Source organism: Anser cygnoides, chromosome 22 (genome assembly GCF_040182565.1).
Source record: "Anser cygnoides isolate HZ-2024a breed goose chromosome 22, Taihu_goose_T2T_genome, whole genome shotgun sequence".
Classification (NCBI taxonomy): Eukaryota; Metazoa; Chordata; class Aves; order Anseriformes; family Anatidae; genus Anser; species Anser cygnoides.
The window spans coordinates 3515473-3622278 of NC_089894.1; the positions used below are offsets into that span (position 1 = coordinate 3515473).

Consider the following 106806-nt stretch of genomic DNA (forward strand, 5'->3'; position numbering starts at 1 on the left):
GCGGCAGGGAGGGGGCGTGTCTGAGGGGTTGGTGGGCGTGGCTAGGGAGCTAATGGGCGTGGTTATGGACGGAGGGGGCGTGGCTAGGGACGGAGGGGGCGTGGCTAGGGAGTTAGTGGGCGGGGCTAGGGACGGAGGGGGCGGGCTATGGGAATGGGCGGGGCTAGGGAGGGAACGGGCGTGTTCACCGCCGGGCTGGGCGTGCCCACAGCCGCTGGGGGCGTGTCCGTGGGCGGGAGGGGGCGTGTCCAGGGCGCGAGGTGGGCGTGGTCTCCCCGCAGGGGGCGTGGCTTCCCGGGAGGGGGCGTGTCCGGGGCGGGCGGGCGCGGGGCGCACCGGAGCCAGCGGAGCGGAGCGGAACGGAGCGGCCGCCGCCGAGCCCCGCCGCCGCCTCCCTGCCCGCCGCCGCCGCCGCCGCCCTGCCCGCCGCCGCCTCGCCCCCCCCCGCCGGCACCATTCCCCCCGGCGGGCGGCAGCGCGCCCCGGCCGGGCGGCGGCTCAGCCTCGGCCGCAAAACTTTGCTGGCGGCCGCGGCGGGCGTGGTGATGGTGCTGGTGCTGGTGGTGCTCATCCCGGTGCTGGTCAGCTCGGCGGGCGCCGACGGCCGCTACGAGATGCTGGGCACCTGCCGCATGGTCTGCGAGCCCTACGGCACCGCCGGGCCGCTGGGCGAGCGGGGCCCCCTCCCGCCGCCCTCCACCTTGGTGCAGGGTCCCCAGGGCAAACCGGGCCGGCCGGGCAAGCCGGGCCCGCCGGGCCCCCCCGGGGAACCGGGGCCGCCGGGGGCTGCGGGGCCGCCGGGGGCGCGGGGCGAGGCGGGGCGGCCGGGACCCCCCGGGCTGCCGGGGCCGGGGGCCACGGGGGCGGTGAGCACGGCCACGTACAGCACGGTGCCGCGCGTCGCCTTCTACGCCGGCCTCAAGAACCCGCACGAGGGCTACGAGATCCTCAAGTTCGACGACGTGGTCACCAACCTGGGCAACAGCTACGACGCCGCCTCGGGCAAGTTCACCTGCGCCATCCCCGGCACCTACTTCTTCACCTACCACGTCCTCATGCGCGGCGGCGACGGCACCAGCATGTGGGCCGACCTCTGCAAGAACGGCCAGGTAAGGGCCGGCCGCCGCGCCGGGCTGCGCGCTGCAGGGACCGGAGCTGCTGCCGCCTCCCTCGCCCTGCAGAAGGGCTCTGGGGCCTCCCCGGGGTGCCCTGACCTTCCCCCGGCCCTGGAGGTGCAGCCCGGCAGTGCCCTGCCCGCCTCCTGCTAGCAGCAGCGCGCTCCGGGTGCACCCTCGGGGTGCCCTGCCCTTCTCCCAGCCCCGGGGACGTGCTCTGCATCCCCCCTGGGGTGCCCTCTCCTTCTCCCAGCTCCGGGGATGCACTCCGGGAGCACCCTGAGGTGCCCCGTTTTCCTCTCCCACCCGGAGATGTGCCCTGGGTGCCCCCCCGGGGTGCTCTCTCCTCCTCCCAGCCCCACAAACAAGGCTCTGGATGCCCCATCCTTTTCGCAGCGCAGGAGATGTGCTCTGCCCGTGCACCCAGGGGGCCCCGATGTGCCCCAGGGGGTCCTCTGGGTCCTTTTCTTGGCCCTGCAGATGTGCCCTGCCATGCCTTCGGGGTGTCCTCGTGGTCTCCTGCCATGTCCCTGAGGTCCCTTGTCCTCCCCAGCCATGCCAGCATCCCCATGGACCATGCAGGCTGCCCTACCCTGGGGACTCCTCCGCAGGGACAGCATCTGCAGTGGCCTCGAGGGGGGCACCGAGCGGGCTGCGCAGCCCCTGCCCCGCATCCTGGGCACCACAACCCTGGAGCCGGGTCCGCAGCGCCCGGCACCTGTTTTGGGAGAGATGTCCCTATCTGCGGTCGGCTGCGCAGCCACGCACCCGTGGGACATCCTGCCTGCCCTGGGGACAGCCCCTGGGGCACCCTGGGCGACCCAAGGATGGGACTGGCTTCCTGGTGCTGGTGCCTCCCCCCGGTGCTGGTGGCCCCCCCATGCTGAAGGGCAGCTCGGGGTTTGGTGGTCCCTGCGTCACCCTTGAAGGGCATCTGCGCAATGGGGAGGGGGGGGCAGAGGCTGGCCCTGGCCCTGCCACCCCTGCCCTCCGGCAGCCCCCCCAGCCCTCTCCATCCCCAAATCCTCCAAATTCTGAGACGCCCCTGAGCACCATCCCCGAGGTTTTCGGGTGATGCCCGAAACGGCGCCTCTTCCCCCCGCCGTTCCCCCCACCCGCGACTCGAGGCGCAGATCCTCAGCCTTCGCTGGAGCCTTGGCTGTCACACTCGAAATGTCACCCGAGCTGAATTTCCTCCGGTGTCACCGTGGCGGCTGCGGCACGGTCGTGCTGCCGCGGCCGGGATCCATCCCCGGGGAAGGACGGGCAGGGAATCGCGGCAGTGCTGCCGCTCCCCCCGGCTCCTGCCCGCCGTTGCTTTTGCCGTTTTATCTTCCCCCCACGCGAAGCCCCGCTCCTGGCACCCTGATGCACTTCAGCGCGCACCCGAGTTTAAGCCTCCAGGCTGCCAGATTAAGCCTAGAGTGAGTTATGAACCCAAAATCATCCTCGGGCTGTGATCGCTGGGGAGCCGAGCACCCCCGGCACAGCCGCTGCGCTCCAGCGCTTCGCTCCGAGAAGCTTCGGGCTCGGCAGGGCAGGAGCCCCCAGCATCTTAACTTAGCTGCTGTGACCGAACAGTTGGATTTTTCTTTTAGTTGGTTTTTTTTTTTTTTCCCTCCCTTCGCTTGCACCTGCTTTTCGCAGCCCCGAACTGGGGGATCGCGGCGATGCCTGAGCGCACGGGGTGCTTTTCCCCGTGGCAACGACTCGGAGCATCACCCGCGTGGCGTCCCCTGCTCGCGGGGTGAGCATCTCCCACGGCACCTGGATGGCTTGTTCCTTCCCTAAGAAGCCCACGCAGCATTCGGGAACCCGACCCCCCCCCAAAACCGAGCTGGAAGGGGGGGGGGGGCACGACCACCCCATCCCTTTCTGCATCCTCGCCATTCAAAGCTTGGGGCACCGGGGCAAGCGCGAGCCTCTGGTGAACCGCGGGGCCCACGCGCCGTGGGCTTGTGCCGGCGCGGCGAGGTGCTAACAGATGCGTTTCCAGAAGCTACAAAGCCCCTGTCAAGAGTAAATAAAATCAGCCGGGCGTGCGCCTGCAATACAGCTTAATCATCATAACGGCGGTCCTCGTCGGGCGCCTGAATCGCAGCCATCTCCACGCGCCGGGTACTAATTACCAACAAGATATCACCGCTCAAATATTTATAAATAAGCAGCTCGGGAGGTGGCTGAGTGCTTTGGGCGGGAGGGAGGGCTGGCACGGGGCTGGAGTGGAGGGAGTTTAAAAAGGTACCAAAAAAAAACACGTATAAAAAAGCAGAGGAATTGGGCTTTGGGCTCTGGAAACACAGCCCTGCGGGAGCGAGGCGATGCTCAGCCGGCCCGGGGTGCGCAGGGATGAGGGGGCTGCACCCCGGGGGGGTCGGGGGGGCACCCACTGAGCACCCCTGGGCGCAGGGGCCGGGGGCACCGCGGTGCCTTTCGGGCTTTTGTTGCTGCCGGGGCTGCGTGGGGCGAGCCGGCGCCGGCAGCGTCCCCGCGGGAAGGCTGCAGATCACCAGATCACCCTCGGACTCCTCTGCAGTCCTCGTGCCCGGCTCGGTGACCTGCTCCTCGCAGAGGTGACGCCCCGGGGGACGCGGTTGGCTTCCCCGTGAACAAATGTCGCTCCCGGCATCGGCCGAGCCCCCAGCCCCAGCCCCAGCGGGAGCCCCCGCGTTATTTTTGCGCAGGAATAAGCTGCGGGGCGGCGAGCGCTGGAGGATGCTGCGGTTTGGTGCAGCCCCGGCCCCTCCGGCCCCATCCGTCCCGGGGGGCGCACGCCATCCCCCCCGGCCCCCGCTCTGCTCCCACGTCAGCCCCGGCCCCGGGGAGCGCGAGGTCCCGCAGCCCATCGCCCCCGCACCGCCGCCCGGTGCTCGAGTTAATGAGAGCCAGGGGAGCCCCGGCGCCGGGAGGGAGCAGCTCCTGATGATTAATTAGCATTAATTATTCTTATTTGTATTAGCTTGTAGCCGTTTCGGTGAGCGGCGAGGAGGGAGCGGGGCGACGAGTTGGTCTTTGGGAGAAAGGCGAGCGGTCGGGACGGGCGGGCGGCCGGGGCAGCTCGGTTGGGTTGGAGCTGGGTGGTGGTGGGAGCGCGGCCCCGCGGCGCGGGGGTGCCACCGCCGCCTCGTCCCAGCCTGTCCCGTCCCCGCGGTGGGTCTGGAGGTGCCACCCGGGTGCGGGAGCGGATGTCACCACGGCATCACCGTCGCAGGGCGAGGGCCGTCCTCGTTTTGTAGGGCTGTGCCACGTCCCCTGGGGTCGCAGCAGGTTTGGGGTGGGATTGGGGACCCGGGTCCCTTGCGGCTGGCAGCAGGTGGCGGTGCAGGTGAGTGTCCTGGTGCAGGCACCGTCCCCAGCTGGCCGTGTGGCTGTGACAAGTGATGGCTGGGCTGCAGTGGAGCCGACGGCGGTGAGAGCAGGGTGCAGGTGACTCCGTGGGCACCACGGGGACAGCACGGGGACTGTCCCCAAGGTGGGACAGAGGGAGACGTGTCCGTGGGTCTGCAGGGACGTGGGCACCCGCTGCGCCATGGGGAGCCCAGATGCGCCCAAGGGCAGCGTGTTTGGTCCCAGGCACGTGCCGGAGGGACCGGTGTCCCCAAACACCCCGTGACGTCCTTCCATGGTGGGGGACAACAGGGGACAGGGCATGGGGCCGCGATGGCTGCAGTGGCCGGGCTTTGTGGGCAATGGGCTGCCTGCATCCCGTGGGTGCAGCCTGCCACCGGGGGGGACTATTCCCAGCCTTAGGGTCACTTGGGTTGGTGACAGCGGCCAGCCCCCCCCGCTGGGTGCCATGTCCCCATTTTGAGCTGCTTCTCCCTTCCCACCCCCTCTCTAGGGGCTGCGCTCTTCCCCAGGGCAGTGCCGTGGGGAAACTGAGGCACGGAGCAGCGCTTGGCCGCCTGTGCCGCCCCGGTGTGCCCTGCTCCCTGTGTCCCCCGTGGTCATGGGGACGAGGCCGTCGGGACGACGTGGTGGCACCCCCTCCTCCCCTGCCGCCGCGGAGCCGGGAGCTGCTCAGCCCGGCCCCGGCGCTGCCATTTATCTTCCCTGGTTAGCGAGGAGGGCTGGCGGGCGCGCGGTGACGAGGCGGCCCCTTAACGAGGGAAGACGGATGGCACCGCGCGGCTCCCGCTGCAGCGGGGACAGGGCTGGGGAGGGGGGGGGGTGGCAGAGCCAAGTGGCTCTTCCTGCTTCCCCTTTCCCTCTGCTGCTTCCCACCCTCCTCTTCCTCACCGCAGCCCACGGGGCGCGGTGGCAGCGTGTGGCCAGCCGCCAGCGTCCCCCAGGGAGCGGGGTGCTGCACCCGAGAGTCGTCCCCCCCCCCAGGATGGGGGTGCTTGTAAGCTGCATGGTGCCACGTGGTGGGATGGAAATGGGGTGACTTTTAGCGTGGTGACGGTGCTGGTGCTCGCAACGGCACGAGGGGTGTCTGCGTGTGTGAGAGCGACCCCCGTGGGACTGTGCTGGGCCATCAGTAGGTTCCAGAATGAACAGCTCCTGACTGGTGGGGTTCTTCGCTCCCGCAGGCTGGAGAGACGCCGCTGCCTCGGCTGCGCTGCCTTTACCCCCGGAGGCTTTTGGGGGTGGCCTTGCTGTGTCCCCAGGGGGTGGCCACGACCCTTGGCTGTGGGTGCCACGGGTGCCTCCCTCCTCCTGCCACCAGTTTGGGGCCCCGCAGCTGCTCAGCAGAGCCTCCCTGACCAGCGCCAGCCAATTTAGAGCCCATTCTTGTCAGTTATAATTAGGAGCCACTTCTCCCCGGTGCATCGCTTTGTATTTCACACGGGATTTTACCTGCCGTCTTGTCACTGTCACCCGGCGCTGTGAGATCTCGCTGCAAGGCTCCAGCGCCGGCTTAGATTTGATTACCCAAATAATTCCGTATCAGCAGCAGGCTCCAGCCGCGGCGCTGCTTCTCCAGGAGGTTTTGCGTCTGCTGGGCAGGCGCGGGCTCTGCCGGGTCCTCGCTTGGGGGCAGCTGTTGATGTGAGCATCCCCTCCCGCCCCACACCCGAGCTGTGGCCCCGTGTACGAGCCTGCCGGGCTGGGAGAGCCTCAGGGGGCTGCCGGGTGCCACCGTGGTGGCAGAGCCCTGCCAATGTCCCCATGCCGGCGCTGTCTCCTCGGTCTGGGTCCCGGTCACCCGTGGGTGTGGGTGTGAGGCAGCCTGAAGGGAGTGGGAACCGTGCCCCCAGGCACCCATGGGTATCCCACGGGCGTGCAGGAGCCGTTTGCAGCTGCAGACGAGCAGCAGGAGCACAGAAGCTGCTCTTCTGCATCCCCCGCAGCCGGGGCTGAGGCAGGGCCATCAGGACGCGGGGCTGATGCCGGGGCTGGGTGCCCCTCGGGGTTGCAGAACGTGGGGTCAAGACGGGGACGTGGGGACCCACGGGTGAGGGAGGGACGCGGGATGCAGCCAGGCTAATGCTGTGTCCCCTGCGCAGGTGCGGGCCAGCGCCATCGCGCAGGACGCGGACCAGAACTACGACTACGCCAGCAACAGCGTCATCCTGCACCTGGACGCGGGTGACGAGGTCTTCATCAAGCTGGACGGGGGCAAAGCCCACGGCGGCAACAACAACAAGTACAGCACCTTCTCGGGCTTCATCATCTACTCGGACTGAGCCTGGACCCGCGGCATCGCCCCGCGGCCGTCCAGCCCCACGGCACCTCCCCACGGCACCCCCCGACGCCCACCCAGCCCCACGGCACCCCTCTGCCATGGTTCGGACCCATGGGATCCCCGTCCTCCGTCCAGCCCCACGGCATCCCCCCAACTGCTGTGCAGCCCCGTGGCCACCCCCTGCTGCTGTCCAGCCCCATGGCGTCCCCTTGCTGCTGTCCAGCCCCGCGGTGTCCCCCCCGCTGAGGTCCAGGACGTCCACCCCGGCTGGCTGTGGGGCCCCAAAACCCCGCTTCCCCACCACCCGCTCACCCCGCCGCTGCTAATTCGGGGCTGGGGGAGCAGAGGGGCAGCGGGCAGGCAGGAGCCGGGGGAAGCCCTGCGCTGCCCCTTCCCGCCCCGCGTCCCCTGGCTGTGACCCGCTTGGCCCCACGGTCCCCGCTGCGGGCGCGCCGGGCTGTGTATATGTACAGGATGCGCAGCTGTCCTACGGGTGCCCCCGCCCCGCACCGGGGCTGTGCCGGGGGGGCCACCGCTGCCCGGTCCCGGGCGACTCCATGGTAAAGCAGAGCTGTGACCTCTCCCCGTGTGCTGTCTTTGTCCCCGCGTCGGGCACAGCCAGTGTCCCCAGCCCTGGGGACGGCGTCCCGTGGGCTCGTGGCCTTCCTGGGCACACCCCCAAGAGCCCAGCAGAAGGAAATGGGGGCACCAGGAGGGGCCCACACCCGCTTGGGGTGGCAGCTGCCTGTCCCCAGGTGCCGGTGTCCCCATCGGAGCGTGGCTGGGGGTGACGCGGCGATGCCACCAAGGTGTCCCCAGAGGGTCCTGCCCAGAGGCAGGGTCCTGCCTGTCCCCTTGGGGGGGCTGCCAGCAGGTGTGACCCCTCAGGGGCTCGCTGTCCCCATGGTGGGGTCCCACAGGAGTGCAGGGAGTGACAGGACGCGGTGACAGGACGCGGTGACAGGACGCGGTGACACCTCTCGAGAGGTGGCACCGGGCGTGGGGACATTGCCTGGTGGCCCCTGGGGACACGGGGTGGCTGTGGCGACGGGCTGGGGACCCCCCACGCAACTTTCTCAGCCCCGGTGAGCCGGGAGGGGAGGCGGGGAGCGGCGATCCGGGGCTGCCGCCTGGGGAAGGGGCGGGCGGGACGACCACCGCCCGCCCCCAGCCCCCGGCCCCTGCAGCGCCCCCGGGACCCCGACATGGCGGCGGCCCGCGCCCGCCGGGACGGGGCACGGCGGGACTACAGCTCCCGTGAGGCCTCGCGCGGGAGGGAGGGGGGCACGTGGTGCGGGGGAGCCAATGGGAGGCGGCGGAGCGAGCGGTCAATCGGGAGGGCGGGCGGCGGTTGCCGGGTGGTTTGAACGCGGAGGAACGGAAGCGGCGGGTGAGTGGGGCGGAGGGGGCCGGGGGCCGTGCGGGGCCCCAAGTGGGGCTGTAGGGCCCGGAAGGGTCGGTGTGGGGCCCTAAAGGGTCTGTACAGAGCCCAAAGAAGGTCTGTGGGGCCCCAACGGGTCGTCATAGTGCACAAAGGGGTGGGTATCGGGCCCCAAACAGGGGCTATAGGGCACAAAAGCGGTCGTTATAGGGCACGGAGGGGCTATAGTGCCCCGAAGGGGTCGTTATAGGGCACAGAGGGGCCATAAAGCCTCAAGGCGCCGGTATAACTCCTAAAACGGTAAGTATGGGGCCCCAGGGGTTGGTATAGTGTCAGAAGAGGTCAGTATAGGGCTCAAAGGGGGCTATAGGACCCTGAGGGACTGGCATAGGGCCCGATGAGGGGGGCTATAGGGCCCTACAGGGGGCCATATATATATATGTATTTGTATTCAGGCCCTATATATAGGGCCTGAAGTGGTCAGTATAGGGCCCAAAGCAGGGGGCTAGGGGTGTGGGGGTCGTAGGGCCCCTGTGGAAGGGTCCGTTAGGGCCCTGGAGGAAGGGAACAGGGCACAGGAGGGGCAGATCCTATAGCGCCCTCGGGGGGTTTAGGCCCCAGCTGTGTGAGCAGGGGCACGGGGGGGGGGGTGGCATTGATGGGGAGGAATTTGGGGAGGTGGGAGCTGGGGCTCCCGTGTGGGGGTCCCCCCGCTCCGGCTCAGCCCCGGGGCTGACCCCTTTCCCCCACAGTGTGTGGCCCCTGGGCTGTATCCTGCCGAGCTCCATGGCGCTGGAATCCCCGCCCGAGGAGGGCACCGTGGCCGTCGTGGTGCGCGTGCGGCCCCCCACCGCCTGCGAGCGGGAGAGGGCGGCGCACACCGTGCTGCACGTCGTCGACCAGCACATCCTGGTCTTCGACCCCGAGGAGCCCAGCGGCCCCCCCGGCGCCGCGCTGCCCGGCCGCGGGGCCAAGAACCGGGGCAAGGACCTGAAGTTCGTCTTCGACCGGGTTTTCGGGGAGGGGGCCACGCAGGAGGAGGTGTTCCAGCACACCACGCGGGAGGTGTTGGACAGCGTCCTCAATGGCTACAACTGCTCCGGTAAGGCCTGGCCGCCGCCTCCGTCCCATCTGCTGCTCAGCAGAGCCAGGATGTGGCCCTCGTGCTGCCGGTCGCCACATGGGGCGTCCCCAAGGGGGCAGGTGGCTGCTGCTCTCTTCTCACACCTTGAATTTTTGGTGCTAGTTGGATACCCAGAGCAGTTGGAGAGGGATTGGGTCGTACGGCAGCGGTGCAGGAGCAAAGAGCCTTAAAACCACAAGTGGCGATGAGCTGGGGGTGGTTGGGGGTGCGGCCTGGGGTGTTCCTGGCACAAAAGCGTTGACTGGACTCCTCAGGTCAACGAGGAGAAATGAAATATGAGGTGTAGCGGGAGACAGTTTGTGGAGCAGGGGGGTTGGGTGCTGCCGACGGCCGGAGCAAGCTGCGGACACAGCAAGCCACGTGCTGCGTGGGCGACAGGAGTCGTGTGCGACCGAGGCACGACTGTCCTGCTCTCAGGGGCAGCAGCCAGGGCTCTGGTCCCTTTTGGGGTCGCAGTCAGCAGAGCTGTGAGGGCCACGATGGTGCTCAGTGCTTTAGGAGATGCAATGTGTTGAAGGGAAATGGGCACTGCTGTAGGAAATGAGATCGGGCAGGCATTTTCCAGGCATTTGTGGCGTTCTGGGGGAAGGCAACCCGTGCTGGGGCTGGAACAGCAGCAGGAGATGGAGCGGGTTCACAGTGCAAAGGCCGCTTTGGTTTTGCCGTCCTTTCCCATGCCAAAAGGCTGCGATGGGCAGAGCCATTACCCCCCAGCGGTGCTTGGGGGGTACACTGAGCGTCAGAGCAGGAGGCCAGGTGAGGCGCACCTGTGTCAGGGCACTCAGGGGCTGCTGTGCCCCTCGCACGTCTCCCAGGCTGGCAGCAAATAAAGACCGGCTCTGCAAGCTCCTCGCCCGACGCTGCAGATCCTCGTGCCGTTCGCGGGCTGTCAGAGGAGCGGCATAACGAGCATGTCACTGCCGCAAGGCAGGCGCCGGGCGGGAGACGACGGCTCTCCTGTCTCATCATGCGCCGGGCTGGGCACCGGGACCGGAGGATGCTATTCCTGGCTCCTCGGCGAGCCGCTGAAGGCTGCCTCTGTCACCGTGCCCACCTGGCAGGCATGTCTTGAGTCTCTATCTGCATAAAATAAACCCCGGATCCTCGAATGAGACATTCACAAAGCACAGAGTGTTGCTAATGGGGAGAAGGGCTGAGGCTCTCTAGATTAGTGTGACCTGCTCTGATGTTAATGCTTCAGAAATGGTGTTGAAAGACTGGGGTTAAAAATGAGATGAATTGCAAGGTCTGGAAAAAGAAACACCTCCCAGTGAGAGGCAGGGAGCTGGGGCTGCTCAGCTTGTTAAAGGGAGGGTTAAAGGGTGACTCGAGTATGGCCTCAAAGTGTCTAAATGGGTGACGGTTTGGGGACTCGTTCTGTCTTTATCTGCTAAATTAGAGATGCTGACAGCTGAAACTAGAAAGGAATTGCACTAGAGGATAGTGCAGACAGTGCTGAGGATAATTAACTATTGAACCACTCTGCCTGGTCCCTACGAAGGCAGGGAGTGACCCCAGCCCTGCTGCAGGGGCTGCTGCAGGAACGTTGCACGGCTCCTGGTAACGACAGCTTCAAACGTCCGCCCTTCCTCTCCCCAGTGTTCGCTTACGGTGCGACAGGAGCGGGGAAAACCTACACCATGCTGGGCTCGGAGCAGAGCCCCGGCATCATGTACCTCACCATGGTGGAGCTGTACAAGAGGATCGAAGCCAGGAAGGACGAGAAGAGCTGCGAGGTGCTCGTCTCCTACCAGGAGGTACGCCGTGCCCGAGCTGCGTCCCCTCCTGCCTCCGGGGCACCCCTGCTACCAGTCGGGGCTGGCGCAGACCCCCGCGGGCCACACCAAGTGCCCCCGGTGCCCAGAGAGCTGCGCCCCAGCTGGAACCAGGCTCACCTGGGTGAACTGGGGCTGCTGGTTCCTCCCTGCCTCTCCCCCATCTGGAGCCCGGGAAGTTTCTCTTGCTCGCTGACACGCCGCGGTGCCTGCGGTCTGCATAGCAATCTGCTCCTCCCGGCTCAGAGGGCCGCAGGGGAGCGGTGGCACGGTGACTTGCAAGCAAAGCCCTCGAGAGCCGTCCTCTGCATTTAGAGCACCCTCGGCTGCTCCGTGTCGCGCCTGGGAAGCGGCCTGCGGGGCGTCGCGGCGGGGGGGGGCGGGGAGGGCGCGTCTGATCGGGTCGGGCGCGATCCCAATGCGCGGAGCTTGTCTCTGCTCCCTGCTGGGGAAGCAGACCTCAGCCTCACTGCGGGCTCCCCGCTCCAGGTCTACAACGAGCAGATTCACGACCTGCTGGAGCCCAAGGGCCCCTTGGCGATCCGGGAGGACCCGGAGAAAGGAGTCGTGGTCCAGGGCCTCTCCTTCCATCAGGTGGGTGTAAAAGATGGGCGCGGGTTCTGAGCAGTGCTGCAGCTAAACCAGTTCTGAAAACAAACGTACGGGAAGGCAGGGGTTGTGCTTTCTGTGCAGCTCCTAGCAGCAAACACGACCCCGAGCTGAAGCGAACCCCGCAGAGCAGTGGGTTGCCTTTCATCTGAGCTGTTGCCGTTGCTTGATGTCAGGCTGTCTCGGTGCCTGCGTAGGGGGTGCCCAGCCTGCTGATCCCTGCCTCTGTGTGTTCTCCTCCAGCCCAAATCGGCAGAGCAGCTCCTGGAGATGTTGGCCAACGGCAACAAAAACCGGACGCAGCACCCCACAGATGCCAACGCCAGCTCCTCCCGCTCACACGCGGTGTTCCAGGTGAGGGCTGCTGGCTGCTGTGTTGCTCAGGCTTTGTGCTGAGCGGGAGATAGGAAGCAAGCCCATGCTGGGCCTGGCGTAGCAGGGTCGCTATCGCTGCTCCTGGTGAATTGCAGGGAAAATCAAAACGGCCGTGGATCCCAAAAGAGAGGACACGGGGCTGGGCAGGCCTCTTAGCCTGCTCCGCACTGGGACAGAGCGTACTGGTCGTGCTGGTGGCTGCACCCCCCAGCCAGCAGTCCCAGCAGGTCCAGCCTGGTGTTACACCTCCCAGGGGCTGAAAATCCCCTTGATGTTTTCGCCTATCGCAGGCTGAGTGTGTGAGCTGTAGGGAGATGCGCCCGAACCTGACCTAGAGCAAAGGGGACCTGCCTCGGGGCTGTCCCTCCCTGCAGGCAGCTGGGGGCAGGCATATTGTCTGCCCCGTCATCCCCCTCGGCTCCGAGCCAGGAGTTACGTTCCCTGCTCTGTAAGTTTGCTCCTGGTTCCTCGGCGCTCTCCCGCACAGACCTGCCGCTTGATTTCAATTCCAGCCAGGCCCTCCCCTGAATTAGCAGGGCCGTCACGGCTGCGTGGGGAGACTGAGGACTCTGACTGTAATTTCAGTGTGAACCTGGTGCCTTGCCCGTGGCTGCTTGAAGGGGAAGTCCAGGTGTCTGGATGGCTTCCCAGCCGGCTCCCCAGCTGGGCACGGCGGTGGGCGCTGGACTCCTGCCTGCTGCGAATCCATTAGCGGCGCTGGAAGCCTGCCCTCCCGCTGCCAGCTCTGCCTCCCGGCAGCCGGGGCAGGGGCTGCGGAGGGGCTGGGCTCCGCGGGAGGACGCGCGGCTGGTTGCCATCAGTGGCATCTCCAGCGTGGACGTCTCTCGGCCCGTGGCAGGCAGCTGGGCAGGGGGGCGAGCAGCCTGCTGAGGGCGTTATGGGGTGCTGGGAGAGGTGTCCGCTTCTCCTGGGGGATCTCTAGGCCTGCAGAAGGTGAAGCTGTGGAGCAGTGCTGCGGAGTCTCAGTGGCAAGTCCCGCCTTGCCCACATAAGCCAGGAACTGGGCTCAGCACTGAGAACCCCGCCTGAATGCTCCCAGGGACTGCGAGGCTGTGTGTGGGGGCTTGCAGCCCCTGTCAGGTTTGGGTTTCCCAGCCTATACCGTGGTGATCATCTTCCAGCATCCTTCTGGAGGCAAAATCCACAGTCAGATCTGGGGCTGAGGCTGAGATGCTGCAAGCGTTTCCCGGGTGGCACCGGGGCTCCCCGTCAGCTTTGCCCTTTGGGGATCCGACCAGCTGTACACTGCTCCCGCACAAGGAAATGCTGATCATTTTCCATAGCTCTATCAATTCCTGTTTGATCCCTCCCGTGGCTTTGCTACCCGTGCCATCAGAGAGTCTTGGCTTGTCTTATCCGTGTGTAGGGATCCTCTTAGGACTTTGCCCCATCTCCTGGCCTTTGTAATCCATTTCACCATCCTTTTATACAAACTGACACCTTGTTCTGCGGGTGAAGCTGCCTCTGGTAACTTCACGTGCCCTGTTGAGCTGCAGCCTCACGGCTCTCTTTCTTCACAGATCTACGTGAAGCAGCAGGACCGTGTTGTCGGCCTCACTCAGGACCTGCAAGTATCCAAGATGAGCCTGATAGACCTTGCAGGCTCGGAGCGAGCTTCGGTCACCAACACCCGGGGAGAACGGCTCCGGGAAGGCGCCAATATCAACCGCTCGCTGCTGGCCCTCATCAACGTCATCAACGCGCTGGCTGACGCCAAGGTAAGGCTGTTCCCTGCATGGCCCCGCCGGGCTACGGCTCTGCAGGGCAGGTGGATGCGAGGGGTGTCCTTGAGTGCTAGGGCTGATGGTTCTGCTGCCGTGGTGGGGCCGGCAGCCTGGGCTGGGCTATGAAAAGTGCTGTGGGATGAGCGTGGCCGTGCCCTTGTGATGCAGAGCTTGGGGCTGAGTGCGCAGGTCCCAAAAGCTGAGCAGCCCCTTGATCTCGGTGCAGAGCAAGAAGACCCACATCCCGTACCGGGACAGCAAGCTCACGCGCTTGCTGAAGGACTCCATCGGAGGCAACTGCCGCACTGTCATGATTGCTGCCGTGAGTCCCTCCGCGCTGGCCTACGAGGACACCTACAACACGCTCAAGTACGCCAACCGGGCCAAGGAGATCAAGCTGTCGGTGAGGACCTCGTGACCTGCTGTGGTTTGGGGAGCTGCTGGGGACGGGTGGAAAGGAGCTGCCATCACGGAGACGTGGTGGGACCGCTCCCACGACTGGAGTGCTGCAATGCCTGGCTATCGGCTCTTCAGGAGGGACAGGCAGCACAAAAGGGGTGGTGGCGTGGCTCTCTACATTAGAGAATCTTTTGATGTTGTGGAACTCCAGGCTGGGAATGATAAGGTTGAATCCCTGTGGGTTAGGATCCGTGGGAAGGCCGGCAAGGCTAGCATCCTGGTGGGGGTCTGCTATAGACCGCCGAACCAGGATGCGGAGACGGATGAGGAGTTTTATAGGCAACTGACAGAAGTTGCAAAATCGTCGGCGCTTGTCCTCGTGGGGGACTTCAACTTCCCGGACATATCCTGGAAACACAACACGGCACAGAGAAAGCAGTCTAGGAGGTTTCTGGAGAGCGTGGGAGATAGCTTCCTGACGCAGCTGGTCAGTGAACCTACCAGGGGTGGTGCCCCGCTAGACCTTCTCTTCACAAACAGAGAAGGACTGGTGGGAGATGTGGTGGTCGGAAGCTGTCTGGGGCAGAGTGACCACGAAATGGTAGAGTTCTCTATTCTTGGCGAGGCCAGGAAGGGGACCAGTAAAACTGCTGTCTTGGACTTCCGGAGGGCTGACTTTGAGCTGCTCAGGACGCTGGTTGGCCGAGTCCCTTGGGAGGCGGTTCTGAAGGGCAGAGGAGTCCAGGAAGGCTGGGCGCTCCTCAAGAAGGAAATCGTGATGGCACAGGAGCGGTCCGTCCCCACGTGCCCAAAGATGAGCCGGCGTGGAAGAAGACCGGCCTGGCTCAACAGAGAGTTGCGGCTGGAGCTTAGCAGAAAAAAGAGGGTTTATAATCTTTGGAAAAAAGGGCGGGCCACTGAGGAGGACTACAAGGATGTAGCGAGGCTGTGCAGGGAGAAAATTAGAAAGGCCAAAGCTCATCTGGAGCTCAATCTGGCTACTGCCGTTAAAGACAACAAAAAATCCTTTTACAAATACATCAACGCGAAACGGAGGACTAGGGAGAATCTCCATCCTTTACTGGATGCGAGGGGAAACCTAGTTACTAAGGATGAGGAAAAGGCTGAGGTGCTTAATGCCGCCTTTGCCTCAGTCTTTAGCGGCAATACCGGTTGTTCTCCGGACACCCAGTGCCCTGAGCTGGTGGAAGGGGATGGGGAGCAGGATGTGGCCTTCGCTATCCATGAGGAAATGGTTGGCGACCTGCTACGGAGCTTGGATGTGCGCAAGTCGATGGGGCCTGATGGGATCCACCCGAGGGTACTGCGAGAACTGGCGGAGGAGCTGGCCGAGCCGCTTTCCATCATTTATCGGCAGTCCTGGCTATCGGGGGAGGTCCCGGTTGACTGGCGGCTAGCCAATGTGACGCCCATCTATAAGAAGGGCCGGAGGGCAGACCCGGGGAACTATAGGCCTGTCAGTTTGACCTCAGTGCCAGGGAAGCTCATGGAGCAGATTATCTTGAGGGTCATCACGCGGCACTTGCAGGGCAAGCAGGCGATCAGGCCCAGTCAGCATGGGTTTATGAAAGGCAGGTCCTGCTTGACGAACCTGATCTCCTTCTATGACCAAGTGACGCGCTTGGTGGATGAGGGAAAGGCTGTGGACGTGGTCTACCTTGACCTAAGTAAGGCTTTTGACACCGTTCCCCACAACATTCTCCTCAAGAAACTGGCTGCTCGTGGCTTGGACTGGCGTACGCTTCGCTGGGTTAGAAACTGGCTGGATGGCCGAGCCCAGAGAGTTGTGGTGAATGGAGTCAAATCTGGTTGGAGGCCGGTCACTAGTGGAGTCCCCCAGGGCTCGGTACTGGGGCCGGTCCTCTTTAATATCTTTATCGATGATCTGGATGAGGGCGTCCAGTGCACCCTCAGTAAGTTTGCAGATGACACCAAGCTAAGTACGTGTGTCGATCTGCTCGAGGGCAGGAAGGCTCTGCAGGAGGATCTGGATAGGCTGGAGCGATGGGCTGAGGTCAACTGCATGAAGTTCAACAAGGCCAAGTGCCGGGTCCTGCACCTGGGCTGCAACAACCCCAAGCAGAGCTACAGGCTGGGAGATGAGTGGCTGGAAAGCTGCCTGGCCGAGAAGGACCTGGGAGTATTGGTGGATAGTCGGCTGAATATGAGCCAGCAGTGTGCTCACGTGGCCAAGAAGGCCAACGGCATCCTGGCCTGTATAAGAAGCAGTGTGGCCAGCAGGTCGAGGGAAGTGATTGTGCCCCTGTACTCGGCTCTGGTGAGGCCGCACCTCGAGTACTGTGTTCAGTTTTGGGCCCCTCGCTACAGGAAGGACATGGACGTGCTCGAGCGAGTCCAGAGAAGGGCGACCAAGCTTGTGAGGGGTCTGGAGAACAAGTCTTACGAGGAGCGGCTGAGGGAGCTGGGCTTGTTCAGCCTGGAGAAGAGGAGGCTCAGGGGCGACCTCATCGCTCTCTACAGTTACCTGAAAGGAGGCTGTAGAGAGGTGGGGGTTGGTCTATTCTCCCACGTGCCTAGTGACAGGACGAGGGGGAATGGGCTAAAGTTGCGACAGGGGAGTTTTAGGTTGGATGTTAGGAAGTACTTCTTTACCGAAAGGGTTATTAAGCATTGGAACAGGCTGCCCAGGGAGGTGGTGGAGTCACCATCCCTGGAGGTCTTTAAAAGACGTTTAGATGTAGAGCTTAGGGATATGGTTTAGTGGAGTACTTAGTGTTAGGTCGGAGGTTGGACTCGATGATCTTGAGGTCTCTTCCAACCTAGAGAAATCTGTGAAATCTGTGAGCTGGGTTTTGCAACGTGCCCTGGTACGTGGGGTAGGTTACTAGGTGTCTCCGTGCTCCAGCCTGAGTTATCCACCCATGGGGGCTGCTCCGGGCAGGATGAAGCTGAGGACGCTGAGTGCCCGGTCTTGTGCTACAGCCCCTCAGCCCAGAGCCCAGAAGGGCTCGTGGCTGGGACAGCAGGTCCCTGAGTACAGATGGTGCCCGCTGCAGCCACCCGGGAGCGGGCTTTGCTCCGGCTCTGGCTGAGGGCTATGTGCTGCCCAGTGCTTCTCTAACCTCTCGCTCGTCCCTGTCTCTGCAGCTGAAGAGCAACGTCCTCAGCCTCGACTGCCACATCAGTAAATACCCTGTGATCTGTGAGCAGCTGAAAGCAGAGGTGAGGTGCTGGCAAGGAGGGAGGGCTCTGTCTTTAGCCGTGGTTTGCTTGGGCTGTGCGCCTCTGAGCTCCGTGGTCCTCTTTGAGCTGTGCGACAGTGCTGCCCATGGGGAAAGTGGCATCAGCCTCTCGGGGAGCTCTGAGCTCCCCGGGGTCACAGAGCCAGCTGTGAAGCAGCTGATCCCTCCCTGCAGGTGGCAGATCTGCGGGCGAAGCTCCGTGCCTACGAGGACGCCGCACGTGACGCGGAGAAGCAGCCACCAGCACCACTGGCTGCCCCTAGCTGGAGCCCAGCGGGGTTGCCCAGGTGAGGTTGTGGGGCTGGCAAGGAATTGGGGCAGAGCTGCTGGGTCCTCCTGGCATCCCCTGTGCCAAGTAGGGCTGCGCAGCTTCAGAGCTGGTCAGAGCCCAGGTGTCAGCCCAGGAGCTTCTCCACCAGCGTGCGTCGTCATCTTGACCATGTTGAGGTGTAGTTATGGGCCTGAGAGACCACAGCATGCAAGCCCCGAGGGAAGCTGGGCTGCAAAGGCCGCGTCTTGTCCTGGTTGATCCATGCCCAAACTTCTCAGTCAAATGTGATGGCTTTCTCAGTGGATCTTCTGTCTCAGTGACTTTCTCTCTGACTGCTGTAGGTTGGAGGAAGCTGTCCCGGAGACGTGCTCAGCCCTGGGTGTTCACGGGATGGGTGATGGAGGGCAGCAGGAACTGGGAGCTGGACAGGCTGCTCAGCCACAGCTGGAACTGGAGGAGGAGGTGAGAGAAGGGGCGAGCAGCACGCAAGGGCTTGGCACAACAAGCTGGGGGCTCAGATACACTCGGAGCACAGCTGGTGCGCTAGGAGAAGGCAGGAGCTCAGCTGGTCTGCGGGGTCCTGGCTCAGCGTGAGCTGCATATTGCTAGCAAAACCCCTTAACCTCCCAGAAAACAGCTGTGGGGGATCAAACTCAGTTCAAATATGAACTAATCTTGGGCTAGAAGAGTTCTTACTTCTGGCTATTGCTTCAGGCTCCTGAGGAAACTCCTCTCAGGAGTCCCAGAGCAACCGATGGGACAGATCTCCAGCCAGGAACGAGGAAACCAAGCTGCCTTCTACAGAGTTTGTCCAGCAGCCAGACAGAAACGTGAGTGTCCTTGTGCTGCCCCCACGTGCCCCTTCCCCTTGTCTGCCTCTTGGCGCCATTTCCCGCGCAGGATGCGTTGTCCACCCTCCTGCTGCATGCAGCCATCCCAGGGACAGCCCACGCGGATGCAGGAGCAGGTTTCTGCTTGCAGATGGCTGCCGTGTGTGAAAGAACAGCTTTAGCTCCCGGGGATCTAATCCCATGGGATGATCTCCTGGAAATGCCATTTCCATGGACAGAGGGAGGTTTCCAGGCACAGCAGCTGCGGGAGCCTTAAGTGCAAATTGTCAGTCCTGAAATTACCTCTGCAAAGTCTTTCCTCCTGCCTTGGCTCCCCAAGGTCCTGCCCTGGCAGGGCTCCCGCGGCACCATCTGCTGATGTCTCTGCCCCAAGCATCTTGGCAGAACGAACCTCTCTAGAAAGGTCTCTTGAGGGAGGCTGGCCTCAACGTGTGCCTGGATCTCTGTCTGCCTCTATCCGAGCTAACGAGTGCCTGAAGCCTGGCAAAAAAGTGCACGGATGCTGTTGCGTTCCTTGTAACCACCAGGTGAACGCACACCTTGCGGCTCAGGTCCTCCGGTAGATGTACAGCTTTGGTACCTCACAGCCTCAAAGTTTGTCCGTCTTTGCCCAAACCTGTACTAATGGGTTCTGCCCCGCCTCGAGCAGGTCCCTGAGGTGCTGCTGGTGGTGCTGAGCCTCTGGTCTGGGTGACGCTGACCCAAGCTCACCTGTGAATTGGTTCTTGGGTCTGGATGCAGAGGAGCTGCCTTGGGCCAGGTCCATTCATCTGACACCACGTCCCGCTCTGTCCCAGGCTTGTGGCCGCTATCCTGAGCGTTGCCCGAAAGCAGTATTCCCTCCTGAAGGCTGCCAACCTCCTGACTCCTGACATGGTCTCTGAATTCGAGCAACTGGAGCGCCTGGTGCACCAGGAGGCTGGTGCAAGCCTGGAGCAAGCCCCGCTGCTGAATGGATCCGCAGATACCCACGGGGCCACCCCAGCCCAGAGGACGCGGCGGGGCTGTGACGGTGAGGATTTGGGACAGTCGGTGCTGTCCCCGGTCCCGTTCCTTGGGGCGCAGCGTGTGCTGGAGGGCTGCTTTGGAGGAGATGCTTGTGAGAGGGTGCAGCTCCCAGCCGTGGGCACAGGCTGAGAGCTGAGCTGAGTTTCCTCCTGACACGGTGCCTAGCGGGGAACTCCGAGAGCGGCTCCCAGCCATGCTCTGTCGAGCGTTTCAGGCCAGCCAGCATCTCTGGCAGCCCGGGGCACGGTAGGAGCAGTGAGCAGCACTTGTCCCGGGGGAGTTCAGCATGTGTGCACGAGTCAGCTTAAACGTGAGCGATATTTCTGGTCCACAAGACCGCAGCAGCAGCTCGGATTCTCATCTTTTCTAGTCTTGTTTACTCCTTGGTATGTTTGCCCAAGTCAGCCCAGCTGTAGTCTGACAGCCTGTGTCTGAGCAGCGCTGAGCTCTTCCTCCACATCCTCAGTGCCACGGCAGGAACCCAGCAGTGAAGCTGTGGACTCTGCAGACCCCGTTTCTTAGGGACAGCCGGGGCACTGCCATGGGGCGTTTGTTTTGGAACCAGTCCGGTGCCTGTAGGTTGGCGAGACGTCGGGCTTTACGCTGCCTCTCCCTCTGGGTTTCGTGTGAGCATGGTTTGATGGCAAAACCTGCTGGCAAACCGCTGCTGTTGGGTTCATGGCTAGGGCTGGGCAGACACCTCGGAGCCGTGCCGGGGGCAGAAGGAGGTGCCGGGGATGCCTGGGACCCGCTGCGGGCAGGGCTGACTGTGTTCCTTCTCTCCTTTAGCCAGGGCAGCAGCCACCATGCCCGCTGCTGAGCCCAGCGTCCCCGTGACCAGGGCAGCTGTGCAGCGCTTGCAGCAGCTTGCTCCGCTCTCCAGTCCCGCTCTGGCAGCTCCTGGCCTGGTGAGGAAGAGGAGGAGGTCTGAGACGAGCAGTGCTTCCAGACGGGAAACTCCCCACAGCCTCAAAATGCAGGCGAAGCGCCAGAGGCAATCCTCCCCCCTGGGCCTACGGAAGGGCTCCAGGAGAGAACCGGAGGCTCCCGAGGCGATGCAGAGCCTGCGCACACCCTGCTTCAAAGACGCCAAATCCTCCCAGCTGCTGTCGAGTTGCACCCCCAGAATCAGCCCGCTGACAGTCACCAAAAGATGCACGTCCCTGATGACATCGGCTGCCCAGAACTACTGCACCCCGACTGTCCTGGCTGGCCATGACCTGAACAAGACTTTCGACCTCTTTGAGGACAGCATTTCACCTGATGTGGCCAAGCCAGACACCTTCAACCTGCCCGAATTCCCCAGCTGCGAGAACGCCCAGTGCCTCTTAGACAAGCAGGGTGGCCCCTTCGTGCCCAGGTTAGTGCTGCTGCGCCCAGGCTCGTGGAAGGGCTGCCTGCATGGCTGGGGATTTCCCCCTCCCTGAGCTTGTTTTTTGGGTGAGCTGCACCCGCAGAGCCTTTGTGGATCCCCACAGCTGGGCTAGGAGGGAAGACAGGGCAGAAAACAGCCTGCAAGCAGTGGGCTGAGCCTGTGCATGAATTGCTTGCTCAGATATAAGAAGTATTCCAAAAAAATCTATTCCTCCTTTTCCTTTTTCCCTTTGGACTCGGAGAAGTATCCTCCAGGTGGCTTCTTGAGCCCCAAGTACTTCTTGGGAAGCAGGTGGGGCAGTGCCTCTCCCTAAGGAGAGGTCGGAGTGGAGCAGCGGTGCTGTGCAGTGTTGTCTTTATGGCCTGTGCTGCTGAACTGGGTGGCCGTCTGGAAAGAGGTTGGGGTGCCCTAGGTAACGTGGGAGACCTGAGGGAACATTTCCTGCAGGGGGCAGCTGGGGAAACTGAGGCGCAGGGGCTGGTGCGACCATGAGTGTCTCGGGGAGCAGTGGTGGTGGGGCAGCTGCCTCCTCCCGTGCAGATTTCTTGAGGCTTTAACCATGTTTAAATCACTTCCCCTATGAAACTGGGCTGCTCTCCTGGTTGTGTGTGGCTTCTGCTCCCTGCCTTGGTTGCCCCCCAGCAAGGTGGTCAGGCACCCCTGTGCTAACCCTCTCTTCCCTGGCTGCAGCGCCTCCGTCCCGGTGTTCGCCATGAGGGGCTCCTCCATCCCCAAGCCTTCCTCTGTCTCCAAAGCGTCGGCGCGGAAGTGGGGGCGAGCGGTGAGGTGAGACAACGGAGACGGGGGCCAGGAGCGCTCTGCGAGGGCTGCTGGCTGCTCCCCTCGGGGGCTTGGAGCCCCCTCCTTGCCTGCTGACAGCTGGGGAGGACGGGGGCCATCCACGTCTGCCCTGAGCCTGGGATTTAAGATGGCCATCCCTCTACGTCCCCTTTTTCTTTCACAGCACCGCTTCGTGCTCGCTGGGCGGGCTCCCGAGCCGAATCGCCCAGCTCTCCAGCAGCAGCCAGAGGTCGGCGCAGCCCCTGCGCATCCCAGGTGAGCCCCGCTCCCAGCCAGGCGCCCCCCTTGTGAAGTTCAGGCTGCTGGGGGCAGAGTACCTGGCAGGGGTACGTCCGGTGCTGGTGGCAGATGCTGTTCGGTGTTTGCTGCTTCCAGGCGCTGGCCTGAGCCTCGGGGGAGGGCAGCGGGTGCTTGCAGTGGGATATAAAGGGGGATGGAGCTGGCAGTGCTGGGATCCCCTTCAGGAGGGGGCCTGGCTTTCAGGTTTTGCCCCAGAGCTGCCTCATCGCCTCCTCTCCTGTTTCTCTCCTCAGAGCATCCTCAGGCTGGTCTCGGCTGGAAGGGCAAGCACAGCGCCAAGGAGCTGACAGCGCGCGGCAGCGCCTACCCTGCGCCCACACTGCAAGCCCCAAAACTCTTGTGCTGACGGCACCCAGCATGGCCCAGTCCTCTCCTGGGGGCCCAAACCCAGCTGCCAAAGTTCTTCCTCTGGGCCCCATCCTCTCCTTCCTGGCAGAAGGGCCACCTCCCCTGCCACCTGCAGTTATCACCCCCCCCGTCCCCTGCCTCCCTCCAGCTCCCCCCACTGGGGGGTCCCAGTTGCCTCCTGTGTTGCGTGTACTCTCCCTCGGCCCAGCGCCCCGTATTTTTGTAGCAGATGGATTATTATATATTATATTATATATAGATGGATTATTATATATTATTATAGATAGATTATATATTATACTATATATTTTGTATTATATTATACGTCTCAGCCCCTCTCTACTCTGCGCCAGGGTGTCGAGTGCTAACAGATGGGTGATGAGAAGAAATAACACATTTTTAATAAATCTTTAAGTTTAAAACCAGAGGGGCGAGGGGAGACATGTGGCTGCTTCTCCTCGCCTCCCCCTCGCTCAGGGAGCAGTGGTTGGGTTTTGGCTTCCTCCAAAGCGGGCCTGGAAAAGGCTCTGGCTCCCAGGGGCGGGCTCCCCATGGCTTCCCCCTTTGGCCCCGTACCTTCAGCCCCATCTCCCATCTCTGCAGGGGCTGTGCCGGGGGCCGGCAGGTCCCTGCTGTGTGTCCTGGTGTGGGGATGAGGGCAGGTGGCAGCTGCTTGCCTGTCGCTTTGCTGAGTGCTCTCAGGGCCATTTCTGCCCCATCTTCCCCCTGCTCAAACTCCATCCGTGCCTCCTGCTGGGTCCCTTGCTCCTGCTGCCCGTGAGACCCCAGCTATGGGGCAGAGCTCGGAGCATCGCCCCTGCTGCTCTCCCCCTGTGCCCTGTCCTACTTCCCCACCCCGTCATGGCACCGCTGGGCCCCCTGACGCACCCCGGTGCCGGTGCCTGCTCCGGCTCCTCGGGGCCACCGGCAGTGGTGAGGGCACCGGCAGAGGTCACGGAAGCTGCGTGGGCTCCGGGCCAGGCGGCTGCGTTTAACCCGCGGCCCTCGGCCTGCTCCGGCAGCACCGTCCCGTGCAGGCTGCTCCCCGCGGGGACCGGGGTCACCAGCTCCTCCTGCCCTACTTTGCTCGCTGGCTGGCAGCCGCAGCTCTCGCCTTTGTCTTCTCAGAGGCTGGAAGCTTCTAATTAAAACTTCCAGCCCGCTCTGAGTTCGTTCCTCTCATTAAGAGGGGAGCGGGGAGGCGGGGGGAGAGCCCAGATCTGCATCCCCGCAGTGCCGGGAGTGACAGCTTTCCGCAAGAGGCAGCAGCGCTTTGATCCCGGCTGCGTAGGAGCTGGGAGAAAATAAATCTCCGGGGAGCTGAGCGGGGGCCGGCCGGGCACCCCGTGCCCCCCGCGCTCTCCCAGTGGGTTTGGGAAAGGCTGCAGGGACGCAGAGCCCCCCCCGGATGCATGTCCCCAGGGGTGTCCCTGTTCCGGCTGGCTGGGGACCGCAGGCAGCTCCCGGCACCTGTGGGGCGCGGATGTGCACCACAACGATTCCGCGGGTATAAAACCCGTCCCGATACCGGCGGCACCAAAGCGGGGACCCCCAGTGTGGGACCGGCATCAGGCTGGGAACAGGGAGCTGTGGGGCATTAGGGGCGGTGGTGCCAAGAGGATGTCCCTGAGCACACCACCAGTGCCACCAGTGCCACCAGTGTATCTCCACAGCCCCTCTGGGACATGGCCCAGCGGGACCTGGCACCGTCCCCACCCGGCGGGCCGGGAGCTCTCCCGGCCATCGGCTGCCACCTAGCTGCCAGCCGCCCAGGCCTGTCCCCGCCACTGCAGTGTCCCCGGCCAGCACCCCAGGGACCCGCTGCCTCCGGCCACCCTCGATGCCACCACGTGTCCCTTACGTCGCCAGGTCCCCAAAACACCCTCCAACCCACGCCTTGCACCGCGGTCCCCACCGACGCTGCCTTGTCCCCAGGATGTCCCCAGGCCCCGTAACCCCACTTTATGGCCACGCCACAGCAGCTCACAAGGGCTGGGGTCGGCGGTGGCCCCGTGCCCATCGCCGCTGCCTCGTGCCCCGCGTTTCCCGGCAGGGCCGCGCTCGCACAAAGCCCCCTCATTGCCATGCCGGGCCCGCGCCCGCCGGCACACAGAGCCCCTTTCACGCGGCCCTGGCACCCGGCCGCAGGGACCGGTGCGGGGAGAAAGCCCCCCCCCGCCTCGGCCTTGGCGCACGTGTGAGCACCCCAATGAGGTCGGTGTGGGGGGGGTGGCGGCGGGGGACAAGGCCATGCACATGTGTGTGCACGCGCAGCCGTGCCCACAGCAGGATGAGGCCCGGGGCTGGGAGCAGGACGCGGCGCCCTGAGCCCCAGCCAGGCCCCAGCGAGGGGCAGGCGCTGCCCAGCGCCCTTACAGCCCCACTGGGCTGGAACGGACTTGGGAGGCTTCAGCTGGCTAATTAAAAGCAGTTTTAATTAGCAGCCTACCTGCGCTGCCAGGCGTCCCGCGGGGTGCCTCAGCCGTGGGGAACGGGGCTGTGGCGCCTGGGTGCTCAGCCAGGGCTTGTCCTGGGGGGTCAGCACAAGCAGTGTGAGCGTGGGTGGGTGTGTGTGTGTGGGTGGGTGGGTGGGTGTGTGTGTGCGTGCGTGCATGACCTGGTGGGCGTGCACACGCTTGTGCACACACGGATCTGCACATATGGGGTGGCCGTGCACGTGCATGTCTGCACTGCACACTGTGTACGTGTGCTTGGGAGGATCAATGTGCGTGTGCACTGCTGAGGGTGTGCAACGTGCGCGTGTGTTCAGGGAAGCAGCACGTGTGTATCTGTGCACACTGTTGCACACGTGCAAGGGGAGCCATGCATGTGTGTAGCTACATTGCACGTGGCGTGTGTGCACTTATGGGGGTGGACGTGCAGGTGCACCCCTGTGCACGTGTGCCTGGCCACGGATAGACGTGCGTGTGCGTATCTGTAGGTGCCCAAGGGGGGAGTTGTGCGTGCATGTGGATGTCTTTTCACGGCTGTGTGCACGTCCATGTCCTGAAAAGGCTTTCACAGGCGTGCACATGTGGCTGCGTCTTTGTGCCGGTGGGTGTGCATGGACACGTTTGTACGAGGATGTGTGTGCGGCTGTGCAACACACCCCTCAGCCCGTTGAACACCTGGAGACGCAGCTGGGGCCAGTGGCTGTGGGGACAGGACCCAGGGCGCAGGGACACCCCGTGCCCTTGCAGTGGGCACCCTCTGAAACGGCACCCGGCCAGCACCCACAGTGCCCCTGGCATTGCTCCAAGCACCAACGGTGCCCCACAGCACCTCACCCGGCACCCACAGTGCCCCATGGGTGCCCATGGCCACGGTCCCGCTCTGCCTCCTGCCCCGGGCGCTGGCAGTGCCCACAGGAGTGTGGGGTAAACCCCGGGGCGGGGGGATCCGGGCAGGGGGCCGGGGGCCTTGCCATGACGCCTGGGCTGTCTGCCAGGGCTCATCCGTCCCTGCCGGGCGCCACAAAGGCCGGCTTTTGTGCTCGCCCTGTGGCTCCTTGGCCCATGGCCAGTGCTGGGGGCGGCTGGCAGGGGTGGGAGCCGCCACACTCCATAAAACCCCCAGGGCTGGGACACACCGTGCCCAGCCCTTGGCATGGAGAGCCAGCGGCTGTCCTCCTACGGCCGCCGCTTCGGCTCAGCCGCCTCGGCACGCCGGGGGCTCCCCACCAGCCCCCCGGGCCGGCCCCGCGTCCTCAGCGCGCAGCCGGGCCTCCGCTGGGCCGCCCGCCCCGGGCCGGGCAGGATGGACTTCTCGCTGGCCGAGGCGCTCAACTCGGAGTTCAGGGAGACGCGCACCAACGAGAAGGTGGAGATGATGGAGCTCAACGACCGCTTCGCCAGCTACATCGAGAAGGTTCGGCTCCTGGAGCAGCAGAACAAGATGCTGGTGCTGGAGCTGAACCAGGTGCGGGACCAGGAGCCTTCGCACCTGGCCGACGTCTACCAGGAGGAGCTGCGCGACCTGCGGCGCCACGTGGAGCAGCTGGCCACCGCCAAGGCCCGCGTGGAGATCGAGAGGGACAACCTGGCTGAGGACCTCGGAAACCTTCGGCAAAAGTAAGGTGCTGCCCTGCTTGGGGTTGTCCTGGGGGCCAGGGCGGTGACTGGGACCAGGGGGGCCACCAGGACCAGGTTGTCCCCAGGGATCAAGGTACCCACTGGGGCTGGTACCAGGGTGGCCACCGGGACCAAGGTGGCTACTGAGGCTGAGCTGGGGGCTGGCAGGGCTCTGGGCACAGGTGGTGGGGATGAGGGCACAGGGAACGTGCTGAGGGTGCAGGGCTGGGATGGCCACATGCAGGGAGCACGTGTGGCACAGGGCGAAACGTGAGGGACACATGTGTGGTGTGGGGGACATGGGGACGGGGCAGGAGGACGGCGTGGTGGGCACAGGCAGCACCCCGGCACTGCAGGGACCCAAGGGTGGTGCATCCACGGGGCTGAGCTGCAAGTGGCCACTGCAAGTAACGAGTAACGGTGCCCAAGTAATGGTGCCCAACGAATAACAGTGCCTGTCTGCGACACTGCAGGCTACAGGAGGAGGTGACCCTGCGGCTGGAGGCCGAGAGCACCCTGGCTGCATTCAGACAGGTGAGGGCGAGGGCCGGATCCTGTCCGCATGCTGCCAGCCCCGGGGCATGAGCGGGGCCAGGCTCAGCACCCGCCAGCACCGGGGCTCCTGGTGGGACCAGGCAGGGCTGGGATGGGGACAAGTGGGGCTGAGGGGTGCGGGGGTGCAGCGCCCTGAGCCCACCCTGGGGACCTTCCTTCCTGTCCTGTTCTGCGTGGTGGCAGGACGTCGATGCCGCCGCCCTGGCTCGCCTCGACCTGGAGCGCCGCGTGGGGTCCCTGCAGGACGAGCTGGCCTTCCTCAGGAAGGTGCATGAGGAGGTAACGCCACCACTGACACCACTGCCATGCCATGGGGGAACCGGGGATGGGGAGGGGGCTCCGTGCTGACCCCCGGTGCCCCGCAGGAGCTGCGGGAGCTGCAGGAGCAGCTGGCCCGGCACCGGGTGCACGTCGAGGTGGACACCAGCAAGCCGGACCTGACGGCCGCCCTGCGCGACATCCGCACCCAGTACGAGGCCATGGCCGCCAGCAACATGCAGGAGACTGAGGAGTGGTACAAGTCCAAGGTGTGGGGTGGGACCTGGCTGCCGGGCGGGTGCCATCCCCCTGCCAGGATGTCACCTTCATGGGGAGGGGGTCAGCCTCTCCCGGGGCTGGGTGACTCTGCAGGGTGGTGGCACCGGGGGGTTGGCATCCCTGCTGTCCCCGCTCATGTCCCGTGTCCTGGTTTGGGCCCCGGGGGAGCAGGGATATGTCCCCGTTGGTGAGTCACAGTCCCTAGAGAGGTGTTTGCAGTGACGGGTCCCACGGGCACTGTCTCATAGGAGCAGCGACGTGTCCCCAGTGACATCCCGCACCACCATCCCTCCCTCCTGCAAAAGCAGGGACATGTCCCCTGTAACACCTCCCATCAGGGATGCATCCCACGTCCACCATCCCATCACCCCAAGGGACCAGGGACGTGCCTCCATGAGGTGCCAGCAGGGGCGCGTCCCACACCCACTGTCCCGTCATCCCGTGGTAGCAGGGACATGTCCCCAGTGGCACATGGCATGGGGGACATGCCCCACCTGCACTGTCCCACCACCCTGCAGGAGCAGGGACATTCCCCCTGCTCCCATGTCACCGTGGCCACGTCCCTCCTGTGGGAGCAGGGACAGCTCCCCCTGGCATGTGCCACTGGGGCCGTGCCCCTCCCATGGAGGAGAGCAGGGTCATGTCCCCGTGCCATGTGCCACGAGGACGCCGTCCCTGCCCCATGCCCCTGCCCCATGGCACGTCCCCCCCCCCAGTTCACAGACCTGACGGACGCAGCCGCCCGGCACGCGGAGGCCCTGCGCGCGGCCAAGCAGGAGGCCAACGAGTACCGGCGCCAGCTCCAGGCCCTCACCTGCGACCTGGAGGCCCTGCGGGGTTCGGTAGGTGCCAGCCGGGAGGGGGGGAAAAGAGGGGGACACGGCCTCGGGCAGGGGCCACCACCACGGGGATGCTGCTGGGGAGCTCTGCCCGGGGCTGGGGGCACGGGCAGTGGCCAGGGGTGGGAGCTGGGTGGGTACCGTGGGGAGCCCCTCGCTCCTGGAAGGAGGCGGCCGCTGAGGGCACCGCGTCCCCTCGCGGCCCCCAGAACGAGTCCCTGGAGAGGCAGCTGCGGGAGCTGGAGGAGCGCTACGCGCTGGAGACCGCCGGCTACCAGGACACGGTGGTGCGGCTGGAGGAGGACATCCGCAGCCTCAAGGAGGAGATGGCGCGGCACCTGCAGGAGTACCAGGACCTGCTCAACGTCAAGCTGGCCCTAGACATCGAGATCGCCACGTACCGCAAGCTGCTGGAGGGCGAGGAGAGCAGGTGATGGCAGAGCAGGGCCTCATCCTGCCCCGAACCATCCCCACGTCCTCCTGGTCCCTCTGGGGGTGGGGAGCAGCCCCCAGCCCTCCTGCCCCAGCCCTGGGCAGAGCAGAGCTGCTGTGTGGGGCTGCGTGGGGCGGTGGGGACCTGGTGCTCTCCCCGACGCCCCCGTTGCTCCCGCAGGATCACCATCCCTGTGCAGACCTTCTCCAACCTGCAGATCCGAGGTGGGCAGGATGGTGGTGCTGTGAGTGGGGTGTGAGGCCGGGAGGGCCTGGGGGCTCCGTGGGAGGAGGTGTCATCCTGGCCAGCCCTGCGCCATCCAGAAGGAGTGGGACGTTTTCCTCCGAATCTCAAGGAACGAGGACTCCAGGGTCTTGTCCCTGGCACCAACCTGCTGCCAGGTCCCTGTGCCACGGGGGTCCCCCAGGATGGAGGGGAGGAGTGTGCCATGGCTGCGTCCCCAAGGCCAACCACGTCCCCCATGCCAACTGTCCCCCCAGGGTCAACCCCGTCGCCAAGGCCAACCACATCCCAAAGCTATCCACATCCCAAAGCCCCAAGACCAGTCCTGTCCCCAGTGCCAGCTGTGTCCCCAAGGCCAACCACAACCTGAAGCCAGTCATGTCCCCAGTGCCAACCATGTCCCCAGGACCATCTACGTCCCTGAGGCTGATCACGTCCCCAGGGCTGCTCACTGCCATGGACTGGGGTTTTCCTGCCCAGCATGTTCCCTTTGGGCCCCCCCACTTGTGCATGGGTATAGGGGCCACATGTGGGACACTTGGTCACTGCCATGTCCTGCCTGCGTCCCCCAGAGACCAGCCTGGACACCAAATCCCTGTCGGAAGCTCACCTGAAGAGGACCATCGTGGTCAAAACTGTGGAGACCAGAGATGGAGAGGTGGGAAGTCCTCATCCATGCCTCCCACGCTGCTTCCCCTCCATCCCTGCCTCCCCGCAGGGTGTCCCCCAAGGGGGATGCTCGTCACGCAGGTGGGGCCACCATCCCTCAGCCCCATGAGCAGCCTGGGCAGGGAGCCCGGTGGCTCCAGAGCATGGTGGAGCTGAGCCTGGCAGCTCTTAGAGAAAACTATCCCCATCCCTGTCCCCATCCCTGTCCCTGTCCCCAAGGTTGTTCAGAGCCCAGGAAGGCTCAGGAGGGGAGGAGGGCCCGAGCTGGGGTGACAGTCCCTCTCCCTCTGCCTCCAGGTGATCAAGGAGTCCAAGCAGGAGCACAAGGAGGTGGCATAGAGCGGGCGAGCCGCAGCAGCCGCGCTTGTAGCCGTAGCCCCGTAGGTGCTGTCCGATGCTGCGAGGGACCCCGGTGACCGGGTGGGAGCTGCGGGATGAGGTGGGGATGCTCTGGGGGGCACCTCCCTCCTGCCCACCCTCACCTCTCCCACCACCCCTGGACCCCCTGCTTGGGGCCGGGCGCTGCGTGGGGAGGGGACTGGAGACACGGGGGGAGGCGAGCGGTACTGGGCAGAGCCCGGTCCCGCAGCACAGCAGAGCTGGCATTTTGGGGGCCATGCCAAGTGTGCGACCTGGGTCTCTGGCTCGCCGACGTCTGTCAAGGAAGTCCATCCTGTTTCGATCTCTGCATGCCAGTTGGAAAAGGCAATGGTGCAAAGAGCATCTCTCCCTGCATCCCACCCCGCTGCCCACTCTCTGGTCCAGGAAGCCGCCCTGAATCTGCCCCTGTGTCCAGGCCCTGAGCATCCCAGGGGGGCTGGAGGTGGCAAGGTACCAGCTGGCCAGGGGCGTTTTCCCATCCCTGAGCATTGGGTGGGCTTAGCCAAGAGGCACGGGCAGGAGGAGGAGGAGAATGGAGCCGCACAGGGAGGCAGGATTCTGCTGGGATGGTGTGAAAGGGTGATGGAGTGGAGATAACGAGGGGTGCCTGCGGGTGTGGGGGGGTTGTGGGGCTGGAGAAGTGATGGGCAGAGCAGGCTGGGTGGCCTCATTCAGTTTTCCAGGACACAGAGCCATGGGGCTGTCCCAGCCCCGAGTGGGTGCCCCCACCAAGGTGCCCCCATCAGCACGGTGGAGGAAACAGTCCCGAGGGGCTCGTGGCCAGGGGGGACCCACGGCCATGTGCTTGGCCCCTCACCTGGGGGGGTCCCATGCAGGTGAAAGTGGAGATGAGGGGAGTGAGGACAGCAGGAGGAGGAGAAAGAGGAAGAGGAGAAGGAGGAGGAGGAGGGTGTTGGGGCACCCATGGGTGCTCTCAGAGCAGGAGGTGCTTCCTGTGACCCAGGAGTTCTGGGGGAGGACAGGCAGCCCTCCCTGTTCTCCCTGTCCCAACCAGCTCACAGTATGAGTCCCACCACCGCAGCGAGCCAGGGCTGCCTGGGTCAAGCCCTGGCCGTGCAGGAGCCTGAGCCCAGCTCCTGCATGAGAGGGGCTTGGCAGAAATTCCCTGTCCCGGGGCTCCATGTGGCCTTGCCCCCCCCCATGCGTCCTCCCTTGCTTCCCCTGCCCAGACCAGCACATGCCACCCAGTTGGGGCCATCACCCAGCCCAGTGCTCACCCACAGCCCCCATCCCCAACCTTTGATTTAACCACTACCAGGAGCAAAACCTGCCCCACTGCCACCTAACATAGGAGCAACCACCCAGCAGCGCTTCTCGTACCCCATAAGCCCGTAGGGATGAACACGTGGAATGCCACTCGGTTGCCATCCTCCCTTACCCCCTTTGTCCGCTGTGTCTCCCAGCTCTGTGAAAAATTAATGTCCTAATGTCTGCGGCAGCACGAGATGAGAAATAAAGCTTACACAAGTGCTACTTCGATGGTTGTACTGCAAGCTGCCTCTCCGCGCCATCCCCTGCCCCAGCCACAGGACAAGCTGCCAGTGCCATGGGTTATTCGGGATTAGCCAGGGGGACCCCAGAGGGGTCCTTTGGGAGCCCAAACCCACTGCTGGCAGCTTCCTTGTGGGGGATGAAGGCTCAGTCCTGAACCCCAGGGCCAACGCATTTGGCCATTTGCGTGTGGTTTGGACACATGCAAGGGCTTGTGGCATGGTGCAGGGATAACCCCCAAAGCCAGCAGTGTGGCAGGAGAGATCCCCTTCCCTAGAGGGAGGGAGGGGAAGCACAGACCTGTTCTGGGGTCTTCAGCAGCAAACCCAGCGTGAACCCAGGCTGCCACTCCTGGGGAGCCTCAGGTGCCGGCTGTATCTCTGAGGACCAGTGGTTAATTCCTAATGACCTCGTGAAGGGCTGGTGAGGATGGGTTGTGTTGGCAAGCAGCAGGAAATGCTGTGGGTGAGTGGGGATTATAGGGGGGCATTGGGAATTTGGGAGCCCCAGCCTGGCCCTGGGTGGAAGGATGTGGCCAGTGCACGTAGGCTGGATATAGCCACCAGAGAGGGTGCCACGAGACCCTGCACGCCAGGAAAGCAGCTCAGGGGCTGAGCACTGCGAGACCCTCAGTGCTGCCTGGCCACCCGGACAGCTGGCTTCTCCGGGGAAAGCTGAAGTCCTCAGGTCACCTCCTTGGCAAAAGGACCAGAGATGAGCCCAGCGGGGAAGTCGTGCTCTACGCTGAGGAGCAAACAAGAGGCCACTTAAACGCTGCACAGATGCCATCCTCTTTGGAGGACATCTTTTGCAACACATAAATAACGGCTAATAAAAAGCCAAATATCTCACAGGTCCATGCTGAGTTGGGCGAATTCAAACATCAAACCACCACCACCAAAACAAAACACAAACAGGAAAATTTCTAAAGATATCCTCTGTTTTCATTTGGATTTTTTTTTTCCTTCGAAAGTATAAATGTTTAAACTCAAATTTTTAAAGACAGGTTTGCTCCAGCTAAGGATCTCAAACAAACACTGAATGTTTTGAAATGTTGGCAGTCGAAGTTTTCAGCAATGAAAAGAACTAAAAAAAAAAAAATAAATCTAAGAAAAGCCAGAATTAATTGGAGTAAAACAGTTTGGTGGATTACAGTGGACTCTTAGAAAAACAGCCCTAATAAATCACTGATGTGGTTTGAGAACTCTGTAGTGCTTGGCAAGAAAATACTGCAACAACTCCAAGTATTTATTCAAAAAGGATTATATTGAGCTTAAAAGGCTACCGCAAACCTGCATAGGGGGCCAGGAACAGCCCGTGGTGGTGTGAAACCCCCTCCTGTCCCACCAAGCCGTACCGCCCAGCAGCACAGGGACTTTTCCGTCTCAGTCCTCACTGCTGCGCTCTCGACCCAAAATGGAGGATGAGTGGGCGCTGGCAGCATTTCGATCCCATTTATTTCTAATGGTCAAAACATTACAAATTTCTCATGAAATAATGGTCAAAGGTGTAGGAGTGACCTGTTGGGGCTGAATGGGGACGCTACGTCCTCACGGGACACCTGAACACCTGCCGGCAGCAGCGGCACACGTGGATGCCGACGAAGATGGCGCTGATGAGGACGTAGCTCGTGCTGATGGCCTTGATGGCATAGATCGTCTCGGGATCGTCGAGCGTCCGTCTGCGCTGGCGCTGGTGGCCCACGCTGAGCCGGAAGCCGGCCACCAGCTGGCCCTCCCGCCAGCAGAAGTAGGTGCCTCTGTCACTGAACTGGACCCGCTGGATGTGCAGGTGGTTTCCGTGGTCGATGAAGACCCGCATGCTCTGGTTGACACCCACGAGGAAGTGGGAGCGATAGAGCCGGACAGAGTCCTTGTCCCAGGCCACGGCGTGCTCGGGCCGGGCTCCTGGGCAGGCGATGATCAGATCTCTTCCTACTGGATGCTTGTGGAACTGCGTGGGGACGTGGGGTAGCCAGGGCTTCTGGCCCAGCTTGTAAATTACGTTGGAGATGGCCTGCACCCCTTCCTGGGGGTCCTGCTCCTTCACGCAGGGGGCCAGGCAGCTTCGGATGGCCACCTCGGGCCTCCAGCGGCGGCCGCGGCGCTGAAGATGCATGGAGATGGCCCTGGAGCCGCAGGAGGTGACGTTGGGCAGGGCAGTGCGGTAGCGGGGGTGCAGCTTGGCGCTCCGCATGTAGCACAGCCCGATCCGCCGCTGCTCGCCCCTCACACCGCAGCGGTCGCATTTGGTCCAGTCCCAGAAGGTGGTGAAGAGGCTGAAGAGCTTCCCTGTGTAGTCGTCCTGGACGTGCTCGCCTCTGTCCACAAAAGCCACCGTGATGTGCTTGGTTGGCTGCACGTCCACGTCGTAGCCGTAGAAGAAATCCCCTTTCTTAGTGCCGCACAGGTAGAGGCCCGAGTCTGTCACTTGGGCCCGGAAGACGATGAGACTGAACATCCGGATGCTGAAACGCTTCAGCACGTTGCTGCCCACGTGGATATGGCCCGAGTCAAGAACCACGTTGCCAGCAAAGTCCGTCAGGACCGTGGTTTCCTTGCTTCCCATGGTCTTCTGGAAGTACCAGACGACGTTAGAGACCTCCTCGGGCTTGCAGTTGCAAGGGAGCTCAAAGGTCATGTCGGCCAGGTAAGCGGCGTTGTCAAACATCAGGAAAGCAGGACAAACCATTCGCTTGAATATATCTTCTTTCTCCTCAATCGCAAAAGAGTGGAGCACATCTACCATGCAGAGGAGAAGTACAGCTCTTGGCAGCCCGGTCTCCATCATGCCCAGCAGCCTCTGCCGTCAGCAGGATGAACCCAGCCACCACGTCCTCAGTGTGGCGCGGGGTTGGAGGTGTCGGCACCAAGGCAGGGACCAGGGCGCACACACCACCTGCTCACCAGGGATGGGGCTTGTAAGAGACTTTCGAAGGTGGACACCCAGCCTGTGGCCGACAGCAGGGATCAAACAGCAGTCAAAATCTCTCATCCCAGAGTAACAGCTGCTGGGAACCACTTGCAAGCATCTGTTGTTGCAGCAGAGAATGTTTGTCCTGCCCTGCAGCAGCCCGCCTCGGTCTGGGACATGGCCTGTCCCTGTCCCCGCGTGTCAGGGACGTGGACTCTAGAATGTTTCCAGCTGCTCTAGAGCGCACCGTGCCACTGGGCAACGAGCAGAGATCGCTCGTGTAGCATGGCTGCGGAGGCAAAATGCAGCCTGCATGGTGGGAAGAAGGGAACCGCTGCTGTTTTCTTGAAAGAAGTAAACGTTAAGGGTTGCACCGACTCTTCTGAGCACAGTGATCATGGAGAACCGCCCCTGACGGCAGCTGACCTCTGTAGCCCAGAACCAGAGGTGACAAACACGGTATTTAGACTTCTGCATCCTCCCTGTTGGCTGTCCAAGTGTTTGTGTGCCGAAGACCCACCACACAGGCAATGTTTGAGACTCCCCCTCTTGGAGTGATCGAGGGAGGCTTTTCATTCACATCCTCCTTGCCTTGGCTGATGCTGGAACCAACCCTGGAGGCTTAAATGCATCTCTCCTATGGTAGAAGTGAGTTATTTGCTCCCCACTGACTCTGGCCAGACCTTCAGTTTAGGTTCTGGCACTTCCTGATCAGACCATGACTGCTTGGGAAACTGATTCCAGCCAGTCCAACAGCCCTTCCTCCTGCTGACATTCACACAATCACTCCTTCGAGGAGGAGCTCAGTGCTTGTGCCTGCATTTCATTTCTCCTGAGTCTTCTCACCAAACAACAGGGATTTTGCTTTTCCCCAAGTGGTGGGGATGCAGCAGGATGTGAGTGCAAGCCCTGAGCCACAGGACTGCTGAAAGCACTGGGGGTGTTCCCACCACAACTGAAGCTGCGGCTAGCGCAGGCTGTAGTACCAGGGCCATTCCTGCATCAACATCCTGCATCCCGACCATGGGACCATCCAGGATCTTTCCGTTTTGTTTGAGATATCAGCACTTGGCTTTCTGTTAGCCATCAGGTTTGCAAGTGTTGTGCAAAGGAATGGCACCTACAGCAGATTGCAGGGACACACGTGTCCCCATGGTTGATGCCACAAAGCCTGAAATTAGGGGCTTAGTGGTTTCTACAGAGGCAGTGGGAGAGGGTGAGTTGTAGTCAGCCAGGGGTGACTCTACCTTTTTCTCCTCTACCTGGGTTTTCAAAAAGAATGGACCTGGTAGTTGTTTCTGAGCTGAATTCAAGGCAGTCTGAGCAGTGTAACATGCACTGGGCTCCTCAGCACACTTGGGAGAAGCTTGAGGATCTTCCCAGACCAGAAATAAAAGTGAACTTGGTGGGTAGGTGTTGAGCTGTACAACATGAGCGTCTTCCTGAATCCTGCAGCCTAAACAGAAAGGCCGGTCAGTTTGGACACAATATTTGGCAGCACTGGAGAGTCTCTTTGTTGGACTGATGTTTGTCAGTTCCTTTTAAATTTAAATCTACGTAGATTTTAGGCAAACCATATAGTGTCCAAGATCATAGAACAATATCTCAGAGATTTACCCCATGGCCTACTTAAAATAGATGTTGGATCAGCCCCAGGTATATCACCTCGCACAGTATTTCCACTCCCATCAGCCTAATTTCAGCAGCTGCATGGTTAAGCGTGAAGTGCCACTGATTACATTTCTTAAATCCTGAGTGACAATGGACAGAGATGGAAAAAGGAAGGAAATACTTGCATTTTGGCCTCTCCTTCATAAATGCCTGCCTAATTTTTCTTTCTCTTGTTTGTTCTCCCCATCTAAGAGATTCTCACAGAATTGTCCTGTGAGGACACTGCCCCAGAGATCACAACGTACACAGAGTCCTTTCTGTAACTAACTTTTATTTGGCAGAACTATTGCTCTGGGTGGCTCCCAGGTACAGGGAAACGTACAGCAATGCTCCAGAAGTATCTGAGTTATTCTTAACTGTCTCACACAGTATCTGACGCCAAAGCCAAGCCATAAGGCCCTTTTCCACTTTGCTTCTGCATGACCCTGCAGCTTCTGCTCCTTCAGCTGACTTGGTAACATTTCATCAGCTCCATCATTATCCTTTCCTCGGCTTCGTTTTGCAAGCTGGTGTCTGTGAGGTGGATTTCGCTCTCTGCTTTGCAGCTGGCTGGGCCACTAAGGTGGCCAGGGGTCCAATAATCCCTGCTCATGCTCTGCAGCTTCCTAAACAAATCCCTGGTGCTCTCCTTCTCCGACTCACTCAGAAGATCCATGTTTAACCCAAAGCGCTTGGTGCCAGAAAGGCTCTGTAAGATCTGAAGGACAGCATCTCTGTCTTCGTGACAGATGTTCTCTGCCAGCACAGCAAGGAATTCACCCAGGAGGCCAAAACCCAAGTCAGCCTGAAAGATTCTGCCCAAGGCCTTCCCTTCGAGCTTAAGCAAAAGCTGGTATTTTTCTTTTCCGCTTTTTAAGCATCTGTGCCAATCTCGGTAAAATTCGGCAGAGGTTCCAGGCAGTTGATCCAGCTCCTGAAGGAAAAAAATAATCGTCAAGTTCTTTCTGTTTTGTTCCCACTTGACGATTTTTATTCCCCCTTCATCAATCTGTGGGTGTGTCTGACAGATGCTTTTAATACAGGCTTTGATAGCACAAAGGGCTGCGTAAAGCTTGTGAGGTAGCAAAACATGCAGAAAGATGAAGAAATAGCAGGTTCATCAAGCCCAAAAGAAAACAGAGAACTTAAGAGGAAAATAAAGGAAGAATAGGTGAGACCTGAAACACAGTGTAGATGAACACAGACCATCAGTGGAGTGATCCAAGCCCTAACCAGAACCAAACACACTAAACACTCTCCTGGAACTGCGGTAGTTCAGCAAAAGCCTGTCTCCATCTTGAGCATCAAGAGGCAAATCAAGCAGGTGAGCAGATAAAAGATAAGGGGCATAAAACCCACAAAATACACTGACGACTCTAACGTACTGTCTTGTAACATACTGCATTCATACAAGCCTCGGACTAGAAGAGAGAGCCAAGCTCAATGTGGCATCTCAGATAAAAGGAAATCCTGTTTTATACAATATGTAATTGAACTGCTGAACTCATCACTGCTGACTTCACTGACGCACAGACTGAAGAAGGATTAAAATGTTTAGGCTTTTACACAGATAGTGAGAACAAGGCACAGCAACATCAGGCTGTGTCTAAACACAAAATGCAGAAGCCCTGGAGATCTGAGCCCAAGGACTAATGGGATTAGGAACAGAGTTTGCTCTGGGGAGATCTCTGCTCACTCCAAGCAAATACAAAGCTGCCTAGAAGAGCTGCAAAAGGATGTCATAATAAACAGGCAAATGAAATTCACTGTCAAAAAATTCATGCAATGCTTGTGAGAAACATCCATGCAAAACATCTCTGGCTAGGGAAACGTCCAGTGACAGACTCCACTGTAGCTCCCATCAAGCAGGTGAGTCTCCTGTCATTGTGTCACTGGGCTAGCAGGAGTCACCACAGATATTCTTTTGAAGACATCAGCTCATTCTCAGCAGCAGTCAAAATGGCAAAGCCAATATTGGGAGCTAATAGGAAAGCAACTGAAAATAAAACAGAATTATTGTTTTATATCTCTATAAATCCAGTGGGTGCCTGAGCCTTGGATGCTGACTGCAGCTGGGCTCCTCTTATGCATAAGAGATAACCCAGCACCAGAGAAGAGAAGGGAAACAAAGGCAATGGAAGCATAAAACGCCTTCCATACCAGAAGACATTCAACTAACCAGGACTCTCCAGCTTGGAAAAAGTCTGCTGAAGGGGGCAGGAAAGACATCAGTCAAATCACAAACGGCCTGGATATAAAAGGTTTTGTCACCGTTTCCCGCAACCGAAGAACTAAGGGGAGCACCCAATGAACCCATCAGGCAGCAGGTTTAGAACAAAACAGTACTTTTCTGTATCATGCATAATTAAACCGTGGGGTGAAAAAGAATTGGCTGCATTCACAGAAGATGCGTTATCTGCATCTATTAAACGTGATGATCCAGATGCACAGCCTGGCTCTCGGGCTCTAAACTGCAGCCAGCTGGAGGAGTGCGGTCAAGGGAGGGCACTCTTCCCCAAGAATCTGTTACTGGCCACCGGCAGAGGCAGGGTATTGGGAGCTCTGGTCCGACGCTGTGCAGCTGGTCCTAGATTCCCACAGGGTTGAAGCAGCCTTTCCTTGGAGCAGCTGGTGCACGCCCTTACCAGCCACAAAGCAGGGGCCAAGACTGAGCCCTGCGATTATCTAACTCCAGTGTTCCTGGGGATTTTGAGGGCTTGTTCACAGGCAGAAATAATTCTGAATAATTCTTGTGCTTTAAACTAATACTCAAATTATTTTGGAGTAATTTTTAGATGCGGACAAAGTCCCGGGAAGCGTCTCCCTTACCTGGGGTATCTCCACGTCACCGGCTTGCTGGCCCTTCGTGTGGCCTGCACAAGGGTTCCACAGCACGTTTCTCTTGTTCCCCATTTTGTCCTTTTTCTCTAGAGGCTTCAGGTGTGATGCCAGCACGATGTCCCTGCAGGCAACAGGAAGGGGACAGAAGACCAAAAACTTTGAGGCTGCACCCCTCCGCAGTGCCTCCTGCGAGGCAGGCCATTTCCGAGCTTGTGCCACACATAGCAAACAAGACCAGCATTTACTTAAGATCACGAAGCATCAGAGAGGGATCAGAGGAAAAGAAAATACAGCACATGGGACACTTGGCAGGCACATCCTCCTCACACGCTCTGCATTAATCCAGCCATCAGGCCCGGCGAGGCAGGAATTGCCCCGCAGGCTGGACTGCTGCTGAGCACCGTGGTTCCTGCCCGACACGGGCAGGGCGCTGCCAGCTCCACCCAGCAGCTCCTGCCAGAGCCAGGGCCCAAGGAACTGGCAGGACACTCTTTTTCTCCTGCTTTTTTCTTATGGTACTCTGAAGCTTTTGTGGCTTTGGGACCTCCACAGGAAAAACCCTACATTCCTACGGGCCCTAAGGATTGTTTTGTAGCTTGGACAGGTACTTGTCTGTGGATTCATTTGAATTCAGCATCTTACTACACTGATGCCTACGACTACCTCCAGCAGCCAGGACCCAGTGGCTCACTTCATTCTTCTCATCCCATGGGATGAACATCTGAGCCCACAGCCCTCGCAGCAACCAGCGGGAGATCTTTGAAGGGGTCCAGGTCCCTGTAGCTACACCGGCAGCCTTCGCTGGTGAAGACGCTGCACCCACAGCGAGGAGCTGCTCCGCCGCCTCCCTCGGATGGCTTCTAGCTGCTAACGCTACAGTTGCATTGCAGATTTTCTGTACTGAGCAGGAGTGTGATCTGTGATCGTGCTCTAGCAGCTACACTGACAAAACTGCAGCAGGGAATCCTTTTACAGGGACTGGGGAGAAAGCAACAGGAAAAAATGCCATAAATGCCATTTTAAACTTTTTCCCTTTCACAGATCCGATAGCGTGACCAAATTCCAGCAGGATGAGGCCGTGAATGCAATTTGCTCCACTCCTGGATAAGCCTGGTCAGAGCCCTGGATCTGTCTGCAGATCTTTCTGCGTATGTCAAGGGATGGGGACTTGTGCAAGGAGGGCATTAGGAGCACTGCTCCTCCAGGGACCATCCCCGGATCATAAATCTGTTCCCAAACTGCCTCGGACAGGGCGATGATGGGTTTGGGAGCAAGAACGCGCCGAGCTGGGTGCGTGGGGACGCGCACTGCCCTGTCCTTCCACACCACCACCACCGACTGGGGCTGCAGAAGCCAGAGGGGAGGACAGGAGGTCAGGAAGGGCTGCCAGGGGCTGCGCTGCACCAGGGAAAGCATCGCAGCGGGGTAAACCCAACGCCTTCGGGTAACTGGTTTTCCACAGACCAGTGCCTTGGACTTGGCACAGTGCTGGTGACAGCGAGTCGGCAAGAGACTTCTAGGCTGGGACAGCTGAGATCTTAGCAGGCAGAAGTTAAGCTGCCAATTTTTTCAGCCGACTTTAAACAAGACCAGTTCTGTCAAATCAACGCTTTGTGTCACAGGGACCACAGAGTTTTCAAGCACCCTGGGAACCCTGAAGTCAGGTTTAGTGCACCGTCAAGCCATGCTCATAGCCACCCAGGGCATAAAGCGCATACAGGGAGCTCGGGAGCGAAGGGTGCCTTTTGGAGCCCTTTGGAACAAGGTGTGAGCTCAGAAGCAGCTGGGTGACCCCATCAGCGTGTGGTGAGTTTACATCTGTATTGCAAGAGGTCTAAAAATTCACCACCGCCCCCCGGGGGCTGCGTCAGCGCCGTGTCCAGAGCACCCGGCACCAAGGGGAGCCTCTGTGGTGCAGAGGGAGACATGACACGACCCCCGTGGTGCCGAGGCCAGGGACCGCAGCTGACGGTGCTAACGAATCTCCACGGGGTACGGAACAATTCAAATCCTCCCTCAAGGTGTCCTGGGGATGGCCACGTGCGGGGCCAGCCCTCGGCCGGACCTGAACTCCTCGTAGGAGGCGACCCGCTGGCACACGGCACGGAACTTGGCGCTGTCCTCCCTCGCGTGCTTCTCGTCGGCCGCCAGCGCCGCCCGCAGCTCCTCGTGCAGCGCGCCCAGGTCGAGGGCTCCGTCCGCCTCCATCGCCCTGCGGCTGCCGGCCCGGGGCTGTGCGGTACCGCGGCACCCAGAGCGGGCAGGGAGCTTCTGTCCCGACAGCCCCGCCGGGCTGCGCACCCCAGCACCTTCGCTCCTGTCGCGACGGCCCCGCCGCCCCGGCCGCGCTCGCTCCCGTTGCCATAGCGCCCGGCCGCGTGGCGCCAGGCCCCGGCGGGGCTGCCCGGGCCGCGCCTGACAGAACCGGGCCCGGCGCCCCCGGTACCCCCCGGTACCTCCCGGTACCCCCGGCCCCGCCTCGCCCCGCGCGGCCCGGCCCGGCCCGCCCCCCCCCCCGGCACCGGGCTCGGCCTGGGCCGGTCGCGGCAGGCGGCGGGGGCAGCCCGGGGCCTTCCGCGGGGCTGGCGGCGGCGCCAACGGCCTGGGCGGCGCGGCGGGGAGAGCCGGCGGGTACCGGGGGCACCGGGGGACCGGGATAGGGCCGGGGGTACCGGGGATACAGGGCCAGGGGGGGTACCGGGGCACCTGGGGTACAGGGGGTACAGGGCCGGCGGGTACCGGGCCGGGGATACCGGGGGGTACTGGGGGCACCGGGGGTACGGGGCCGGGGTTACCGGGACGGGGTTACCGGGGGGTACCGGGGTAGCGGGGGTACTGGGGGTATAGGGCCTGGGGCACCGGGGTACCGGGGTACCGGTGTGTTACAGGGACGGGGTACCAGGACAAGGCTGGGGGTACCGGGGGTACTGGGGGTACCGGGACAGGGCCGGGCAGGGGGTCCCGGAGGTCCCAGGCCGTGGTCCAGGGGCTCCGTGCCCCGCTCTGACCCCCTCCCTCCGCCCCCAGCATGGACACGGACCTGTACGATGAGTTCGGGAACTACATCGGGCCGGAGCTGGACTCGGACGATGAGGACGACGAGCTGGGCAGGGAGTCCAAGGACCTGGACGAGGTGAGCGGTGGGGGTGCGCTGAGGCCTCATCCTGCTGCTCGCTGCCCGTGGTGGTGCTGGGGGGAAGCCGCACGCAGCAGGTGCCGAGCGCCCGGTGAGCCCGTCCCCACGCCGGGCTGTGCTGTCAGCAGGCCTGGCTCTGGCTTTGCTCCTGAGGATCCCGGTGGGTTTGGTTTTGGAAAGACCCAATAAAAAGTGTCCTGCTGGTACCGCCGTAAGGAGAAGGAAACGCTGCTTCGGCTTGAATCGCTGCCAGAACTGGGAGCTTTGGTAGTTGGAGTCACGTTTGGCTTTTTTGTTTGTGTTCAAAGGATCCGTGTGCTTTAAGTAAGGTCTTTATCTGACCCCAATATGTGCCAATGCCGCTGCGCTATTGCAAGGAGCTCGACTCCCTGGTGACAAACACTGTAAAGCTCCACAGACGCTGCAGCGAGGGATGTGGGCAGCGTTGAGGAGGACAGCAGGGGCAGGTGCTCTGCTGTGCGACACCAAGGAAGGAGATGAAGGACAGCGGGTGCCCCTTCTTGTGTTAGAAGCCTAAAAGCGGGGTTTGCGTGTGCGGGGGCTGTGTTACGTGTGCCAGTGTGGTTCTGTCGTGTCTGAGCGAAGGACAGAGCTGCTGCCTGTGCCGTCTGTTTGAAGCGGGGCCGTCAGCAGCGGGCACACGGTGGGGGGATGCGTGCTGCTTTCTGAGGGCATTTCTGCAGATTGCTCCAAAGCTGGTTGTGACATGCCAGAGCCACCGCGTCTGGTGATTTCCTGGCTGCCTGTGGGCTTATGGCTCTCTGGACATATGATGCCAAGCACTTTCTGGGGCAGTTAAGGTATATAGAGCACTTCGGTGCCAGCAGAAGCTAAATGCGAGTGTTGGTTGCAGCTTGAGGATGATGACGACGATGATGATATGGGGGACCACGATGAAGACCACCCTGGGATGGAGGTGGTGCTGCACGAGGATAAGAAGTACTATCCCACTGCCGAGGAGGTCTATGGACCTGAAGTAGAGACGATAGTGCAAGAGGAAGACACGCAGCCTCTCACTGGTAAGTGGTGACAAAGCAGCAAGGTGGGTGTGGGGTGAGGAGAACTTGTCATGGATCCTTGGAAAAGAGAAAATAACGTTCCCTTCCATTCTCCCCATCAGTTTTAATGTCCCTTTTGAATTCCCTGTCAGCCCCAGGCCAAACTCTTCTGGTTGTCTAGCGATGCCCACATTTTAGCGCTCTGGATTATGGCAAAAGCTAAGCAAACTGGCTTTTGAAAAACGGATATCGACAGACGCTGCAAAGATATTTAAAGAGAAATGAAAATGTGTTTAAGGCATCTCGTTTGATCCTCATATAAAAAAATAAAAGAATCTGTCAGCTTTAAAAATGTGTTTCTATCTGCAAAAAATACCCCTTTCAGCATGACTGTTTCTGAGAGTGTTGGGTTCAGGTCACTGATAACAGCATTGCATTGTTCTTTCTCTTGTTTTCAGAGCCTATTATTAAACCTGTGAAAACCAAAAAGTTCTCTTTGATGGAACAGACGTTACCGGTCACTGTCTATGAGATGGAGTAAGTAACATGTAGAGTTTTAAGCGTGTACTTTGGATAAAGCCATCTGTGCTGCTATTTCCTCGCTTTTTGTTGTTTACAGGCAAAGGTAGGGAGTCAAAAGGGTGTGTACTGTATGGAGGAGGAAGCTTACAAGGGGCAGTGGGTTTGTTTCTTAATAACACCGGCAATATAACGGAGTGCAGCTGTTTCCCAGAATTTGAACCAAAAAGAAGAGGAAGAAAGTCCAAGGCTAAACACTTTACAGTTAATCTGCCTCCCCAGCAGGCAGCATAGTGCAGTTATCTGACACTAGAATGTAAATCTTTTCTCATCTCAGCAGCTGACAGAAAGCTCGGCAGTTGGAAACCTTTGTGTTGCAGACTTGCCGAACACAAGTTTTCCTGACTGGCTCAAGAAGTATTTATTCGGTCAGCATGTGGCACGCCTCATCCTCCTACAGCCAAAAGGGACGTTTTGATTTCATCCCAGTGCATGTAGGCCTACGGCTGTCTCAAAGTCGTTCCTGTCTCTCCTGGAGGAGTTGCCAGGGAGAATTTGTCTGCCGCTGGTTGTACAGAAGCCACTGCCAAGCTGTGTGTGGGTCAGTGCAGGCTTCACGGCTAAGCTGCACTGCTGTGCCTGACGGTGTCTGCTGGTTGTACCCCACAAAGCAGCCCCTGGTACACCAGGAGAAAATCTTCTGGGAGGGAGAAAAAAAATCCAAACAAATTTAAAAGCTGAGATTTTGGTAAAGAATAAAAACACTTGTTTCCCTTGTCTATGAAAATATGCAATCTTATTATTGACGCCTAGGCACTGCATTCTGCTGACGGGTGGAGGGGTTCTGTATCCTCACGTTCGTGGTGTTTCTGTGTGTTGTTTCCTGTTTGAGGATGGGCAGATTGAGCTGCGTGTGTGTTTTGCTAGGCTGGTATTTCAACCCATGCACTGCTTCATGGGTACTCAGAGCCTTTTCCAGTTCTCAATAGCTGTCTTCAAGTGTTGATACCAAATCCAGATGCAGGCTTAGTAGCAGTTCCCAGTATGCCGAGCAGACCCCAACATGCGCAGTCCTTTATACCACCAAGGATCCTGTTACCTTTTGGCAGCAAAATTTCCCTGGAGTTCATATGCAGATGCCCAGGACCTTTCTGAAATGGGCTGTCCCCTTTATTGTTGGTATGGCTGTGTTCATTGACCGGGGACGTTTTCAGTATAGCCAGATATAAAGCAAACAGTGTGCTTGGTCTTATTTTTCTAAGCAGCCCATTTTGCACTTAGTCGATGGCCTGTGCTCTTCATTATCTGCTGCTTTTCTGAGTCCTGTGTCCTCTGCGCGTTCCTTCAGTAATGAATTCTTCTTCTTCCTGTTCGTTGATATAAATGGTTACGATGGGGCCAAGAGGAAGTCCCTGTGGGACTTAACAAGAAACCTGCAAGCTTGGTATTGATTTCACATTTAGCCTTGTTTTAAGACCAATAAGCAAGCTTTTAATCTGTATCGTTATTGATTTTTGTATTTTTTTAGCTCTTAATCAAAATCTCGTATGCTAAGAAGTCTGCCGCATCAGAGAAAATTAAAGGAGTTTTAAAAAGGAGATTATTTGACAGGACTTAGTATCTACAAACCCATAATAATTGATACTTGTTTTATAGCTTCCTGTTATTTTTTAGAGTAGCTGCTAATTTAGGATCTCAATTATATTTTGGCCAGGATCTATGCAGAAGTGACCAGTCCATCATTCCCTAGCTCAGTTGCTGATTCTAAAAAGATTTAAATTCCATTACTGTTTCCTTGAGTCCCTGGGGATATCACTGTTTTAAGACCTGAAAATCAGAATTAATCGTCTCTGGAGCCCTGTGGCCGTCTTTTAAAAATGTGTGGGGTGCTTATTATCCACCCCTGTGATTTAGTTGACTACCTGCCACTGTTTGAGCGGAAGTATTTCATCATCTGCTTACATGGATGTGACTTTTGCTCTAATACTGACTAGAAGAGAAGGAAGATATTTGGGAATATTTCATCACTGGCAGTTTTACCAGCTCGGTCTCCTCCCACCCACTGCCATCTGTCTAGCATTCCAACTCTCTTGTCCTCCCCATCTGGAAAGTGGGATTCTTCCTCCGCAGGGCATTGGCAGAATGAAAGTTTGGAGAGGATTTGGAGGGACCTCAGATAGAAAGCGTAGCTGACATGGCACCTACTTTTCTTAGACGCAGCAGAAGCCTCCAACAGTCTTTTGTGTTTCATTCCTCCAGTTTCCTGGCAGATCTGATGGACAACTCGGAGCTAATTCGAAATGTGACTCTGTGTGGGCACCTTCACCATGGCAAGGTAGTGTGAACATCCAAAGTTTGTTGGGTGGTATCTCTCTCTTGCTTACTTTTGCTGTTGGTCTTTGACCCCCTGATCTGTGTGGCAGCATTCTCATTCTCTGGCTGATCCTGTTGCTCTGCAGTTATTTGTGGCTGTGCAGTTATTTTGTTCTTTCAGCCATGTGGAAATAGTTCTGTACTCACCTTTCTCTGTACTGCGTAGGAGGGATGGGCTTGTATTTGTATTCGTCTGTTTGAACATGGTCACCTCTTTTTTTCTTATGATCTGATATTTTTCAGACTTGTTTTGTTGACTGCCTGATAGAACAGACGCACCCAGAAATCCGGAAGCGCTACGACCAGGATGTAAGTGAGCTTTCAGCACATTCCTGCCTTTGGATCGTATGTGGGGAAAATGTGGTTTTGTGATCAGAACATAGGACTGGAAAACCAGAGTACAGTCCTAATTCTGGCTCTATTTTTGCCATGCTAACCATGTATAGAGAGTTATCACATCCTGTTTCAAACGTAGTGTTTGATACAAAAAAGGGATATTCTGACTTTTGTTTTGTACTTGCAGCTTTGCTACACCGATATATTGTTCACAGAGCAAGAGGTAAGTGAGCCTCGCAGAACAGGCAGTGATTTTGTACAGTTGTCTTATGCTTTACTCACAGTCAGTTACTGTAGACAGTTTCTTTCTCTTTCTTTCATCATCTTTATGTGCCTTCCACATTTAGATTATTTTCTTCATCAATAAAATGATCTGCTCCTCTTGGCTTTGCCTTAGGAAGGTCCCTGCTCCAACTTTCTTCCAGTTCCTGCAACCCTTATCTCCATGTATGATTTTATTTATCTACCTGTGTAAAGCTGAAGATCTATACTGGAGTTATCCCAGCGTACCTGGTTGTAGGCAACTACAACCATTTTCTTCAAGGGAGAGAGGTGGAAGGGGTTTGCAGCAGTGGTAGATAAGGAGAAAAACTGAAGTCAAGATACACGTTTCTCCTAGGTTGCTTTTGATGGGAAATCTTAGCTGGGTGCTCTGATTCCATGTGGTGTGGCATGGATAGGAATTTTATTTAGTCCTACTTGCTAGGTATTGTCACGGCCAGAACAATCCTTTGAAGCATTGCTTTCTCTCCACCTTACTGCTGTGCTCTGTACTCTGTATGATTAAATCTTATGCTTTGAGGTATAACTTGATAGCAGAAGAAGGGTGAAAGCACAGAGAAATATGGATCTTCTGTCTCTGGCATTGCATGTTATAATTCCTTAGCTGGAGTCAGCACGGATTGTGTGGCCCAAGAGTGGTAGCTCACCAGTCTGAGCTGGTGTGGATGGGGGAGCTGGGCTGGGCAGTGCAGTGAGCTGAGGTTGCTGCTCCCTCCCTGTAGGAAGAGATTGTGCTGGGTGGATGTTTACTTCTTTCAGTCCTTTTGATTAATTTGTCCTTGTTCATCTTTTACATGGTGATTTTTCTTTCTCTTTTAATTGATAATCCTGCTTTCCTATCTTTCAGAGGGGAGTAGGGATCAAGAGCACACCAGTGACTATTGTTCTGCCAGACACCAAAGGAAAGTCTTTTCTCTTCAACATCATCGACACTCCAGGTGATTGTGTAATCCTGAAAATCCTGGTTTGGGATGCACTTAGCTGAAGGCAGCTTGATGTGTGAAGCAGATACATGACCATGTGACTCAAGGTTTCTTCTCTCATTAATGAAACTCTTTGGTCCTCTGGGCAGTGCCATGGGTAGGAGCAGAACAGTAAAAACACGTACAGCTCAGTGGTTAATGAGAGCCTTCAAAGAACTTTTATGTTGGATTGTGGTGGGTCTGCGTAGCATTGGCTCTCAGAAAAACAAAGTGAGAATCTATACCCTGAAACTTCACTGATCCACCTGGAAATGTCACTTAAGTGCAGTGAAACCCTGGGAAGTTTTTTTTCAAGATGGAACCCCGTGCTTCGTTTTGTGTTTTTGTAGATGATTTCAGTCCGGTCCTGGGACCCAAGCCTTTCACTAAGTTCATTCTTCAGAAATCTCTTCCAGCCATAATGACTGTACTGCTGGCTCGTAGCTAGGCTTGTGTTTCTGATTAGTGGGCACAGTGAAGGTTAATGGAGCTGAAGATGTTTGACTGAAGTACATGAGAAGCAGGTGTAGAATTGGATTTTCTAGGTACCAGTGTGCATGGACAGTGTGGACCGTGGCTTTCTTAAATGCTGTTGCCCACTGTTCCTTCAAGGAGTTCACTCAGTCTTCTGACAGGCTCCTTTGGGTGGATGTAATCACAGATCAATGTGCTGCAGGAAGCTGAGATTTTAGGAAAGAGGGTCTTGGGACACATCTGTTGAGTTACAGCTAAAGCTAAGAGAAGTTAAACACAGGAAGACGGGAGAGAAAGGCCTCTGTTCTCTGGTGGAAAACAATCTCTCTCCTTTTCTTGAAGGACTTGCACAGGGTTGTGAGAAACACGGTAACAAACGTGAGGAAAAGAAACTCTTAAACTAGTTGTGTTTATTCTCAAAAATGGCATTAAAACTGAAGCAAATCCCTATCCAGAGCTCTGCAGCCACCCCTGAGTCACTGTCCAAGGAGGAAGCAGTCTGTGTTCTGCCTCACTGGATACTGGTGACCAGAGCAAGCCACAGAGCTGAGGGGTGGCTTTCCACCCTCTGCGATGCTGGGATCGGGGTTGAGCTTACTCTCGTTCTCACCTCCGTTTCTTTTTTTTTCTGAAGGTCATGTCAATTTTTCCGATGAGGTGACAGCGGGCCTTCGTATCTCAGATGGCGTTGTGCTTTTCATTGATGCAGCTGAGGGGGTGAGTGTCAAGTTCTGCCAGAGGTTCATTTCAAACTCTTGCAGTGGAGTCCTTGATCCTGCTTTATCATGAAGGCCTGGGATGGGTTCAGCTTTCAGTACCGAAGGGTTTCTGAAGGACAGTTTGAGAAGGAAATGTTTTTCAGCCAAATCAGGGAGTCAAGCCTCCAGCTTCTGTTGCCAGGTTTGGCATGATGCATGTGACCTGTAGGCTGATTCCCTGACTTGTTTGCATCTCCATCTCCATAATATCTAAAATTGAGCAGGTTATTTATATCAGAGATGTCCAAGGGGCAGGATTCAAGGAATTTGGTTGGGTTAGCACCTACTTCTAAATCTCAGGAAGATCAGCTGATCGCTGATGGCTGAGCTTAGGCTTTTCTACAGGCTGCAACCCTTCCTGTAAGGGTCACTGCCTGTCATGCCCTAGATAGCATTTTGTGGAGGGCTTTTGCTAGGGTGTTTGTGCTCATTGTTCCCTGCAGGTGATGCTGAACACAGAGAGGCTGATCAAGCACGCGGTGCAGGAAAGGCTAGCAGTGACTGTGTGCATCAACAAAATAGACCGCCTGATCCTGGAGCTGAAATTGCCCCCTACGGATGCCTATTACAAACTCCGGCATATTGTAGATGAAGTTAACGGTCTGATAAGGTACGTGCTTGGGATGGTGTGTTATCAGCGCTTGCTGTCCCTGTTTCGCTGCAGATGCTTTTCTTTGGGAGCCCTGTGTGTGTGAAAAGTCTCACGAGCTTGTCTCTTAATATGTTAAATCATAGAAAATGGGACAAGAAGAACCAGTGGAAGTTCATCTCAGATTAGGCAGGATTGGCTCTTGTTGTATGACTTCTGACAGGCTTAATGGGATCAGCACTTTTTTCCCTATTACAAAGTATGGAAAGTGGACATAGGGCAAGAGGGGGGAAACTTCTGTGTTCCCAAATGTCTCAAATACCCTAAGAGGTCAAGGCTGTATCCCAAACTGTAGGCTGAAATGTCTCAAAGCTCCTAAAAGTTATTTACAAAAATAAAGGGAATTTGCTGTCCCAACCCCTAAACAGGGACCATAATATTGCTGTGGTCAAATCTCCTTGCAAGACCCTCCTCAGAGAAGGGAGGGTCATCTTCTCTAACCTTGACAATTGCAAGACTTCGTCTCTGTGCATTCTTTTGCCGCTCAGGTGACTTTCTTAACAGCATTCTTCCCTTCAGTTTGTGTTGGCACTGTAGCTTGGATAACCCCAAAGTGAATTTGCACACGAGCTCGCTTGCATGCTTCTGTTGAGTTGCTACTGGCATCATGCAGCTCGTAGCAGGATAATTCATCCTGTTTAGCATGCCTGTGAACTCATTAAAATTGTTTCAGTTCAATTCTGTCCTTGTTATTTGCCTTGTGTTATCTTCTCCCTTGGTTGACTGACTTTGCTGGCTTTTTTAGGGGAGGAAAAACTACCTGATAAACAATACAGAGCACTTGTGCTGATAATTTTTTAGTTCTAGGTCTTTAAATATTTCTTTGTACACTAAAGCTTTGAGGTTTGTAGTCATAATATGATACTGATCCTGAAATTCCAACAGGTGAGCACGTTGCAGCTGGTTTTAAGCCACTGTTTGGCAACGTAAAATCCTTGCCTATCACATACTGCTACTTGATGTGGGAAATAGACTTAAGTGTCTTTCTTAGTTCATAACATTGATGTTTTTTTTCTTGTCTCTAAAAACTGTCTCCTCTCAGCATGTATTCCACCGATGAGAACCTCGTTCTGTCTCCCCTTCTGGGGAACGTGTGTTTCTCCAGTTCACAGTACAGCATCTGCTTCACACTGGGATCTTTTGCAAAGATTTATGCAGACACATATGGTGAGGATTATCCAGAAACCTTGTATGCTTTAACATCTTATTTTCTAACCTTTTTTTGTTGAGGCTTTCTGCTTCAGCTTTCACTGCATATATATATAAATATGTATAGCCACTATATGCACTCTTGAACTTCAGAACTTGAGAGGTACTGCAGATCTGAGCCCCAGATAACGTTATTGCAGTCGTTCCAAAAATAAATTTCTAACTTATTTTTAGGTAAATAGTTTCTCCTGACGAATATTTCTGGAGTCAGAAGTCCGTGTTTTATATGTACCCTTAAGCAGAAAAAGCAACTCCTGCTATGGCAGTTGAAGGCAAGTGTATGCCTTGCACTCTGCCTACTTACCAGAAGAGCTCAGAAATGAAGCAGTTAAGCTCTGCCTGCCTTTTCCCTGAAGTCTCCAGAGTCTGAGACTCAGCTGCAGCCAGGCACAAGCTTGGCCCACAAGGTTTTGCACTCTTGCCCTTCGGTCTTTTTTAAGAAACTGTCTTTTTTCTGCCTTTGATTTAATTTTCTGTTCCCTAGGTGCCCACTCAAGGCAATCTGCCACTTGTAAAGTGGGCCTTTTGCTTGCATTAGCTGGCTATAGAGCCAAGATTTTGAAGTCTTACATTGGGAATTTAGGGTGATCTGTAGGAGCAGTGAGCAGGGGACAAGGATGTTGTAGAGCAGCTGGCCTAGCTCTTGCAGAGAAGTTGGCCCAAGGGAGGAAGAAGTTGTAGAGGTCAGAGACTGATGTGCCAGGGCTATCATGTGTCTTCATGAGTTTGGAGAAATAAATGAGCTCCCTGGGCATCGCAGAATTAACTCAGTCCCTGCTAGGATGATACCCCTTCTTTTGGGGACTAATAAAGCATGCAGGCACAGTCGGTAGGAGATGTCATCCATGTGGGGAAGACATGAGCTGAATGGTACCTGAAGTCAGTAATGTTTGATTGTGGCCACCAGGGATTTTATGTACAGCCACCACACTTCAAATAACATGAGTTATAGTAGTTTAACTGTCAAAACCGCAGCCACCATGAAATTTCTTATGCTTGCACATCTGCCCACAGCAAAAGCTTGTTTGGAAACTGCTGTAAATTATCACCGCTGTCTTATTATTTGTAAATCCACCATGACAGCCAAGCACTTCACTGTTCCTTCAGTGCTTGGGTATTTGGCTATGCACTTAACGCATCAGCTGAAAAAGAGAAAAGAACCTGGAGATGTTCAGCAAGGCAGAAAATGCTTGTGATAAGCCTGCGGGGCAGATGGGGTGTGAGCCATCCCAGCACCTTTGCACTACATAGTCAGGTTGCAGTGTTAACATTTGGAAAATGAAGCAGATGTGACTGGGTTCCTGCAGTGCAGAGTCTGTCAGGCCAGCTCTTCTCAGCTCTAACCTTGTGTATAATCAAGACAATTGAAATGCTCCTGGGAAGCAAGTGAGTGAACCCACGGTGTACCTGGGCTGCTGGTATGGTCCTCAGTAGTCTGTTTTCTGCCCACTTCTCTGTCTGATCTCCCCAGATCAGTGTGTAGTCACTTATTTAGAGTTGGTACCAAGTGTTCGCTCACCAGCGTTGCATCGAATCCTCAGGGTTGTTGTAAAAGGCAAAAACCAAAGATTTGCAAAATGAGAGAGTGTTATTTGAAAGTCTCTTGTCGTTTGCTTTTTCTCTTTAGGAGATATCAATTACCAAGAGTTCGCGAAGCGACTTTGGGGTGACATCTACTTCAACCCAAAGACGTAAGAAGCCTGTTTAAATGTCTATTACCTTATTGCTGTTTGTTTTTTTTGATTGTTTGTTTGTTTTGTCTGCTTCCTCTGTAAAATGTGGTCTAGGTGACCACCTGAGGTCCCCGCCAGCTTGAGTTGTCCTATGGTCCTGTGATGGAGTAGTAGGTGGGAAGGGTAGTCAGGCCTCCTTGGTGTGAATCCGTGTGGTTCTCATGAATCTCCTAAGTGGGAGCAGAAAGCCTCTTCTGGTCTTCCTTGGGAGCAAGCGTGACTTCTGTATCCATGACTGCTTCCTGGGGAGATTGGGAGGGAGAAGAAGATAACCTGAGAGGAGCAGGGGCTGTGTGTGCATGTCGGCAGTAGGTGCTTGCAGGGTGCTTGCTCTTCATTGCCCTCCTTTTGTCTCCCAACAGACGGAAGTTCACTAAAAAGGCCCCAACTAGCAGTTCCCAGCGCAGTTTTGTGGAGTTCATTCTTGAGCCCCTGTACAAGATCTTGGCTCAGGTACGTGGGGGTTTGTTCTCTTCCTGCAGTTCCAGACGTGAGTGTTCAAGGACTGAGCACTAGGTGGTGGTGTGTCTGGTGCCTGTGGGGCTCTGGTCCCGTTAATGCAGTGTGATCTTCGTGTGTTCCTGGGTTTGAGCACACACAGAAATGATGGGCATACCCTTGCAGTTGTTCCTTGCAAATACAGCCTTGTGTTTGTACAGTGAGTAGGACAGCCTATGTTCTTTGTAATGTGCTCTGGTATCAGCCAAGTGATAATATGAGCCGGCCAGGCAGTTCTCACGTGAGCTCTAAAGCAGAGCAGCTCAAGAGCACTGAGGGTGGCAGGCTGGTGTGGGCAGGTGCACCTGGGAGTTTGTGACTTGGACACCTGCAGCGAAGCTAACAGCGGTGCTCGTTGTCTTACAGGTGGTGGGGGATGTGGACACGACCCTGCCTAGGACTCTGGATGAACTTGGCATCCACCTGACCAAAGAGGAATTGAAATTGAACATTCGACCGCTCCTGCGGCTTGTCTGCAAGAAGTTCTTCGGGGAATTCACAGGTAAATGCTGTTTGTCTTCTCCTCTGCAATGTTGCCAATAGCTTAGTCACAAATGGGCTGAGTTTAAGGGCTGTAATGCAGCAATGGAGTGCCCAGTTGCACAGATCCCTTCTCAGCTTTGCTTTTTCAAATATAAAATATAAACCATTTGCCCAAAGGACAGCTTGAGACATCTTTCCCCTTGCTGTGGGTGCAATGCATTCGGAAAGGATTTGCCTTGTGTTTATTGGAGTACATTTCTTTCCTCTACCCTGCTTAATCATGTTCTCATGAAGTATTACTTTTCCAGGCTTTGTGGACATGTGCGTGCAGCATATTCCCTCCCCAAAGGTGGGAGCCAAGACGAAAATCGAGCATACCTACACTGGTGGCGTTGACTCTGATCTAGGGGAGGCCATGAGTGAATGCGACCCTGATGTAAGGAAACTCTTCTGTTTTGCTCTGAGTGTCCAAAAGCGTGGCAAACACACACTCCTTTCACTGACTTAACAGAGCAGCTGCCTCCTAGACAGCCATCTGCACAGATCTGACTTGCAGCATTTTGAAACCTCTCATCCGATACTGAAACAAATCTCTTCACTCTGAGAAACTTTAGCTGCCTGCCAGGGCAGCCCTCGAGAGAGAGAATTGTTTGACAGTGTTCAGAGAAGATCAGAGGCTAGGTCAGGACTTCAGAGCACGTGGGAACCGCAGGGTGATTTCATGTCCTTTTGCTGTCTTTTTGTCCCTCTGCCATGAAGTTTGATTCACTCTCAAACTCTGAGAAAACTGACGTGAATTATACTGATAAAATAAGCCTACCTTTAGTAAGCTTCTTTCCTGTCAAAGGCTTGCAAGAAAATTCCTCTTCAAACCCAGCTTGCATTGAGCTCGCGTTCGGAGTGGTCAAGAACCATCAAAGACCAGCCCAGCAGTTTAGTGAGGAACTTGTGACTTTTTCTCTAGAGTCTGGAGAGAAAATTAATCTCTTATTTTAATGAGTTGTGGATTAACCCCACAAAACTATACAGTGGTGGCTGTTGCCAGGTCACCGGTTGTGGGGTGCTCTTGTGGGACTTAAAGCTGTGATCTGTGGGGGCTCAGGTGCTCTGCCCAGCAGAGAGAGAGACTGCACTGGTTTGCAGGCCAGCAGCTGACATTTTTCTTTTGTAATCCACCCAACTCATGGCCTTGTCCCAACCACTGTTCACTGTTTCACAAGAGGAGGGAGGAGAACTTCAGAAAAGCACACCACAGTCATTCCAAGGGTCTTTGTCCAAGGCAAAGAGATGTAAGGTTTCCAGGGGAAGGGAGTTAAGTCAAAAGTGGCAAGTCGAAACAAGTATTTCTAAGCTCCAGCCCCTTAATCGATTTGTATCTATAAGTCCTACCATGCGTGTGTCAATTTCCTGACTGTATTTTGAAAGGGTCTTCTTTCTCTTCCATGGGAAGGGTCCGCTGATGTGTCACACAACGAAAATGTACAGCACAGATGACGGTGTTCAGTTCCACGCCTTTGGCAGAGTGCTCAGTGGTACCATCCATGCTGGACAGCCTGTGAAGGTCCTAGGAGAAAACTATACCCTGGAAGATGAGGAGGATTCACAGATCTGCACTGTTGGACGCCTCTGGATCTCAGTGGCGAGGTATGGAAAGCTCTGGCAATATGTTTGTTTTTGAGAGAAGTCACCTGGAGTCGTTGCTGCCAGGGACAGGGAGGAGGGCGGAGGTGCAAGGGGCCCGAGGCTGACAGCAGCGAGCACTGCCGTGATGGAAGAGCAGATTTAGGTTAGAAGTAAGGAAGAAACTCTTCACTATGAGGGTGGTAAGGCCCTGCAACAGGTTGCCCAGGGACTGCGGATGCTCCCTCCCTGGAAGTGTTCAAAGGCAGGTTGGATGGATGGACCTTGAGCAGCCTGATCTAGTGGAAGGTCCTTGCCTTGTAGATGAACAAGAAAGATGATCTTTAAAGGTTCCTTCCGACCCAGACCGTTCTATGCCGCTGTCATGCTCCCCTGCCTTTTAGGTATCACATTGAGGTGAACCGGGTTCCTGCTGGCAACTGGGTGCTGATAGAAGGGGTGGACCAGCCCATAGTGAAGACTGCAACCGTCACGGAGCCTCGAGGCAATGAGGTAGGTACTGTGTGTGGTACTGGTATCGCTTACAGGGAGTCAGGGGGCTGGAGTGCATCTTAAAAGCTCCAGTGGTGACGTTAAATAAGCTTTGCCTGCCAAGGGTCAGGGCATGAGAGCATCTCATGAAAGGAGAATAACTCAAATGCTGTGTCAAACTCCAAGTCCATGTAATGATGTAGAGCTTCAGCTCTTTGTCCTTATCTTGTTTCAGGCTCAGATCTTTCGTCCTTTGAAGTTCAACACCACGTCTGTCATCAAAATAGCTGTAGAGCCAGTCAACCCGTCTGAGCTCCCCAAAATGTTAGATGGTCTTCGCAAAGTCAACAAGAGTTACCCCTCGCTTACTACTAAGGTATTTCGGGTGTATGTGTGCTGTCTGTGTTTAGCTTATGTTACTGGATGCCTTGTAGGCTGATCTTAAAAATCATTTTTACTGTGGGTTGTTTTTTTTGTTCCGGATTTTTTCATGTGGTTGCAGTTTATCTCATAAATCATGTGGAAATAGCAGAAAACTGTAAATCTGGCAGAAAAGCTCACACCTTGCTGTGCCCAGGAGACAGCTTTCTGCAGAGCACGTTAGCACTTTCTGCTAGAAAAGGCTGGTGGTCAGGTGGTCAGTTTGCCATCAGCGTGGCCATGGCCTGGCAGTTACGATGGTTACTGGCAGTGCTGTTGCTGGGACTGGGATGCATTTGGTTTTTGTTCCTTCCATGCAATGTTAAGCCACTCTGTCTACTTGCATTGCTTGGGATCGTGCTTGTGGGAACTTTTTTTGGGTGCTCTGATCCCAGCTGAATTATTTACAGCTGATAAATCCTCAGGTTTATACAGGAGCCTGGAAGGCAAGGGCCTGTGAGCAGTAATGCTGTAAGTTGAATCCTTTTCTTATTTTTCAGGTGGAAGAGTCAGGGGAACATGTGATCCTGGGGACAGGGGAGCTCTATCTGGATTGTGTGATGCATGATCTACGGAAGATGTATTCGGAGATCGATATCAAGGTGAGGAAATGAGACAGGTGCCTTCCCAGCTAGGGAGGGATTTTGTTCCCCAAACTCGGAAGGACAGGAAGATAAACCTTGCAAAATGTACAAGGTGATTGTCTTCCTCTGATTCTTCCCCAGTGTGGGTTGAAGGGGTTTGGTGAGGTTTATTGCAGTAAGTTCCTTTGTGGCTTGCAAGTTGTAGAATGGCTTCTCTGGTTGATACTCAGGAGCTTGTTCCTACCTCAGCTCTGCAATGAGTAGGCAGCCAGTCCTGTGGAACCCACTTGTACAGGAGGCAGGGAGGTTTGGCATATTCACGGGCTTGTGATAAGAGGACCAGGAGGGGGGTAAGGGTCCCTTCATTGCCAGGAGTTGAGACTCTTGTCATCAGTGCCAAGGTCTGTTGTGCTGCAGTCAGGGTCCCTTTCTCCGCAGCATGGATTTTGTCAGCTCTCTTTAAAATAAAAAGGGCTCTTAGGGTGCAGAAGTAACTTACACTGGTGATTGAGACACAGGCTGTGATTGAGAGCCTGAAAATTGGTGTGCAGAGGGGTGTGTGACCATGTTCCAGCCCTTTCCCTGCACCGCAGCCACTGCCTAGCTAACATCAAATAAATAAATCGAGTGCATTTTTTTTCTACCTGGAACTAGATGAAAATGTTTCTTGTTTGGAAGGAATTGCTAACACTTCCTGTACAAGCCTCAGCATTTCATATGAAATGCTGATTAAAATACTGCCAGATTTATTTTTTCTTTCTTGTAGATGTTCAAAGGTTTTAAACAGCCCTTTAAAACCAGAAAAAGTACTGGAAAACTGAGTAAAACAAACACCTCCACAAACCTGTTGCTGTTATTCCAGGTCGCTGATCCAGTTGTGACGTTCTGCGAGACAGTGGTGGAAACGTCCTCCCTGAAGTGCTTTGCTGAGACACCCAATAAGAAGTAAGAGCCCTTGGCACCCCTGGTGAGCTGTCACTGGGGACAGGCAGATGGAGGGGGCTCGTTGGAGATTGGGCTTCGCCCCCTCCGAGGGGTCTGTTCTCAGCGCCTGTTGGCCAGACAAGTGGCACGTGCTTGAGCTGGCAGCCTGCTGAACCCCTCAGTAACACACTGAGTCCCAGGGATGTTTCTGTGCTCCGCAGGAATTTCCTCATCATGGAGGGAATAAAATAATCCTCCTTTCCTTTAACTAAATATCACACCCTCTCAGCAGTTTTGTGTTGTTTCTGAGACTCGGGGGTGTATTGGGATCCTAGAGCAGGTGCCAAAGAGCCCGGTGCTGCCTTCAGCAACGCCCCAAACTTCACAAGCAAAAGTTTTATCTTCTCTTATCTGTTCTTAATCTTGAAATGAGCCTGTTCCTTTATGGTGGATTGGAGCCTTACAGCTTGGTCTTGTCTTCTTCCTCGAGCAGTGTGTTATAAGATGTACGCGTTAGAGGGAGGTCTGGTAGGGAACATAGGGCTGAATGACCAAATGAATTTTCATGAAAATGATGGTGTCACGCTGAAGGTCGTTTTCCTTTGTTCCACTGTGTTTTCTGGTTCTTCTTGCCCTCCTTTATTTTGATGTAGACTCTCCAAACCTTGTTTTTGGGAACAGAAAGGTTCTAGTCTCAGGATAGTCTTTGAAGTGCTGTGCATGTGGAATGACTTGCTCTGGGGGCAAGATTACCCGTTTGAGTGGGGTTCTTCAAGGCAGCATCCCTTGTGTCTGATACTTGTCTGACGCAGCTTATGCTGGCTGATAGAGGCATATTGCTTGCGCTATTGGCCTGCTTGGGCTTGGCTGTGCTTCCTTCCACAGCATTTATAAGCGCTGGACATCTGGCGGGGGGATGGAGCAGTCCTGTCCTTTAGCAATCTGCTGCTGGAGATGAGCAGGCTTCAGAGAGCAGTTGTTGAGAGTGTGAGCTGTCTTTACAAGCAAGACAGTAACACTGAAAGACACGGATGGCTTCCTCTCCCTGGCTGTGTTCAAGGCATTGCGCAGTCCCTTAGGTCCTGCCAATTACTGCCATTTCCATCATTCCGTGGACTAATTGCAACTGTCTCTCTTCTCAGGAACAAGATCACGATGATTGCTGAGCCTCTGGAGAAGGGACTTGCGGAGGACATTGAAAATGAAGTGGTCCAGATAACGTGGAACAGGTATGACCAATTTGGGGAGAGCAAGAATCCTTCTAGAAGGGAATAATTGCGAAGACGGGGAGTGCTGGGATCTACAATATCAGACAGCCCCTCTGCAGGGGTCCTGTGTCCGATATTGCTACTGGCTAGTCCACGAGCATCCCTGCCCCAGCAAACAATTTGCATTCATTTTTTTTTATTTATTTTTTTATTTTTTTTTTATATTTGAGAACAGGTTTATAAATATGTTGTGAGTGCAACGCAGAGACCTGTTTCCTGAACTTTCTTCTGTTCTTCTTCTATCAGAAAGAAACTGGGTGAATTCTTCCAGACCAAATATGACTGGGATTTGCTGGCTGCCCGTTCCATCTGGGCCTTTGGGCCAGACGCTACTGGCCCAAACATCCTCGTAGATGATACGCTACCCTCAGAGGTGAGAAACACAGGCACCGGGGTTGTATTGCAGTGAAACGTTTGTCCTGTGGTGTCCAGAGGTGACAGTTTCTTCCAGGACCTGCAGCAAGGTCCTAAGGCTGTTGGAGTACTTGATGGTTTGCAGTATCTCAGATCTGTTGGACTTCCACCGTAGTCATACCATAGGCTAGTAAACTGCCTGTTATTTTTCAAGCTCTGCTATTTGGGCCAACATCCTCAAAACTGTCAACTAAACGGCCTGTCTTTTGGGGTTACCAAAATATGGACTCTTTTAATTTATAACTATAGATGCCGAACTCTGGAAGTGGTGATGTTCCTGAGCTGTGAGGGGGAGTATAGGGGGATATGGCTGCTTCTCTAATAACTGACTTATAAACACTGGGGTCTGTCTGTTACTGCCTCGTGACGCACATTTGGTCTCTTGAGCAGTCATTCCGTCTGTCTGTCTGTCTGTAGGTGGACAAGGCACTGCTGGGCTCTGTGAAGGACAGCATCGTGCAGGGATTTCAGTGGGGGACCAGGGAAGGGCCTCTCTGTGATGAACGTAAGTGGAACCTGGGTAGAAGTGGAGCTAACAAGATCAATAAATTCTGCCATCTGTAAGCACTCAAGTGATTTTGCAGTCCCTCAGTGGCTGTTCCATTCACACGTCGCAGCTGGGGACAGCTCTGGGAATGAGTGATGAGGGAGATAACAGAACCTCCCCCTTTCTCCCTGCTGTAGCTTCCACCTGCGCACTGACACTTGGTGCCTACCTGCAAACCAGGAGCTGTTAGCAGGCAACTTGACTCTGCCCCTCACACAGTTCTGGTGCAGACAGCTGAGCACCCTGCAAGGTTAACTGCTGAACTGCCTGTCTTGGAGCATGCAGGGTTAGGACGCGGTCATGCTTTCCCTGCTGGAATTAAACTTAGGAGAACTTTCTCTGGTGGCTCTAGCTCTATACTGGGATCTCTGGGCTTTGTGTCTCTGGGGATGCGTGGCTGGTGCTGGTATGGCAAAGAACATCCACCCTCGAGTCACTTGCTGTCATTTTTTCCCTTCCTCAGTGATCCGTAATGTGAAGTTTAAGATTCTGGATGCAGTGATTGCTCAGGAGCCCTTGCACAGAGGCGGGGGACAGATCATCCCAACGGCACGGAGAGTGGTGTATTCTGCTTTCCTGATGGTGAGGACCACGCTGTGTGTGACAAAGACTGAGCCTCGTGCTGTGCTGGCTCCCGTGGGGTCTGGCAGGGTGGAGGCTCCAAGGACTGCAGGTTGCGCACATGCTGCAGTATGTGCCCCAAGGATGTCGGTTTAAACTGACTCATTCATCCGTTAATGCTTCCTGTGCCCTTTCAGACTGGCAGGCAGGTTTTATGAGTGTTCATGTTGAAGTCTGGCTGGAAACCTGCTTGCATCTGCTCTGCCTCCCATTTTGCTGGTGTTAGACATGCAGGGGAAGGTGGGTGTGGGGGAGAGGGAAGCACACCAGTCATGGACAGAAGGAGAACAGCTCCTTCCAGTGTGTGTTTGGGATTTGTTTGGGCACCCCTGGGACAGGAGGAACCTTTTCATCCCCAGTCAGGCGCTGTGTTTGACCAGAGCGTGCCAGCCTCTGACTCACGTGAGCCACGTCATGTTGGTGCTGCTGTAGGCTCAGGCGCTGTGTCCCTTTCTCCCCACAGGCCACCCCTCGCCTGATGGAGCCCTACTACTTCGTGGAGGTGCAGGCCCCTGCTGACTGCGTTTCTGCGGTGTACACGGTGCTGGCCCGGCGGAGGTGAGCTGCTCTGACCAGTTGCCATCACCTTACACTGCAAAGAAGCAACTACTTGTCTGGGATCTGGGTTGCCGGAGACATTTACAGTCCTGGCACGTGCTGGTTTTAAAGTGAGGGGAGAGGGTGAAATCTATACAAAGCGGTAGCTGAAAGTTTCCTTGGCTGATCCCAGCGCCATACTGTGTGAGATGGGGATGGCCGGGATCACAAATACAAGGGGACATAAGGGAAGACTAATCTTTTGACTGTTGGGCAGAGGCCACGTGACACAAGATGCTCCGATCCCGGGTTCCCCTCTCTACACCATCAAAGCCTTCATCCCAGCCATTGATTCCTTTGGGTTTGAGACAGACCTGAGGACCCACACGCAGGGACAAGCGTTCTCGCTGTCCGTCTTCCACCACTGGCAGGTGAGTCCATGCGCTGGTGCGATGGGGAAGAGGAGCGTGGTAGGACCAGGCACCAGGTTGTGCAAGGTGCTCTCAGTAGAGCTTAGTGCCACAGCGTGCACTGGGTAGGTGAACTTCTCTGGAGATCGCTCTCAGACGATCTCGAATGCAGGCGTTTGGGAGCTGGTGGAGACTTTGTGCACCAGTTGTTAAGTGTCTGCCAGAAGCCAGCGTCTTTGTTCCAGGTTACATCCATTTGCCCTAGCTGGGGAGTGCAGAATGCTGCTGCTCGCTGAGCATAAAGGTCCTTTAGTGCCTGGGGAGAGGGCATCCTCAGCCAGGAGGAGGGAGCTCTTCGGGTGCACACAGCTCTCTGCAGCTCGGGGAGCAGGGTTTGAACCTGTCTGTCTGCCCTAAGACAGATTGTCACCGTTCAGTTTCACCTCTCAGAGAAGGCTTTTTAAGCCTACAGAGGACAGGGTTTGGGACACAATACTGTACTGTGGCCTCTTCCCTTATCTGGGGCAAACTGAGTCTCGTGGGAGCCACCGCACTGTGAGCCTGTGAGACGCACAGCTACGTGTGGGGCATCCAGGTGGGAGCAGCAGCGTTCTGAGCCCCAAGGCTGGCTTGAGTGTCAGGATGTAAAAGCCAGAGGCTTGGCTCTGATGAGCTGAATGTGCCTGGTTTCTAGAGAGGGTAACACTGATGGGGACCCACGTGGGTTATTCTGGTTAGCAGGTTTTTAGAGGTCTTAGATTACAACGGCAGGCGGAGAAGGTGGGACGTGTTCTTGGCTTGGATTAGCAACACCATATTAGTGACTCCTCACAGGAACGATCGCAGGTGGTGATGTGACAGTTTTCTGTGCCAGGAGAACAGATGCCGCGTTGGGGCTTTGTAACGCCAAAGCTGGAGGTGTCTGTGGGGCCCAGGGGTGTTTCCTCATGTAGTTCAGGCTCTCTGGAGATTAAACCAGCCGCCAGCATTGCTCTCATGCCCTGGTCCTGTTTCAGATTGTGCCCGGTGACCCCTTGGACAAGAGCATCGTCATCCGACCCCTGGAGCCGCAGCCAGCCCCACATCTGGCCAGAGAGTTCATGATTAAGACCAGGCGCAGGAAGGTAGGTCTGGGAGTAATCCCTGGAGTGTCCCTCTGTCCGTCCGTAGCAGCAGCTGAGATGTTGCAGTGTTCTCCCTTGGGCATGCCACATCCCCTCCGTGTTCCCAGAACGGACCGATGTCCTTTGTGCCTCGGGACTTCCCTCACTCTGTGCCCTGTGCTGCCTGTTGGTGCCTGTGACGGCCCCAGGAGTGCAGTGATCTGACAGCGGCTCCAGCCAAAGCGGGGTCCCACAGCATCCACTGAGCCCTGTTCCCTCCCCAGTGCCCTGTGGTGGCCTGGTTTAGCCTCTTAGTCCCCCAGAAAAAGGAGCAGCTGTTTTCTGGTTTAGTGAGTGGGACTGCAGAGGGAGCAGAGAGAATCAAGTTCCAGCCGGGGGGGGCAGTGAGCTGGTGTATATATGCTCAGCAACAGGAACCGCCTGTTGGCAGCTTCCTGAGAGGCTTCCTGAGAGGGTAGGTGTCTTTGTTAGGTGTTACCTGCTGAGTAGCACCTGACGCCTTGCAAATTCTCCTGTCGAGCCTGAAAATTGCTCTTACTGTGGGACACCAGGGCCTTTCGATGGGATCTCTGCCAAGATGGCCGCATGGGTGCTGGCATCCAGAGGAATAACCCGGGTTTGTGGTTGCTCTGCAGGGCTTGAGCGAGGATGTGAGCATCAGCAAGTTCTTCGATGACCCCATGTTGCTGGAGCTGGCCAAGCAAGATGTTGTTCTCAACTACCCGATGTGAACGTGCTGCATCAGCTGCTGCCTTGTGAGGGCTGACATGAGTCCTGGCCAGCACCTGCCTGTCCTTCCCCATCCCCACTTGCCCAGCCCTGGCTCCTGGATGCTTGGGGCAAGCAGGCAGCTGCCCCTCAGGTCGCTCTTTCACAGCTGTACAAGTTTTCTAGGGCATTTGTGGACTGTGTGCTTAGGGCCTGCCCCATACAGGGAGCAGCCCAAGGCACTGATGCTTTTTGTATTGTTAGAGTTCAGCCACTGGGGCCTCCAGCAAGATTTTCCCTTTGGATTTGCTCTCTCCAGGCACACACGTTATCCTTGTGCTGCAACAGAGCAGTTGGAATATAATGTTAACATCAGTGGGGGCTGAGTGTAAGCGTGCGTCAAGCATTTGTGCTGGGGTCAGCTCCTGGCTGTGCTTCTGATAATGCTGCCCCCCTCCAGGATGCTGCCAGGATGGTTTTTTGTTTGTTTTTTTTTGTTTTTTTGCCCTGAGCAAAGCCTGTCTTTGGGCAGCTGAGGAAGGTGGAGGTATGGGGAGGAGGGGATGTTTCTACCAGCCTCTCCAGGAGAAGCGGCAAGTGTGGATTTTACCTTTTTTGTACATGTTTTTTCAACCCTTATAAACATTTAATACAAACTTCCAGCCAGAGCTCAGTCTGATCCCTTCGACAGGAGGGAGAGCTGGGAGCTCTTCTTTCCCTGGTGCTTAGAGCACACTGCCCCAGTTCCCCACGGCTCGGCGCTGATTTCTCTGCCCTTGGCACCGTCCCCCCCCCGAGGCCTTTGTGTCCCCCACCCAGCTCTCACATCCAGCCTACTGTAGCTAATTAGCTCAGGACAAACCTGTCCCACCCCAAGCTTTTCTTCATTTCTCTCTGTTTTGGGCTGCTGCTGTGTTTTCGGGGGATGTCATTAGTTGTCCATGTTGCTTTTGGTGCTCCCTGTCCACTGCCCCAGCTCCCTGCTCAGACCCTTGTCCACTCCTGAGTGTGTGCTGGGCAGCTGGGCCTAGTTTACATCTCCCTGGGGCATTTACAGCCTGTCTGCCTCCTGGCCCTGCTCTCATGGAGCAGATGCCTGGTATCAGCCCACTGGGACCGTCCTCGTGTGCCACTTGTGCGTCGTGTGAGCACGGGCTGGGGCTGGGACCATCGGGTGCTCAGCCCTGCGCTGGGGACTGGAGCCCAGCAGGGCTCACAGCTCACCCCAGATGTGTTCAGCATCTCAGTGCTGTTTAACTCCTGTAGGGCCGAGGGAAATCATATATCTGTGGGCAATCGTCTTGTATGCGAGGATGGAGGCTCTCTGGTATGGAAAAACCTTGTCAAGATCAGATGCAGAGTCTGCACTAGGAAAAAAACAAACACATTTCTGAGTACCAGCAGCTCTGTCAACACCCAAAGCATCACATCTCGTGTCCTGCCACCATCCCTCTACCACCAGCCCCACCTTGTTGCTCTCAGAGCACAAGTTGGTGCTAGCATGGTCCTGGGAGAACCTGGGATCTGGGGCTGGATTTGTCCACAATACCTAGCCCTATTTCCTCCTTCCACGGTGTTCGTAACCCTCATTAGGGAGCTGTGCTGAGTTTGGCTGCGGCAGCCAGTGTGGTGGCAGCACGCACCTTGTGGTCCAGGCCAGCGAACCTGCCACAGAGCATCAGCGTCCCTGGGGGACATAGGGACAGGTTATGGGAGCACGCAGCACCCAAGGAGCAGAAGGTAAAGCCGAGGCACGTCCTAAACCCTCTCCCAGCTACTGGTGGAAACTGGGAGGCACCGGACTGACGTAGGCCCAGGGAAAGAGGAAGCTGTCTTGTCAAAGAGCATCCAGGCATCCCGCGGTGTACTGGCTCTCTGCGGAAGCTGAACAGGGCAGGGGGTAATGGAGGGCTGGGCCTGGGAGCCACCAGGCTTGGAAAACACCGGGAAGGGTTTCCTGCTGCTGCTGGGGGACAGGGACATCGCCCACACAGCTGGCAGGCTCCTGTGTCGGGGCTCAGCCATTTCACTGGGGCAGCTCCAGGAGCTGCCCCATCACCTCCTGTATTGGGCCTGGCCCCACGGCCTCGCTGCAGTGCAGCCTCAGCAGAGAGGTCCCAGGGAGGACGAAAGCTCCTGCCTTGTGCTCCTGCCGCGTCCTGCAGTGCCTGGTGGCCCTGTGCCTGCTGTGAGGGCAGCATGGGGAGCAGCCCAGTGCCCAGCTGGGCCCTGGGGGCCAGGCTCGCCATCTCCGGGAGCTGCTCGAGCCCTGAATTGCTCAAGCCAGGGCCCGGGCTGCAGCAGGCTCGGGGCCTGTGGGGCCGGCAGCATGCTTGGCGCAGCACCGCACGTCCCAAGGCTTGGGGGCTGCGGCCTCAGCTCTGGAGCTAAGTGCTCGGCCGCTCTGTCACATCACAGGGAGGGCTTTGTCCCAGGAAGGGGACATCTGTCAGCCCTCTGGGATGGCTCCATTCCCAGCTCCAGCCTCTCCAGCGCTGGGCGTAAAGGCCAGGAGTCCTGCCGCCGCAGCGGGTGCACCCGTGCACTGATGGCCGTCAGCATGCATTACCCCTTACCTGCCAGAGAGCAGAGCCTTGGGGCTGCTCTGCCCGCAGGTCTGGCCACCATGGACATGTCCCTGAGCTGGGCACGTCCCCCAGGCTGTTTACCCGCAGGCCGGGATGCAGGATGCGGCCCAGCAGCGTGGGAAGGAGCCAGTTCTCAGGCAGGCTTCTCCCAGCGGGGAGCGCGGCTGGAAAACGCTGACCTGCAGCGGGTCCGGGGCTATCATGCAAGCTCTCGCAGCCGTGGCTGAACACGCAGCCTCGTGCACAGGCTGGGAATTTTCCACGGAAATGGTTGTTCCCTGGGAACGGGGAATGTGCTGGGCCTGACCCTGCTCCCTGCGGAGCGGCTGGAATTACCCACCACCGGCCCGGCCACAGGGGCAGCCGAGCTGTAGCAGCGATGCAGCGGGTAAACTGAGGCACAGCCACGATGGTGGGGACTGTGGCTCCATCCTGGGCACGAGTTCATTGGGGCTCAGCAATGGGGTGTCAGGCAGGAGAGCGATCACATCCCAGCCCCCGCATCGTCCCCGTTTGTCCCCATCCCGCCTGACTCCCAAGGGGCCTTGGAGCGTTGAGCAACAGGCTCCCGCTGGGGTGACCCAGCCCTGTCCCCAGTGTCCCTGTCCCCATCCTGCTCCTGGTGTCCCCATCCCTGTCTTGTTCCCCATGTCCTCATCCCCATCCTGCTCCCAGTGCCCCTGTCCCCATCCCCACAGCATCTGACACTGTCCTGCGTGACATCTTTGTCTCCAAGTTGGAGAGACGTGGATGTGATGGATGGGCTGCTTGGGGGACGAGGAAGTGGCTGGGTGGTCACGATCAAACTGTTGAGGTCAGTGGCTCGATGTCCGGGTGGAGACTGGTGACAAGCGGTGTTCCTCAGGGGTCGGTATTGGGACCAGCACTGTCTAACATCTTTGTCAGCGACACGGACAGTGAAATTGAGTGCACCCTCTACAGGCCTGCCAATGACACCAAGCTGTGTGGTGTGGCCAGCACGCTGGAGGGAAGGGATGGATGCCATGCAGAGGGACCTGCGCAGGCCTGAGAGGTGGGGCTGTGCGAACCTCGTGAGGTTCAGCAGGGCCAAGGTCCTGCAGCTGGGCTGGGGCAGTCCCAAGTACAGCCACAGGCTGGGTGGAGAACGGATTGAGAGCAGCCCTGAGGAGAAGGACCTGGGTGTGCTGGTGGATGAGAAGCTCAACATAAGCCAGAAATGTGCGCTCTCAGCCCAGAAAGCCACCCGTACCCTGGGCTGCACCAACAGCAGCGTGGGCAGCAGGGCGAGGGAGGGGATTGTGCCCCTCTGCTCTGCTCTCGTGAGACCCCCCCTGGAGCCCTGCGTTCAGCTCTGGGCCCCCAGCACCAGCAGGACACGGAGCTGTTGGAGAGGGTCCGGGGGAGGCTGCGAGGATGCTCGGAGGCTGGGGCGGCTCCGCTGTGGGGCCGGGCTGAGAGCTGGGGGGCTTCGGCCTGGGGAAGGGAAGGCCCCGGGGAGAGCTCACAGGGGCCTGCCAGGGCCTGAAGGGGCTGCAGGAAAGCTGGGGAGGGACTCTTCGTTGGGGTGCGGTGACAGGACGAGGGAGAATTAAACGGAGGGGGGATGGAGACGAGATCATTAGGGAGAAATTCTTTACTATTGAGGGCGGTGAGGCCCGGGCCCAGGCTGCCCAGAGGAGCTGTGGGTGCCCCATCCCTGGTGGTGCCCGAGGCCGGGCTGGGGGCAGCCTGGGCTGGGGCTGTCACTGGAAGATCTTTACGGCCCCTCTCCCCCAGCCCGCCCCAGCTCCGCTGTGGGTGGGTTCCTGGGGACGGGGGGGGGTTACGGGGCTTCGCGCATGCGTTCCCCGACGCCCCCTTGCCCGGGCTCGGCGAGCCCGCCGCGGCGGAGCGGGGGGGAGGCTGGGGGGCCCCGCCGCGGCCATGAGCCGGAGCGGCGCGGGGTGGCGGCGGCGTGAGTGAGGGGCGACCGGGGGGGGAGTGGGGGTGAGGGGAGGCGGGGGGCTGAGGGGAGGCTGAAGGGGGCCGGGGGGCTGAGGGGAGCCGGCAGCCGCCGCCGGGGGGCCCCTCGCTGGATGCCCGCAGCGCCCCCGGCGCCCTTCGTGCTCTGGGGGGGGGCGGCCGGGGCCGGGCACCCCCGGTCTGTGCCCGCGGATGTCCCCGGGGGCACCGCGCTGGGTCCTGCGGGGAGGTCGCTTTTCGCGGCGGGTGCTGGTAACCAGGTTTTCCCCAGGAAAGGAATGGAGAAGCATCGCAGCTTCTGGTATTAGAGAGAAACGTGCTGGAGCAGGCGGACTTTGAAGCGGTTTCACGGCCCTCGGTGGTAAATTTGGCTTTTTCGTGCCATAAGAACTCGTATGGAAGGCGTCAGCTCCTAGTAACAGGTATTTTTTTCCTTTGAGAGGCACCAGCAGTGGCACTCCGGGCACTGACAGCACCCAGAGGTGGCCGTGCCGCTCACGGCTCGGTCTGGGCTGAGCCGAGCGTTGGGTTCCCCGTTACGGCTGCTGTTGGGACGCCGCAACAAGCTAAGAAATGCCTGGTGCCCTCCAGTCCTTGGCCAGGTAAACGCTTACAGCGCTGCCGACAGGCTCTTAGCCCCGTCTCAAGGCAGACCCGAAGCGCAGAGTTGCTGCTTGGCGTTTCTGCCTGCTCAGGGTGAACGCAGAGTGCAAGGAGAAAAATTCGGCCCCTGCGTCAGATAACGATGCTTTCGTTATGAAAGTTTTGGCCTCTGCTAGGCCTTTCACCTGTTGTTTTAAAATTTTGCAAGGATCACATTTGTACAGTTATTTTTAGTGTTTTGTTTTATTTTATCCAGTTCCCTTTTGTGCTGGGAGGAATCAATTCTGGCTTTCTGGCTGTTGAGACCTTGCTTCCTAGGGAAGTGCTAATTTTGTTCCACTATCCAATTGATTGCAAACAGGAGACTGTGTATAGATTTAATTAGGGCATGTACGTACAATATGGATTCTTGAGCAACAACGGGTAGCACTGGATTCAGCTCTTTACTGGATGTTTAGTTAGCCCTTACCAATAAGAGGGAAAACAAAACACTTGTGTTTTATAGGCAATTGTTCTTGATATTTCCGTGTCTCATTTCCATGCTTTCTGCACTCTGTAAGCCAAGGATAATTGGTAGAAAAAATTCCTGTTCCTTTTCTGTTAGAAAGCTGTTTCTCAGTGACGTTCAGCAAGCCTGCTGTCAGTGCAGTTACCCAAACCCACCTTTGTTCAGCTCATTGCAAATGAGAAAAAACGATGTTGTTGTCAAGACTTGTGGCTAGGAAAAGAAAAGGTGCCCTTCTCCTTGGCTTGGATTCTTTTGAAGAATGCACTGAAGTTGTCCATATGCTTTCCTGGGGGAACAAGTAAGCTCCGCTCTGATATATGAAGCTAGATACGTAAGGCTTTTCTTTTAAAGACAATTAATATACAATTACAGGGGTAACTTGAGCTTTATTGTACCGTTCCTCGTTCTTCCCACACAGCTGAACAGAGCTGAAGGATCTGCGTTAGCAGCAATCCTAAAATTCACTTCGGCGTTTGCGGTTCCGAGCGAGCCCGAGGGGCAGCGTTTGCGTTCCCTCTGCTGTCACGCTCGTGACTGAGGCAGATCCCGAGGGCGTGACCGTGGGTGGGGTGAACGCCTGCATATTTTCTGCATCTGACGGATGCGCAGGCTGCTCGCCGTCCGTCCTCTGCTTGCTGGTCAGCGGCAAAGCTGGTACCGAGCGGATGGCCCTGGCGTTCCCGTAGTTTGAACGCGGTGCCTCGCTGAGTGAAGTGCGGGCGGCCGGGATCTGGGAGCGGGCTCCGACCCTCCTGCGGCCGCCGGCTTTTTGCCATGCCTGCAGCTGTGACGAAGCCGTGGTGAGGGAAGCGCCGGGCGCGGAGCAGCGGTGGGGCTGAGCTGGTGCGCGGTGGGGCTGGGCACCGTGGCTGCGTGCTGCCGGTCGCTCGTGTTGAGCTTGGTGTCAGGCTTGGGAATATTTCTGTGGTTCCTCGGAGGAGCATCACCCTTCTGCAGTGTCTTTTCCCCTCGGAAAACAGTGCCCAGAGTAATGTTTCTGAATTGAAATGGCAAAAGGATGGGGCAAACCTGAACAACGAAAGTATTTTGTTATGCTTTGACATACGTTTGAAGGCTTATATTTAAGATGAAACCTATTTTATGAGACCATCTCTTTTTTTTTTTTCAACTGTGGAAGACCTGTGCAGTTAGTATTTGTTGTGGCTACTTGTCTTTATTGCCTACCTTCTCTCAGCGTTGCGTTTGCTTTTAAGACCGCCTTTACTGAGTTTCAATTCAGTTCAAACTGTGAAAAGTCATTAAAAAATGTAATGACTGGCTGTACCCCTTCCAAAGTGACTACCTTTAGGACTTAACAAAAACTTGCAATTTTAGTCTTATCGGTGATGCAACAGACTTTGGATTATTGGTAACAGAAAACATTTCTGTTTTAAAGAAAAAACAAGGGGACTAAGTGTTTTTTTAAGGTGATGCAGCAACATTGAGTGGTGTGTGTGTTTGAATTGACTTACAGGTGGAATGCGTGAATTACAGGTGAGGAATTGTCCTTTTCTGTCCGTTTTCTCGAGGGATTCCGTCAGTACCCATTCTTAGCCCTTCATAAGTGAATATTCTTGTTTGTTGCTTGGACGAAAACATCCCAGTCGTCACAGAATACATGCAGGTGATGCAAATATTGGGAAGTAACTGAAAAATTAGGGTCGTAGATTGAGAGCACTGTGGCTCACTTGGAACGAGTTAGAGAAGAGCCTAGAAGGGGTCAGGAAACGTGCTGAGGTGAAGGCTTCCAGCGGTCCTGTCCACTGCTCAGCAAAGAGAAGGCTGAAATCAAAAACCTGGTAACTGTAAGTGTTTGTGGGGAAAACAGCTGGAGCAGCAGAGTGGTCTTCGGACTAACATAGGCACAGCAAGGCTGTGATCAGGCTCCGGACAAGTTCTGACCAATTTAAGAATTCAGGAAAGATTTTAGTGCGTGCTTCACAGTTTCAATTTTAGACACAGTTTTTCTAAAGAATTTTCTGTGGTTTAAAAAGATAATTAATTTGGGAGTTGTGCTGCATAGGTGAAATATTAGAAGGATTCTTCTGGCTTCGCGTAGTTTTATATCCGACAGGGACAAGATTCAAGGGCAAAAATCTTAAACTGAAATCTAGTTGTTGGTGGAGAGTTTGCGATGAGTTTTTAATGTACAGAATTGTTCACTTAGTGATGTGTCGACTGCCAGCAACTCCTCGAAGTCCCCGAAAGTCCCCTAAAACTGCCTTTTTTTTTTTTTTTTACCATCCAGAGCAAGTCAAGGGTGAGGTCCAGAACACTTGTGGTGCTTGGAATTGTCTGTGGGTGTAGTTCTGACGCTTAAGACCAACAGAGTAATGTAGAAGCACTTTATCAGGAGTAATTTTATCCTGAAAGTGGCTCTGCTGGTGGCTGCGTTACGGACCGAGCGCCTGGGACGTGTGTGGGTCGGGTCTTGCTGCTCAGGAGCCGCGCCAGGAGCCTCAGCGCGCCCCACGCAGCTTTTACTGAGCAGCCCCGCTGGGGGTAAGGACGTGTTGCGGTGTGGTGACCCCTCAGCTCCTTCTGAAAGCAAAACGGCGTCTGTGGAAGCCGGGAAAGGAGAAACCCAGGCAGATTGTGCTCACCTGTTGAATTTTGGTGAATGTTCTTGAATCCGTCCACCAGTGTTCCTCCGGCGGTCACTTGTCCGCAGTCACGGGTGCACAGTGCCCCGTCCTCTGTAGCTGTACAGCTGTAGTTCCCGTTAACGCTGTGCTTTGTCCTCTTCCAACAGCTGTGACAGCAGCTGGGTTCTCCCATCGGCTTCGCCAACTCGTCGTGGTTTCGCTCACCTGCTGTGAGGTGGCGCGGGGCACTCGTGCCCCGAGTTTCCCCGCTGGGAAGCGCCGCGGCTGGGCCGGGCCTCGCTCCTGCGCGGGAGCCAACCGTGACCACGCGGGCTGGGGAGCTCGCTGCCCCTTCGTCCACCAGCGCGAGGGGATTAAATGCCACAGCTCTTACTTCGCAGCAGCCTGTCCAAAGCGCCGTGCTATAGGTAGTGACGGGTGATGAGCCGTCCTCTGCTGCTCCTTTTGAGGCTGGGAAGAGCAGGGAAATCACGGACTTGCTGCCTGCGCTGCGCCAGCAGGAGGGAGGCGATTTGCTGGCTGTTTTTCTGATGCCACTTCGGATTTTCACCAGCCTTTTTCTCCCACGTAGGCAACCAAAGCGAATTACAGCAGGTCCCTTGTTTGTGCTTTAGCCTGATTGCTCAGACAGGACCCTCTGAATGGTGGCACAGACTCAGGCGATGGTAACGATCATTAAACAGTTGGAGTAAAAAGCTGGGCGGATAACGGACCCCTTTGTTCCCCGCAGCTCGGCGGGCTCTGAGGATGGACGATGTCTCGCTGAAGGTGATCCTTTCTTCCCATGCTCCTTCCAGGGTTTGTTTTTCATCCGGCAAACACCTTCGGAGTGTCTCCTGGATAACAGGAGTTACTCCAGTGAGAAACATTTCCTTAATGCTTCCCATTTTTAAATATTTCCCCTTATGCTCGGTCTGGCTTTACCGCCGCTGGCCCACGTGAGGACGCAGGGACAGCAGCTACAGGTCCCCGCGTTACGGGCGTGCTGCTGACAGCAGGTCCCTGCTCCACGGCCACGTCCCCTTCTGGGGACCAGCCCCGTTGGCTGCGCTTCGTGCGGTGATGGAGGTGCTGTGCAGGACCCCTCCTAATTATCGCAGGACCCCACCTAATTATCGGCCGTCCCAGCTGCTCGCTGGGCTTCCTGTGGGCAGCGGGGCTGGAATTGCAGCACCCTGTACTCGTGCTACGTTTGCTTCTGACTGAAGCTGTGGCTAAGAATGGTAGAATGAGATAAATTCAGATTTTACTTGCTGTTCTACTTACGTTGCTCGATGTTTAAATTCTGCTTCTGGAAAGAATTACTCTTTCAACAACTAAATGATCTGTTCGCTTCCCAGTGTTTATCATCTTTTCAACTGACTGTTCGCTTTCTACCAGAAGCCACAAAAATGAGTTTATCTTCAAATTCCTTCTAGGAAGGGAAGACTGCATTGTTGGATTTCCTTTTCCGTGCTACTCCTACAATAAACACAAATCCTTATCACTGTGTGGGTAGTAACACAGTTCACTCCAAATTGCGGACTCTCTGGAAGATCTGGTTGGGATTTTTAAAACCTTGGGTTTCTTTGAAATATAGTGTGCCTTAATCCTTCGTTTTGAGCTAAATTGGTGTACGGCTACATGTGGCTGGGCAGGTAGGGTGCTACCAAGTATTTTTTTGGGTAACACTCTTCTGGAGGAAATACTGAGAATGGTAAATACTGCAGAAAAAAAATCCTTTTTCCTCCTGCAAATGTAGGTGTCTTAGTTCCATTCCTCCATAATAATTTCTTAACAATTACATTTCAAGAATGAACCCGGGGGTTTAAATAATAACACGAGATACAGGGCATTCTTACTCTAGAAATAAAAAGCTATGTTTGGAAACATAAATAGCGTATTTATGGGCAAAACTGTATGAAGGGAAATGCGATGGAAAATTTGAGTCAGATGAGCTGATGTATGAGGCATTTCCCTATGGAGTCATTGGGCTGAAAAATGTTTTATATGCCTAAACTTGAACAGATGTGTGCGCGCGCACAGCCCCCCGCCGGTTTAATATTAGCCGTTCTGTTTGGATCCCTGTGATTAATTTAGAAACAGAGCTGCTTTAGTCTGTTTTCCGGGGGCTGTGGGGTATTTCCAGATCATCCAGGTACTTAAGCCTGTGCCTAGCAGTAAATGTGCAAGCAGCCCGGTTATTAGGAGGATCTCTTTCGAGCTTTAAATTAGGCATGTGCTTAAACGTCTCGCTGAACTGGGATTTGTGCTTTGCAGAGGAGCGAGGGATTTCTCCCTATTAGCTTTCTTAGATGAAAATCATTGGAGCCAGCCAGCTTTTTGCCTAAATAAGGACACGATACCAGCTTTCCGCTCGTACGGATGTTAGTTCCACCTTTTTAGTTACACGTTTGTCAGAGGACAGCCAGGATTGCATCTGCATGACCCTGCGCGAGATGCTGTTGAGGTACGGAGAGGAGGCGTTCGTTCTAGGGGATGGGCACGTTTTGCCTGCTGTGCTTCTCAAGTACAAATACCGCGTTCAGTGGTGCCGGAGAGGTGGATGACAATAGCGCTTTGTGATTTTCCTTTGAGTACCTTGTACCGTGTTCCTCTCAGCCATTAATCTCCCTCTGAGGATTGTTTGATTTGCCTTGTAGGTGGCTGTGCATGCTGCTTCTCTCCTAAAAATCCCCAAAGCCCTCCCCAAAAAAGCACCGCACCGCAACCAGTTGGTTCCACTCTGCTTTTCCGATTGAGCTGAACTAATGGAAGATGATTTGGGATTTTAAAACCAAGGATAGCTGCGGTGTGCTTCCGAAGTAGGCGGCGCGCGGGAGGTCGGGCAGCTCTTGGGGCATAAGGGTGTGTTGAGTCCTGCGGTGACATCCCGGGGCTGGACAGGCTTGTAGAGCCTGGAAGGGCGATTGTATTTCTTGTGCGTGGGGATGCTTTCCCTGTTACCTTGAGGGGGAGTTTCTGCCTCCTTGGGTGCTCCGGGAGCCTTGCTGTTATGTTACACGGGTGGTGCTGTGCAGGTCGGGGGCTTGGGGTGGGTGGGTTGTGCACACCGGGCTGGTGCAGATGGTAGGGTGATCCTAAATGGTGTAAAAATTAAAATTATGTATGAAAAATGCGTGTCTTGCTGGTATGCTGTCTTGGACGCAGCATTTACTCCTGATTTTACTTAAAAATAGAAAAAAAAAAATGATTCTCCCACTAAACATTTTTTTTAGGTGATCAACAAATGCCTCAATTTTAAATAAAGCAGTCATTCGTGTACAAGAGTTCCTTTGGCTTTCAAATGCATAGCTGAACTATTTTTAAAAGGAGAAATAATTTCATGTTGGAGACGGATTCCCAGGATATTTCAGAAACAAAAACCGAAGCGCTCGGGAAGACGTACACATCGGCGTCCCGTGCAGCCATATGGCAGCGATCTTCCGAAGTCCCTGGCTCGCTTCAAGCCTTCACTCCCACTGCACTTGGAATCTCCACCTCTCTGGCAGGATCCAGCTTGATTTGTATTCCTCAGCCTGCTCTCGTGCTTTTTGCAGTCTGTAGCCAAGCCCTTATTGATCTGGGTGTCTGGAAGGTCTGATTCCCTGGAGCGCTGCGTTGTGGAGCTGCTGGCAGAAACAAATCGCGGCTGCACAGGAACAGCCGCGCCGGGGCGGCCGCCTGGCCTCGCGTCCTGTTGTGGCACCGGCCCGCGGTGGGGGCTGAAAAGAAAGCCCGACAGAAGCATCTTTGAAACCCCTCGCACACTTTGGCTGCTTTCTGCTTGGAGACTCACCCACTGCGTGAACAACTGTCCCTTTCTTCAGTTTTGAAGGAGCAGTGAGTAATCGACTGCATTCCACCTCCAGGCTACGCGGTTCTTTGCAGCTCCCTACCCTTTTGCCCCTTTAACCTTTTGTTTTTTCCCTCCTGCTCTTCCTACATCAGCCAGCGTGTGCCTGTGGTGGGTTTTGTCCTTCTCCGAAGCTGTTTGCTTCTGCTCTCTTGTTTCTGTGGCGGGGACAGCGTGGGTGGCACCATGTCTGGGATGCAGGGAACCACACACGGGGAACCATGATGCCGCAGCAGCGTGCTCTGCGCTCCCTCCCTTCCTTCCCCGATCCTGGTCAGGTGCTGGTCGCTTTCTGGAACTTGCTGAGCAGCGCTGGAGCTTTTGTGGAGCAGCCTGTCGGCCCCAGGATCTCTTTCTGCGCCAAGGTCAACTCAGGGCTCATCCTTTTGAGTGTGAAATAGGATTTTATTACTATTATTTTTGGTGTATGCATCACTTTATCTACATGCGATTTCATCTACCACTTTACTACCAGGTTACTTACAGCCATAATATTTTTCTGCTGTTCTTCACAGCTGCTTGCCTTCCTTGCCTGGGGTATTACCATCAGGGTACGTGGTCGCTGCCCGCCCTCCTACTGTCCCGTTGACTCAGATGATGGCCTGGTCCCAGCTTGTGTCCCTGTGAAACTGCTGTGACTCCCTCCCTTGCTGGAAGTGACTGTTTACTCCCACCCTTGTTTGTTATCTCTTGCCCAGTTGTTTATCCCTGCGGGGACGGTCCCTGTTCCGGTATGGCCTTGCGGATTCCTTGTGAGAAGCCTTTGAGGGAGCCACAAGTCTTGAAAATCAAAGTGGTCTGTGCTGCCTTCTGCGAGGCTGGGAGAAGTTCCCATTGCAGAAGTCTCAATGATTTTCTTTTTTTTCCTGGTGTATCGTATCTATACAGATACATCAGTGGTCCGCTAATTCTCGTCTGTATTTTAAATATTGTCAATTTTTCCTCGAAGAGCGCTGGGTTTGGGGGCCTGCAAGTCACCAGGGTTTTCTTTGTCTTACAGAAGTGGCATCACGCTCGCCTCCCTGCTGTCCCCAGGTACCAAGGCGGTTTTAGGAAGGTTATAGCCGGCTTGAACGTTTCCTCTTTGGTGAACACCACCCAGGGCTGGCAACCCGCTGCTCCTCAGTTTGGCTCTTTGTTCTGTGGCCTCTTTTTTTTTTCAGCCATTTCAGTGTCAACCAATTTGCCAAAGAGTCCCCAGAGGAACAGACGGGTCTGGTTTTGGTACCGTGAGTAGAAATGCGAAGAAGCCGTTCCACTTCTCCTGTGTGCCGCCGTCCCTCTACTAGCAGCACAAAGAAGCGAGCCTGCTCCGGCCGGTGGCTTCCTGCAGGGAGGCTCCCCTCGAGGGACGCCCGGGATGCCTGTGGCTCTAGCAGTGGTGGGACAGAAGCTGCGGTGGTCGTGGGTGAGCCGGATGGCAGCAGCGTGGTGGGGCAGGTACCTAAGGAAGGGAATCCACGAAATCGTCGGCAGTTTCTTGCTAGGAATTACCTCGCTTGGCGGCTAACCCCCCGTTTCTCCGAGTGAGCGAGAAGTGATGCAGCTCGAGCTGCTGGAGCGTCCTTTGTGGTGGGGGTGTTTCCGAAGGCAAGCTTGCCTCTGCTAGAGCGCGGTTGGGCCGCTTGTGCCTGCCGGTGGTCAGTGCTTCAGAGAACTGGTAAAGCAATCGCAGGAGTAGTTTGTGACGCATCCTTGAGTATGTGCTGCGTCAACTTGTGAGGCTGTGCCTGCGTTTATCGCCGCGGCATCTAGCGTGCTAACGTCTTTTCACTAGGTTGTATATTCCCGTGAGTATTTTATTCTTGTAATGCCACTGGGAAATTACTTGTAACCAAACTGATGGTGAAGCCTTAGCCAGACTTGGGAGTAAAATGGTTGTCCGAAGACTGCAGAGGCCTCCAGCCGTTGTCTGAAAGGAGGCTGTGTAGGTGTAGGGTCTGTTCTGGTATGCTCTGCTTTCTATTTCTCTTTAGTTATAAAAAAAATAATCAATTTGTATAATCCTTTGCTGTTATAGGTAAGTTTCTAAGCAAGGTCTTCTAAGGCCAAACCGCTTATGCTGCTGCCCGCTTGGTGCGGAGGTGAAGCTGAACGCTGGGTCTCGGTGGCTCTGTAGGCTTGCGAAATGGCAGCTGTGTGCTGTCTCCCAGGCAGAGCTCAGAAGAGAGCACGTACACCACAGGCAGGAAGCTCATTCTTCGACTAACAAGGTTAGGCTGAGAAGTGACCACCTGCCTAAAATCGTGAAAGCTCAGAAATAAGAAGCTGGGGGAAGTTCAGCATTGCTGGGCGGTTCTGGCAGCAGTCAAGGTGCTCTTCTCCGTCTCCCGCAGTACCAAAGCGCAGCACGGGCCGTGGTCTGTCTGCACTCGAGCACCAAGCTTTTCAGTATGCCGTCACATCTACAGGTCCACGTGCCCGATTTAAGCAGTTTCCCTGCATTTGGGAGGCTAATGTGCATCGCAGGTGCTGCCACTTCTCATAATCCTCGTTAATAACGAGCCCGATACAAAGTACGGCAAGGTAAAGCAGGCAGTTGCCCAGAAATGAGCTGCCTGCTGCTTTGTGCTTGGGTTAGCGCATCTTCTTCCAGGAAGCACAGTGGGAGAAGGGCTTCTAGTTCTTCATAAAATTCAAGTTATTTGTGGCTGTTTTCAGGAAGGCAAAAAAAAAAAAGTTGGTGTGCGTGTTCTGGCAGCTCACGGCCGCTGTGATGGTTGTGTGAGGAGCAGCGTGGAGAGCGCGATCTGCGCTTCAGCTTCCTTCCCAAGGGGTCTGTAAACGTACTCAGGTCTTTCAGGGAAAATGACAATTTGGGGCTTCTTATTTCACTCTAGGAAATAATTTCCAACAAAAAAAATCGCTTAGTAAGTTTCTATCCACATTAACATTCTGTATTTTTTGTCTTTGGTGAAATAAAACTGTTCAAACTCCCATTGAACTCAAGCCGGAGTAAAATTTTAGTTACAGTTCAGCAATCTGCTCGGATTCACTGCGCTCCTTTTCCTCAAAACAAATTGTACTGAAAACGGATTTACTGAAACAAACTTTCCAATTATTTCTGCAGCTTAGGAGGTTGACGCAGCAGGCAGTATGCGACAGAAGAAACAGTTTGCCTGACGAGCTTGTGTTTTCGCCGTTACCTTGTTCTAGCGCAGAGCTTCCTCTTCGCATGGCTCTCTGGAAGGAGCATCTGTGGGATCTGTACCGCGCTCAGCCACGTGCAGGCTGGACACCCGGTCATACCGAAAGTGCTTTTGGAGGTCTGGTGAGGCGCTGGGGTTCTCTGTCCTTGGCCGTCGGTCAGCACGACCCTCGTGCGTAGCTGCGGTGTGCCGGTAACTTGCAGTAACCGACGGTGAGAAGGCGGCCTTCTGGCTTAGCTGGCTGCTGACAGCTTCCATCCTCCTGAGGTTAGCGCTTTCTGCCTGAGGAGCCTCACAGTCGTGTGAAGTCACGGAGGTCTGGAAAGCTTTCCTGCCCTTCGTCTGAACAGGTGGGAGGCCCTGACCAGGTTTAGCAGAGCTAATTTAAGTGCGGGACATCTTGTGAAGCAGTCTCTGGTAAGGATTTAGAATACATGTTCCATTGCAAACTCCTCTTTTGCCTTCAGAACATCTTTTTCTGTACAGCGAAGTCACAAAGCTGCCATTGAGGAAACAATTACATGGATTTGAGTGATGCCGTGGTAGGGAGAGGTGGCATCTCTTGCTAGACCAGCTGACAGAGCTGGGAAAGAGCAGTCTTCTTGGAATCTGGGTCACAGTGAAGCCGCGGCCATTCTTAAATGTTGCAGAGTGACTGATCGGGGGCGTTGTGGCAGACAGAGTCATGGCACGGGGTGTCTCTTTTATTTGTGTGTCATTCACGCCAGTTTTTGTGGCTTCTTTATGAAGCAAGCACTAGCAGAGTTCCTTTTTCCTGCCATAATACGGTGCTGGGTGAATTAGGTGTTCATACCCATTCCATTGTCTCCAGCTCAGCTGAGAGCCTCTGACTTACAGGAGCAGACAGAATTGCTCTCTTTTGGCTTCTCTCTTTTGTTTTTCCCCTCGAAATGGCTGTGAGAGTGATATTTGGGTCAGCTGCCTCGAGTGTGTCATTTTCTTTTGACACTCATCCCTCTGAGCGTGTAAGAGGAGCCTGGTGGGGAAAAGCTGTGGTGCTGTTGGCTGCAGTGGAATTAGGAGTGGTTAGAGGGGTTTTGTGGTTATTTGAATCGCTGATCACGTCACGGTGGGGAAATATCTCTGATGGCTGCCCGAAACGGTGCGCGGGTGAAGACGGCCAACCTCAGCCCTCGCTGCGAGGGAGGCAGAGGGACCCTGTAAGTGCTCACACGCTCGGGCACGTACAAAGGTGGCTGCCCTGCAGCAGCACGTGTCCGTCTTGCAGGGGTGTTTCAGGCAGGGCGTCGTGCTCCGATTTGCATCCTGAGCATGCAGATGGTTCTGGTTTGCCTGGGGTCTGCTCTTCGCCTGTTTGCCTCCAGTGCAGTCCCGCGCAGTGGTGCTGGGCCTGTCTGTACAGGAGCTGTTGTGGGGTTTGAAGGAGGATGCTGTTTTTCTCTCTGAAAGGAGCTTAATATCCTGTAGTGAGCTGAACCTGTAGGATTAGTCAGCAGGTGTGTGCAGTAACCCAAGCCTGCTGTCACTTTGGAGTGCTGCTTGTCACTCGGTACCTGGCTTTTGCGCTCTGCCCCATTGTATTGCTTTTCCATCCTTGCCCTTCCACTGCCCGTAGCTGTTTATGCTAAAATAACTGCTGAGGGCACAGGTGTGATGGGCTACTAAAATGTTAAAAATACTGTACTGTTAGGTGTTGTTTATATAGCACCGCACGTGGTGTGTCGTGGGTGACTGCACAGCAAGCAGCCCAAGCTTATTTGGGCACTCAGCCTGCACTGTGGATGGAAAAGGTTTTATGTCCCCAAATCACTTTCCTGTGTATTTCAAGTCCCTGTAAAACGTTTCCTCTGTTACATTCTTTCTTAGAGGAAAAACAGCTTTGCTGCTGTGGTCCCAGCCTCTTCTCGGTGACACCTAGTGCAGGGACTGCAGGTGATGGACACAGATCGAAACGCAAGAAATTCCACTTAAAGGGAGAACAGCTTTTTTCTGTGAGTGTGGGCAAATGTCGGAGCCGGCTGCTCAGAGAGCTCCTGGATTCTCCATCCTTGGAGCACGGGACGTGTCTGCGTTCGTAGCCGTTGCTCGGGAGCCTGCCCTGGAGCTCTGTTGAGGTAGTAAACTGAAAACAGATAGAATTAGTAGTTTAAACTGCAAGTTGGCAGAATATTGTAACTTTTTAGGGTAATGCATACTGGCACAAGGAAAGCTAGAGATCGTCAAAGTATAAATGAATGACCGAGGTGAGCGGGTGCTTCTGTTGCTTAAAAAGAAGCTGTCACAGCGTCGGGCTTGTTGGGCATTTGGCATGCTTATCTCCGAAACATTTCATCAAGTGGTAGCACTTCATGTCCTGAGCCAAGGAGCACGTGTTATCTCATGGAATGGATATCTAGCTGGGAGCAGCTCCTGGCGAGAACTTCTTGGTATTTGGAAGATGAGTGCTGAGCATCTCTGATCATCTCTTGGAAAAGCCTGCGGAATCCATTTCGTGTGGAATAAAGGGAGCCACCAGCTCAGCCAGGAGTATTTTGTAGTCCTGACTCCATCCTGGCCCAACTCAGCAATTTGGTTAGCCATTTGTGTTGGTAGGAACAGTCATTCTTGAGGACACGCTGCTGATCTCTGGATGTTACAAGGGTGAGCGTAGCAGTCCCTGGCTGTGCTGTGTGCAGACAGCCCGGTCTGGTTCAGGTTTTGGTTAAACACTTGGCCTTGGTCTCTAAACACCAGGCTTGGCTGTTCTCTCTAGTATGGCTTGAGGTCCAGATTCAATCTTTTCTCAAGAAGAACTCGCCCTTTTCAAACCCTGTAATGCCTTGTTTTCAATGTCTGACACAGGGAAGGAGTTCGTGTACGTTCCCAACTCCTATGCAGAGAAGAACAAGCACAGCAATGCTGGGGCCCAGTGCAGGGCAGAGCCCGAGTCAGTAAACGGTGGTGAGCCTCTGCCAGTGCTACATAAGGTCTGCTCTTATAGGAGCTGTTCAAAACCACCTGGGCTTCACAGGCTTAGATTACATTGCAAAGAAATGCTTTGAAGTGTGTGAGACTCAAGAGGCATTCAGACTAAGGAGAGTGCTGCAGAGAGCTTGAGCAGAGTGAACCCGGTGGCTGTTAGAGCTCCGGCAGCAGTTCTTCATCCGTCGTTACTCCCAGCCCATGAGCTGCATGAAGGGAGAAGGCTTACTGGCACACAAGCCTCGGCCCGGTACCGCGCTGCTACAGCCCAGGTTTGGTCTGAGGCTGAGCCTTCCTGCCCCGAGGATCGAGTGTTTCCTTGCAAAGACTGTCAAATGCGCCGTGTCTCGTTGTGTAATCTGCTGACCGGTTTATTTTCTCCATTATTATATTTCACATCAGAGCGCCAGCATCACCTGGGGCTTGCTTCTGAAGTTTCTTGGTGTCTCACATCAGTAGGACGGATCTGAAGAGCAACTTCCTCAAATTTACTGCACATCTGACAGCTCTGTCCCGAGCTGCTACAGAAATGCCCAAGTTGGGAGCTCGCTGTACCACCCTGCAGCTGATCCACCTCTTCCCCACTGGTTTGAAGGGCACTGAATGCTGAGCCTGTATAAGGGACACAGGCTGACAGGGACCCAAAAGCAGGACTCCAAAAATCCCTCGAAATAACAGAGACTCGGCAGCTCAGCCTCCGTTTTCGATGAAGGTTTCCAGTCCCCAGTGCACCTGAGTGGGGCTTGCAGCTTGTCCTGTCCTCGTGCTGGAGCTGCCCCGATGGGCGCTGCTCTTCGGAAGGGATTTCGTGTGCGCCGAGGTGTCTGCCCTGGAAATGCCGCGTCCTGGATGCTGTAGGTGAAGTAAATGCTCGTTCTGGCCAGCACGAAACATACAACGATTTTGTTTGAATTGTGTCACTGCGGGGGAGTGTTGCTAAAATTGTCACTTGGCTTTCCATGTTAGCACTACCTAGAGGGCACTCTGGGGCTACTGGAGGGTCATGTCTTAGCTGCACATTCCGGTTTATCTTTAAGCTGAATGCTTGGGTGGGTATATGTGTGTTGATTTTCAAAAAGATACGTATTTGACATCTTTATTTTTCTGACAGCACAAGAATCTTATTACATCTCCACCTCCTACCCGCATTTCAGTATGCTGTTTATATTCCGCATCGAACGTGCGGTCTGATCATTCGACGAGGGGGTTTTTAGGCTCGGGGGGGTCGGTCTGGGGATCAGCAGAACCTTGTTAACGTGCCTGGGATTTGAAGGCGCTGTTCAGAAGCTGTTCCCAAATTGACATTGATGCCGTGGCTTTTTCGGAACTGCTCTCTGTTCTTTGCCACCGTGAGGCTCACGAGATGACTGGGTGCTTCCAGTTACTCGAGAAAGCGTTGTGTTTTGTCCAAAAAAGCACCACCAGGCTTTTAACTCCAAAATGTTACGTAATGCAGATTTAAAAAAAAAAAATAAAAATCAGTACGGTCGTTTCCATACTATTTTTCAGCTGCACGGTGCTGCAAGCGCTTCCTTAAAACATAGGAATAAAGGTAATGGCGTCTGAGCGTGCCTCCTTCGCGAGTGAGGGAAGCGGGGAGCTGTCTGGCCGCTGTCACGCAGGAGGATCCCCGCAGGAGGATCCCCGAGTCCTTCCCCTCGCCCCCCGGGGAGGACGGGCGCTGGAGCCGCTGGGAGCGCGGGTGGTGGCGGCGCGCTGCCAGCCTGGGTACGTGGCGGGCTCGTACCCTGCCGGTGCTGGGTCTGGCCGAGGCTTTCTCCCTTCTTAATAGTGAATTCTGACTTGTTTCCCAGGTTTAAAAAAAAAAAAATAAATGCAAAACTGCTGAGCTTCCTCAAAAATTGTAAATGATGCAATTTCTTACATCTCAATGTAAATGAGATTTGAATGAATAATGCTAATTATTCATTCATCCTAATTCAAATCCTATTTTAATTAGCCTGTGGGCCTAATTTCACTTTCATGCAGCATGAAACCTCTTTTGATTATCAACAGAATTGCCATGCGTTTATTCTTGATTTTTTTTCTGATCAGCACACATCTTTTTACATTGCTTAAAAACAAAACAAAACAAATATTTCAGCAATAAATTAATCAAATTTAATTAGGATGACACGGTAGGATATGTTTTAAGGAAAAAAAAAAAAGTGCTCCTATAAGAACATTCCCTGTAATGATCATCTTTTGGCTTCAGAGGCTTTCTCCTATGCCTGCTGTTTAAGCGAGGTGCCGGTGTCGTGCTGAGGGTCGGTGGCATCGAGAGCTTCGGCTCCTGCTCTCCCCTGGGAGCTGGATCTCGGGGTGAGAAGGAGCACGGGGCTGTGCCGTGCCTCAGGTACGTGCAGGGGAAGCTGAGCTGGGAGCTGAAGCCCCGACTGGGGTTGGCCGTGGTCGGGGAAGGGTCTCGCAGGATTTGCCTGTGCGCCCTGGCAGCAGCCCGCCAGCCGTGGCCGAAGCTGGGTGTAGCTTCCTCCTGCCCATGGACATCGCGAAGGCGTTTTGGATTCAGAAGGGGTTTGGGATTTGGAAGGCTTTTGGGATTCGGCAGCCTGTTCTTCAACCCTGGCTGTCGCACGGCGCACCGAGCTATCGGTGCCGTACGTCACGGGGCACGGAGGCATCGCAGGGAACGTTTCACAAGAGCTGCTCTGGGCCAAGCTGCCTCCACTCCTCCTGTCCCTGCTGCGGCTTGGTCATCTCACCTGGCGACAGGACTTAAAGGTAGCTGAGTAATCTGCCATTCAGAGGCGCGTGTTTTCTTCCCTGACCGCCGGGAGGCTATTACAGCTAGATTGGAAAGCAGGAACGAGGTGAAGCTAATCCCGTGTTTAAACACATTCAAAAGCACACATGGGCTGGACAGGGGAAGCTCCACATGAGGGGCTGTTCAGTGCTTGTGTCAGCGTTTGAGCAACAGGGATGTGGTAAATCAGCTCGGAGATTTCCTGCAGTGAAACTGTTAACTTGAAAATGATTTTTTTTCCCATTTGCCTGCTCCAAATTCTTCCTTTTTTTTTTTTTTTTCCCCCCTTTCTGGATGTCAGTGTCTGCTCGGAGCTGGTGCACAGAACTTTAATTCACAGGAGCCAGCTCGCTGTCAGAGATAGCGTCGTGCTGTTTGCATCCCGCGTCCTGTCTGCTCCAAGGAGCCGCCTCTGCTCTAAGTGCTGGAATGAGCTTATGACAAATACAAGGAGTGAAAGTCTCTCTCAAATGCACTTTCTGGCATGACTTAAATTAGCTGAAATTGCTGACATTTTGCCTTTTTCAGATGTGTGTCAGTGTCCATAGACTTTTGCTTCAAACAATGGAGAATTATTGAGTTAAATGTTGCCAGAACAACAGTTCTGGGAGACACTAAGTGTACATTAGGTGAAGGTTACTGCAGTATATCTGGGTCCTGCAGTACACGTGTTGTAGAGGCAGAAATATGTGTTCTCTAGCCTTGGCTGATCTCGCGAAACTCAAGAATTTTAAGTGCCTAATCCTGCTTATAACTTTTTTTCCTGTTACTTCCCATTAGGATGGGCCGAGCACCTCAGTAGAACAGCGGGTTAATGCCAGGTCGTTTCGCTTGAGCCTAAAAGACAAAGAAGGTGCCAAACATTCTTTGCCAGCTGGTGGATTTTCCCATATTTGTATCAGCAGCGCTGCTCTGGACTGAAACTAAATTTGGAATAAATGACACTTTGCTGTCAAAGAGAAACAGAGCTTTTCAGCAACTTCAAATTGTAGCAGTAAGAGCTCTCTAATCAACAGAAGTCTTGGTTAGTAAATGCACAGCTGGTATGGCTTCCTCACCTGAAGGCTGTGGTTAATCGAAACGTAAATGTCTACATTGTCGGTGTCTGTACATTTGTGACGCCAGTGATGCCGTCCTCAGGTAGAAAACATACCTTGAAAAGGCTGACGTGTACCTCGAAAAACGTGGTGCAATCCCAAGGTAGCAGCTCATCTAAAATTCAAGATTCAGTTTCCTCTCCCATATGGATACAGCTCTAATTTAAATCTTCTCTGCTAGCAGCCATCCAGGAATGAACACTGCCACCTGAAAAGTTAAAGGCTGGTTCCTGCCTTTAGTCCAAATTAAAACCAGCAACAGTGTTTGTTTTTGAGTTTGCTCAGTAGCTTCCTTACAGAAAAGAATTTGGCCGTGATGTTGTCAGTGAGTGAAAATTAACCCTTTTTTTTTTTTTTGCCCTCATTGCTCAAACATGTCAGCTAGCAACGTGCGCATGCCGTTGCGTGTTCTTGTTTGTTGCCTAGATTGATAAAGCATCTCGGTGCGAGTGGGAGTGTTGCGGCTCTTAACTCTGTTCCCCAGATTTGGACGCAGTTTTCACTTGAGCTCTCCGTTCAGCGTATGGGAGTCTCCTCAAGCGCACGGTGTCTGCAGCCTCTGCTACCCGTGTTGAGTCCTAATCTAAGTGAGCCACTGGGAAATGCCAAGCACGGGGGGCTGAAGCAGCCTCTCGCATCTTGCTGTAACGAACGTAGAACTCAGGGTTGCAAAGCTGAAGTCAGGGAGCTTTCTGAAACAAGGGGTCAGAGCCTGAAGCCTGGGCCTGGACCCCTCTGGTCTCTTTTGCCCATTAAAATGCTTTTTTTTGGCAGCCAGTTCTGTCTGGCATAATGGTAACATAGTTGCCTACTAAGAGCGTCGATTATAAGCCTTAGGTTGATTGCATGCTCAATTGACAGACACTAGGTTAAGTGAATCACCAGTAATCCGCCCCTTTCTTCCCATGTTTCCCAGCTAAACAAATTGAACTCTCTAAATCTTTCACTTTCAGGCATCCTCCCCATTCTTCGGATGGCTTTGAGACTGCTACATTCACTTTCTGACGTTTAAGCAACTTTTGAAGGATGCAGACACGGGCGCTGTATGCTGTCTCGCTAACAAGGAGGTAAGGTCACCCTCCTTGCTCCTGTTTGCATGTTACACCACCAAGGATTGCATTAATCACTTTTGTTCTGTTGCCAGTGCTCGTTGACACCCTTGCCCATTAGGACCCTGACTCCCTTTCCTATTAACTGCTGTCCAGAGTAACTGCTCTCTTACTTGTTCTTCTGCTTAGCTCTATGTCCTTACATTAAGCTTGGCTAAAGCATTTTTTTGTTTCGGTGGACTCAGCCTCTCAAACAATGCATTTTTTCGCATCACTGACATTCTTATCTTTGTCAGCCTGCAAACTTCTGGGCCATTTGTGGATTTTGTCAGCAGCCATTTTCTGTTCAGGGGAAAAAGCAGACTGGTTGCCAGGCCTGTTTCTAGCCTTTGTAGGACTCGCTGTAATTAAGAGTGATTGATCTTTGTTCTAACGTGGGAATCATTGTTCAAGATCTTTAACTTTAATTCTCTTAACGTGTGCTTTTTTAAATACTGTATCATGCTATCTTTTTCTCACATTATCAAGAAGTAATAAATCAAACGTTCTACAGAGCCCAACCACATCATGCCCGTGCTGTTGCCTTTTCAATGAAACGTTTTGTTCCGCATTGATTGCATCCCCTCAAATTTCGTTACATTGCCTGTGAACAACTTCGTAGTTGTGTGGAAGAAGTTGAATAGATGTAAATCTTAGTTTTCTTTCAGTCTCCTCAAATTTCTCTGCTATAAGACCAAATAGATTTTAAGATTAGAGTGCCAGAGATTTTTCCAGTTCTGGTTTTAGAACTCCTTTAGAACTCCTTTTTTAGAACTCTTTCTCCAGACTTCCTCTCTTGTCTCCAGCATCTGAGATTCCTGAGGGCTGATCTTAGTAGTAAAGACTGAAGAAAAAAGGCATTCAGCAACTCTGCCTTCTCCATATCATTTGTCACCAGGGCACCTGCCCCATTCAGCAGTGGGCCGACATTTTCCCGTCTTCCTTTTTCTACTGATGTATTTGAAGAAGCCCGTCTTGTTGTCCTTGACATCCCTTGCCAGATTTAATTCCAGCAGGGCCTTGGCCTTCCTTGTCACATCCCTGCATACTCTGACAGTGTCCCTATATTCCTCCCAAGTGGCCTGTCCTTTTTTTCACATGCTGTAGACTTCCTTCTTCTGTCTGAGCTTCACCAGGAGCTCCCTGCTCACCCATGCACGTCTCCTGGCCCCTTTGCTTGCCTTCCTGCTCATAGGGATGCGCTGATCTTGAGCTTGGAAGAAGTGATAGTCGAATACTGACCCCCCTTCCTTCCAGGGCCCTAACCCATGGAATTCTTCCAATTAAATGCCTGAAGAAGACAAAGTCTGCTCTCCTGAAGTCCAGGGTCACAATACTACTTTTTGCCCTGCTTCCTCCTAGCAAGATCCTGAACCTTTGACCAAGTGTTCCTCATTTTTTTTTCTGACTTGAAAATTTCTATTACTGTTACATCTTTAACATCATCAGAGGACTGAAAGATATCCCCTGTGCTATAGCAATGTCAAATGGTTCTTTCTGTTTTACCAGTTTTACTACTTAAAGCACCAGGTAGGCCCGTAGTGTTGCTAGCTTTTTGTTCATTGTAATACTTCACAGTACTCCCAGCTCTGAGTTTCCACTGATAGTGGTGTTTGTTTTTTTTTTTTTTTTTATTGTTAAGATTACAAACTTATATTGGTTGCTCTCTAATAGGTATCTTCTTTAACTAGATTTTCCTTCCACTGTCCCAGTGGCACTACGAGATACATATCCTAAGGTCTTCTGTGCCTTAAGTGAGACTGTTGGCCTCCCTGAGGGATTGAGCCAAAATAGAGTAGTTTGACCATAAGGTTAGAAGTGAGTTGTCACTTGGGTCACACGCTGTCTCTGGCTTAGACCTGCAGGATAGCATTGGTCAGGTCACAATCTGTGTAAGGTTGTCCTGTCCTTAAAACAAAGATAATAGCAGTTGCCTGCCTCTCAGGCTTTGGCTGGGCAATTCGTTTCTGCCTTGCAGCAGCTGGCACTGCTCCATAGATAGAACTGTTTCCACTGTCTATGGTGGAGGCCAACACTGCCAGCTCAGACTTCAACAGCTCTTGGATGCCTCCACGCAGTTAAAACAAATGCTAATTTCAGTGATGGGACATAGCCAATGGTGCCCATAAAATTTCACAGGAGCTGAGCTTTTGTTCCACTGTATTTAGGAGATTTCAGCCCGAAGTGTAAATGTTATTTTTAACATTTGAAACACAGAGCAGCTGTGTCTTTCTCTTCTGCTTGGAAATAGCTTTGAACGCAAGTTTTGTTTGTGAAATGGCAGCTAACTCCTTTTTTTTTGATTTATGTATATGTATAGTGGACTTCTCAAAAGCCTGCAGAGGAGACACAGGATCTTCAAGCAAATCCTGGCAGCTGGAGTTTCCCGATAGCAGGTGATAGCACAAACAAAAGTTGTGTGTTTGGTTGTAAAATTCTAGTCTAATTCTCTTAATTGAATATTTGCGGCATTTAGGCTTAAGCTGATAAACTCAAACATCTGGGGATTTTGTTTGTTTGTTTGTTTTTTAGATAAAATTATTTGACCACCATGAGTTGGAGTTTTCTGACCCGTCTGTTAGAGGAGATCCACAATCACTCAACCTTTGTTGGCAAAATCTGGCTGACAGTGTTGATTGTATTTCGGATTGTCCTAACTGCTGTGGGAGGAGAATCCATTTATTATGATGAACAAAGCAAGTTTGTGTGCAACACAGAGCAGCCTGGCTGTGAGAATGTTTGTTACGATGCTTTTGCTCCTCTTTCGCACGTGAGATTTTGGGTGTTTCAGATCATTCTTGTAGCCACTCCGTCTGTGATGTATTTAGGCTACGCAATTCACAAAATTGCCCGGATGGTGGAACACAGCGAAGCTGACAGAAGAATCAGAAGTAAAAGCTTCTCAACGCGCTGGAAACAACACCGTGGCTTAGAGGAAGCTGAAGATGACCACGAGGAAGACCCAATGATGTACCCAGAAATAGAGCTGGAAAGTGAACGGGAGAACAAAGAGCAGCCGGCCCCTGCCAAAGCTAAGCATGATGGCAGGCGACGAATTCGTGAAGATGGACTCATGAGAATTTACGTGCTGCAGCTTCTGGCAAGGACTACGTTTGAAATTGGATTTCTTGTGGGTCAGTATCTTTTGTATGGTTTTGAGGTCAGCCCCATATTTGTGTGTAGCAGAAAGCCGTGCCCACATAAGATAGATTGCTTCATTTCAAGGCCAACTGAAAAGACCATTTTCCTGCTAATAATGTATGGGGTGAGCTGTATGTGTTTACTTTTGAATGTCTGGGAGATGCTCCATTTAGGATTTGGCACAATCCGGGACACATTAAACAACAAGAGAAAAGAGCTGGAAGATTCTGGTACTTACAACTACCCTTTTACTTGGAATACACCATCTGCTCCTCCTGGCTATAACATTGCCGTCAAGCCAGATCAAATCCAATATACCGAACTGTCCAATGCCAAAATGGCCTACAAACAGAACAAAGCCAACATAGCTCAGGAACAGCAGTATGGAAGCAACGAAGAAAACATTCCTGCTGACCTGGAAAATCTGCAGAGGGAAATTAAAGTGGCTCAGGAACGCCTGGACCTTGCGATCCAGGCTTACAACAACCAAAACAATCCCAGCAGCTCCAGAGAGAAGAAGTCCAAAGCAGGCTCAAACAAAAGCAGTGCCAGTAGCAAATCAGGAGACGGAAAGAACTGTGTCTGGATTTAACGTTGGCTGAGTTTATATATTGTTTTTTTCTCCTAGTTTATCATAACCAGCAACCCCTTGAATAATGGCTTCCATTAAGTAAATATTTGGTTCTGCTTATTTTCAGGGATACCGTTGGCTAGTGATTCAAGCTCTAAGAAAGTGTTTATACGCATATTCTAGGATTATAGAACTTTATTCTTCTGCCTTCCAAGCCAGGAGACAAATAGGTATATTTAAATCATTCTCATTGAACGGTTTATGCTGTATGTACAGTATTATAGTACATTTATTATGCACAATTTTTGTATTTGTACACTGGATCTCTGAAGTTACACATTTTTATATTAATAAGGAGAAAACAGTAGGTAGTTGTTAGCATTTTGCTAGTTTTATTACTGTGGTCCGCAGGTTTGTTGTTGTTTTTTGTTTGTTTTAAATGTAAAAACTTTCTATGCTGCATTTCAGAAGTGCCTTGAACATGCACACAGCACAGAGGAGTCTCCAGTTATCCAGGCAGCCCACGGGTGCCAGTCACTTCATAGCAGAGCAGAGAAAGATTTGGAAAACATCTGCTAATGGTGCTCTTGACTGTATCTTTTACAAAAATGATGTGCTACTTACAAAACGGAAGTGTCAAACTATAGCTATTATGTGCTACATTTTTTTGTCCTATGGAAAATGGGGGAAAAAATGCGTGTGTGTTAGAGTACTTGTGTTCAGAGCAAGCCTGTCAGCCATAATGCAGAGTGGGGTCAGACCTCCCTGCAAGCTTTATTCAACAGGAGGGAAGAGAGACTTCAAACTCCTGTAAAACATTCAGAAAAAGTAAACAGAAACTACTGTATTCAGTAATTCCACATATTTATGTGATATCTACGGAAAGACGTTTCTGAGGTCTCTTGTTACGTAACACCCCGCTCCCCAAGGGCATCACGTTGTTACAATACCTTTTGGGTAAGATTTTTGTATCTTCCAGAGTAATCTGGTTAGAAGGAGTCACGTTAATTTTGTTTCTCGATGCATTACATTCAAGAAATAACCTTCCTCCCCCCACAACCCCGTACACACAAGCTGTCTGCACAAGTTCTATTACAAAGCCCTTTCCGAATATGAATGATAATGCCTTATTCCAGACCCCTCTTCCTTCCATTATGTCCGAGGAACTTAGTTCAGACAGAGCAATATGTATAATTTAGATTTCTGCTTGAGAGACCAGTCAGATTTGGCATTCTGTGGTTTTGGCATTAAACTTGAATTTATAATTAGAAAAAGGGGAACGCGGTATTCACCGCTTCTGGCGGTGTCTTTTTGGCAAGGATGAGCATTAATATCTGAGGGATGCTGGTAAATGTGTATGCTTTTTGCTACTATTTATAATGTGTTCAGGGCCTTGCTCTGTTTCCTCTTCTGTTAGTTTTTTGTGTATTTAATTTATTTTGGGGGCCTGCTTCCAGTGGGAAGGGGACTGTTCTGTTTCAAGGCTACCTCAGTCCGTAGTGCCCTTGTTACGGTCTGACCGGGAACGGGACTGAGAAGTAAAGCTACACAGAGAACGTGTAAACCTGTACTCCATTCCCGTCTGCAGAACAGCTAAGCATAGGCTTTATGTTAAATATAAACTAAGGATAAACAGGCATGTGCTTGCAGTTATCGTCTACCCAAGCACTTGCTGAAAATAGATATTTTGCTGAATTGTTTTCAGTCTGTTTTTGCTCTGGGACACCAGACAGTCGGAGTGTCCAGGCATAGATATCTCTCCCTGCTATCTCTCAGCTCTGCTTTAGAGGGACGTAAGTGTGCCCAGAGCCAGTGCAACCCTCCACAGAACGTCAGCAAGAGCTTATCCAGTTTGCCTCCAGCAGAGAGGTTTGGAAGAAAACTTGCTTTCTGGCTTTCTGTTTAACAGCACATCCTGGGCTCTGTGCTGGGAGAGGAGTAACCTCTGAATTTAACGCAGAGAAGTTTCAGGGTGATGTCTTTTAGATGATAAACTCAGTAAGTATATACCCACTTCTAAAAGCTGAAGTGGAGTTTCAGGCAGGGATGGCTAGCTGGTGAGATGGGACTAGCTGTGCGGGGTGAGAAAGTTTATTAATAGTGTTCCTTCAGTTAAACAGGAGTCTGAAGAGAAGTGTGCCGCCTGAGGATGGGCAGAGAGGCTTTGCCAGCAAAGAGCTGCATGTGATGGAGAAGTTGGGTGAAAAACATGTTGTCAGAAAGTACTAGGGAAAGACGTTTGGAGCCTGGAGATAAACACAGATTCATGGCTACATTCCACTCATTATCCCGAGCACTGCATCTCACTTGTTCTTTTCAGCTTCCCAAAAGGGTTACGTTGCCCTTAACCCCTTGCGGTGGTTTCAGAACTCCCTTTCATCAGCTGAATGGCAAGAAGCTAAAATTCTTCCCCCCTGTTGCTCTCTATGCAAACTGCATCAGTGCAGCCATTTCTTGTTAATGGCATAAAACCTGTTTGCAATCAGTTCACAACAGCTGCTTCACCTGTTGTTTGTATTAGCCCTTTCCTAATTCATGATCTAAACCATTACCTGCATAAAGTTACCGTCTCAGGTCAGTCCTGTGAGCTTTTGTCCAAACCACTAAGTAATTCTGTTAGCAAGCAAAGTGTGTAGAGTATTTCAATCCCAACACTAAGTTCATTCCAAAAATACAAAGTGATGGATCTGTTTTTATTACTGTTTTGTTTCCATTTTAATTGTGTATAAAGTGCACATTTTCTTTGAAACTGTTTGTTGTTAGTAGAGGATGTATGTTGAAGCTCTAACCGTTCATGTCTGTGACTGTATTCAGTTTCAAAGTATTGGGTTGGATTTTTTTCCTTTTGAAGAAATGATACATGCATTACTTGAAAATGCTCTCTTGTTTTGGCTTAATGTAGCCATTCTGAAATAAATATTCAGAACAGTTTTTTGGACAAAGAAAAACACTGAACATAACTTGAGTTTGTGTTGTCATTCTCTGGTTTTGGATGCAGTTTGGAAAAAAAAGTATTAAATCCAGTGGATTACTGAACATCGTCTGAGATGACTTCTTTTTCCAACAATGAATATGCTTTGGATATGAGAGTGAAGAAGAGGGGTATTTCAGTGATTTGTATTGGAACACAGCTTGAAGTTTTTTAAAATTTGACCTTGTTCAGTATAATAAAGAGCCTTTCTGCACGTGAATTGATCTTCAGTGACAAGAACAATTGAATTTAAAAAATAAAAGTTTAAACTTTGGAAGTCAGACCTTGGAAAGGGTACCACTCCTGAAAACACAAAAATCTGCATTTATGCATATGAATGAGCGTGCTGATATTGTCCAGTGAACTGTGCTGCATTAGCTGCCCTAATTTAGCTGCAGTTTTTGAAGGAACAGAAGGGAACTGGCTGCCCAGCTCCTTTTAAAAATTGCAGCTGAATGCCCGTCTGTTTTGCTGTCACAAAAGATAGCTTTTGTAAGAGTCCCATGCTTTCCCCTTGTTTGGCCTCGTTGAAAATTTGGCCTCAGCCTTGGAAGCGTGCATAAGGTGGCATTAACCCGTTTGCCGTGTCACGTAGCTACAGGAAAGCGAGGAGTGAAGTGGATTTGATGGCGTGGACCTGGGATAAAAAGCCGTTTGTTCCTCGGAAGGGTTCAGCCTCGGCCTCCCGCGCGCCCCATGCTGCTTCGGCCTGCCCTGCAGCCTGCCAGCAGCCGCGACCTCCGCGGTCAGCCCGGGAAGCGCCGGCCGCAGCCACGTGGCGCGGGTTCGGCTGTGGCGCGGGTTCGGCTTCAGCACGGTTGGGCACAGATAATGAGGCCTGGGCTCCCGCTGCCTCGCCTCTGCAGCTGCAGCCAGATGCTTGAACCCGCAGTTACCCCGTGATTATCTCTGTGTGAGTCGATGCAGCCAGCTGCAGGCATCTGGGTAAGCGCGTGCTCAAGTATTTTAACGTGCGGAAGCCTTGGTTTAACAACAAATGGGTGGTGAGGAATTCTGAAGTGCTTCAGGCGTTTACCTGTAACTGGAAAAGAAGGGCGTGAGCGCAGCACGCTGTGCTGGTGGGGTGTGTTGGGAAATCACCTCACGGAAACCGTCACGCGGTGGCTGCGGTCGGCGTTGTGCTCAGCATGGGGAAACGCAGAGGTCGGAGCTGGGATCCTGTGTAGCCTCCCCAGGCGTGGTCCCGCAGCTCTGTGTGGATGCCCGGTGCTGTTAGAGATGCTCCAGTGTGTTGCACGTGGCCGCCAGCTGCTGCTGCCAAGGGACAGGCCCCTGGGCTCCTGCGATGTGTCTGCCAGCCCTGTGCCGGTGCCTCAGGTATGCGAGGACGTCTCAGACGGCACCGTGCCCCCAGATGTGATCCTAACCGACCCTTCGCACCTCCAGGCAGGTCACTGACCGTGTCCACCTCATTGTCCTCTGCTACGAAGCGAGGACAGCATGACACTTTGTACCGGGTATTGCAAGTGTAAACGAGATCATCTCTCCCGAACAGTTTTCCCGCTGGAAGCAGTGGTTAGTGGGTGAATATTGTTAGCATTAAGCGTTCCTGTGTGTAGTTTAGCTACAATCTTGTAGCAGCTACACAATGCTTGTAGCTCAGTCTGCTGATAGTTGAGGAATTCTTGCCATCAGGTGCCTACCTTGCCGGCTACGAGGTTACTCCTTTGTAAAGGAGCTGGTTATTGCGACGCGCATGGTTGCTCTCGGAGCGCTTGTGGCGCTCCTGATTCCTGTGAATCAGACGTGCTGTGCTTTGCACGTTGTGCAGTTACCATGAAATAGTTCCTGAAAGACCAATCTGTGTGTGCGAGTTAAATTATGTTTTGCTGTTAGTGGTGTAGCTAGACACAATCCACCTTTCCACAGCAGCGTGGAAAGGAGCACGGGGACTTCAGCTCCTTCGGGGCTTGCCATTCATTTTCTCTGTATTAGAGGAGACTTAAAATACCAGTTCATCATTGCTTGGAAAATGACATTTTGCTTTCTACAGAGTGACATTATAGTTGTTGTTTAAATTCCATGTTGATAGCTGAGGAAAAAACGCCTCAGAACGGGGATTTGGAGGCACCTGATCAATGTTAATCAGTGGTATGGAACAGTGCCTACACTTCAGACTTTGTTGTCCTCCCTTTTATTTTGCTATTGAATGGGGTGTTCTCATTCTTTGGCAAAGGAAGAGTCTCACGTTTGCTCACGGAGGACCCAAGCCCACCGCTTCCCTGGGAGCAGAACCGAGGCCCCCGTGGCCACATCTAAATTGCCTCGCGGTCGTACGCCCCAGGATTTGTGCACGTTGCCCTTGTTCACGTCTGACAAAAGCACCTTCAGGACTTCTGCTGGTGTACCTGGGTTTCCTTTCTGTGTCCCGGGGTTCGAAGTGGTGCAGACCTGTGCATCCTCTGCGGCACGCTTTGCCAGCAGGTTGGTCTTGGTCTTCAGATAGAAATTAAGATCTGAATCTCTTGCCATGAATGAAATTTCACGTCAGCAAATAAACAGTGATATATTTCCACTTTGTGGAAGTATTGGAAGACACATGAGTAGCGTGTTCTGCCAACTTCTAAGCTTTTATCTTGCCCTTACTTAAAAACATTGTGACTTGAGTACTTTTTTTTTTCTTACCCTTTATTTCTTCTGTCCAGAAATTCAGTACTGCCATTAATGACTGCTTGCCAGGCTTTATATCTTTTTCCATGAGCTTGAAATCACGTGAAATTCCCTTGTCCTATACGGAAGATGTTTCTGGTAATACATTGATATGGCAGGTGCCAGGATGTATGTGTGTATCCAGCGTTTTGAAGTCACCTTTGGCTGTTACTCCCCCTGACTTTTTGTGTAGGGAGGAAGGGGAGGAGACCAATGATAGCTGAATTTAAATGTAATGGGGGGAAATTCTGAAACCAAACTCTTTTGCTTTATTTTGTTGATAGCAATATTTGTTCTTTTCCTCTGAAAGCGGTTCTGCAATATTTAGTGATTTGTTGCTGTGCGTGTTCTCATGTTGTATACGGAAAATTATGACAACCAGTGATGGAGATCCTTTGGGTGTTTGCATTATGTCCTCTGATTGTTTCCATTGACTGGAATTAGACCACAGACCGCAGCAAATGCCACTGGTGTGTCCTGGTGAAAAGCTTTGTGAAAGTACCAAGTTACAAAAAGAAGTTTTCTGTGGGACTGGGGCCTGCTGGCTGGCAAGCAGCTTAACTGGTGTTATGAGCCCAGGGAGTTCTCCCAGCCCTTGTGTGTTAAATGCTCCCCTGCAAACAGCTGCTTTGTCTGGTTTAAATGGGGGGAGGAGAGACCCATGAAAACTCCCTAACTGCTGCTCGGATCAGCTTCCTTGCAGAGTGCCTGCCCCGAGGAGCGCGAGGAGCATGGGGAGAGAGGCGGCAGAGGGACAGCCATCAGACTGCCTGGGGTTTGCTCAGCAAAGCAGCGTGTTTCATTAATCGGTTCCAGCACTAATTGAAGGCCCGTGTGGTCAGCGGTCTGGTCCCCCAGGTATGTAGGATGTTTTATAAGCTGCGTACAGAGTAGCCTCTGCTAGCAGTCCGGCCCGTTGGAATGAGCTGGGTTCTGCTGCGCTCTGAGTGACCCTCCAGCACAGACGGAGCCCTTTATCTAACATGTAAAGCATGAATCAGAAAATGGGGCTGATTAGTCAACCATATTTGGTAATAAACTTGTTAACGTTTCAAAAGCTCTTTGAAGGAGCTGTTGAAAAGTCAGTTTGATTACATCAGCTGCATGCTGAATCTCTATGGGCGTGCAGCTGGAACGTGTTCAGCATGTGCGATTAACACATAGGTTCCCTGGCAGTGTGTGCTTTCTGTAAGCTCCAAGAGAAAATACATAACTTTGCTTGTATGAACACACACCATTGCAAATGGTCTTAAAATGAGGTGAAAAGACAGACATGAAAATGTACAGGGTGGGTTTATCAGAATTAGGGCTGGATTGACGTGGTAGGTTTTGTGATAAGGTGGATGACTCAGGTGAGAAAATTGATAAATGTAAACTCTGTGTCTGTTTCTCCCAGTCCTGTTGCAGTGCCACATAAGACATTGTGAGAGCAGAAAGGTGCGTTGTTCCTTGGAGCAGTGCAGCACATGATGCGAACACAGGAGGGAGAAGGGGGAATTGCCCGTCTGAGGGCAGGAGCTGTGCCCTTTGTCTTTAAAAGAGCTGTCATGGAACAACTCCTCATTGATATTTTTCATTGATTTTTTTTCCCCTGCAAATATCAAGTGTGCTAATAGAATTTGCTAGTACCGTGGCATTGGGAAGCATTTTGTAAAGTCAGTGAGGGTTTGGGTGACAGGAGTTCCTGTTATCCATGCTACAGACCTGATGTGAACCTGGATGTACGGTATTCAGCCTCTTAGAGCAAATCTGCTTTCACTGTGGAAACGTGTGTTGCCTTGCCTTGTTTTTCAGCATCTCTTTTTAGCCCTCCTGCAGGTGCTGGCTGACTTCAAGCAAATTAAAGAGAATTTCAGGATGTTTCCAGTCCCATAAAACGGCAATGACCAGAAATGCTTCTGCTGAAAACCAGAAGAATATTAGCAAGGACTTCTGTAGCATGGCTGGGCAGCTGCTGAGAGGAGGTAGCAGATCATGTGGCAGCGGCTCCAAGCCTTCCAGAAGCACCTGCAGGCTTTGGTCTGACGGGCACACAGCGGAGGATGCATGGCCAGGAGCCCCTCCGTGGCACGAACTAAAATAAGAGAAGACGTGTGACTGTATCAAACAGAAAATGAGTTTATTAAAGGAAACGCAGGGAGCGAGGTACAGCTGGATGTTTTGCCTCTGTGCATAGAGCATGAACGTGATTCACCCGGCACAGTTCGGATGATGTACAGTGTCTGGCACTCCAGTCAGGGAAATCCTGGCTGTTAGTTGCGTAGAATAGCACCTAGATGCTGCAGGGCAGGCTGGAGACCATGGAGCTATACAGGTATAAAAATAGCCCCTTCCCCATGCATGTTACATGTAGCTAGGCAGAGGAGTGTCATGTACTGCAGATATTCCAGAGAGGAGAGCTGAGATCTTCTGGAGCTTGAGAGACTTCAGAACTAATTTAATCGATTGCTGGTATGTAGTTACAAATCTAAAAAAAGGAAAGAAATGCTAGTAGACCTGCGGAGGGTCTAGAGTGCAGGGGAGGACCACAGGAGGCCTCCACTGTGCGCGACAGTGCACTCGAGAGCCCTGAGAGGCCTCCACAGGCCTCTAGATCCCAGTAAGAGTCCTTATTTTGCCTCTAGGATTCAAGAGGAGGCCTGTAGGGCACCCTAGAGTCCCCTGGGAGGCCTCTAGGGCATCCTAGAGGAAACTGGGGGTCACTGGGAGGCTTTCCGGGGCAGCCAGAGGGCACTGGGGCAGAGTTTATGTAACCATCTCCTTATGCTAGCTTCTGCCATTTTTCTGGGATCTCCTTTCTTAATCAGAATTTTCTCTTTCCTTACTGGACATCAGAACATGCATACTAATAGGAAATGCAAAAAATCCTAACATTACAGAGGATCATAACTTTTATTTTTTATTTTTTTTAATAAAAGCATAAAAATAAAACCAGGTCATTATATAACACTGTAGCTCCAACCAGCTCATCAGCAAGCAAAGGGAACAGGTGATGAGAAACCAGACTTCAGAGCCGCTCATTAACCCCAGATTTCACCTTACAGACTTGTGGCATGCTCTGAGCTCTTCCCGTGCCACGATGCTCCAGCAGTGAGCTATTCTCCCTCCCCTGGTATGACAGGGAGAAATATTCACGGACAGTGTGCTCTAGCAGACGTGCTGGAAGGAAACTTGAAGGCAGCTTGAGAATTCTTGGAAATACCATCTTCTGGGTGAACCAGCACGTAAAGCTTTCCTGCTTGCCCTCTGCCTGGCACTAGTCTCCTATTATCTTCAAGACTAAACATAAAAATATCAATCCTCTAATGTGGTGAAAGGCATTAAGAGACCTTCCCTCTGACTAGTCTGATCCGTTTATATCTCTGCTTAATTAAATATAGAAAACTTCATATATATGTGTGTGCATTTGGTTGCAGTAGTCTTGTGCCACGTTTCCTTTATAGCATCTCTGCCATCCCAGTGAGGAGCCAGGAGTGGTGCTCCCCCAGGTCAACCAGGGCCCCCCAGTGCCCTCTACCTCCCCAGGAAAGCCTCCCGGTAACCCCCAGTTTCCTCCCAGGGCACTCTAGGATGCCCTACGAGCCCCCTCTTTTACCCTAGAGGCAAAATAAGGGCTCTTCCTGGAATCTAGAGGCCTGTGGAGGCCTCACAGGGCTCTCCAGTGCACTCCTGGGCACACTGCAGGCATCCTGTAGTCTTCTCCTACACTCTAGATCCTCCATAGGTCTACCAGGGCCACCCAGTTCCCTCTAGCTTCCCCGGAAAGCCCCCAGAAACCAAGACCATGGAAAGAAATGCTCAGGAAAACAGGAAAGTCAGCCTTTTCTTTGTCAGGTGCCAATTTAACTCAACAATCTCTGCTCGTACAGTTTAACATAAAGGCAATGAGGGTTTAATGCTTAGCTTGGGACCGCAGGCAGGGCCGGAAAGCTGCGGGTCCCGGCGTGTTGTGCCCTGCGCTGAGACGCGCGATGGCCTGAGCCTGTGGGGTGGGGAGTTCAGCAGCTGCCATCCCTCTGTGCTCCGACAGCGCCGACAAGGTGAAATGGGCCCACTGGGTATTCTCAATTAAATTTTGCTGACCTGGATTTGAACTGCTGAGCTGTAAAACAGGCTGCACCTATCTTATGCACACAGTTCCAGAAGCAGTCAGCCATCGTTTTGAGTCATGCCAGTGTCTGCCTCGGCTCCTTGTGGGTTAAAGCTCACCAGCAGCAGAAATGTGAACTCGAGCGTTCAGAGGGCCGTTAATAAAGAGCAGCAGCGAGGCTGGCCCAAGCCTGGAATGACATAATCTTTGAGCTGGAAAAGACCTATAAGGCAATGCAGTCGGCATCCTAGCCAGCAGAAGATTGCTTCTTAAAGGGCATTGGGAAATTTCTTGTACAGCCCAGTCATAACAGACTCAAGGAATTGGGTTTCCCCCGCTGTCCCCAGGATATTCGGCCCCCCACTGGAGCTGGCAGCGGCGGCGCAGCCAAAGCAGAGAACAAAAAGCCTTCAATCACATTTTCAGGCCACTGGCTCTCTTCTGGGCTAGCAAAACCCCTTCGTTCTCCATTCTGAGCTCCCTCAGCGGGCTGTCTGCACGCCGAGGGGCCGCTCTCGGAGGTGAGCAGTTACTGATGCAGCAGCGCGGTGACACATGAGCTGCCAATCGCCTCCAGCGCGTGCGTGCCCCATTTCGGCACGAGGCGTGTGTGGGGTCAGGCCCCAGCCCCTGCCTTGGCAGCGGAGCGGCTCCTGCCCCCCCCACGAGCATTAGCCCCAGTCGTGAGCGGTTCTGTCTTGGTATTATCTGGCCTTTGGCTGTTCCCTCTGGTGGCACGGGACTGCTCTCACCTGTCACTCCAATGGCTAAGCTGGCCTTGGAGACTCAACTCTTCCTTTCTCGCCCCTCACTGCCCCGAAATTGAGCGTTTGGTGCTGTTGTAGGGGCTGGGGGGTGAATACTGACCCAGCCTGCAGTGCCCTGGGTTGGGACCGGCGCCACCAGGAGCTCCCGTCACCTGAACTCATTAACCCTCAAAGAATTTTTAAAAGAGATTTTGGATCTGGCATGAGCCTGGTTTGGGTGCAGGTGTCCTTCTGCTTCTGGGGGTTCCTAGTAGCCATTAGAAATCGAGTCGCTGGTGACTCAGATGGGTCAGCAGAAGGTTTTAGCACGGATAGCTTTGTGTTTACTGAAAAATCGGGATTCAGCTTTCCTGTGCAAAATGCTTTAAGCACCGTGTAGTGCTGGGTGCGTTTACTACCCTCAAGGTGCTCAGTAGCATGACTTAGCAAGAGGGAGCCTGGGGGGTGGCGTGGTCTCTGCGACCTGTTCGCAAAGCTGCGACAAGCGTTTTCCAAAACGTGTCACCCTTCAGCCTCACCCGTGTCAGCTCAGCACCTCTGGAGTGGCCAGCTCAGCCTGCACAGGTCCTGCCGCTTCACCTGACGCTGGAGTCACCTCCGCTGCAGGCGGTGGTGCTTGGCAAACCCTCAGTGGCTGGGAGCGCTGCTGCTCCCCTTCCCCTGGAGCGCGCGGTCTCTGATCAGCGCGCCGGAGTGCCATTTGGACTGACAGCGTTGTGTAAGCCGTGCGGAGCCGAGGCAGCTCAGAGACACTCGCTGCTTTTCCCCGAACTGCCTCTTTTCCGTGCACTGATTTGTTTCTTGTTTCCAGCTGGGGCCTAAATAACGAAATTCCCACAGCAGGTGAGACAGAGCCAGGATCTGCTTTCACTTGACGTGCGTGTTCTCCTTTGTACCTTTTATCAGATGTTTGCCTGCAGAATTTCTCTGTGGTCACATTGAATTTTCCTGCGACAAAAAGGTAATTGTCCTAAAATGTCCCTGTGCCAAATGAGAGCCTCAGCTCAGAGAGGCAGCCTTGCATAGCTGAACGGGGCAAGAGCGACGGGGCAGGACCGCACCAAGTCCTTGCCGTCCCGGTATGGGCACCGTGCACCAGTGCTCCTGGGGGAGAGCCAGAGCAGGCGCTGCCCTCGCCAACCCCTCTCTCTCCAGACCCCAGTCTCCCACCAGGGAAAGGCGCTGGCGCAGCCAAGCGGCGTCTTCCAGGGCATGAAGTGAGTGGAGCAGAAAGTGCCTGCTGCTCGGGGCGTGGGTGCAGGTAGGGCTGCAGCTCGTGGTGGGCGGTGGGGCATGGCCAGAGGGCTTCTGGCAGGGAAGGGGCAGATGGGCAGATGACATGGCTTCAGTGTGAGCGTTCTTCTCAGCCTTCAGAGGGCTTCCTGGCTGGAAAACGCGTGTCCTGGTTTATGGTCAGAGTTCAGCTCTGTGCCTCCAGTTATTTGCTGTATCTGCATGGAAACGAGGACATGGATTTTGAGCTGTGTTGCAGTGTGTGAAGCCAATATTTGGCGTATTGCTTGCTTTCGCCTTTTGATTTATCCCCCAACAAAAACTCCCTTCAGGGTGACATTTCTCCGTTTCGTTTCACACAGCAGCATTGGCTCCTGACCCTCTGACATCTCCCTCTGCTCTCTGAAGCTGACCAAAACATCTCAACTTTCTTACGGGTACAAAAGCTGAAAAATCATAGCTTCCTGCTTGTGCAAGCTGCTGCTCATGTGGCTCCATGCCATGCTGTGGCCTCTGCTGCAACCATGTTCCCAAGGAGTCCATGAGGATTTTCTTCCTTGTGTGTACCCTAAAAGCAAGGTCTGCCTCATTAGATTATAGCTGAAAAGTCACAGCCAGATGGTCAACCATCAGTGTCTGCAACCAAAGGAGCAGAGAGATTGATTTTTAGGTTCAAGGGTTCCCCATTATGTAATGGCACAGACACAGAGGAGGCTGCAGAAGACTTGGTTTCTTATTTCTTTGGTTTTACTAATTATAAGAGGATTTTATTTATTTTTTTTTTTGCCCCCAGCATGGACTTCGTGATTGGCAGGATCCACCCTTAAGAAGCTCATTGCTGTTTTCAGTGAAAAGACAGGGAAATAACTTTGATTTTAGCCCTGTAAGCAACAGCTGCTCTGACAGACACACCCTCCGTGCATACCCAAGCTGTTACTCCCTGCAGGCTGTCAGGTGTGCTGTGTTACAGGACGCATCGCACCGGGATCAGGGAGAGGGCTCTGCAAGTGACCTCCGAGGGACTGGAAAGCCAGCTCTGGCCGCACAGCAAGGACTGCCTTTGTCGGAGGACTGTTGTGTTGGACACGGTGCCAGTGAGCCCAGAGCTTGGTGACAGCATCTCGGCACACGGCACAGGCGTGGAAGTCTGTGGCTTCTCCCCTGGCATACGGTTAACTTTTAGTAAGTGTTGCTGAAGTGTCCTCTGGCTGGGGATGCTGAGAAGTCTGGCTCAGAGCTGCCTGTGAGGCCTGGGCTTTAGCCTAAAGCCGGTGAGTTAAAAGTAGGAGAAAGCGCTTGAGAAGGACAGGCAGCAATGGGGCAGCGTGCAGCTGGTCTGTGCACTGCGACGGCACGCTCTGGGGCAGTCCCTGTTCAAGGCAAAGGAAGGGGGGTGCTGTGGTGGAGGAAGCTAAAACAGAGCTGGAGAAGCTCATGCGGCAGAGGATCTGCAGCCTGGTGCATTGAGTACACCTGGGCGCTGGACCCTGCTGGCTCTCACAGATTTTATTGTGCTGGGGAGCAACTCCCTTGCGCCACACACATCCTGCAGCATCCTCCCCGTGAGCCCCAGCTAGGAGCCTGCTCTAAGCACGCTGCCGAAGCTGGGGTGACTTTAAGCCATTTTTTTTTTTCCTCCTGACCCTGAGGGCCCTCTGTAACTCAACATTCAAAAAAACCCCGTGGGTTATTTCTGATGCACGCGTCACAGTGGTATCCAGACACCAGCCCGACATTGCAGGGGGACACCGAGGAAGATTCTCCCACCGCTGTCAGGGCCAAGGGGACTGTGGCTGCCTCCCCCTGCTGTCACCTCGAGCCTGTCTTTGTGCCCACATTGGAGGGGGTGTTACTGCTGTGCTGTTGCGAAGGAGGAGCTGGGGTCTGGGCACTTTGGCCTCCCAGCAGAGGGCTGCTGGGGCTGGCCATGCTTCTCTCAGCCGTCCAGTGTGGGGCTGGCTGGCAGCAGTGATAAACATGTCCGCTGTCCTAGCCATATGGCTGAAGGACACCAAATGGCAGTAGCATGCTGCATCCCTAGCCCTGCTCTGTGTCTTCATCCTTGGCCTCCATCCTCTCAGGGCTGAGGCCCACAGAGCGCGCGTGGCCCAGCAGCGTGTCGGGGATGCCAGCGCATCCCTTGTGCTGTCCAGTCCAGGCGTGCAGATGCTCATGGACTGGACTGGGGGAGCCCTCTCGTGGCCAATGTGCCGAGGAATATGGCTGGAATGAGGAGTCCGGCTGGAATGAGGAGTCCGGCTGGGCCGAGGAGTCCGGCAGGGCCGAGCTTTGCATGGCGGCACCAGAAGCCATGTCCAGGCCTCGCCACGACCCCGGGACCAGCAGCTCTCCCTGCTCCCAGGGCTGGGCAGGATGCTGCTGCCTCCTTGGTGCTGCTCTCCCGGGGGCTACCCCAGCCCCTTCCCCAGGGTGCAGGTTGCAGCTTCCCCGGGAGGCCAGCTGGGGATGGGGACTCAGACAGTGCCTCCCACTGCCCGGTGAGCGTCCCCGAGCCTGGGCCCATACCATGGGCTGGTCCCGTGGAGGCTGCTCCAGCCCCATGAGTCCCCTGGGAGCACTGGCAGGACCCCGCACGGAACTGACCCAGCCCTGGGGTGTCCCCGGGGGGGGACAGGGACCTGCCCGTGTGTCCTTGCAGTGGGGGGGGACAAGGTGTGGTGTCCCCTCAAGGGGACAGGGACCTGCCCATGCGTTCCTGTGATGGGATGGCTGCTCTTGCATCCCAGAGGTGGGCAAGGCTCTGGGCCCCATGGGAGGCAGTTGCTAGTGCACAAGTCCCCGTCATGGCACGGGGACTGAGCCACGTCCTTGTCACAGGGCAGGCACTGGGCTGCGCAGCGCTGTGCCGGGACAGGGAGCAGCCACGTCCCCACTGTGGGGCAGGGTCCCCAGACAGTCAAGGGGACAGAGCGTTGTGGCACTTACCGCCGGCTGTTGTCTCCGTGCAGTGGGACCAGCTGCTCTGCTGCCCCTCAGTCAGACGTGATGGTTGGGGTGTCCCCAGCCCACAAAGCCCACCTGGGGTGGGCACATGGGGTGCAGGGAAGGGGGGCGGGGGGAACATGTGGGACCAGAACATCACCATGGCCATGACATCTCAGAAGAGGTGCAATCTGGGGGCAGTGCATGTTGCACCACCCTGCACAGCCATTCCCACGCCACCATTCCCCAGAGGAAGGAAGAGACCCCGCTGATTTTCCAAGTCTTTATTGTAAATAAAGTCTGCGACATTGCAGGAGGCGTCCCGGGGGCCGGGTGACGCGCACCCAGCGGGTCCCACCAGCTCCCTGGCGCGTGCGAAGCGGGAGCGCGGGCACGAGGCGAGGTGCGGCCGGCGGGGGGGGGGGGGCCAGGCCGAGCGCAGGGAGGGCCGGGTAGCGCGAGCGAGGCGGTGCGGGGTGGCTGGCGGGCAGCAGCGGGCCGGGGGCTTGCTGCTGGGGGGCTTGCTGCCGGCCCCAGGGCTTCTCCTGGCATCAGCTGGGCCGGGGCTGCTCGACTGGGCCTGCTGGGGGTCGGGGGGGGGCTCGGGAAGCACTGGGTGCCACCCCCCCCCCCCTTTTTCTCCCCTAGTCTGGCCCTCCCCGGCGCATGAGCGGCACTGCTTGACTGTACGGCATTAAAATCATTGAGAAAAAAAAATATTTATATATATTTATATATTAATGTCCCCCAAACCAGTGACGAATGTGGCTTCTTGCTGTGAAAGTGGCAGCAGAGGAGGGACATGGCCCCCCCCCCCCCCACAGGGCCTGGGGAGGGGGTGTCCCCTCGCAGCGGGGATCACCCCACCACTGCAGCCATGACAGCTTTGGGGACAGTGTGGTGACAGAGATGGTGATGGGGGAGGACGGAGGGGACAGGGAGGGGTCCAGATCCAAATACCCCTGCCCTTCACCCCCATGCCCCTCAGCCCCAGCCCCAGGGCACCCACCTGCGCTCACACCCGGAGGCTAAGGCACGTGAGGGGCCACCACCGCAGCTGAGGCCGTGGAAGTCTGGTCACCCCCCCGCCATGTCCTGCGGCACCCCCACACTGGCCCACCCCGTAGGGCTGGGGACGTGGGGACAGCAGGCACGCTGCTGGCCCTGGGTGGGGGACCACAGCCGGCGATGCTTGAGCCAGCACAGCTGAGGCACCCTTGCGTGCTGTGGGCTCTCACAGCACACCAGGGGACTCCAGCCCTAGGTCACCCCCCCAGGCACCCACCCTCCTCTGCCTCCAGGGGATGACAGCGGGGACCTCCCCCTAGTACCGAGTGTCACCAGTGCTCTGAGGGGCCCGTGGAGGCCCCGAGTGCTCTGTGGGGTTGTGGTTTGGGGGGGACACCTCATGCAGGGCACCTTGGGGACAGGAGGTGGGTGACACGTCCCCCCCCCCGCCAGCCACGCCAGTGACATGTGGCACATGCGCTGTGCCTGCCACGGGGACCGCTGACAGGGGTGGGGTGACACTGCCCTGGGCTCACCCTGTACCTCAGCACCTGAGTGTGGCCCCTTGCCCTCCCCCGTGCCCCCATTTTGGGGTTCACCTGTCAGGGCTGGCGAGGTGGGGGGAGCGCACATGACACAGGGAGAGCCTGGCACCCATGGGTGCTGGACCCCAGTGCTGGGGACAGGAGGCAGGAGGGTGCAGCCATGAAATGGGGTAAGAAGCGGACGAAACTGGGGGGGGGGGGGGAAGCAGAGGGGGGGTTGCACACCTACTGCACATCCAGGGGGCTGCTTTTTGGGTCCCACAGCTGGGGGTGCAGACCCAGCCCCTGGGTTGCAGGGGTGGTGGGGGACAGGCCCTGCTCTGGGGCGGGGAAGGGGGGGGAAAAGACAAACTGGCCTGATAGTGGGAGATACTGGCCTGGAACTGGGGGATTCGGCCCCCAAAGCTGGAAGATGCTGATGTGGGTTTGGGGGGGAGGAGTCCCAGCCCCACCCCCCCAGAGCCATGCGGGTTTGGGGGCTCCTGGCACGGCCCCCCCCAGGTACATTCATCGCGGTGCCATGAGTGAGTCCAGCCCCGGGGGGCCTGGACATTGGTGGTGGTGCGGCAGAGGTCGAGGAGGGGGGTTCCCGCAATCAGGCCCCCCCCGTGCTCTCCTCCCTCCTCAGGCGGACTCCTGGCAGCTGCGC

General features: G+C 54.9%; 7 protein-coding genes across 17 annotated transcripts; 5 read left to right on the forward strand and 2 right to left on the reverse strand.

Moving 5' to 3' along the window:
• Positions 1-303: 303 nt before the first annotated feature.
• C1QL1 (complement C1q like 1) lies at positions 304-7327 on the forward strand. 2 transcript variants are annotated; one of them, XM_066981837.1, is made up of 2 exons: positions 304-1109; positions 2763-3287. In XM_066981837.1, the coding sequence occupies exons 1-2, from the start codon at positions 546-548 to the stop codon at positions 2904-2906; spliced, it is 708 nt and encodes a 235-aa protein (XP_066837938.1). In that variant the 5' UTR covers positions 304-545; the 3' UTR covers positions 2907-3287. The 2 variants fall into 2 exon arrangements, with proteins under 2 accessions (XP_066837938.1, XP_047903827.2); XM_048047870.2 differs by lacking the exon at positions 2763-3287 and adding an exon at positions 6566-7327 and having other exon boundaries at positions 319-1109.
• Positions 7328-8059: 732 nt separating this feature from the next.
• Positions 8060-22619, forward strand: KIF18B (kinesin family member 18B). 2 transcript variants are annotated; one of them, XM_048047846.2, is made up of 17 exons: positions 8162-8341; positions 8382-8425; positions 8878-9227; positions 10869-11026; positions 11534-11638; positions 11897-12007; positions 13570-13767; positions 14000-14176; positions 17302-17376; positions 17571-17683; positions 18009-18129; positions 18382-18497; positions 19316-19530; positions 20316-20886; positions 21592-21687; positions 21866-21957; positions 22236-22619. In XM_048047846.2, the coding sequence occupies exons 3-17, from the start codon at positions 8912-8914 to the stop codon at positions 22346-22348; spliced, it is 2577 nt and encodes an 858-aa protein (XP_047903803.2). In that variant the 5' UTR covers positions 8162-8341; positions 8382-8425; positions 8878-8911; the 3' UTR covers positions 22349-22619. The 2 variants fall into 2 exon arrangements, with proteins under 2 accessions (XP_047903804.2, XP_047903803.2); XM_048047847.2 differs by lacking the exons at positions 8162-8341; positions 8382-8425 and adding an exon at positions 8060-8134.
• Positions 22620-25929: 3310 nt separating this feature from the next.
• Positions 25930-31575, forward strand: GFAP (glial fibrillary acidic protein). The gene is made up of 9 exons (XM_048047875.2): positions 25930-26420; positions 26894-26954; positions 27159-27254; positions 27341-27502; positions 28229-28354; positions 28561-28781; positions 28965-29008; positions 29600-29685; positions 29994-31575. The coding sequence occupies exons 1-9, from the start codon at positions 25957-25959 to the stop codon at positions 30033-30035; spliced, it is 1302 nt and encodes a 433-aa protein (XP_047903832.2). The 5' UTR covers positions 25930-25956; the 3' UTR covers positions 30036-31575.
• Positions 31576-32575: 1000 nt separating this feature from the next.
• Positions 32576-34520, reverse strand: FAM187A (family with sequence similarity 187 member A). The gene has a single exon (XM_013198163.3). It carries the CDS (start codon positions 34377-34379, stop codon positions 33132-33134), a length of 1248 nt encoding a protein of 415 aa, XP_013053617.3. The 5' UTR covers positions 34380-34520; the 3' UTR covers positions 32576-33131.
• Positions 34521-36424: 1904 nt separating this feature from the next.
• CCDC103 (coiled-coil domain containing 103) lies at positions 36425-41336 on the reverse strand. Its single transcript, XM_013198144.3, has 3 exons — positions 41059-41336; positions 38982-39114; positions 36425-37086 (listed from the first exon to the last, which is right to left on the reverse strand). Exons 1-3 carry the CDS (start codon positions 41199-41201, stop codon positions 36616-36618), a joined length of 747 nt encoding a protein of 248 aa, XP_013053598.3. The 5' UTR covers positions 41202-41336; the 3' UTR covers positions 36425-36615.
• Positions 41337-41472: 136 nt separating this feature from the next.
• EFTUD2 (elongation factor Tu GTP binding domain containing 2) lies at positions 41473-63755 on the forward strand. Its single transcript, XM_066981558.1, has 28 exons — positions 41473-41624; positions 42021-42126; positions 43004-43169; positions 43607-43685; positions 45927-46002; positions 46284-46349; positions 46564-46599; positions 47506-47596; positions 48729-48811; positions 49296-49462; positions 50544-50668; positions 52338-52401; positions 52806-52896; positions 53308-53443; positions 53733-53860; positions 54875-55068; positions 55449-55557; positions 55772-55912; positions 56457-56558; positions 57403-57485; positions 58607-58693; positions 58979-59105; positions 59564-59651; positions 60157-60275; positions 60778-60872; positions 61129-61282; positions 62278-62385; positions 63021-63755. Exons 2-28 carry the CDS (start codon positions 42022-42024, stop codon positions 63114-63116), a joined length of 2916 nt encoding a protein of 971 aa, XP_066837659.1. The 5' UTR covers positions 41473-41624; position 42021; the 3' UTR covers positions 63117-63755.
• A 3730-nt stretch (positions 63756-67485) lies between these two features.
• GJC1 (gap junction protein gamma 1) lies at positions 67486-92966 on the forward strand. 9 transcript variants are annotated; one of them, XR_007158237.2, is made up of 5 exons: positions 68289-69536; positions 86084-86197; positions 88539-88614; positions 88751-90160; positions 90399-92966. XR_007158237.2 is itself a non-coding variant. In XM_048047837.2 (5 exons), exon 5 carries the CDS (start codon positions 88770-88772, stop codon positions 89949-89951), a length of 1182 nt encoding a protein of 393 aa, XP_047903794.1. In that variant the 5' UTR covers positions 72136-73791; positions 74561-75164; positions 86084-86197; positions 88539-88614; positions 88751-88769; the 3' UTR covers positions 89952-92966. The 9 variants fall into 9 exon arrangements, 8 of the variants coding, with proteins under 8 accessions (XP_066837963.1, XP_047903795.1, XP_047903789.1 ...); XM_048047837.2 differs by lacking the exon at positions 68289-69536 and adding exons at positions 72136-73791; positions 74561-75164 and having other exon boundaries at positions 88751-92966; XM_066981862.1 differs by lacking the exon at positions 68289-69536 and adding an exon at positions 67486-67617 and having other exon boundaries at positions 88751-92966.
• The last annotated feature ends 13840 nt before the right edge of the window (positions 92967-106806 follow it).

Coding starts and splice junctions, on each gene's coding strand:
- C1QL1 (XM_048047870.2), top strand. CDS start 546: ATGGTGCTGGTGCTGGTGGTGCTCATCCCGGTGCTGGTCAGCTCGGCG. Junction 1,110..6,565: donor ACCTCTGCAAGAACGGCCAG/GTAAGGGCCGGC, acceptor TCCCCTGCGCAG/GTGCGGGCCAGCGCCATCGC.
- GFAP (XM_048047875.2), top strand. CDS start 25,957: ATGGAGAGCCAGCGGCTGTCCTCCTACGGCCGCCGCTTCGGCTCAGCC. Junction 27,255..27,340: donor TCAGGAAGGTGCATGAGGAG/GTAACGCCACCA, acceptor GGTGCCCCGCAG/GAGCTGCGGGAGCTGCAGGA. Junction 27,503..28,228: donor AGGAGTGGTACAAGTCCAAG/GTGTGGGGTGGG, acceptor CCCCCCCCCCAG/TTCACAGACCTGACGGACGC.
- FAM187A (XM_013198163.3), bottom strand. CDS start 34,379: ATGATGGAGACCGGGCTGCCAAGAGCTGTACTTCTCCTCTGCATGGTA.
- EFTUD2 (XM_066981558.1), top strand. CDS start 42,022: ATGGACACGGACCTGTACGATGAGTTCGGGAACTACATCGGGCCGGAG. Junction 57,486..58,606: donor GCTGAGACACCCAATAAGAA/GTAAGAGCCCTT, acceptor CTCTCTTCTCAG/GAACAAGATCACGATGATTG. Junction 62,386..63,020: donor TTAAGACCAGGCGCAGGAAG/GTAGGTCTGGGA, acceptor GTTGCTCTGCAG/GGCTTGAGCGAGGATGTGAG.
- KIF18B (XM_048047847.2), top strand. CDS start 8,912: ATGGCGCTGGAATCCCCGCCCGAGGAGGGCACCGTGGCCGTCGTGGTG. Junction 11,027..11,533: donor TGCTCGTCTCCTACCAGGAG/GTACGCCGTGCC, acceptor TCCCCGCTCCAG/GTCTACAACGAGCAGATTCA. Junction 20,887..21,591: donor GGTGGCCCCTTCGTGCCCAG/GTTAGTGCTGCT, acceptor CCCTGGCTGCAG/CGCCTCCGTCCCGGTGTTCG.
- CCDC103 (XM_013198144.3), bottom strand. CDS start 41,201: ATGGAGGCGGACGGAGCCCTCGACCTGGGCGCGCTGCACGAGGAGCTG. Junction 39,115..41,058: donor GCCTCCTACGAGGAGTTCAG/GTCCGGCCGAGG, acceptor TGTTGCCTGCAG/GGACATCGTGCTGGCATCAC. Junction 37,087..38,981: donor GTGACGTGGAGATACCCCAG/GTAAGGGAGACG, acceptor TTTTTCCTTCAG/GAGCTGGATCAACTGCCTGG.
- GJC1 (XM_066981862.1), top strand. CDS start 88,770: ATGAGTTGGAGTTTTCTGACCCGTCTGTTAGAGGAGATCCACAATCAC.